The sequence below is a fragment of the Ascaphus truei genome, chromosome 9 (genome assembly GCF_040206685.1).
Source record: "Ascaphus truei isolate aAscTru1 chromosome 9, aAscTru1.hap1, whole genome shotgun sequence".
Taxonomy (NCBI): domain Eukaryota; kingdom Metazoa; phylum Chordata; class Amphibia; order Anura; family Ascaphidae; genus Ascaphus; species Ascaphus truei.
This window is the reverse complement of record NC_134491.1, coordinates 12093592-12237770: the sequence shown is the minus strand read 5'-3', so window position 1 is coordinate 12237770 and position 144179 is coordinate 12093592. Positions and strand designations below refer to the sequence as shown.

Below are 144179 nucleotides of genomic sequence, written 5' to 3'. Positions count from 1 at the left end.
ATTTTCCCGTGTCCCCCATGATCTTCCCATCGTTCCCCATTCTCCGTAGCGTCCCTCATGATCTTCCTATCATTCCCCATTTTTCCCAGCGTCCCCATGATCTTCCGATCGTTCCCCATTTTCCCCAGCGTCCCTCATGATCTTCCCATCGAACCCTATTGTCCCCAGCATCCCCCATGATCTTCCCATTAATCCCTATTTTCCCCAGCGTCCCCCATGATGTTCCCATCGTTCACCATTGTCCCCAGCTTCCCCCATGATCATCCCATTGTTCCAAATTTCCCCAGCGTCCCCCATGATCTTCCCATCATTCCCCATTCTCCGTAGCATCCCCCATCATCTTCCAATCGTTCACCATTGTCCCCAGCGTCCCCCATGATCTTCCCATCGTTCCCCATTTTCCCCAGCATCCCCCATGATCTTCCCATCGTTCCCCATTTTCCCCAGCGTCCCCCATGATCTTCTCATCGTTACCCATTTTCACCAGCGTCCTCCATGATCTTCCCATCGTTCCCCATTGACCAGAGTCCCCCATGATCTTCCCATCGTTCCTCATTTTCCCCAGCGTCCCCCATGATCTTCCCATTGTTCCCCATTGTCCCCCATGATCTTCCCATCGTTCCCCATTTTCCCCAGCATCCCCCATGATCTTCCCATCTTTCCCCATTTTCCCCAGCGCGCCAATGATCTTCCCATCATTCCCCATTTTCCTGAGCGTCCCCTATACTCTTCCCATCGTTTCCCATTTTCCCCAGCATCCCCCATGATCTTCCCATCGTTCCCCATTTTCCCCAGCATCCCCCATGATCTTCCCATCGTTCCCCATTTTCCTGAGCGTCCCCCATGATCTTCTCATCGTTCCCCATTTTCCCCAGCACCCCCCATGATCTTCCCATCGTTCCCCATTTTCGCCAGCATCCCCATGTGTCACGAGAGCTTGCGACAGGCTGTAATTTACACCAAAACTATATATAAATATATATATACCTGGGTTTGAACTGGGACGAGACTTAGATATGATAAATAGAATTTATTCCTTGATAAAGGTGAACACAACAGATTATACAATAACAGGCAAAATATAGACACTTACTTAAAAGATGAAAATAATGAAAACAGTCCCATCTGAACTGGCAGTTTCATCCAGCAATCAGCCCAAGACATTGCATGGCATTTCTTCTCAGCAATCAAGATGGTATAGAACAACAGGCCTGATGACATGCAGGCCTGCAGACTTTGCATGAACAGCATGAACAACTTGATAGAGGGTGGACAGCTAGTTTATATACCGTTTGTCCCTCTATCTGTAACCTTAGGTGCCGAGACGGCTAGCAAATGTCCCTTGGAAGCCTTTGAAGCTCATTTTGGGACTTCCAGCTTGGGGTAGCCCCCCCATCAATAAACCCTTTGAAGCAGGGAGGACATTTGCCATGTTCACTCCTGCAGGAAACCTTGGTGTGTAAATGTGAGTTACCACGTTTACAAAGACATCCTCTTCCCTGCTCATTATCATAGCAGGGGGGCTGCAGTTTCTCAGAACTTCAACCAAAATTTCATATTTACTGCAAATCATTGCATAACTTCCGTTCCGTAATACACACAGTCAGGTGAGATATATTAATACGGTCTGTGGCACCTGACGCTCGCAGGAAGACCAAAAATTACATTGTAATATGAACATTAATAGAGATATTAATATCTGGCATTTAGCAGCAGGTACCTATACAGGGTTTAGACTCCCCAAGATCGGCTGACTCCCGCCAATACACTTATGTAATTCTTAGCCGGTTCAGCCAAGGACATCTCATAGTATTCTTATATTTAATAAAGTTACTCACTTTTGATATCCTGTTGGGGGTAGCCCCCCCCCCCCTGGCCCCATCAATAAAACCTTTTGAAGTGGGCTATTGGCTTTTCGCATAACCAATTAGGTAATTATTTCTTGAGCTCTGTATCACACCTAGCTCAGACTCCTCTTTTGATATGCATTTCCAGAGAGGAAGCTTGCATATCAAAACGTGAATACTCATATGAGGCACCATTTGGTTCCTTACGCATTACAAAGACAGGCATTCTGCCTGTACATTAGCACACCATTAGCATTCTGCCTGTGTATTTCAAAAACTGCAAAAAGTCACTTTATCAAAAATATATGTCCCTCTTATGACAAAGTTATATTTTTAATATGTGTGTACTTGGGGGGTGACCCGGAGGCTGTACCCCAAGGCTCAGAATACCTTGCTGGCAGGCAAGACAGGTTAAAATATTCCCCTCATGTTCCAGACATCCCTGCCCTGCAGCTATTCCTCATAAGAGGCCACCCATACAAGGCAATCCACTTACACGCTGACACAGGCAGTTGCAGGCCCATGAGGCAAAGGGAATACACAGATAACGCATTAACTAGCCCACTGGGCTTACACAATTAACCCCTGATGACCCAGTGTGTGTGTTATGCAGGTACTGATTAACCCAGACATTACAATGGAACAGGGAAGAATACATTTACAGGTTATAACAAGGGTAAAATCACATTTCTGGGCCTCAGCCCAGTTAACCCCTTGTCTCCCTGGCGACATTAGAGGGGGGCCCTTGGGGGGTAACCCCGTTAACCCCGGGCCAAACCCTCCCTACCGCCACACCATGATCTTCCCATCGTTCCCCATTTTCCTCTGCATCCCCCATGATCTTCCCACCGTTCCCCATTTTCCCGTGTCCCCCATGATCTTCCCATCGTTCCCCATTCTCCGTAGCGTCCCTCATGATCTTCCTATCATTCCCCATTTTCCCCAGCGTCCCCATGATCTTCCCATCATTCCCCATTGTCCCCAGCGTCCCCCATGATCTTCCCATCATTCCCCATTTTCCCCAACGTCCCCCATGATCTTCCCATCAATCCCTATTTTCCCCAGCGTCCCCATGATGTTCCCATCATTCACCTTTGTCCCCAGCGTCCCCCATGATCATCCCAGCGTTCCCAATTTCCCCAGCGTCCCCCATGATCTTCCCATCGTTCCCCATTCTCCGTAGCATCCCCCATCATCTTCCCATCGTTCACCATTGTCCCCAGCGTCCCCCATGATCATCGCATCGTTCCCCATTTTCCCCAGCGTCCCCCATGATCTTCCCATTGTTCCCCTCCGGCATGAGGGTCTGGCAAGTTTCAACCCGCTCGGCCCAGCCGAACGGATTATTTTAATATATATAGATATTAAAAAATGTACTGTGTTTCAAAGCGGGGATAAAAGCCTGCGAAAGTTACTGGCTCTGTTTAATGTAAATGCTCGGGGGGGCGACCCATTGTCTACAACAGACCCCCTGATCAAAGGCTCAGCCACTCTGGCTCTATACATTAGGGCGGAGAAACGCAGGGCTTGAGTGGTCTGTAAGTGCTGTAATTCACACTTACAGACAAAGAGTTTCCTGAACAGATCAAGGTCTGGTAGACTTGTAGGCGCCCTGACTTTTGTGTGGGGCTAAAGAAATGAGACCCCAAGGGCCAGAAGTACGCATGTGCCAACTAGTTGGGGGGCATGATCACAATGTTCCCATGTTAGCTGGCAAGGAGAGATTGGGTGCAGATAATTGTCCTCCAATGACTTGCACTCAATGCCAGTGTAAAGGACTGAAATCACATATAAACTGTTGCAGCCCTATGCCCAGTGTCTTCGATTTTACCAACTACTTGATGCCTGATTGCTGTATGAATTGCTAATCCTATACCTGATTGCTTCATTACCCAAACCCTAAGTAAGTGCTATACCTTGTCTGTTATTTGTATCATCTTGTGTGTTCACCTATATAAGGAATAAACTATCTTTATTATATCTAAGTCGTGTTCAATTCAAGTTATTTGTGTATATTATATCCTATCACAAGTTACCGGGACAGGCATATAATAAACTGGTGGCAGTGGTGGGATTGAATTGAACCTGTATTACAGTTTACTGTGGGATTCTGTAATACAGTTGTAACTCGGGTGAATTGCGAGTTCCTAAGGGTAATGATATTGAACACACGGGTGTACAACATATACCACGACATATAACACCACCTCACTGTTCATACCTAACACCTACAAGCCTTGAACCATGAGCGAGGCTGCCGGCTCATCTACAGTCCGAAACCGGGCTCAGATACGGGACAAGTGCCGCGAATACGGGCTGCCCATGGAGGGCAGAGATGTGGTGCAGATGGAGGCAAAGTCTGAGAGGACAGTGCGCACACGGGGGGGGGGGAGGGGATGATACAAATCTCAGCCAGATAAAAAACCACCCTACATGTTTCGTGACGTCAGTCACTTCATCAGGGGCAGGTGCTGAGATTTGTATCTCCCCCCCCCGTGTGCGCACTGTCCTCTCAGACTTTCCCTCAGCTCCTCTGAGCTTTTCTGCCTTCCTGGGTGTTCCCCCTGCTCTCGCGCCGAGGTGTGACGTCACCCACACATCGCGCGACCTGATGGTCTGTGTGCTTGGTGCCAGGCGATCCCTCCACAGCATGCAGCTCCGGTTCCCCTCTGCGATACATCCCACTCACTCCAAAGTCTGTGTGTGGTTTAGCAGCGGCTGTTCCAGCGGTGTGGATCCCTGAAGGCTGCAGTTTCCACCTTTGCAGAGAATTTGGTCTGAATTTAAAGACAAGTTGCTCTACGGGCTTTTACTTTTCAGCATTGCTGTAAGTAGTTTTCCAATTTTACCCCTACCAGATGTTACAGCCTTATTAGTGCCTCTAGCCCACATACATGTGTATGTTGTTTCATTTATTTTACATTGTATTAAATTTGTAGTAATCCTTTTATCAATCTTTTCAGTGCTATTTGTTTGTTTTGTAAGTTACACTATGATCTTTTTTCTTTTGTCTTTTTTTATCTTTGTCTTATATGTTTGTCTGTCCCGATTGAGACTTCGTTGAAGATTCCTCCCAGGACTCCTCTTCATTCTTGTTGGACTTTATATTTGGTCAGATTTTATATTTTAGAGGCGCCGGTTCTCCCCCCTTTTTTGTATTCAAGAACTTTGAGACGCAGTGCCGGCGGTACAAAGTGCTTCCCCAGCACCGGGTAATGCGACTGGACCCCTTGCTATCCGGTCTGGCTAAGCAGACCATGATGGCGCTCCCGGAGGAATATCCCGATGACTATGGTCATTTAACAGAGCTATTGCTATTCCAATATGGCCTCACCCCTGAAGCCTACTGGGGCAAATTCTGGCTGGAAGAGAGACAGCCCTTGGAGTCTTTTGTGACTTACGATACCCGCATGGCATTGTACGGGATCCGATGGGTGGAGGGCTGTGGGGCAAAGATTTACCAGGTCCTGCTGGACCTGATATTCCATGAGCAGCTCATGCAGCAGTGTTCTCCGGCGGTGAGGGCTTGGGTGTATGATAAAAAGCCCAAGACTCACCAGGAGGCAGCGAGGCTCGTGGATGACTACATCACCAGCCGAGCACTGATGCCCGCCAAGGCAGCGGCCAAAGCGGCGGCGGCCCCAGCCAAGAAGGCTGTCACCACTCCCCAATGGACTCAGAAGCCGCCTGCGGGCAGCAGTAAACCGAAGTCAGGAGAGCTCCGGCATGAGCACCGGTGCTACAACTGCAACGGCACCGGTCACATCAGACCGGATTGCCCGGAACCCCTGCGTTCCAGCAGACCCCATCAGGGGCAACGCACCCCAGCTTCGCAGCTGGTAGCCCGCGTGCGGGTGGCTTCCACCAAGGATCCCGGGCCGATCATGGAAACAACTCCCAGCGAGACGTCCCATACAACGCCTGTCCCGATTTCTTCGGTGCCTACAGCCAGGAGCGGAGGACATCCCAGTGCCGCGATGCAGCAGACGGATGGCCGGAGCAGACACCTCGCAATGGTCACAGTCAATGACCGGCAAGCAGTCGGCTTGCTGGATTCAGGTGCTGCGGTAACCCTGGTCCGACCTGATATGGTCCGACCAGAGGAATTGCTCCCGGGACCCGGGATGCAGATTACAGTGGCGGACGGAGAGCCGCGATTCCTGCAGATTGCCAGGATCTTTTTGGATTGTGGGGAGGGACAGGGGGTGCGGGAGGTGGGGGTTTTGCCCGGTTTGGATGCGGAGGTTCTCCTCGGCAACGATCTGGGACCGATGACCTGCACGTACGATCGGGTACCAAGACCCGATGCCGTAGCGGCAGTCACCTGGAGCCAGATTGTGGTGGCTCCAGTCCCCCTACATTTGGGACCAACGATAGCGGAGGACGCGGAGGAGCCCGGGGAGGTAAGCCAGGCTCAGTTGCAACCACAGACTAACTTACTGTTTCCCCTTACCGTACCCCATTGCCCCGACATGGACATGACTGGGGGGTGGCCACAATTAGGAGCTCAGTTTAAGGAGGCAGTGAAGACAGACCCTACCCTTCTACCCTGGCCGGCGTGAGACTTCGGGCGTCCGAGTCTCAGGCAGGAGAGGGCACTGATCACTGCCTATGGTACCGGGGACTCCTGTATAGAGAAGCGGGGATCCTGGGGATAGAGGAGGGATTGACCGGTAAGCGACAGCTAGTAGTGCCCCAGGGGTACCGACAGCAACTGCTACGGGTAGTTCACTCTATTCCGCTAGCGGGACATCAGGGGGTCAACCGAACGTGAGCCCGGCTAGTGCAGCGTTACTACTGGCCAGGGGCGTCCCGGGATGTGGGCACTTTCTGCCGCTCCTATGACACCTGCCAGCGGGTAGGTAAGGTGGGCGACCGTGTGAAGGCACCCCTGAACCCACCGGTAATAGGGGAACCCTTCCAGAAGGTAGCGATGGACCTTGTAGGAACCCTTATGATTCATAGCAGGTCAGGGAAGCGCTACATCCTCACGGTGGTGGATTTTGCCACCCGGTACCCTGAGGCGGTAGCGCTTGGCACCATAGATGCCAGGACAGTAGCGGCAGTGTTACTGAACATCTTTGCTAGGGTAGGTTCCCCTAATGAGATACTAACCGATCAAGGGTCGCAGTTCATGAGTGAACTGTTACATTGTCTCTGGGAGGCATGTGGTGTAAAGCACCGGCACACTACCCCTTACCACCCCCAGACAAACGGATTATGTGAGAGGTTTAACGGTACCCTGAAGCAGATGCTTCGGACCTTTATAGAGGCGGAGGGGAAAGACTGGGAGATTCATTTGCAGCACTTGCTGTTTGCCTACCGAGAGATACCGCAGGAATCTACAGGCTTCTCCCCTTCGAGCTACTATATGGTGCAGGGTACGTGGACCTCTGGACCTATTCCGGGAGGGATGGGAAGCGGAGGCTACTGCTACTGATGCTTCAGTGATCCAGTATGTAGTAGATCTCAGAGACCGGTTAGAGATGCTCATGGGGGTGGCCCAGGACCACCTCAGGGCCGCTCAGATCAAGCAGAAGCAATGGTATGACCGGAATGCCCGTAGCAGGGAATTCATCCCAGGACAGCAGGTTCTTGTTCTCAAACCCACTCGGGAGAACAAACTGATGGCTGCCTGCTCGGGACTGTACCCGGTTATCCGAAAGATGAATGAGTACAATTATGTTGTACAGGTAGAGCCAGATAGGCATAAGACATATCACATTAATATGTTAAAGGAATACAGAGCGGAGGAGACTTTCGGTGACGTCACGGTGAATGGACGCCTGAGGAGATCACTCCGGAGCCCTCCGATGAATAGCCGGGTATAACACTTTCCAAACAATAGAAAAGTGTCTCTAAAGTCTCGGTGAGGACAAGGGGCTCACAGGGGATGACCAGTAAGCTGAAGAAAGCCTCCCAGCAAAGCGTTACTAGCTTCTTCACGCCGCAACTAAAACCCACGGAGGGCGGCGGGACCACCCAAGATGGCGGCCCGGCGTGCTCAACTGAACGATCGGCTAGCCTCTCTGCTCTCTCCTGATTTGTCCAGGAATAACAAAGGACTATCTAGAGGGGCTCTTCACACAAATGAGACAGGGGTTCCAGGAGGACCTATCCAGAGCTATAACTACCCTCAGAAAAGACATGGATACCCTAGCCGAAAGAACAGACTCAATTCAAAAGAAAGTAGAGGAAATTGAACAAACTTATTCCTCTGCTGAAGACGAAATCAACCGCCTGAGCTGTGAAATCCGAGCATTAAAAGAAAATGCAGAAGAGTAAGAAAATAGAGACCGCCGCCAGAATCTCTGAGTGCGTTATATACCTGAGTCATTGGATACCAATCTGCTGTGACCTTACCTGCTAGATCTCTTCTCCCACTTGATCCCTGAGCTCAAACATGAGGAAATAGAAATGGACCGAGCACATAGGTCCCTGGATCCCAAATCCTCTGACCCCAAGAGAGCCAGAGATGTAATCATACGATTCCATTCGTACTCAATCAAAGAAAGAATATCTACTGCCAGCAGGAACAGAGGCGATATTCTATTCCGCAACTCCCACCGTGAAATATACAGCGACCTGTCGAAAGCAACAATAGACAGACGAAGGGAGCTGAACCCCATAACGCAAAAACTGCGAGAATGTAAAGTAGGGTACAGGTGGGGGTTTCCCTTCAAGTTGGTGATGCAAGTAGGGGGGAAGTTCCACACGGTATCTTACCCCTGAAGCTGGCCCCCGCTTCCTGAGAGGATTGGGACTGCACCACGCCGGCGGCGACGCTGCAGCTGAGGAGGTCGAGGAAGAGCGGAACAGCCAACGCCCCGCAAAAACTACTCGAGCCTCGCAAAGACTGGCCTCGCAGAGAATTCCAACTCGTGAAGAGTGAAGAAAGATCCCCATGCGATGACCAGCCCCTTTGCGCCTGTACTTGTGAAACAAGCGCAATAGAGGTATGCTTCCACACCCCCTAGATGAAAGGAAGAAAAACGGCTGTTTTGGATATCCAGCCCCCGTATCTGGGCTGGACTCAATACTCCCTCCCTGGGATCTGATAACCCACACAGCCCCCCTGCTGTCTTGATGGATCCCCTGGTTACCCGCGGTCGAAACACCACTTGGGGAGATATCGTGAGGAGATGCTACCCCCAAGTCTCAGGGGGGCATTCGCCCTACACGTCGGCGTTGTCGCAAATATTTCGGCCTGCTACGCTGCCCCCTCCGGTGCGCCTCTCCATGCGGGACATAGCGCTCGCTGGGTCCACCGTGCGGTTCGTCGCCGCCTCCCCCCCCTGGCCCTTCTCCCCTTGGTCCCCCCCATCCCCCCGTCCTCGCCAGATGGTTCCGAGCTCTCTACCGCATCGGCACCCCTAGCTATGTGGGAAACCGCACACACCATGGCTTGCTTGTGGTGGGGAGGAGATCTGGCTGAGGTCGGACTTGGGGGGGGGAGGGGTCCTGTCCCCCTACACCCGGCGAACGGTGAGCTCCTGAGAAAGAAATGCGGGGACTGTGGTGTGGGTGGGGTGATGGTTGGGGGTGGGGGGACTCAACTCTGAGGAGTGAGGGGAGGCTGATTCTAGAGCTTGGGTTGTTTAAACTAAGTTAATAGTTTTAGCTAGGTAGATAGCTACTATAGAAGAGAGTATGTTTTGAACTCGGCAAATACCCCAAACGAAAACCTCAGTTCATGAACAAATCACTGTAATTGTTAAAATCTGTTCTATATGTTGTTTAATGCTGATCCTCTGGCACCACCTTGTGGCGAATTCAAAAACTGTCGGTAATACTGGGACTTTCATGGAGAGAGAACCAGAAGGAAAATAAATACATTTTAGATGCTCATGAGGTCCAGAAATAACTAATCTTTATGTTAAGCCTAAGTATTTAATTCCCTGATGCCAATGTCTTGTCCTATACTATTTTATATTGTTTCAGGTTTATCTTAAAGTCTAAATACTAGGCTCACCAGAACGGGAAAATGGGAAAAGTCTTCTATAGCAAAGTCTATAACAGTTATATCAGGTTAAACTTACTGTAAATGTCAAAAGCTATTTGATATGCTGAACAATGGCAATCCTTTGGCACCATCTTGTGGTGAAACCAAAAATGAAGATCCTGTCAGGACTCTCATAGAGAGAGAACTAGAGGTATTAGAAAAGAAAATAATTACATTTCAGGTTCCTATAAGGTTTAAAAACAACTAAACCCTATGTTAGGCCTAAGTACTTAATCCTCTGTTGCCAATACCCTGTTTTATATTATGCTACGTTGTGGTTTTACAATGTTCTACACAGTTCTGTTTGGTTATAGAGATACCTCCGGGGGGCTCCGGGTGTTCCCTAATGGGTACCGGGACGGGACACACCGAGAAGTCTCCAGAGGGCATTATGCCCAACTCTCTCCCCCTTAGCGTGGTGAGGGTCACTATGTTGGGGCGCAGTTATCGCCCACTTTCTCTTTTCTTTTTCCTTTCTTCTATCCTCCATCCCCCCCCCTCCCCAGCTACCCACACCCCCCCTCCCCTTCCCTGCACCCCCCCATTACAGATCAACTAGGGACCCGAGGAATTAGAGACACAGAGGTCATTGATACAAAAATATTTCACCCAGACAAATACACGATAGAAGGACATAGGCCACCCCACCACCTTGGGAAAGTGGAGGGACCACAAGGCCTCATTCAATTAAAAGAAAAATGGCCAATAAAACATCACTAAAACTAGTATCACTAAACGTAAAGGGGCTGAATTCTGTAATAAAGAGAAAACTTGCGCTACACGAACTCAAGAAAACAAATGGAGATATTCTATTCCTTCAACAGACCCACTTTAACACTATATCCCCCCCGAACACCTTCAAAAGAATTTATCCTCAAGCATACTATGCGTCCTGCACAGCAAAAAAAAAGAGGGGTAGCTATACTCTTCAAGCACAATATCCCATTTACTTTAAACAAAGAGGTCTCAGACCCAGAGGGCAGATATCTAATCCTATACTGTACCCTGTCAGGGGTAGAAATAATCTTAGTGAATGTATACTCCCCAAATAAAAGCCAAACGAAATTTCTGAGGGACTTATGTGATAGTATATCCCCCCAACCAAAAACTACACTACTCCTGGTAGGAGATATGAACATGATAGCAGCCCCAGAGCAAGCGTACAGGGAACCCCGCACCCACATTCTACGGAAAAAAATGCTAGAGAATTTAGAAACATATTGAAAGAGTTCTCGCTCACTGATATTTTGAGGGCGCAACACCAGGGCCAGCGGGATTACTCGTTCTTTTCACCCCCACACCAGACTTATTCGAGGATTGACTACTTGCTGGGTACCAAAGACATTCTACAGGCATCCTCCCAGTCAGACATAGGATCTATATCATGGTCAGATCACGCTCCGGTGTCACTGATACTCTCTCTCCCCTTCTGTAAAAACAATCAATATAATTGGAAACTAAACGACTCGCTGCTAAATCAGATAGATGTAGAGATTGATATTAAACAAAAGCTCAGAGAATATTTCATGCTGAATAAGGGCTCAGTAGAGTCACCACCATAAGGCCACAAGAAAAAAGCTAAGCAAAAACTATATAATGAATTAGCTGAGAAAGTACAGGTCCTTGTACAAAAACATCAAAATAACCCCTCAAAAAAATTATTTAAACTATTAGACAAAACCAGATCTGAATGTAAACAGATTCAACTAGACGAAGTGGAGAGAGCGAAGGTGGACTAAGCAAAAGTACTATGATAAAGGCAATAAAGCCGACCGTCTATTAGCGTCCAAACTTAGAGGTTTAAGAACCAAATGGCAAATCTCAGCTATCCAAACAAGGTCAGGAGAAAAAACATACAATGAAAAGCAAATAGCAAAGGAATTCTCTGACTTCCATTCTAATTTGTATAACCTAAATTTCCCAAAGAATCGATCCTCTGGATCAGAAGCTATCTCCAGGTATATGGAGAAATGTAAACTTCCAGAATTAACGGAAGAGAATATTCTAGAATTGAACAAAAATATAACACAGGAAGAACTATTAGAAGCCATTGCTCAACTGAAATCTAGCAAAACGCCGGGCCCAGGTGGATTCTCAAATCAGTACTATAAAAAATTTAAGATGGTGTTATCCCCATATATGCTGGAAAAATTTAATTCGTTTCTAGAGGGAGCGGCCATACCGACATCAATGTCCAAAGCAAATCTAGCAATTATACACAAGGAAGGGAGAGACCCACTACAGTGTGGTAACTATCGCCCCATAGCCCTCCTCAACTCGGACTTAAAACTTTTCAGCAAAATTTTAGCATACAGACTTACCCCAATACAACCCAGTTTAATCCACATAGACCAGGTCGGTTTTGTCTCGGGAAGACAAGCCTCCGATAATACTAGGAAAATTATAAATCTCATAGACCATGTACACCTCTCCAGCACGAAGGCTATCCTGTTAAGTCTAGATGCTGAAAAAGCATTTGACAGGATAAGATGGGACTTTTTAGATCAAACGCTGGTTAAATTCAGATTTAGGAGCCAGTACTTAGAGGGGATCAGGGCTCTCTACAAAACTCCCACAGCCGTCGTGAAACTCCCAGGAGGAGACTCAAATCCCATAAAAATAAATAATGGTACCCGACAGGGCTGCCCCCTGTCTCCGCTTCTATTTGCCCTATCTATAGAACCCCTGGCAACGACAATCAGAGACGAAAAGAATATTAAAGGAATTGAAATTGGAGAGACAAACTACAACATATCCCTTTTTGCTGACGATATTATCCTAACTCTAGCCAACCCCTTGACTTCCCTCCCAAACCTACATTCCCAACTAGATCAATTCAGTAACATTTCGGGATATAAAATTAACACGGACAAATCGGAGGCATTGAATTTATCCCTATCAGCTCCCAAAGTTAAGTTGCTACAAGCAAACTTTAACTACAAATGGAGCTCGACAAAGATTAAATATCTGGGAATACAAATAGCAAATGACTATAAATCCTTACACCAATATAACTATCCCCCCCTTTTTGAAAAGATAAAAAAAAAGACCTCCAGAGCTGGAACGAATATCAGATATCTTGGCTAGGAAGAATAGCCACAGTTAAAATGAATATTCTGCCAAGACTTCTATATTACTTCCAGACCAATAGACATTCCAATGTCCGAACTCAAAAATATTCAAAACAGAATCTTCCAATTTATCTGGAAAAACAAAAGACCAAGGGTTGCTGTAGAGGGAGAAAGGGGGTGGCCCGGTATTAAAGGGGTTGCACCCCATTTGGCCATCCCCTGACCTCACCAGGGAGACAAGGGGTTAACTGGGCTGAGGTCCAGCAATGTGATTTAACCCTTGTTATGACATGAAAATGTGTATTCCCCTGTTCCCATGCTTTATTGTAATATCTGGTTTAATCAGTGTCTGCATCACACACACACTAGGATCCATCCGGGAGCACAAGGGTTAATAGTTGTTTAGTGATTATAGCCCTTTGTGTAATTTTCCCGCCTTTTCAGGCACCATTTTGCAGGATCCCATAGGCCGCCATTGGGGCTCCATGTGTTTCAATGGCGAATCTTGCTGTTTGGGTCCTGTTTCCTGTGAAGACCAGCAGATGGCGTCCGAGAGGAGGAGCGGCGGTTTCCCATTGTAAGTCAATGGGCCCATTGACTTCAATGGAGTATCCTCGAAGGAGCTTTCCAGGAACGAGTTGGCTGCCGTCCAAACCGCAAAACCGCAAAGCGGATACATTTTCAATAAGAGAGCTTTGATCACTTAGCAGTCAAGTTCAACGACAAGTGGCGTGGGAATAAACAGTTCTAGAGCACATAGAAATAAAATTATTTTTGCCCCTAGTTCCTAGACCTCCCCCCACTCGACCACAACCGGGTCCCCGTATCCCGGTCCCCCGATAAGGGTCGAACCGAGAAGAGCGGGTCGCGCCATAGGTTCCAATGGCGGCGGCAGAAACAGCTCAGGAAAACGGCTAAGTGTCAAAAGCTGAAATTTGGGAATCCATAGCTCCGGTTCCGGAGGGTCCAGAGGATCAGGGTTTGGGGTATCTGTAGTCACTGCTCCGGCATCGCTGCAGAACCATCCTTGACCCTCTTGGACCAACCCGACAGAGTATGGACCCCCTTGAAAGTTCGGGACTTTTCCCATAGACTCCAATGGCGGCCAATCTCCGTTGACCGGCTATGGCGGAAAACCCCCATTGACTTCAACGGCGGCGTCGCCCCGTTGAAAGTCTATGGCGGCGGATTCCCATAGTCGCCAGCGGCGGCGGCTTGCCATTGAAAGTCTATGGCGGCGGAGCCTGTTGTTTTCAATGGGGATTTAGTGAAAAACCGTGATTTAATTTACAGTGGAGTTTTTTGTATTAAAATAGGAAACAGTTTAAGGTGTATTTGTGTAACTCCGGTTCTGAAGGTCGTAGCAAGTCGCAAATTGGACCATAGGGTGTCCCAGTTCCGGCATTGAGAACTGGAAAGTTTGGACCTGCTGGACCCAACAGAACCGGATGTTTTAATATGTTTGTGTTTTATCCTTCATACTGTGTCCCAAAGCAGGGATGAAACCCAGAGGAAATTCCTTTGCATACCAGGGTAGCAGGGTAGCATATGGCCAGAGAGGCGACCCAATGTCTAGGATTTAAGTATTGTTCAAAGGATTTTGTCACCTCCACTGTTTATATGAGGGCGGAGATTACTCAAACCAGAGCAGTCTTTAAGTGTCCCATTTAACACCTTGCAACAAAGAATATCCTGCCAGGAATCCAATCTGGTAGACTAGCTGGCATCCCTGATGCAGATGAGGGGCTACAGAAATGAGACCCCAGAGTTCTAATGCGCATGTACCAGCTAGCAGGGGGGAATGTATCAAAATGTGTTGCCACGTTAATGAGTGGCTAGAGGTGATTGAAGACCAATCACCTGTACTTAATGTTAAGGATAGGGTACAAAAGGTTTATAAACTGTTGTCCACCCTTTATCCTTTGTCAAAGGAATAAATATACTTTATTATATCTAAGCCTCGTTCAGTTCAAACCCAGTTATTTGTGTAAATTACAACCTGTGATAAACTATCGTCACAGGCTTGTATATTAACTGGTGGCAGCGGCGGGATTGAACTGGACCTGGATTACAGTATTCTGCGGGGTACTGTGATCCAGTGGGAACTTGATGTTAATTGCAAGTTCCTGGGACTAAAGATATTGAACACACGGTAGTGCAACAAGTAACGCAAGTTGTCACACCACCTCACTGCTGCGATACCAGAACCATGAGTGAAGCGGAAAACGTCTACTAGAGCTCAGCTAAAAGACAAGTACCGTGATTATGGACTGGAATATGAGGACCAGGAGGTCGAAGACATGATTGCCGCAATCACGGAATATGAAGCCGAGCGGGCAGAGTCGCAGGATACGGCTCAGCTTGCCCTTGTACAGCCGCCCGGAGATCAGGGACTGAACCCAGTGCCGGGGCGGCAGAATCCTGGGGAGGGAACGAGTGCACCTCCCGGGACAAGTGCGACAGGAGGGGCACTGATGGCTGCGGCCACCAGTCCGTTTACCCCCGAAATGTTGGCACTGATTACAACGTGGGGAGACCGAGGGACAGCGGAGGAGCGGCTAAAGTTTATCTCTATGGCAGTGAACAGACCCGCTTATTGCCCCCCGGTCCAACCCCGCAAAGATGAACTCCAACTGGACAAGCACAGTCTCACCAAGTACGTGGAAGGCACTGATCGGATCGACATGTTTTTAAGGAACTTTGAAACGCAGTGCCGGCGGTACAAGGTGCTTCCCCAGCATAGGGTTGCACGCTTGGACCCGCTACTCTCCGGCTTGGCTAAGCAGACATTGATGGCGCTTACAGAGGAGTTTGCTGATGATTATGACCACCTGAAAGAACTATTGCTATTTCAGCACGGTTTTACCCCTGAAGCTTACCGGGGTAAATTCCGGCTGGAGGAGAAGCAGCCTCAGGAGACCTACGTCACCTATGTGACCCGCATGGCTTTATACGAGCTACACTGGGTGGAGGGCTGTGAGGCCAAGACTTACCAACGCCTGCTGGACCTCATCTTTCAGAAGCAGCTCATGCAGCAGTGCCCGCTGGCGGTGAGGGCTTGGGTGTACGACACAAAGCCCAAGACTTACTCAGCGGCGGCGAGGCTGGCAGATGACTATGTGGTCAGCCGGTCCCAGATGACCGCCAAGGCACCAGCCAAAGCGGCGGCAGCGCCGGCGCCGGCCAAGAAGTCTGTTACTACCCCCCAGTGGACCCAAAAGCCGCCTGCGGGCAGCAGTTCACAGAAGGCGGGAGAGCTCCGGCATGAGCGCCGGTGCTACAACTGTAACAGCACTGGTCACCTCAGACCAGATTACCCGGAACCCCTGCGTTCCAATGGACCCCATCGGGGGCAACGCACCCCAGCTGCGAAGCCGGTAGCCCGCGTGCGGGTGGCTTCCACCAAAGAACCAGGACCGGTCATGGAAAGAACTCCCAGCGAGACGTCCCATGTCACCCCTATCCCGGTTTCATCGGTGCCTACAGCCAGGAGCGGAGGATATCTCAGCGCAGACCTGCAGCAGACGGACGGCCGGAGCAAACATCTAACCCCGGTCACAGTCGGTGACCGGCAAGCAGTCGGCTTGCTGGATTCAGGAGCTGCTGTGACCCTGGTCCGACCTGATATGGTCCGGCCAGAGGAATTGCTCCCAGGCCCTGGGATGCAGATCACTGTGGCTAACGGAGAGCCACGTTTCTTGCAGGTGGCCCGAATCTTTTTGGATTGGGGGGTGGGCCAGGGTGTGCGGGAGGTGGGGGTTTTACCCGGTTTGGATGCTGAAATTCTTTTGGGCAACGACCTGGGACCGATGACCTGCACCTACGACCGTGGGCCCCAGCCCGCTGCAGTGGCGGCGGTTACCCGGAGCCAGACCGCGACAATGCCGCCGGCGGCCGCTCCAGTCCCCCAGCCTTTGGGACCAACGTTAGCGGAGGGCGCAGAGGAGCCCGGGGAGGTAAGCCAGGATCAGTTGCAACCACAGACTGACTTACTGTTCCCTCTCACCCTGTCCCCTTCCCCTGACAATGACATGACTAGGGGGTGGCCAGACTTAGGAGCCCAGTTTAGGGAGGCAGTGAAGGCAGACCCTACCCTGGCCGGCGTGAGACTTCGGGCGTCCAAATCTCAGTCAGGGGAGGGCACTGAGCGCTGCCTATGGCATTAGGGACTCCTATACAGAGAAGAAGGGAACCCGGGGATAGAGAAGGGATTGACCGGTAAGCGACAGCTAGTAGTGCCCCAGGGGTACCGACAGCAATTGTTACGGGTAGCTCACTCTATTCCGTTAGCGGGACATCAGGGGGTCACCAGGACGCGAGCCCGGTTATTACAGCGTTACTACTGGCCGGGGGCATCCCGCGATGCAAGCAACTTCTGCCGCTCCTGTGATGCCTGCCAGCGAGTGGGTAAGGTGGGCGACCGTGTGAAGGCACCCCTGAGACCCCTACCGATAATAGGGGAACCCTTCCAGAAGGTAGCGATGGACCTGATAGGACCCCTCATGATTCCTAGCAGGTCAGGGAAGTGCTACATCCTCACGTGGTGGATTTTGCCACCCGGTACCCTGAGGCGGTAGCGCTTGGCACCATAAGTGCCAAGACAGTGGCAGCAGCTTTGCTGAACATTTTCTCTAGGGTAGGTTTCCCTAGTGAGATCCTAACCGATCAGGAGTCGCAGTTCATGAGTGAACTGTTACATTGTCTCTGGGATGCATGCAGTGTACAGCACCGGCGCACTACCCCTTACCATCCCCAGACAAACGGATTATGTGAGAGGTTTAATGGTACCCTGAAGCAGATGCTTCGGACCTTTATAGAGGCGGAGGGGAAAGACTGGGAGATTCACCTGCAGCACTTGCTGTTTGCATAATGAGAGGTACCGCAAGAATCTACAGGCTTCTCCCCCTTCGAGCTACTATATGGCCGCAGGGTACGTGGACCTCTGGACCTATTCCGTGAGGGATGGGAAGGGGAGACTACTGCTACTGATGCTTCAGTGATCCAGTATGTAGTAGATCTCAGAGACCGTTAGAGATGCTCATGGGGGTGGCCCAGGACCACCTCAGGGTTGCTCAGACCAAGCAAAAGCAATGGTATGACCAGCATGCCCGTAGCAGAGAATTCATCCCAGGACAGCAGGTACTTGTTCTCAAACCCACTCGGGAGAACAAGCTGATGGCTGCCTGGTCGGGACCGTACTCGGTTATCCGAAAGTTGAATGAGTGCAACTATGTTGTACAGGTAGCGCCTGAGAGGCACAAGACATACCACATTAACATGTTGAAGGAATACAGAGCAACGAGTAAGGGAGCAGTGCTGGCCATTTGTAGCCCACTGCTGGAGGATCCGGCAAGCAATGCTCTGCCTGATCTCCTAGGGGAGGCTAGGCAGGGAAACACTGTAGAGCAGGTAGAGATATGGGGCACAGTTGAGTGCTAGGCAGAAGAGAGAAGCCAGGGACATGCTAGCTCAGTTTAGCGCCCTCTTCACTGACATGCCAGGGACCACACATCTCACAAAACACCCAGTGCACACAGGGGACCTGCAGCCTCTGCATAAGCACGCTTATAGAGTGTCAGCAGAGGTCAAGACAAGTATGGAGAGTGAGATAGAGGAGATGCTGACCCTATGGGTAATTACTCCGTCCCAGAGCCCTTGGGCAAGTCCAGTAGTCCTAGTTACTAGGAAGGACAAGACCACCCGGTTTTGTGTGGACTACCGGTTGCTCAACGCTGGGACGGTGTCAGATGCTTACCCCATGCCCCGCATGGATGAGTTACTACATGAACTCACGGGGGCAAAGTATCTGACCACCATGGATTTGAGCAAAGGCTATTGGCAAATCCCACTGACCCTGGAGGCTAGGGAGAAGTCAGCATTCATCACTCCAAGTGGCCTCTATGAGTTTTTGGTGATGCCATTTGGGATGAAGAATGCCCCGGCTACCTTCCAACGCCTGGTCAATAGGTTACTGGAAGGGATGCAGAGCTATGCCAGGGCTTACTTAGATGACATTGCTGTCTTTAGTAGTTCCTGGGAATCCCACATAGGACATGTAGCTGCGGTGCTGGATAGGATCAGGGAGGCTGGGCTTACCTTAAAACCCACTAAGTGTATGGTAGGGATGGCAGAAGTCCTGTACTTAGGGTACAGGGTGGGTGGAGGGCATCTCAAACCAGAGCCAGCCAAGGTAGAAGCCATAGTTCAGTGGCCTGTTCCAAAAACCAAGAAACAGGTCATGGCATTTTTGGGCACCGCAGGGTACTATAGGAAGTTTCTCCCACAGTACAGCGCCGTGGCCAAATCCCTGACTGATCTGACTAAGAAGCAACTGCCTGTGCTTATTACCTGGACTCCTGCCTGTGAAACTGCTTTCCAGGCCCTGAAAACTGCGCTTGCTGGAGCCCCCATACTGGCTGCCCCAGACTATACCAAGCATTTTCTTATTCAGACTGATGCCTCAGAATTTGGTGTTGGGGCTGTATTGAGCCAGGTGGGGGACGATGGCAAAGAGCACCCTGTGGTGTATCTTAGTCGCAAACTGCTCCCCAGGGAAGTGGCATATGCCACCATTGAGGAGTGCTTGGCCATTGTGTGGGCACTCAAAAAGCTCCAGCCCTATGTATATGGGAGGGCTTTCACGATCATCACAGACTACAATCCCCTGAGTTGGCTACAGAGGGTATCAGGGGAGAATGCCAAGTTGCTGAGATGGAGCTTGGCTTTGCAAGAATTTGAATTTACCATTCAACACAAAAAGGGCAGTGAAAACAGCAATGCTGATGGACTTTCACGCCAGGACTATCCCTCTGAGACTGAATTCATTAATGGTGCCAGCAGTGCCCCACTTCCCGTTAGGGCCAGTGGGCCACAGGTCACCCATTAAGAAGGGGAGGTGTAGAGGGAGAAAGGGGGTGGCCCGGTATTAAAGGGGTTGCACCCCATTTGGCCATCCCCTGACCTCACCAGGGAGACAAGGGGTTAACTGGGCTGAGGTCCAGCAATGTGATTTAACCCTTGTTATGACATGAAAATGTGTATTCCCCTGTTCCCATGCTTTATTGTAATATCTGGTTTAATCAGTGTCTGCATCACACACACACTAGGATCCATCCGGGAGCACAAGGGTTAATAGTTGTTTAGTGATTATAGCCCTTTGTGTAATTTTCCCGCCTTTTCAGGCACCATTTTGCAGGATCCCATAGGCCGCCATTGGGGCTCCATGTGTTTCAATGGCGAATCTTGCTGTTTGGGTCCTGTTTCCTGTGAAGACCAGCAGATGGCATCCGAGAGGAGGAGCGGCGGTTTCCCATTGTAAGTCAATGGGCCCATTGACTTCAATGGAGAATCCTCGAAGGAGCTTTCCAGGAACGAGTTGGCTGCCGTCCAAACCGCAAAACTGCAAAGCGGATACATTTTCAATAAGAGAGCTTTGATCACTTAGCAGTCAAGTTCAACGACAAGTGGCGTGGGAATAAACAGTTCTAGAGCACATAGAAATAAAATTATTTTTGCCCCTAGTTCCTAGACCTCCCCCCACTCGACCACAACCGGGTCCCCGTATCCTGGACCCCCGATAAGGGTTGTGGTGCCGTCGCTGCCCTCTAGGGGTTAGAGTGGGGCAGTTGTGGGACTTTACAGCTCTCATAGTGTTAATTATTCTGGACAGGTCTGTGCAGCTGTGAGTTAATGAGCTAATTAGCCTAGCCTGTATAGTCAGGAAGTGATACAGAGATTCCCCCCCCCCCCCATGCTGCCAGACACACACTGTTGAGAGTTATACAGACAGGGTGAGAGAAGCTGCTGTAGACTGATCTGAAAGGAGACCTGCTGCAGGTACACTACCGACACACTTTATTGAAGTGTGGTCGGTACCGCAAGCCGGGAAATCTCCCGGCTTGCTAGTGGCCGCCCCTCGGCGTGCCGCGCGTCATAGACGCGCGGTCACGCGTCATCGGGAGCATGCGCCCGCTGCACGCGTGTCCAGGGGCTCCCCGAGGGAGCCCTGGTGTCCCGCGATCGCGGGACAGCGGCAGGGGGTTCCGGGGGACCCGGCGGACCCGGCAGCGGTAGGGAGAGCGCCCCGATCGGAGGGCGCTCTTCCGCTGCTTCGGCGTGCGCCCGTCACACTCGGGCGCGCGCCAGGCTACTGCTGCGGCACAGAACGGGCAAATGCTCGAATAAACTGTGCCGCAGCAGTATACTGGGTAAAGTGGGGAAAAGAGTTTAGTTCTCCCACGACTAGTTAGGGACTAAGCAGTATTAGTCAGTACTCCTGGAAGGAGTTAGGTCTTTTATTTCCATTTTGTGTTATGAGTTAACCCTGTACCTACTTTATACCCTGTAAATAAACCCCTGCTTAGAGTAATACAGTGTTTCCTGCCTTTGATCTGGACAAAAGATCAGACGCTGGGACTGAGACGTCACAATTGGTGGAGTTTAACGCGGGCAGTCCACAAGGCAGTGAAAAGGGAAAATGGAGGAATTTCTGACCTCGCTTCAGCACAAGCAAACGGAAAATTCTGCAATTTTAATGCGGGGTTTGCAGCAACTGGCAAAGACCCAAGAAGAGATGGCAAAATCCTATAATGAGGGTTTACTACAGATGACAAAGTCACAAACTGAAAGCACGGCGGCGTTAGTACAGCAGATGGCACTGTCCCTACATCAGACGCTAAAAGAAGAGCAAAATGAGGCGCAACTTCGCCTACACCAGGAGCTCCGAGTGTTGGGAGAGAAAATTACCGCCCAGCCTAGAGTGGCCCCACAGGTCGCTCACCAGGTACAAACGCACCTCATTCAGAAAATGACGATGGACGATGACGTTGAGGCATACCTGTCAATCTTCGAGCGCACCGCAGTACGCGAAGGGTGGCCCGCAGAGGAGTGGGCGGGAATAATTGCTCCCTTCCTGGTGGGTGACTCACAACAAGCCTATTATGACTTAGAGCCCGAGCAAGCTAAAGACTATGACACCCTGAAGGCGGAGATTATGGCACGACTAGGGGTCACCCTCGCGGTTCGGGCTCAACGGTTCCATTCCTGGCGTTATGATTTAGAGAAGACACCCCGCTCTCAACTCTATAACCTTATACACTCTGCAAGGAAGTGGCTCCAGCCTGAGGTATGTTCCATCGCTGCAGTTGTCAAAAGAGTCGTTATAGACCGGTTCCTGAGAGGTGTCCCCCGCACCATCCAGAAGTGGGTGAGCCAGAGTGACCCCAAAGACGCCGAACAGGTGGTCGCTTTAGTCGAATGTTACTTGACTGCCGAAGAGATGTCCAAGAGCTCAAGTCCAGATGAGTGCGCCGGTTCTCACTTCCTGCGCTCCAGGAGGTCCGATAAGACTGTTCAACCGAATAGGAATCCCCAAGGACTCACTGACTTGCGTAAAGGAGTAGGGAGTCCCACAGCACCTAAGAGGGACTCTGGTCTCGTTGTTCCCAGTAGACTGGAGACAAAACGCCGACCCAGTTTTGGAAGGTATATAGAGTGCTACAGATGCCATGAACTTGGACATGTGGCCGCAGTTTGCCCTCGGAACACAGAACCAATGGAATGTAACTTTTCTGTGGGGCATCATGCGCACTGGGTTTCTACGGTTCAGCACAGTTCTTGCAGTTCAGAAGAGGACGATGAGGACTCCTATGTGGCCCCGCGGAATGAACAACCTCCGTGTGCAACAGAAGCTGCAGGAAAAGGTTACCCCGTGGCATCAGAAAAGACCAGAGGTGGACTACAACACAGAGCGCTTGGCGCAATCGTCACAGGAATGACTACTAGCCTTGGCATGACAAAGGGTACCGATACCGCCATAAGCAGAAATCCAAGTGAGCCAGACCAAAAGACTGTTGACTGGAAACGGTTCTATGAGGCGTCCCAACAAGACGTTCAACGCCTCATCGGCAAACAAGAAGCTTCTCAGCGAGAGGTCTGCACGTTAAAAACAGAGCTGGGTAAAGTAAAGCAGCAAGTGCTACAGAAGCGACTGAGTACCCAGTGGGTCCCCGCTGAGCAGCATGATGAGCTGAAGGCCACCCTGAGCCTTACCAGAGCATCACTGGAAGCGGAATACGAAAAAACTAAAAATGTCCAAACCTTGGAATCTGAAAAACTGAAGTTGGATAAAAAGCTTCTAGAGCTAAAGCAGATAACTGAACACACGTCCCAGCAACTCACAGCTATAAAGGAGGACAACCTCAAGCTGCAAAAAGAGCTGGAGAAGCAGAGAGCCTGTTCCATCACAAAAAATCAGTACTCCCAGGAGAAAGAGGCGTGGGAAACAGAAGCAGCAGCAATCCTAGCGACAAAAACTACAGAGATCCAAAATCTGAAGGATGCGCTGGCACAAACCAAGAGCAAGCACCGGGAAGAGATGAAGGCCCTGAGAGGAATTGAATTGGCAGCTGCCTTGAGCCAGAAAAGAAGTATAGAAGGACAGCTTCAAGACCTGAGGAAGGACCTGGAGTTTGAGCGTGCTGGCCGCAAGAAGGCAGAGAAACATCTGCGTGACCTAGGCGAAGAGCTCGAAGCTCTGATGACTGAGTGGGACACTACGCTGGGCTCTATTATTGCTCCAGGCAGAAGAGAGAAAAAGTTCCTCCTTGAATGCACTCGGACAGGCTAGTGATAGATGATAATGAGTGTATTTAAAAACCTTTTAATCACAGGAGAAGGTTAAAATGAATTGTATAGAGGGGCATGGTATCTTATACTATATTAGTGAAAGCACTGTATGTTTGCCTGCCTGCATGCATGCATGCCTGCTGGATGTCCGGTGTCCCTAGGGGAAATCTGATTGGTCCCTTGGCCCGCCCTCGCACACCTCTCATTGGCCTGAGGCGGAGTGACGGGCCAAAGGACACACAGGGACACACACACACACACACAGGGGGACACACACACACACACACAGACACACACACACACACACACAGGGACACACACACACAGGGACACACACACACAGGGACACACACACACAGGGACACACACACAATGACAGACAAACACACAGTGACACACACACACACACACACACACACACACACACACTGTTACCTACATTAGCGGGGCTCACAGTTAGCAGCACCCGCGCGCACCTCCTCCTCTCCCCGTGTCTCCCGCGCTTTCACCCCGACCCCCCCCTCCCCCGGCGCTGCTACAGTCAGCGGGACACACACACTATTATTACCCCTTCAGCGCCCCCCCCCCACCCAGTGTCAGCGGCCGTGCGAGAGCCCCCTTCTATATCTCCCACCTCTCCCCCCCCCCCCACACATATACATGCCCCCCCCTCACCGGCGCTACAACTCACCCCTCCCCGGCGGGGGAACAGCCAGTGGCCAGGCAGGCTGCCTCGCGGCGCCGAGTGCCCAAGATGGCGGCGCCCGGGACACAGCGGGGGAGCCTCCCGCCTCAGATCCACGTGGGACCTGCCGGATGGGTGAGTGAGCGGCCTTCACCTCCCCTCCACCCCCCCTTCACCTCCCCTCCACCCCCCCTCCCCTCCAGTGTCAGTGTCTCCCCGATACCCCCCCCCCCCCCCCCGGCGCCGCTACAGTCAGCGGGGGAGCGAGCGCCCGGGACACAGCGGGAGAGCGGCCACAACACGCTGCCTCCCGCCTCAGATCCACGTGGGACCTGCCGGACGGGTGAGTGAGCGGCCTTCACCACCCCTCACCCCCCATCACCTCCCCTCACCCCCCATCACCTCCCCTCACCCCCTTTCACCTCCCCTCACTCCACTTCTCCCTTCCACCCCCCTTCACCTCCCCATTTACCTCCCCATTTACCTCCCCCCCCTTCACCTCCCCTCCACCCCCCCCTTCACCTCCCCTCCACCCCCCCTCCCTTCCACCCCCCTCCCTTCCACTCCCCCCCTTCACCTCCCCTCCACCCCCCCTCCACCTCCCCTCCACCCCCCCCCTTCACCCCTTCACCTCCCCTCCACCCCCCCTTCCCACCGCCCCCCCCCTTCCCACCGCCTCCCCCCCCCTTCCCACCGCCTCCCCTCCCCCTTCCCACCGCCTCCCCCCCCTTCCCACCGCCCCCCCCCTTCCCCACCGCCTCCCCCCCTTCCCACCGCCTCCCCCCCCTTCCCACCGCCTCCCCCCCTTCACACCGCCTCCCACCCCCCCTTCCCACCGCCTCCCACCCCCCCTTCCCACCGCCTCCCACCCCCCCTTCCCACCGCCTCCCCCCCCTTCCCACCGCCTCCCTCCCCCCCTTCCCACCGCCTCCCTCCCCCCCTTCCCACCGCCTCCCACCCCCCTTCACACCGCCTCCCACCCCCCCTTCCCACCGCCTCCCACCCCCCCTTCCCACCGCCTCCCACCCCCCCTTCCCACCGCCTCCCACCCCCCCTTCCCACCGCCTCCCCCCCCTTCCCACCGCCTCCCCCCCCTTCCCACCGCCTCCCTCCCCCCCTTCCCACCGCCTCCCCCCCCCTTCCCACCGCCTCCCCCCCCTTCCCACCGCCTCCCACCCCCCTTCCCACCGCCTCCCACCCCCCGCCTTCCCACCGCCTCCCCCTTCCCACCTCCTCCCCCTTCCCACCACCTCACCCCTCCCCCCCCCCTTTCCACCACCTCCCCCCCTTCCCACCACCTCCCCCCCTTCCCACCACCTCCCCCCCCTTCCCACCACCTTCCCCCCCTTCCCACCACCTCCCCCCTCCTCCCCCTTCCCACCACCTTCCCCCTCCTCCCCCTTCCCACCACCTTCCCCCTCCTCCCCCTTCCCACCACATCCCCCCTTCTCTCCCTTTCCACCACCTTCCCCCTCCTCCTCCTTCCCACCACCTCCCCCCTTCCCACCACCTCCCCCCTTCTCCCCCTTCCCACCACCTCCCCCCTTCCCACCACCTCCCCCCTTCCCACCACCTCCCCCTTTCTCCCCCTTCCCACCACCTCCCCCCTTCCCACCACCTCCCCCCTTCTCCCCCTTCCCACCACCTCCCCCCTTCTCCCCCTTTCCACCACCTCCCCCCTCCTCCCCCTTCCCACCACTTCTCCCCTCCCCCCCCCGCTCCCCTTCCCCCCCCCCCCGCTCCCCTTCCCCCCCCGCTCCCCTTCCCCCCCCCGCTCCCCTTCACCCCCCCTCCGCTCCCCTTTCCACCCCCCCCTCCACCTCTTTTTACCCTTTCCCCTCCCACCCCCTCCCACACTTCAACCCCCTCCTCAAACCCTTCCCCCCCTCCTCTAACCCTTCCCCCCCTCCTCTAACCCTTCCCCCCCCTCTTCTAACCCTTCCCCCCTCCTCCACCCCTTGCCCCCCTCCTCCACCCCCTCCTCCCCTTCCCGCCGCCCTTCGCCTTCATGCCCGCCTTACCGCCTCCCCACCCCCGCCTCTGCCTTTCACCCGCCCTTACTCCGGCCGCCTCTGCCTTTCACCCACCGCCTCACAGCCGCTGCACGCACTCAACAGACACCCGCCACACTCGACACATACCTGCCGCCACACACACCTGCTGCCTCCCGCCCCTACCCCCCGACATCACTGACCCACCGCCTCACACCCTAGCAGGACCCCCACTCACAGACAGCACTCACAACCCACGCGCCAGCCGCCGCCTCACACCCTAGCAGGACCCCCACTCACAGACAGCACTCACAACCCACGCGCCACCCGCCGCCTCACACCCTTGCAGGACCCCCACTCACAGACAGCACTCACAACCCACGCGCCACCCGCCGCCTCACACCCTAGCAGGACCCCCACTCACAGACAGCACTCACAACCCACGCGCCACCCGCCGCCTCACACCCTAGCAGGACACACGACTCAGATTTTTACATCACTTATGGCACCAAAATATACATTGTACTGTGGTGTGGTTACAATAAACCATTTTTATACAACATCGTATTACATTTTCTTCCATCTTTCTTTTCAATATTATTATCCAACCTTTACAACAAACAGTCACCTATTGTTCCACGATTTATAAATAATACTACCTATTACGCATTTACATCCCGGGCAACGCCGGGTCTCTCAGCTAGTATATGATATAATCCAAGGCCAGCCCCTGATAGGCAAACCAACAGAGTCGTCCTCAATCGTGAGGAAATATAGGTATAACAACACCTTAATGTGGGACTATGTCGCTTAGATAATCCCCTTTACTATAATACCAGATCTAAGGGCCCATAAACCATACGGAGATCCTTTTGTCAATAATTCAATGAACCTAAAATGATATAGGTCACTGAAGCTAAGTCTGGAGGGTAATTATCTTACAACGAATGGACAGATGGTGTATATCTGGGTGATGTCCCTAGTCCACTAAAGCGGTGTGTACCATAAATAAACAAAACATGGTGAAAACAATAACAACACAACAAAGATGATAATCAAAAGAAGAAAACTCAACCACCATGTGCATGTAGTAGTGAGATGCGTAGCTGAATAGTGTATGAACTCTGCAAAGGGCAAGCACAAAGTGTGCTAACGGAGACGCCCTGAGGCACGGTTCAAAGACCGTATCCAGTTATAGCCTCTATGTACTCATTGATGTTTAATGCAGAGATCAAAATCACAAATAGCCTATCTGGAGTCCGGTAGCTAACACTAATCAGGCCCAATAGTTATAAATGGCTGATAGGTACATAGGGTAAGGAACACACTGACTCATAAATCATTTATAGTCTCCCTCTAAACTGGTAAATACAATGTATACACAGTTAGGGCTGATACTGGTCAGTGTACAGTACCCCTGATTCCACCCCTCTTATATGCATATATTATGCTGGTAGCCTGAATGGTAGCTATGGCAGTATGGAGACATAGCAAACATAACAATGCACAGAAAACATGTCAGGACAAAAGAGTGTCCTATGTCCTAATAAACATGCTACTTAGCTCTTGGGTGCATTCAGAAGCCGTTACACCATCGTTGGTGGAGGGAGACGGATTTATTTTTATTATTACTCTATTATTGCTCGGCAGAAGGTCTAATGAAAGAAAACCTTTAAGAAGCGGTGGATGTCAGACAGGTCTGACAAAGATTTTGGTGCACGGGATAGTGCACGGGCCGCTCACACGACTGTGTTTCGCTGGGGGGAGGGATATGTGGTGCCGTCGCTGCCCTCTAGGGGTTAGAGTGGGGCAGTTGTGGGACTTTATAGCTCTCATAGTGTTAATTATTCTGGACAGGTCTGTGCAGCTGTGAGTTAATGAGCTAATTAGCCTAGCCTGTATAGTCAGGAAGTGATAAAGAGATCCCCCTCCCATGCTGCCAGACACACACTGTTGAGAGTTATACAGACAGGGTGAGAGAAGCTGCTGTAGACTGATCTGAAAGGAGACCTGCTGCAGGTATACTGGGTAAAGTGGGGAAAAGAGTTTAGTTCTCCCACGACTAGTTAGGGACTAAGCAGTATTAGTCAGTACTCCTGGAAGGAGTTAGGTCTTTTATTTCCGTTTTGTGTTATGAGTTAACCCTGCACCTACTTTATACCCTGTAAATAAACCCCTGCTTAGAGTAAAACAGTGTTTCCTGCCTTTGATCTGGACAAAAGATCCGACGCTGGGACTGAGACGTCACAGGGTCGAACCGAGAAGAGCGGGTCGCGCCATAGGTTCCAATGGCAGCAGCAGAAACAGCTCAGGAAAATGGCTAAGTGTCAAAAGCTGAAATTTGGGAATCCATAGCTCCGGTTCCGGAGGGTCCAGAGGATCAGGGTTTGGGGTATCTGTAGTCACTGCTCTGGCATCGCTGCAGAACCATCCTTGACCCTCTTGGACCAACCCGACGGAGTATGGACCCCCTTGAAAGTTCGGGACTTTTCCCATAGACTCCAATGGCGGCCAATCTCCGTTGACCGGCTATGGCGGAAAACCCCCATTGACTTCAACGGCGGCGTCGCCCCGTTGAAAGTCTATGGCGGCGGATTCCCATAGCCGCCAGCGGCAGCGGTTTGCCATTGAAAGTCTATGGCGGCGGAGCCCGTTGTTTTCAATGGGGATTTAGTGAAAAAACGTGATTTAATTTACAGCGGAGTTTTTTGTATTAAAATAGGAAACGGTTTAAGGTGTATTTGTGTAACTTCGGTTCTGAAGGTCGTAGCAAGTCGCAAATTGGACCATAGGGTGTCCCAGTTCCGGCATTGAGAACTGGGAAGTTTGGACCTGCTGGACCCAACGGAACCGGATATTTTAATATGTTTGTGTTTTATCCTTCATACTATGTCCCAAAGCAGTGATAAAACCCAGACGAAATTCCTTTGCATACCAGGGTAGCATATGGCCAGAGAGGCGACCCAATGTCTAGGACTTAAGTATTGTTAAAAGGATTTTGTCACCTCCACTGTTTACATGAGGGCAGAGATTACTCAAACCAGAGCAGTCTTTAAGTGTCCCATTTAACACCTTACAACAAAGAATATCCTGCCAGGAATCCAATCTGGTAGACTAGCTGGCATCCCTGATGCAGATGAGGGGCTACAGAAATGAGACCCCAGAGTTCTAATATGCCTGTACCAGCTTGCAGGGGGGCATGTATCAAAATGTGTTCCCACGTTAATGAGTGGCTAGAGGTAATTGAAGACCAATCACCTGTACTTAATGTTAAGGATAGGGTACAAAAGCTTTATAAACTGTTGTCCACCCTTTATCCTTTGTCTTCTGATATCATCTGAATTGTTACCTGATTGCGAGAGAATTGCTATGCAACATACTTCTCATCCCCCACCCCAAAGTAAGTGTACTTCTTGTCTGTTACTGTATTATTTCGTGTGTTCACCTATCCAAAGGAATAAATATACTTTATTATATCTAAGCCTCGTTCAGTTCAAACCCAGTTATTTGTTTAAATTACAACCTGTGATAAGCTATCGTCACAGTTGCTAGATCAATTTTGCTAGCTCCAAAAGATTGCGGAGGGCTGGGAGTCCCAGATATCACCAAATACTATCTGGCGGCCCAATTAAAACAAGTAATAATGTGGAACAATGATCCAACCACAAATTGTTGGCTTGGGATTGAGTCTACCTGTGCGAGTCCTCTCTCTCTCTCCCGGCCGCTCTCTGGGCCGAGGGGGGAAGAGAGACCTTCGCAGAAAAATTAAAACTGGGAGCAATGAGATGTACATGGAAAATATGGGCTAGAAATAAGGGGAAATATAAGCTGGCATCCTCCCCTACATTAATGACCCCTATTTTTAACAATCCTGAGTTTCTTCCATGCCGTCTCCCAAAAGGACTTAGTAAATTCAAAGAGCTAAAGATGGTAATAGCCGATGACTTTGTATCTAAAGACAAGATTTTACCACTTCCAGATTTAGAGAAAAAATATCAAATAACAAATCTACCAGTATTTGGCTTCTTACAAATTCGACACTATTTACAAACAGTCTGTAAAGATTCGGCGTTTTCGGTCCTAACAAAATTTGAGAGACTATGCAGAAGAGGCTATTACTGTAAAGGACTGTCATGGTTGTGCTCGCCACAAACCAGGGTCGGACCGCGTGGCTGAGGTGGGGTTGTATAAGCACCGACCTTAGACCGCGCAGGCTGATCCGGATTGCGCAGTTCGTAGTCGTACATAGCAGGGTCGGGACTGGAGAGAGCAGCGTAGTCAGTGGACGAGCCAAGGTCAGGATTGGAGACATCATGGTAAACGTAGTCCAAGCAGGGAGTCGGCAACAGGAGATCAAGCAGGTCTTCCTGCTTCAGCGAAATTGCTGCAGGTCGGGAACGGGGTTTGCGCGAGTGGCATCCACGGCCCATGGCGCCGGTCTCAGGAAGGAGAAGGCTGACCGGAGTGGGCACACCGCCAGGCAGTACTGGTAAACCAATGCAGGAGTCCAGAATGAGCCTGTGCGGGGAGAGAGAGCTGCAGAACTCAGTACTCAAAGACAGGCCTCTGCTATGGGAAGGGCAGCAGGCCTCAGGAAACAGGGAGCTGAAGTTACGCTGGAGATCCACCGCTTCAGCACAGGAACCAGAACACGGCCTCTGCAAAGGAGAGAGAGCATCAAGCCCCAGGAACCAGAGACAGGCCTCTGCTATGGGAAGGGCAGCAGGCCGCAGGAAACAGGAAGCTGGTTACGCTGGAGATCCAACACTTCAGCACAGGAACCAGGATACGGCCTCTGCATTGGAGAGAGAGCAGCAGGCCCCAGGAACTAGAGACAGGCCTCTGCTATGGGACGGGTAGCAGGCCTCAGGAAACAGGAAGCTGAAGTTACGCTGGAGATCCACCGCTTCAGCACAAGAACCAGGAACATGAACTAGGACAATAACAGAGTTAGTAGCAAGAGAGAACAAGCCAGGGGCTTGTGGCAGAACACTTGGTAACATCCAAGAAGGATTATGTTCGGCAGAGAAGCATTGGGGGAAAGCTGTATTTAAAGGTCAGCGAACCTATAGCAAAAGGGGCGTGTGAGAGCATTGCTCTAATGACTGAACCCAAGCTGGGGCTGCAGTAATAGCTTGCACAGCTGCAGAATATATCATGGGGAGTGTTCCAGGACTGCACAGGTTTGTAAGGCAAGGTAAGCAGTAAACCGAGGTGTGGATTCCTTACAGTACCCCCACCTTCACGTGAGACCTCCAGGCGAATACGACCACTCATAGAGTTGGGGGACCTGGAATTGTTCCTGAACTGTCTAAGATTGGGGGTAGAATCGTGGTCCAGAGATTCGTGGGCACTCTTTTGCGTACCCCCACCCCCCTGGTGAGAACTGCGGCCAGACTGGACCGTCCATGGGTTTCAGGGACACCGAGTTGTTCCTAAAGTGCTTTAGACGGGAACGGAGTCTGAAAACGAGCAGTTCCTTGATGAGTACTGTTCTAGGAAATGAGAGTGGTGGTAGAGAAGCCACTGGTACGTGGCTTGCCAGGCGAAATGGCTTGGAAATCCAAGGCTGTGAGGAACCAGGGTGTTCCGGAGCAGAAACAGCAGAAGGACCCCCGCTGGGGGCCCAGTCCCTAGTAAAGGTAACAGGATTCAGGACAAGCGGCACCGATAGTTGATTAAGTATACCAGGGCGACCCTCCGGGCAGACAAAGTCTTTTTTTTTTTTGTAACGAAGGGGGCTATGCACTAAGCAGTGATAAGTCGTTTTAAGAGCGCAAAGTGCTCTTAGAACGTGAAGTTCCGCCAAGCACTATTCACTAAGCCGCGCAAACAGGCACTTTGCACTCTAAAACGGACTTTTTCTTGAAATTTTTTCAAAGTCCAACTTTGCTCGTACGATCAGCTGTTTGCGCTGAATCCTGCCCTTCTGCAGGATTCACTAAGCAACGCAAACTGATCGTACTTGAAAGTTGCGCTGAATAAAGCAGGACTTAGAAAAAATTCTTTGTTTACCTTTTTGCACGCGCAACACCAATACAACAGGCTGGCGAGTGTCCACGGCTAACCCCGTGGGTGTCCCCGGCTGACCCCGCGGGGGTCCCCGACAGGGGCCAGGTGTCCCGCAGGTGTCTGGGGGTCATGCGAGTATTCGGGGGTCCCCACTGGCATGCGGTATGAATCATGTGCCACCCCCAAAATGAACTATCCATAAAAATTCTAACAACCTCATAACACATACAGTACAGTATAGTGCAAAATTATTATTCTCCACAAATGCATAATACTGCATTTCACTTTTTAACATACATTAAGTTGTCGAAAGAAAGTACATTTAATTAGCACTCACAGGTGTCCTCGCTGCTGTCTGGGGGTCCACGGATGTTGGCGTGAATATATTTGTGTCACCCGTAGCTGATTATCAATCTTTTTAATTGAAGGAGAACACATGATTGAATTACAATTAATATCATTGCGTGAATGGCCCTAACTTTAGAGTGTACCAGTAAACGTTAGCAGGGGGTTAATTTAAAGGGCAATACTTTCGACAACCAAAAACAACCATCCTGACAAGAATCCAAACTTAAGACACACCTTTACAGAAATAAAAGATGAATTCTTGTGATGTAACACCTTCATGACTGAACCTGTAACATACAAATATCATGATTGAGTAATTGTTTTTGAGCAATTAATCATATTGTGTCTCAGTGTGGCTTTCACTGTGGATTCAGGAATGTTGTATATTTGATGATTACATCACATTTCATAATGTGTGTACCACATCTGAATTTAAATTGTCTGAATTGTTGAATTACTACAATTCATATGTTCACTATAGTATAAAACACACATGTCATCATTTACAATCATGTGACTAATTAGTCTGCCTATTTAAACAATAGAAGGAGCGACTTACCTTACAGGGTGAAATGGATGTGGCACAAGATTACGCTTTTGTGTTGTTTTTTTGCTGAGGACGAGGGAGATTATGTTGCAGAGGAGAGAGAGGAGAGAGAGGAGAGAGAGGAGAGAGAGGAGAGAGAGGAGAGAGAGGAGAGAGAGGAGAGAGAGGAGAGAGAGGAGAGAGAGGAGAGAGAGGAGAGAGAGGGAGATGCGTGTTGTCAGACATATAGCCCCCCGCAATTTTAGACAAAGAAGCTCCCTAGAGGGCTTGAGTGAGGCAGAGATTATCTGCCGCTATCGATTGAGCTCAGCGGCTATCTTCGAACTGTATGAAGTGTTAAGAGAAGATTTAGAGCCAACAACAGACAGGAGTCATGCAGTGCCTGGCCTGATAAAAATGCTGAGCTCCTTACATTTTCTTGCTTCTGGGTCATTTCAAACAACTGTGGGCATAGTAGGCGGGGTATCGCAGGCTGCATTCTCGCGGGCCTTTAGCCGGTTTCTATGTGCACTGACTCAACGCGCTAGTGATTATATACATTTTCCTAGCGAGCAGACAGAGTGGCAGGCACTGAAGACTGCATTTTATAATGTTGCTGGGCTACCCAATGTGATGGGTGCTATAGATTGGTGCTATAGACCCGCTACGTGAAGAGGAGAGGGATTTCAGAAACAGGAAACATTACCACTCGCTCAATGTGCAGGTCGTATGTGATGCATACATGAAAATTCTGAGTGTGGTAGCCCAATTCCCAGGTGCCTGCCACTATTCCCATATTCTGAGGAGCTCATTATTGTTCCATAAATTTAAGCGGGGGAATTCGAGGACGGTGGGCTATTGGGTCAGTCAATGTTACAAAAAGTGCACTTCAAAGTACATAACCTTTATAGTTAAATGTTTCATTATGTGTTGCTAATATTGTAATTAACCACAAAATAGTAACATTTGTGAAGTTCTATATGTAATCTATGTCATGCTGCGTCATCTTAGATAATGAGGATTTGATTGTTAGGGCATGTGTTGTATATTCTTCCCTCTCATGTAGTAGGAAATGCCAGTAGCCAATGTTTATAATATTGATATATATTATATTAACATTCATGTGATTTGACTGTGTTATAGGGGACTCAGGATATGGAAGCCGGCCTTGGCTTCTGACCCCACTGCGTAATACGCAAACCCCTGCAGAGGAACGATATAATGCCGCACACATATCCACACACTCAGTGATTGAGAGGACATTTGGACTGTTGAAAAGTTGTTTTAGATGTCTTGATAGATCTGGTGGTGCGCTACAGTATTCGCCAGCAAAGGTTGGTGACTTAGTGATTGCTTGTTGCATTCTGCACAACATTGCCATTCGTCACAATCTTCAAGGCAACATTCGTGAGGATTTAGAGGAGGATCCTCCCGTGCCTCCTGCAGGGGTTAGGGAGCATACAGCCAGTGGGGTTGAGATTCGACGGACGTTAATAGCTAATTTTTTCACATGTAAGATTTCATTTGACATATAATATAATCTATAATCATCTCGTGATGTGTGTCACATTGCATTGTGTATATAATCATAGGATCCATCTCTCTCTAATGACCTTCCAATTTTGTACTGAATGATCCTAAGTTCGTCTGCCAATGGTATGTCAATCTTTAACACATTTGTTCTTGTGTAAATCATGTTTCTTCCCACCTTTCAAATGTGTACATCGTTAAATGCATAATGTTGTGCGTAAAGAGATAGTAATGTATTTCTGAATATGCATAGTGTTATATTATATCTTAAGTACTGTACATGATTATATCTAATATTTCTAACAACTTAACTAATTATTATTTAGTTAGCCTTTATGTTATAATAATCTGCTGAAATATTTTGACAAACGTTATGGTTCACTTTGGTGAAATATTATTATTGCCACTTATGTAACTATTACTACCTACATAATTTTAATTTCTGCAGGAGTATGAGCAGATGGCCTGGGGATTTCTTATATCACTAACCTGACATGTATCCCTAACCTAATTAATTGCATGATTACAACACACATTGCCAAACAATTTTTTATATTAATGCGTGGTGCGATTAGTCAGGTTCAAATGTAAGCTATACATTACAGTGACAGTCTCCAGAAATGTATATTTCTTCACACGACATATTAAAACTATTGTAGTACAGTCATGTGAAAGTGTCATCAGAATGACATTGACAAAAATGTAGCAATAACAACAAATGTTATAAAACTTTTTATTTTAATGTTTACACATATTTCAAAGTTATCGAAAAATAAAAAAATTCTATATTATTTCACCTAATCTAATATCATCTAAGATTTTTTTTTTCCGACACAAATGTTCATGTTCACTTTCATGTGTGTCATAGCATGAGTGCCCATGTGCTGTTTTTGGACATGAAATAAAAGGTTGCAGTTAGTTGGTGTTTGGATACATCCATTCACATTATCTTCTGTCTGGAACGGAGATGTTCACATCTGTGAAAGAAGTAGATATGTAATATTAATTACAGCAATGTACAGCTTAAATGAAACATTTATGATGCATCTAAACACGTGTTTTTCTAGTGTAACTGTATTACACGTGAATCATGATGTGATATTACAGTACATCTTACCAAAAAAAAATGATCCAATAAATATTTTTAGGATATAGATATATATATTATTTTTTGTTTTTTTCTTAATAATCCACGTAAAACATGCTACAAATGCATGTACTACACAAGGTTGATTTTTGTCCACATGCTATCACTACAAACATGTTATATACAGAATGCAAAACAACATTAACTATTCTGCATAATGTGAAACATTTGCTGTTAAACTGTGCCTTTTATGATATTTCTCTAAGTGACAAAGCTGAATCAGACACATAAGATTATAATGTTGACATATGCAAAGTACACATATTCATAATCTATGTACTGCAATTCTGCACATAACATAGGAATGTAATTGTGCTAATGGATTATTTTTTCACAGAGGGGCGGATCCGTAGTCGCCTGACATTTAAGGGCTGCGCAGGAATATCTGTGATTTCATCCATCATTGCACAGCACTTTCTAAAGTTTGTCACGTATATCATTAACTAAAGCTTACCTTGTTTCAGAAATGTGTTCCGGCATATTGTGATCTTCACACCGCGATCTGTTATATAATCAGAAGAAGGCGAAAAAGGTAAAAGACACACGTTAATGTATTTGTAAAAAAAGTTTTCCCGTATGGTACGCGCATGCGCCATGAATCGAACGCATATGCCTGTCATTCGGGAATAAGCGATTCACAGATTGTATAAAGTACTACACTTATAGTTACCTGCATTATATTGCATTCATATTCGGTGCAGGCATAGAAGGGGTGTTTGCGAGGTAGCCGCTGTAGTCAATCAATTCCTTGTTCGATGTGTTCAGCTGTGTAGGGTTGTAGCTGACTCCATACCAGTTTGAATCTTGTTGAATGTACTGAGGTGGATACAGATGGTAACTTTGTGCCATTTCAGATGGTCGTGCAAACTCTGTATTATGCATGTTATCGTAATAACTTGCTCCGTTAGGTTGCTGGTATTGGTTGGGCAACTCCGGTTGGAAAGAATAGCAATTTGGCTGAACATTTAAGTCACCGCAGCGGGCACCTATATCCTGGTAGTTGTGGCCGACAATTGTCTGTCTTCTGATATTTGCATTCGCAGACATACGCATACCGGATTAATAAACTGACCAACAGCCACCCCTGTTTCCGAGAGACGGCGGGTTTCAAATAAAAGAAGGATTGGTTGATAAAGTGCGGTGTTTCGAATTCCTCCATAATTTAGGTTTTGAATGATTTTGATAATAAGGGTAGTTATCCGTAATATATTCATATATCTGTGAGACAGTAGCTTTTGTCTGGATCCTGTTTTCAATAGCGCTAGATATTAGATTAGCGTAAGACAACAGAGGCTTTTCATAAGAACACATCTCAAACGGCATGGTTTTTCAGGGAATGGAGAACAGTAACCAAAACTATCCCTTACATGAATCTTCTTACAAAGTATCAAAACTTTCATGATGTGCACAATACTGTCCAAGGTCATTATACAAAGGAAGAAGTGTCCATGTATTATTCTCCCACATACAGGTGGGCAGTATAATTATTTTGCCTGCTTTGCGTATTAAACATGATTCAGTGGCAAAACGCATAAAAAAACATAATTTTGAACGAATCTTGTTTGCAAAAAACATGTGAAAGTGTTCAACAATGAGTGACTATTTTTCACTATTAATACAAAATAACTATATCTATTTGTGATGTTAGCATCAGATAGATTATTCACACATGAAAATTCATATGCTGTTTAGTGCACATGTATGCACATGAAATCTGGTATTATACACACTTGATTATTGCACATTGTTCAGCATGTTTCAGGAACATTAGTGAATGGAAAGCATTTAATATGAAAAACAAATGGACTACTTTTTTGGGGTATTTCTTTGTGATGACCGCGTGGTAGGCCTTGCTGTGGGATCAGGTGCACGGTGACGTGAACGTTACCTTGTTCTAGCAGTTGGTGGTTGTGCCAATGGCAATGGTTGGGCCAGTGGCTAGGGTTAGAGTTGGGCCAGTGGCTGGGGTTGGGCCAGTGCCTGGGGTTGGGCCAGTGCCAAAGTTTGAGTCAGTGCATGAGGTTGGGACAGTGGCTGGGGTTGGGCCAGTGCCTGGGGTTGGGCCAGTGCATGAGGTTGGGCCAGTGCCTGGGGTTAGGCCAGTGCCTGGGGTTGGGCCAGTGCAGTGCATGAGGTTGGGCCAGTGCCAATGCCACTGCCAGCTGATGTTGCTGCAGCTGTGCCAGTGCAAGTGCCAGGATTTGTGCCAGGGGAATAGCCTGTGCCATCGGATCCTGCTGTGCATCGGCTGTGGCTCTGGCTCTCTTTGTGGCTCTCTTTCTGTCTCTGATTCTAGCTCTGTGTCAGATAGTGGCTCTGGATGTGATTCTGGCTGTGGGTCTGTTTGTGTCTGAGATTGTGTCTCTGATTGTGCCAGTGGGTCTGGCGGGGGCTGTGCCTGGACATGTGCCACAACCTGTGCCATACATTTCGCAATGATAGTGAGGCTATTTGCCATGTTTTGGAGAGTCTCCTGTTGTTGTGTCATTATGACAGTCACGTTTTTCATTTCCTTATACATGTTTTCATTGATTTTAGACTGTCTGTCTGCTTGATCTTGTTGGTGTTTGAAAAAACTGCCCTCTAGGCTGGTTAAATTAGACAATGCATCCGCACAAACCTAGTCTCCCTGTCCTGCTTGGATCTGATCATTGTCTTCATCTGTTTCAGGATGTTGTGTATCCTGTAGTGCACGAAAATCTGGCCCGGAATCTTCAGGGTCTGTGCCAAGAATATGTGGTGTATCCAGTACCATCTCATCATCACTTCTAACATCTTCATGTTGTTGTGTTGCTGACACATCTGATTCCGTGTCCTCAGCAATAACTATATAATAAATAACAACACGTTACAATCAACATAATGGCTAAGTTATTATGTGCTCCTCTTTATTTGCCTGTACAGACATCGTGAATGCACATATTGTGATTCTATGTAAATTATCCGTGCATCAGTTAAATAACAAGCATGCTTTTCCTACAATCAACAGTGAGGTGTAATTTTGACATTACATGATCACATCATCAAAACAGATGATTGTAGTTTAATGTATGTATAAGTTCTTGCATTGAACACTATTGATGACTTAAATATTTATGTAATTGCATCCGACTCACCTGGTGTCGAATGAGAGGTAGATGGCCCAATATCTCGGTTCCCTCCAAAGCCAAAAATTAGTCGGGGATTCATTATTGAATACATTTTTTCCTCATAGGAATGTAAATGCAACGAGGCTTTAGGACCGCCTCCTGTCCCACATGCATGTCTGCCGGCATCTGCCATCTTCCTCTTCAGTCTGAGTTTAATATCACCAAAGCGTTTCTTACACGTCTCAAGTGTCCTTTTAAACACACCTGATGCTGACACAGATCGGCATATCTTTGCCCAGTTTCGACTTCTGACTTGTCTTCGTTTTACCTGTGTTTATATATAGAAATGTTTTTTTTACATGCCTGTAGGTTAATATACATTTAAGTTGTATGATGTAATTCTGTATGGTAATATCTGAAACTGTTTGACAACATGTACTGCTGCGGCACAGTTTATTCGAGCATTTGCCCGTTCTGTGCCGCAGCAGTAGCCTGGCGCGCGCCCGAGTGTGACGGGCGCGCGCCGAAGCAGCGGAAGAGCGCCCTCCGATCGGGGCGCTCTCCCTACCGCTGCCGGGTCCGCCGGGTCCCCCGGAACCCCCTGCCGCTGTCCCGCGATCGCGGGACACCAGGGCTCCCTCGGGGAGCCCTGGACGCGCGTGCAGGGGGCGCAGGCTCCCGAAGACGCGTGACCGCGCGTCTATGACGCGCGGCACGCCGAGGGGCGGCCACTAGCAAGCCGGGAAATCTCCCGGCTTGCGGATCTGGCCGCACTGCGATAAAGTGTGTCGCCAGTGTACATATAATTAACGACACCTATTAGGCTATGTAATGCACGCATTAGTGACACATTACTTGTGCCCAATCATCAGCACACATCCGTGATAGCATACATGTTGACATGCTCAATGTGACATTACTCATGTATTGATTAAACATGGATGCCATATTTGTTGCATTTGTTTAAAGAATGGGATGAATTTAGTGTGAGGGAGTCGTAAAGTACCATAGTCCCACTTTGTGATGAATTGGTTGTCATATCCCTCACTTTAGTGATGTCACATATCCCCCTTCCCTCACCATCCCTCCCCCTCCTGTTAATTGTATGTGATTACAGTTTTGTTAACAATTGTCAATTAATGTTCTTCTGTTTAGCTCATTCAGTTATCAGCATTTCAAGGATCATTGATTGTTTCTGCGTGGAAAACTTTGTTGTATATGTCCTTATGAGAGTATAGGTCTCCTCATTGTTCCCCATCAAACAAGAATGAAATATGTCAAATATAGTTCATACATTAGGTAGTGCGGTCTATACAACATACTTTGGATATTATAATACATTTGATAAAAAATACTTACATGATAAGGATCCATATAGTTGATCATACGATGACATGACACCTTCAACAAGGATGTCATTTTCCCGAGGGGTAAATCGTGGGTTTCTTATGCCCTCCGTACGCGCCTGGCTTGATGCTGGCCCCTCATCACTTCCATCCTCATCACTGTTCGTATGGTGGACAGTGTCCCTCTCTCCCTGCCCATTACTCCCGCTACCCTCACCCACCTGCACTCCCCCACCTGGAGTATCATCACGGGACGTACCTACCCTGGCAGGACGAACCTTACCTGTACGTCCCACTCCTCTCCCACGCTCCACCACTCCCACCAGCCACCGCACCACCTCCACTCCCACGCCCCACCACTCCACCAGCCACCGCACCACCTCCACTCCCACGCTCCACCACTCCACCAGCCACCGCACCACCTCCTCTCTCACGCTCCACCACTCCACCAGCCACAGCACCGCTCCCAGGCTCCACCACTCCACCAGCCACCGCACCACTCACACGTCCACTCACACTCATCCTCTCTATTTCACTCAGTCACAAAAAACAAATATAAACAAAAAGGACACACTCACAAATTTCTTTCACAACAACAAGACAAAAATGTAGTGAACAAAAAAAGAAATACAATACAACTCACTCAATAATCAACAACAAATCACCAACTCTCTCCTACTACTACTACCAACAACTCAACTCAACTCCACTGTATCTCTCCTCTCCTCACAACTGCACCCACACACGTTGCAGAAAATGTTCGGTTTTTATAGTGTGTCCCACAGAAATCGTGGCGCCAAAGTGTGATTACAATTGGTGTCATGTGCTTGGCTAATTTCCTGAGTTCATCTTGTCACCACTTAACCCCTACTGTACCATGTCCATACAAATATATCTATCTATCTATATAAATATATATAAAAAAATATATATATATTTATATTTATATATTTATATTATATATTTATAATTATATATATATATATATATATATATATATATATATAAACAACAGGTATTACCAGATCTTCATCCGGAAAGAAGAGACAGCACACAGCCAAGTTGAAATAACAATATATTGAGGTAACAAAAACCAAGGCATTACATCCGACGTTTCGGTCAGCTACACGTGACCTTCCTCAGGGATGTGGTAATACCTGTTGTTTCAATATCGCATATGGGATAAGCATTAGCTCTTCATTGTTTACAGAGTGCCTGCTGCCTTGTTTCTCCTATATATTTATCTATCTATATATATATATCTATCTATCTATATATATATTTATATGACACACACACTAATTTACTACGATATTATAGTGAATGGATTCACTCGTTACATGGACTCTCCCACAGACCCCCATGAAAGTCAGGGGACATACACGAACCTCAGAGGAGCATAATTGCGTTTGCGTGTAGATGACGTAAATAATGATATTTTTTAAAATGTTTTTTAATATACTGTAAATGAGCAGGGGGTCTCCGGAGATGATTCGCGTTTTTTTGAGATCCGTGGACCCCCTACTTCAGGAGATACAGGCCCCGTTATGGGGTGCCGGTATCCCCTGTACTTTTTACACTTCCGCGTCACGTGACTGGGACTTTTCAATTACGCAGGGGATAACCGCACCACATATCAGGGCCTGTATCTCATGAAGTAGGGGGTCCCCGAGGCATAACTCAATGCGATTCAGCTCAGGGGACCCCCTGCTCCCGCACACTATTATTAAAATGTACATTAATGCTGCTTCATTACCATAGCAGATAGCCACTACGGTAAGGAATTATTGATTATTGTTATGTGTGTTTTGACAGTAGTGTAGATGTGTAGGGGGTCTCCAGAGCTGAACCGCATTGGTTTCAGCCTCGGGGACCCCCTACTTCAGGAGATACAGGTCCCTTTATGGGGTGCCGGTATCCCCTGCAGAATGTAAATAACCCGGTCACGTGACGTGGAAGCTTGAAAGTGCAGGGGATATCGGCACCCCATAACGGGGCCTGTATCTCCTGAATTAGGTGGTCCTCGGACCTGAAACCAATGCGGTTCAGCTCCGGAGACCCCCTGCTCTTTGTACACTATATTTAAAATGTATTTATTTAGTGTATGATCGCCTGCAACAGCCTTGCATGGAGATGGCAAATCTCCATGCAAATGTAACATGCGGCTTTTTTTCCTATATCGGGAATATCGGATATCGGGGTGTTTCCATAATGCTGCGATCTCGCACCTCGTTGCTATTGCAAAATGTGCTATTAATTTATTGTTTGCTTTGGACAGACCTGATAATGATCTGTTCAGGAGGAACAGCCATGGGTCCGGGGGAATAGTGAGGTCAAAGATCCTCTGTATCCAATTTCTAATTTCTTCCCACACTGGGGAGATTCGTGGGCAGGACCACAGCATATGTAACAGGTCGGCCGATCCCCCGCATTGCTTAGGACACAACGAAGAGGATCCTGGTGCGAACCTAGATAATTTCAGTGGGGTGAGATACCACCGCATTAGGACCTTATATGCGTTCTCCTTTAGTGTGGTGCAGATGGAGCTTTTTGCTGTAGCTAGGTATATGGCGTTCCACTCCTCCTCTTCCAAGGTCTCTCCCAAATCTCTTTCCCATTGGGTCCTAAATGATGGGGGCTGCTGTCTTGAGCCTACAGAATCGATCACCTCTCTGTACAGCTGTGATGTGAGTAACCTAGTGTCGGTCTCTGCCAGACAGAGCTTTTCGAAAGTCATCAAGGGGGGATAAGGGGCAAATTTGTTGTAGAATGCTCAGAGCTGGTGGTATCTAAAAAATTCTGGGTGGGGTATATCTTTTTCTAATCTGACGTGGTCAAATGTTTTAATCTTTCTATTGTAACCCTCCAGGTCTTTGATCCGTGTATATTCTTTTTGTTTCCAAATTGACACATCTCCCCCTAGCAGGCCGGTGCGAATTTAGGATTGTTCCAAATTGGGGACATTGAAGAGTTACCCGTTGTAAGGGAGTATTTAATCTTAGTAGCCTCCCAGACAGACGAGTTGGTCATTGAGGAAAGCGGCGTGCCAGCAAATCGTCGCGCTGTTTTAGGTAGCCAAATCAAGTTGCTGAGTTTTAGTGGAGCGCAAGCAGCACTTTCTAGCTCCACCCACCTTTTCAATTGCAGGTTGGATTGCCACTGAACAATTTGGCTTAATTGAGCCCCTTTGTAGTATGAAAGCAGCAGGGTACCGCTAGGCCACCTGCTAGTGCAGGTCTTTTCATATTTAATTTGTTGACTCTCGGTTTTTTCCCTCCCCAAATAAATTTTGAGATTTCAGACTGAAGTGAGAGCAAGTCCTTCAGTCTGAGTGGCACTGGTAACGTCTGGAAGAGGTATAGGATACGGGGGAGTACGTTCATCTTAACGCTATGTATCCTACCTAGCCAGGAGATCCATTTAGAAGACCACTTATGTAGGTCAGATTTCAATGTCCGAATTAGGTTGGGGTAATTTGCACTCTATATGTCTTTGGTGTTTTTGGCAATGTATACTCCGAGGTATTTTATATATTTCTCTTGCCAGTTAAATTGAAAGTTTAATTGTAGCAACTTCTCTACACTTTCAGGGAGATTGATGTTGAGGGCTTCGGATTTAGATTGATTTATTTTGAATCCAGAGATATTCGAGAATCTGTCTAATAAGTCAAATAGGTTTGGTAGGGAAGTGAGGGGTTTCGAGATAATTAGTAGGATATCATCTGCGTACAGGGCCACTTTATGACATTGAGAGTACGCGTTAAACCCTGAGATGTCCGGGTTGTTTCTGATTTGCACTGCCAGGGGTTCGATGCAGAGGGCGCACAAAAGAGGGGACAACGGGCATCCCTGTCTTGTGCCACTTTTAATTTGGAAAGGGAGGGACGGGAAGCCCTGATGTATCGCCCTGGCGGTAGGTCCTGAGTAGAGCGAGAGAATCGCCCCACTCATCCGATCCCCAAAGCCAAATGCCGCGAGCGTCTCCTTCGGGTAAGGCCAGTCAATCCTATCAAAAGCCTTTTCTGCGTCCAGACTTAAAAGTATACTTTGAGTGTTATTTGTGTTAGCCAATTCTACCAGATCAATAAATCGCCGGGTATTGTCTTCTGCCTGTCTTCCTTTAATGAATCCGACCTGATCTGGGTGTATAAGTCTGGGTAGGATTAGACATAGTCTATTGGCCAATAATTTAGCATATATTTTAATATCGGTATTAATTAGTGTCACGGTAGCTAGTGATAGGTTATAATAATACACACCAAAATATCTGGGTTGAATTGAACATGGCTTAGATATAATAAATATAGTTTATTCCTTAAAGAAGGTGAACACACAAGATATACAAATAACAGGCAAAATATAGACACTTACTTCACGGTTGGACTAGAAAGCAATCAGGATACAGGATTGGCAATTCCTTCCACAATACAGGTTCAGATGAAGACATTACGAAAAGACACGAAGACAACTGAGTATAGGACTGACACTGGTTTATATGTAATTCCAGTCTTATACCTTATCATTGAGTGCAGGCCAGTGGAGAACAATTACCTGCACCCAATCTCTCCTTGCCACCTCAACTGAGGGGCACCATAATACCCGCCCACTGGGTGGATATTATTCTAATCAGGGGCTTATTTCCCTAGCCCCCCGCCCACAAGCTTGGCGTCTTAAAGTCTGGCTTTGCCAGGATACCCTTTGTCCCAAGGTGTGAATTACAACACTTAATATCAAGTATCCATGTCCTGCATTCCTTTGTGCTCGCATACACAAGCAGGGTGGGGGAGTCTTTGATCAGGAGTTTATGATAGACCACTTGTCTCCCTCCCTGACCATTAACATAACATATGGGCTCTGAGTTTTTATACCAGACCCAAAATACAATTCACTCTTTAATATCTTCACATATTCAAATAATTCGTTCTGCTGGGCCCAGTGGGCTGAAACTTGCCAGTCCCTCATGCCGGAGGTGACTCTCCATGGTGACCAAGTTTTAGCTCTCTGCGACCCCCAGAACCGGAGATACAAAAAAAACAAGTTAAAATTCTTATTACTTTAATGCAGGATTCCCCGCTCTAAAAATGAATCTCTGCTTTTCACTCTTTCCCATTGAAATCAACGGGCTCCGCCGCTATAGGCTTCCAATGGAGCAACTCCGTCGTTGAAGTCAATGGGCTTCGCCGCTATAGGCTTTCAATGGGGCAACTCCACCATTGAAGTCTATGGGCTCCGCCGCTATAGACTTTCAATGGAGCAACTCCGCCATTGAAGTCTATGGGAAAACCACAGTTCTTTACATTTGCCCATACTCCGTCTGGTTGTTCGGAGAGGGCTGGAAATGGCCATGCAGTCATGCCGGAGCAGTGACTACATGCGACCCAAATCCCAGCCCTCTGGTCCTCGCTGAACCAGAGATATGGACTTACACATTCTACAGTTTCGGACTTAGCCGTTTTAACGCCACGCGGCTTTTCCCCCATTGGAATCAATGGCCGGCGCGGCCATAGGGAATGTATGGGCAAGCGCCGCCATGGGATCCAATGGGACCTCCGCTCCACAATTAGAGTCAATGGCACGACCCTCCTGCTGAGCTCGACCCTTTACGGGGTTCCTCATTCTCGGGCCCGGTGGTGGTCGTGAGTGGGGGTTCCTAGGGGCTAGGGGCAAAAGAATTTTATTTCTTGGTGCCCTAGAACCTAAGGTTCCCACGCCAATTGTAGTTAATCTTGAACTAGTAGTGATAAAAGCTCTCTTTAAGAAAATGTATCCGCTTTTGCGGTCTGCGGTTTGGATGGCTGCTAACCCGTTCCTGGAGGTCAGCGTCGAGGTATCCCCATTGAAATGGATGGCTCCATTGACTTACAATGGGGAACCGCCGGTCCTCCTCTTGGGCGCCACCTGGAGGTCTTCTACCGAAACGGGCCCAAATCGCCGGAATCTCCATAAGGTTGCATGGGGCTGCAATGGCGACTTATGGAGAGCTGCAAAATGGAGCCTGAAAAGGCGGGAAAATGGAACAAAGGGCTATAAACACTGAGTTAACCTGAACCCTTTCCCTGCCGCATCAATCCCAGTGTATGTGTTGGTGCAAACACTGGAATTGGAACAATACACATTTACAGGGGAATATACATTTGGTTGCTGAAGCAGGGAAAAACACATTACTGGACCACAGTCCAGTTAACCCCTTGCTTCCCAAGTGAGAGCAGGGGGTGGCCAAATGGGGTGTAACCCCTTTAATATTGGCCAAACCCCCTCTCCCATGACAATTAGGGATATGGCTATAACTTTTACAATCCAGCGGATCCTTACCGGGTTTATGAATTAATGATATAGACGCACCGACATCTCTCTGGGGATGGGGGCTCCTGCTAATATCGCATTAAACACATGGAGCAACCGAGGGGCTAGTAATTTGGCAAATTTCTTATAATATAGCCCAGAAAAACCGTCTGGCCCTGGGGCCTTTGAGGGCCTGTGTTACCTCCTCAATAGAGAAATTAGCCCCCATGGCCTCCCTCTCTACTTCTGTTAATCTCCCCAGCTCTGAGCTGGCTAAGATATCTCTCAGCTTCTCGCTCGTTTTAGCATTGTGTGCCACTTTCTCTCCATTATATAACGTTTCATAGAACGAGCCAAATTCTTCTACTATTTTCTTAGGGTTGGCCGTGGGGGCGCCTGATTTTAAGCGTATAGCTTGGATGTTAAACTTCGCTTGCCTGTCTCTTAATGCCCGGGCCAGCATCGTATCCGGCCTGTTTGCTTTTTCGTAAAACTTCCTCTTGGACCAACTCAGTGAATTATCTGCCCTGGAGGTCAACAACATATTCAGTTCAATTTTAGTGTCCTTCAATTCTTGCAGTGATTGAGAGTCTTGATTACCCTTATGTTTTAATGTGAGGGAATGTAATTTCGTTTGAAGCTCAACAATTTTAGATTCACTTTCCCGTTTTCTTCTAGCTGTGGTGCTGATCAATATGCCCCTCAGCGTCGCTTTGTGAGCCTCCCATAATATAAACTGGGAATCCACAGAGCCCGCATTTATGTGGAAAAATTGGTCAATTTCACTACCTACAGCCTCACAAATCTCAGGGATTTTTAGGATGGACTCGTTAAGCTTCTAGTTCGCCCCTGGTCTACCCGTCCGGATGTGTTCACACCTTAGCTCTATCGGTGCATGGTCAGACCATGAAATATCATGGATCCCAGCTCGGGAAACCAGAGGGACCAGTTGGCAGGAGACAAAAAAGTAATCGATTCTGCTGTAGGATTTATGGGGGTGGGAATAGAACGTATAGTCCCTAACCGTCGGGTGTTGTTCCCTCCATATGTCAGTCAATTGGTTGGCTTTGAGGCCCTTGCGTAAAGAGGTCATCGTTTTCTTATTCACCGTACCCGCAGTCCCTGACCTGTCTAAACTTGGTTGCATGACCGTGTTGATATCCCCCACGAGTATGACACAGCCCCTAGCAATGGAGCGTAAAATCTGAAAGAAGCTGTCGAAAAAGGCTGCATCCTGCTCGCAGGGGGCAGAGATTGTGGCCAGTGTTATACATTGCTCCTGTATCGTGCCCACTATAATGATAATGCATCCGTCCGCATCTCGCTTAATTGTCTGGGTTACAAATTGGATTCTATTATTTAACAGGATGGCCACTCCACGCTTTTTGACCGTTGCTGAGGACAGGTAGAACTGGGTGTAATCTTTATCTAGGAATTTAGGGGCATTGGTCTTACTAAAGTGAGTCTCCTGTATCATTATGATATCTGCGTGCTTTCATTTGTAGTCTGAGAAGGCTATTTTCCTTTTGGTTGGGCTATTAAAGCCCTTTACGTTATGTGATAATAAGGTCAACGCCATCTTTTATTTCGTGAAAAGTGTAGCAGATTAAAGTTTGAGGATTCACCCGGTCTGTCTTTCTTCTTACTCAGCTGAGATATGTCCTTAGGGCGTCCGACTCCTGCCACCCGTGCAGGTCGACGCCCTCCCCCTCCGGGTCAGGAAGGGGTAGGGAGGGATGGACAGGGGGAGGGAGACAGTACAAGGGGAAACACATAGGGGATAAAACAAAATACCAAACATAAAGTAAACAAAATTATGATCATAAAAAATAACAACGAGAAACCAGAGTACGACTCGGGGTCCCCCGGGTGCGACTCTGACGGACAAAGGGTAGGTCATTATGCCCGGCCTTTAGAGACGGCCGGCCTTCCCCACTTGGGACTGACCCCCCTGGGACTTGTTTGTGGCCCTGACTCATCAGGAACCTATGTGAGGAACGCATGCACGACGCCGGGAGCGAATACCACCGGCGCGTGTCTGTCTCTTAACAAAAACTTAAACTTCAGTGATTTTTTAAAAACTTAAACATCTTAGCAAACTACAGCACTAACTTAGTTACAATTTTTGAATACCCTACTTTAAATCCCTCTTAATCATTCAGTAGAAACCATGCTACCTCTCCTTCCAATAAACTTTTAAGTCTAATAAATCTAAACATATGAACACTTAACCTATACCCTGTAACTTCACTAGCTATATTTACTATATTAACTACAATTGTGCTCAACGCTGTGTAACCTTTATTGTCTTTTATTCCCACTGTGTTGGAATTGTGTTGAGTTGTTTCGCACTGTGCAGTACACAGCATACCAGGCACACCACACACCATGCAGATCACAGGGTACAGCTCACGTGGCACATTACTCACTGTGCAATACACAGTATATAGGGCACAGCTTACAGTGCACAGTACGCAGTATCCAGGGTACACTACACACTACCCACTGTGTAGTACACATGGCACAATACATAGGGCACAGCATATAGGGCACAGCACATTACCCACGGCACAGCATGTCCCCCCCCCCACCCCTGTCTCGGGTCTCCTTCCTCCCGGGCGGAACATGCTGCGCTCAGTGTCCTCCCTTCCTGCCTCCCAGACGGCTGCTTCTCTAAACTGGTGATTCCCGTGTGGGCCGGTTGAACCTCTCACGAGAGGATGACGCGGCTCTGTCACGTCACGATGACGTCACTCCTCCCGCCCGCGTGAGGCAGAGCAGTTCCCACTCCGCTCGGGGAAGGAGCCGGACAAGATGGCCGCCGTCGCAAAATCGTGTGCAGATCAGCTCCTCCCCCGGGGCTCCCCTTCAACAGCATGCCCAGCAGAGACAGGTCTACTCAGGTCTCAAGAGAGTCCCGCATCGATCGGAGGGCAGAAAAGGGGACCGGAGAGCACACTGGCAATCAAGCATAGCCAGAAGGTATATTTCGTACTGAGTATTTCCAAGACAGAGGAAATAACAGGAGCAACAGAAGGTTCCGAGAGGAATAACCATGGGTTCGCAGGGGCAGAGAAGCAATCAGCAGTGGAGCTCCCAAATACTGTAGAAACCTCAGAGAGAGATAATATTGTCTGGGGAGTAGGAATAGGCTCTGGGGCTTTAATATCTGGACCTTGAGAATCAGACAGAGCAGGAGCAGCCAGCAGGGGAATAGAATCTGGAGCAGGAGCCTGAGTATCTATAACAGGAACATCTAGGACTGCAGGGACACTGGTAGGAGAAGAACTAGCGTCAGGAGCTGGTACCTGGGAATCAGTGACGGGTAGTGTGGGAGTAATGATGGGAGTTAGAGAGACAATAAGCGGTAAATTGGAACTGGGGAAACTCTTAATGGCAGAAACCTTAGAAGGAAAAGAGTCTTATCCAAAACTGCAAGGACCCTAACAGGGGTACTAGTCATGACAAGATCAGAAGTAAGTATGTTTACTAGTGTGAAAATTCTGATAACGGAACTGCTAGTCAGTGATGTGGGTGTCTGGGTTGCACTAGTGAGAAAATCAGATACAGTGGTATGTGACTTAGAAGCAATCAGGGAAGTTCTAGGTTTGCTGGACATGTGTGAGAAGGTACCCTTAAACACAGGAGTTTTAATTTCAGCCCAGAGTAACCCAACGGATGCTGGAGCACATTTAGATGCAGTGCTAAGGGACTGAGGTTTAGCAAGGGAAGGATAACAAAATAGCTCAAATTTAAACACCAGAGTTTGTAATGTAGGCAGGGTGGTCTCTGACTGTACTAAGGGGTTAACGACAGATACGCTTATCTCTGGAGGGGTTGCTTGGACAGAAGCATCAGGGGAACCAAAAGCAAGGACGGCCTTTAAGGGAAGAAATTCTGAATCTGAAGGAAGAATTTTACCTCTCTGAGTAGCGGGACGGACAAAGCAAATTTCAGCGAGGGAGGAAACTGTGTACAGGCTTCTGGCTAGCACATAAGAAAAAGCATCACTTTTGAGTGGGAGCAGTGTGTTAGCACAAATTCCTGGGAACTCAACCACTTGAGCATCAGGAGGGGCATAAAGACCACTGTTCGCTTTTAACCCTAGGGTTAGAGAAGAGGAAAACACAGAGAGTACAAGGGGGGCAAGCACAAGTGTGCTGGTCTCAGAAGTGGGTACTTGGGAAGAAGTTAGCGAAAAGACTGGAGATGAGCGCATGTAAAAAGCATAAAATAAATGAATAAATAAACAATAGGTGGGGGATGATAATACTATAGATACTCACACGGACATATGTGAGCAGGATCCCTCAGCGTTGTCTTTGATGTTCTTGGTCTGGTCACGAAGTGAAGTCATCTACTGAAGTGGTTGCTGTCTTGCGTTGATCGCTTGCTGATAGTTTCTAATAACCGTATGTTCTGACTCATATGAGCCGTGGTGAACACACAAGGGACACACACAGAAGGGATCAAAAGGTAAGTGAACACATGAAACTAAAACACACTAGGGTGTCAGAGTGGATAAATAAATGGATACACTCACACGGGCTTGTGAGAGTGATGACAGTTAGGGCAACTGTTTGCAGCGTGTGGTCCACTGTGGATGGTGACTTTATCTGTGGTCGTGGTGTCTTGCCATAGAACTCAGGAAACGGACACACACATAGAAATCCAAAATGAATGGAGGGATGGAGATTGTGGCTACACTTTAAAGTGTAAATATAAATGAAATAGACTCACACGGGCTTGTATGAGTGGAGGTGATGAAGGCAGGGTTTAACAGCGAGAGATCGCTGTAATTGCTGTATCTGCAGTCACGCAGTTTGCACTCGATGTGGTAATCAGACAATCAGGAAGATAAAAGAAAATGATTTTATTGAATAAATAATTAAAAGCTCAAAGACTTACATAAATAATGCAGTCTCCGTGGCTGGAACCTGTTCTGGTGGCAGTGAGTCCCCTTATCCGCGTCCAGGTGCAGGGCTGTTTCCCAGAGACTGGAAGCGGCTATGGGAGTAGTGATAGAACAGAAGGGCTCCACGCTATGCCTCGAACGACGCGTTTCGGAAAGTAAATTTCCTTCGTCAGGTTCAGCCCTTAGCCGCTTCCAGCCTTAGAGTGACAGACTGGGTCAGCGAAAAACCTGGGAGTGGGGATTCTGCGAACAGGCTTAGGGAAAAAGCTGGTTCCTGAATACATTTAACTGAAATTAGTATTTTAGGAGAAGTTTCAGGGAACACGACAGGGGAAACTTGAGCTGAAGCAGGGGGATTGTAGTAAAGAATATCTAAGAACTCTGCAACCTTAAGGGAGACATTCAATGCAACCTCTGCTGTCAGACTTGGGGTTTCAATCACAGATGCTAGAAAGGGCGAATTAGCCTGAGGGCGGCAAGGATTTACAGGGGTAAATGCAGATGGCACCTGAGAGACAAAAAGAGGGAGATTTGCCTCTGCAATTGGGGACACAAGGAGTTCCTCCTCAGGAGTTAAGGGCGTGACCTTGGCTGGCGAACAACAGGGAAATACCAGAGGGGACTCATAGGGCTGCCCCGCTGGGGTTAATACAGGAATGACCTTGGGAACAAAACTTAGGGATTCCAAGTTAGAAATTGAGGGTAGAAGGGTTTCATTCTCAGACACTAAAGCCACAGTTTCGGCTTGGGAAACACACGTATACTCTATAGGAACCTCACAGGGCTGATTGGCAGGGGTTAACGTAGACATATCCTTGGGGTCTAAGTAACAGGAGGAGCAATCAGGGCTAGAGACCGTGGCAGTTTCTACCTTAGGGGGCAGTGATAGTGGGACAGTTTGGTCATTTCCTGGAGAGGAAGGTACCCCCACAGGTTTAGCAACAGGACTGGCAGTACAGGGGAACTGCCAAGCAGCAGCGTAGCTGGCGAGGAGGGGGTCCTGTTCTTTTATGCAAATGTCCAATGTTAGGGAAAGTACACGGAGCGTGTCTTGAACCTGAGCCAACATGAAGAGAGGGTCCTGTTGTACTATGTGAATGTCCAATGATAAGGCCAGGGGTTCACATTATCCCAGGTTAAAGGGGAACCAGGGGAGCAAACACAAGCGACCAAAGACTGTTTAAAGTCCTTGAGGCAGTAAGCCTTACTAATGAGATCATAACGGCATTTTTTTTTGCAAAGGGGTTAAACCTTCATACATAAACTGATCTTCAATCAGGGGTAGTATTTCGCACAGATAATGGTTTTTAAACTGGAACTGGTCCGCAGGCCGGGACAGGATTTCAGATAGAAACATACCAACCCTCACCACAGGGTGGTCTGAGTTTGTGGGGCCGAGCATACTGTCACGTTTGTGCTCACCACAAACCAGGGTCGGACCGTGTGGCTGAGGTGGGGTTGTATAAGCACTGACCTTAGACCGCGCAGGCTGATCCGGATTGCGCAGTTCGTAGTCGTACATAGCAAGGTCGGGACTGGAGAGAGCAGCGTAGTCAGTGGACGCGGCAGGGTCAGGATTGGAGACATCATGGTAAATGTAGTCCAAGCAGGGAGTCGGCAACAGGAGATCAAGCAGGTCTTCCAGCTTCTGCGAGATTGCTGCAGGTCGGGAACGGGGTTTGCGCGAATGGCATCTACGGCCCATGGCACCGGTCTCAGGAAGGGGAAGGTTGACCGGAGTGGGCACACCGCCAGGCAGCACTGGTAAAGCAATGCTTCAGCGCAGGAGTCCAGAACGAGCCTGTGCAGGGAGAGAGAGCTACAGGCCTCAGGACTCAGAGACAGACCTCTGCTATGGGAAGGGCAGCAGGTCTCAGGAAACAGGAAGCTGAAGTTACGCTGGAGATCCAACGCTTCAGCACAGGAACCAGGAACATGAACTAGGACAATGACAGAGTTAGTAGCAAGCCAGGGGCTTGTGGCAGAACACTTGGTAACATCCAAGAAGGATTATGCTCGGCGGAGAAGCATTGTGGGAAAGCTGTATTTAAAGGTCAGCGAACCTATAGCAAAAGGGGTGAGAGCATTGCTCTAATGACTGAACCCAAGCTGGGGCTGCAGTAATAGCTTGCACAGCTGCAGAATATATCATGGGGAGTGTTCCAGGACTGCACAAGTCTGTAAGGCAAGGTAAGCAGTAAACCGAGGTGTGGATTCCTTACACTCAGTCTATCATCCACAAACAGATGGTTTAGTGGAACGATTCAATAAAACCTTAAAAAGCATGTTACGCCGGGTGGTGGATAAGGATGGGAAAAACTGGGATTGTTTGTTACCATACCTGTTATTTGCCATTAGGGAGGTTCCCCAATCATCCACAGGCCTCTCCCCGTTTGAACTATTGTATGGCCGACACCGCAGGGGCTTACTGGAAATAGCCAAAGAGACTTGGGAACACGTGGTTACACCATACAGAAGTGTAATAGAACATGTTGCCCAGATGCAGGACCGCATAGCTGCGGTCCTACCTATAGTGAGGGAACACATGGAAAAAGCTCAAGAGGCACAGAGGAATACGTATAATAAGGGTGCTAGGGTCAGAATTTTTTTTATCCAGGCGATAGGGTGCTAGTTCTGGTTCCCACCGTAGAGAGTAAATTCCTTGCTAAGTGGCATGGGCCATATGAGGTCTTGGGTAGGAGGAAACCTGAGCAAATAGCAAATAGAGAGGTCTTATTAACCCTAGTACCCCCAGGTCCGTCAGAGAATCGAGAAACTGACCCAGAGGTTTGCATAGCTGAAACCCTGTCCATTCATCAGAAACGAGAGGTCCAGAACCTAGTGAGAAGAAACAAAGAAGTCTTCTCTACAAAGCCAGGTAGAACTAGGGTAATTGAACATGACCGGGGGTCCGAGTTAACCTTAAACCGTACCGCATCCCAGAGGCCAAAAGAGAGGCTATAAGTTTAGAGGTTAAAAAAATGCTAAAACTAGGTGTAATTGAGGATTCCCAAAGTGGGTGTAACAGCCCATAGTTTTAGTCCCAAAACCAGATGGTACAACAAGGTTTTGCAATGACTACCGTAAACTAAACGCTGTGTCAAAATGTAACTTATCTTTTGCCCAGGGTTGATGAACTGGTAGAGAGACCGGGCAAAGCCCGATATCTCACGACCCTAGACCTAACAAAAGGGTACTGGCAGGTTCCCCTCACAGAAAGGGCAAAAGAAAAGACAGCCTTCTCAACCCCAGACGGCCTCTTTCAGTATAAGGTGCTGCCTTTTGGCTTACATGGAGCTCCCGTCACATTCCAAAGAATGATGGATAAAATTTTAAAGCCACATGCTCGGTATGCTGCCGCCTACCTGGATGATGTGGTAATCCATAGTGAAGATTGGCAATCCCACCTTCCAAACGTCCAAGCTGTGCTTGACGCAGTTCGGTCTGCTGGACTAACTGCTAACCCCGCTAAAAGCTATTGGTCTGGAGGAGGCCAAGTATCTGGGGTATTCTATTGGCAGAGGTTTACTCAAACCCCAAACACTCAAAGTAGAAGCGATACAAAATTGGCCAAGGCCAGTTACAAAAAAACAAGTAAGGACCTTTTTGGGATTAATTGGCTACTATAGAAGGTTTATTCCCAGTTTTGCAACTAAGGCAACCCCACTAACCGACCTCACAAAAGCAAGAGGGCCGCTAATGGTAAAGTGGTCCCCCGCAACCGAACAGGCCTTTAGAAGCCTGAAAGAAGACCTCTGTGCCCAACCAGTGTTGGTCTCACCTGACTTCTCTAAAGAGTTCGTAGTCCAAACCGACGCATCTGAGGTAGGGCTGGGGGCTGTACTCTCCCAGGAGTCTCAAGGTGAGGAGCACCCCATCCTTTATTTAAGTAAGAAACTAAATCCCCAGGAGAAAAATGACTCCATAGTCGAGAAAGAGTGTCTCGCAATAAAGTGGCCTGTAGAGACGCTCAAATACTATCTGTTGGGGAGAAAATTCCGGTTGGTCACAGATCATGCACCCCTCACCTGGATGTGTCAAAACAGAGAGAAGAATGCTAGAATGACCAGGTGGTTCCTAAGCCTACAACCCTTTAAATTTTCTGTGGAGCACAGGTCAGGGCACAAACATGGCAATGCTGACGGGTTGTCAAGGATGCACTCCCTAATATCCATGGTTGCTCATCCCTCGAGGTCAGAGCTGGGGGGGGAGGATATGTGACAGAAACCGGGAGATGGTAATAAATTCCATATATAGGGCTCCCAGGATACTGGACAGCTTCTATCCTGTTTAGGCTGGAAAGTGCAGCCTCAGAATGCATGCACTCCATCCCACAGTTTGGCAGTTGCTGGAACTGAGGGATGAGGGATCCAGACCAGAGTTTGTCTGCTGCCTGATTTCTGTCACCTGTCCTGCTAGATAGAAATCAGGTATTTAAGGCTGATTTCCTGGTTCCTCTCCCCCTCTCCCCAAGAGACTGGAGGCAGGAATGCTGCTGGAAGCAGAAAGGGGAAAAGCCTCTCCCCAAACAGGTTAAATCATTCTGTTCCTTTCTCAAATTGTAAAGTTCCTTATTTTTGTTTGTTGGAAGCGGGCAAGCCGCCCCAACCCCAGTCAGGGTGAACCTCGGTTAAGTTATTGCTCAGATGAGCAGGGTTTTGTTTTGCTTGTGTTTTGCTTTTGTATTCAGTGTGGCAGTCTCAGTGCCTGGGACTGAATAAACCAGGCAGTAGCCTGTTTAAAGGAACAGCACGTTACGTCTCGTCATTTAACCTACCCTAAAAGACCGTGTTCTAGCAGTCCCGGACAGACGGCGGAGCCCCGGAGTAAGCCGTTTGTCACATATGGTGGAGAATACGGGCAGAACACTAAAAGGTCTGCAGGTAAAAGAACTTTTTAAAAAAAAAGAATTTTTTTTTTCTAAACAAGATGGAAGATGTTATGTTAATGGCTAATGCATGTTATGTGTAATCGCAAGGGATATCCATTGATATATATATATATATATATATATATATCCCTTGCGATTACACATAACATGCATTAGCCATTAACATAACCCTGGTTATTGTTGGTCTAAGCAATATATATATATATTATATATTGGTCTAAGCAATATAAAACCATCTCCGAACGCTAAGTTTTACAATTTATGATTTGGCAACACTGTATTGATGTTAAGTATTACTATGAGATTTCACAAGTTCATTCCGCCTCCAGGATCGTTTTGAGCTGCATGTTCAGACACCGCCTACATTAGTCAATTGTGGGCTGAACCAACACTCCATTGAGAGTATAAATACCTACCGGATGGATCATAGTTTTAAATTCCTCCCCCTGAAGAAGCGTGGTGAACACGTGAAACGTGCGTCGGGAACGTAGGACGTCACGTCAGTGACATCATTCGAAGTGGCGACATCCATACTGCTCAGGCAGCAGACAGGCTTGTATTCACAGCAGCTCCCTCCAGTTTTGTATGACCCACTGAGGTCAATCTCTGTAATGGATACATGGTCTCGGTGACTATACTATAATTCACCTTGAATAATATCAAATATCCTGCAGTGCTGTGTGTTATATGTTTACCTTAACATACTTATGGGAATATTCTTTGTAGGAATACCACGGTAGGATAGTGATACTGACACCCGTATGAGACAGACTGGTAGACACACTAGCAAATTTCGCCGCCCTATATCAATATAGTGGCCTGGCCCCGGTCATAACAAAAACGTTAAATAAGCATTGGGGTATTCTCCATAGAGATCCCATTTTGAAAACCATTCTCCCAAGCAAACCTAAAATTGTTTTCAAGAGGGCCAGGAATTTAAAATCCACCCTTTCTCCTAGTTGTCCCATTGATGGCCTTAGAGATCGCCATGTGACATGGTTGAATGGTCTTAAGGGCTATTACACGTGCACAAATTGCATTGGATGTAAACATAGTAAAAAAACCAAAAATTTTAAATCCAATGTAACAGGGGTCAGTTTTGATATTAGAACATTTATCAATTGTAGGACCAATTTTTGTGTGTATTTATTAGAATGTCCATGCGGCCTGCAATATGTAGGCCGGACAGGGAGACCCCTCAAAAGACGGTTCGCAGAACACGTCTATAACATCAAGAGGGGCCTCGAGACCCACAGTGTCTCCAATCATTTTAAAATACACCATGGTCAGAATCCAGAAGGTCTGGTATGTGTAGGAATCGACAATCCTAAAGGTAGCTGGCGTGGGGGAGACAGACTAAATCTGGTATCCAAAAAAGAAAGTTATTGGATTTATGTCCTTAAAACATTGTCCCCCCACGGCCTGAATATCGATTTTGACTTAGCGGCCTTTTTAAAAGATTCCTAAAACCAGGCCATTAATAATGTTTTAGCGATTTACTGGTGTCTTTTAACCTTTTTCAATAACCTTTGTAAATGTCTTAGTATATAGGTAATAGTGTACAATTCCATATAACTGTTTTTGAATTGTTTAAATGTTATTGACAGTAATGTACAATTCTCCATATCTACATTCAATATTATCAATTAATTTTTAATTTTTCTATATATATGTAATGTTTTAATTTAGTTGATATATTTGTCCAAATTAAGTGTAACTTTTTAATTATTTATTTTAAAGCCACAGGAGTAATTTAAGGTATCCCTCCTTAATATTCTTCCCCCTTTTGTTTATACTATTGATGAATTTTAGGTATAGTAGTTGTAGGCACCATTATTTGATCCCGTTTTACTTTTCAATCAATTGTAGAATCATATAGTGTACAGCTTTAAATGCCTAGCCCATCCCTTTATAGGAAGGTCCTTCCATTTAGGATTGTATATAAAAAACCTATCCACTAAGCTCCATTATCCCCTGACGAAGTGACAACGGGTCACGAAACGCGTAGGGAGGAGGAGCTTAGTGATTTGGAACGTCTGAGCACCCGTAGTTCCTGACGCGAGGAGAGTTCCGGTTTCCAGTTTCCGGTTTGCGGCATCGCTGACGTCACTCGAGGTTCCGGTATCGAGTGTAGCGTGCGGCGATTCTCTCCTCGGCAGTCTATAAGAGCAGTGCAGGTTGCGGACGGCAGTCTGTGCGGTATTTGATACCCTGTATTTATGTAAGTGTGATTTTAACGTTTTTTCTTGAGCTATTAAATCCTGTACGATATCACACTAGTATTGTTTAATTTCCACCCCCTCCCCCCCCCCCTCCCACTCTTGAACCTGTGGGAGTGTTGGAGTGAAAAATCGACACTGAGTGAGGGAGATTCCAGCAGACCAGACCACGTGGGATCCGTGAGATGATCTGAAGGAAAGGGACGGATGTCACAGATTCTCTCAACTGAATGTTGCTAGCCCATATCCTGTAAGTAGGATTCTAGGATTTTAGATAGGGAGACAATTGAAGAAACACACTACGCAATTGGTGTGCCCTGTTGTCTTTTCTGTTATTTCAGAAACAGCTGAACATCATTCATAAGGACTACAACTCCCCTGTCTGAAATATCACTATCAAGACCATCAACCTGCCTAAGGAAGCCTATACTAGAGACTGCCTTGTTGGTTCACGGTATTTTTGGACTTTATTTACAGCGCCAGGAACGATTAATTTGTGTATTAGTAATCCTGCAGTGCTGTGTGTTATATGTTTACCTTAACATACTTATGGGAATATTCTTTGTAGGAATACCACGGTAGGATAGTGATACTGACACCCGTATGAGACAGACTGGTAGACACACTAGCAAATTTCGCCGCCCTGCAATAGATGTTATACCCATTGAGGGTTAAATATATACCTCAGAGACATATAGTATATTATATAATTCTTTTGTGAACAATTATATCCTCACATACGACACAGGGGATTATTATCCAGTGTCTATTATATAAAATTTATGTGGAATTTTTGACGCATTCACTACCATTCTGATCACCCTTAAAGAGATATACACCAGCTGATTTCCTACTTATAACTTACAACAGATATATCAGTACTTCTTGAGTGATATCTCTGAGGCATGTGATCATTTGAACATAATCAATGCTCAGTGTTCGACAAATCACCCAAAAATCTACTCGCCCAACCAAAAAAATCTACTCGCCACCTAGTCCCGCCCCCAACCCCGCCCCTAGTTCCGCCCCAACCCCCGCCCCTAGTCCCGCCCCCAACCCCGCTTTAAAATAAAATATATAAATAAAATACATTTAATAAATTCCTAGTCAGAACAACATTCATTTTTGACATAAATATATTTATTGTATTACATTATACTACAATTAGTCCTTGTTACGTGTGTGTGTGTGTGTGTGTGTGTGTGTGTGTGTGTGTGTGTGTGTGTGTGTGTGTGTGTGTGAGTGTGTATGTGTAAATGTCAGATCTAGAAATAAAAGCAAGGTGTGAATGACTCGTTTCCTGAACCCCTTAACCAGTGTCTGGACGTCCCCGCTTCACAATATCTAAAGCAGCAATCCCGCCTGGGATCTTACCTGATCCTCCCTCAATGTCCAGGTACCCTCATTCCCGCAATGTTATACATTTGAGGGTAGGTGTTGCCTACCTGTCTTCTGGGTTAGGGGGGTTCCGATGTCTTCCATGTGAAGCTTGAGTGAGATCTGGAAGAAAGCAGTATAGGTTATTTCGGTGTAGTATAGGGCAGTTAAGATATATGGGGTAAATAAGAGATCCAGATCCAGAGTGTGAAAGACAGAGAGACAGAGAGAGAGAGAGAGTGAGAGAGAGAGAGAGAGAGAGAGAGAGAGAGAGAGAGAGAGAGAGAGAGAGAGAGAGAGAGAGAGAGAGAGAGAGAGAGAGAGAGACAGCGAGAGAGAGAAAGAGAGAGACAGAGAGAGACAGAGAGAGAGAGAAAGAGAGAGACAGAGAGAGACAGAGAGAGAGAGAGAGACAGAGAGAGAGAGAGAGAGAGAGAGACAGAGAGAGAGAGAGAGACAGAGACAGAGAGACAGAGAGAGAGAGACAGAGAGAGAGAGAGACAGACAGAGAGAGAGACAGACAGAGAGAGAGTGTGGGGGAGAGAGAGAGTGTGGGGGAGAGAGAGAGAGTGTGGGGGGAGAGAGAGAGTGTGGGGGAGAGAGAGTGAGAGAGAGAGTGTGGGGGAGAGAGAGAGTGTGGGAGAGAGAGAGTGTGGGGGAGAGAGAGAGAGTGTGGGGGAGAGAGAGAGAGTGTGCGGGAGAGAAAGAGAGAGAGTGTGGGAGAGAGAGAGTGTGGGAGAGAGAGAGTGTGGGAGAGAGAGAGAGGGGGGGGGAGACACAGAGGGGGGGGGAGACACAGAGGGGGGGAGACACAGAGGGGGGGAGACACAGAGGGGGAAACGGTGGGTGACACACAGAGGGTGGGTGAAACACAGAGAGAGAGGGTGGGTGACTGGCTGGCTGGGTGACTGGCTGGCTGGGTGACTGGCTGGCTGGCTGGGTGACTGGCTGGCTGGGTGACTGGCTGGCTGGGTGGGTGACTGGCTGGGTGGGTGACTGGCTGGGTGGGTGGGTGACTGGCTGGGTGGGTGACTGACTGACTGGCTGTGTGGTGACTGACTGGCTGGGTGACTGACTGGCTGGGTGGGTGACTGACTGACGGGGGGGGGTGACTGACTGGGGGGGTGACTGACTGGGGGGGTGACTGACTGGGGGGGGGTTGACTGATGGGGGGGGTGACTGACTGGGGGGGGGGGTGACTGACTTGGGGGGTGACTGACTGGGGGGGGGTGACTGACTGACTGGGGGGGGGTGACTGACTGGGGGGGTGAGTGGCTGCGGGGGGGGGGTGAGTGGCTGCGTGGGGGGGTGAGTGGCTGGGCTGTGGGGGGGTGAGTGACTGGGGGGGGTGACTCTGGTGTCACACACATACTCCCATACACACACACACACACACACACACACACACACACACACACACACACACACACACACACACACACACACACACACACACACACACACTCCCATGTATACACACACGGGGGGGGGGGGAAAGGCCGCGACCACCACCACCACGCTCCTCCCCCACCCACCCCGCGCCCATCTCCCGCTCGTGGGAGGGGGGGCAGGCCGACATCCCCCCCCCATACCTCACGCAGGCATAGTGGAAGCTTTGGGGAGGTGGAGAGGTGGCAGGGTGGGTGGGAGTCACGTGGCGAGGTGTCCCCCAGTGGGCGCCCCAGGGGACAGTCAGCCCAGCCATGGCCGCCACTGCCCTGGTCCCCTCGCCGGCATGTCCCGCAGTGCACGGGCAAACAGGTTTGCACCATGAAGCTAGTGGTTGGGCAGGCGATCAGCCCGGCATCCCCCCCCCCACCTAATGCGGCGGCTGCGCCATCATGAAGTTAGCTGGCGGGGAGGCACGTGGTGAGGGAGGCACGTTGTGAGAGCGCCCACCCCTCCTGTACGACAACCGGGCTGCAGCAGTGGGGACCTCCCGTCCCAGGCAGCGATCGGTGGATTGAAGGACAGGAGGAGGGGAAGGGGACAGGAGGAGGGGAAGGGGACAGGAGGAGGGGAGGGGAAGGGGACAGGAGGAGGAGAAGGGGACAGGAGGAGGGGAGGGGAAGGGGACAGGAGGAGGGGAAGGGGACAGGAGGAGGGGAGAGCTAACGCAAAGGCGCGTACTGGCGTGAGAGGGCACGAGCAGAGGGCCGCGGTGGTGAGTAGGGAGCCATGTGGGGACCAGGGGGATCACACGGGTTTGCTTGCAGGGAAGGAACAGAGGGGCAGCAGCATGGAGAGATTGGAGAGTACTTACCCTCCAACAGATCTCCAGGCAGAAAGAATGGCCGCTCGTTGGGGGCGGGCTCATATAGAGCCTGGCCGCGCGCCCACAAAGCCTGGGAGCGCGCGCCAATCAGCTGTCAGGTAGGGGGAGTTTTTTTTTTGTGAGCGCGAGCAGGGAAAATTTCAGCGCGAGCAGGGAAATTTAAAAAAACAAACACGTGTGCTGCTTGGGCCAATATTTACTCGCCCGGAGGTTAAATCCACTCGCCCCGGGCGTGTAAATGTATATGATTGTCGAACACTGTCAATGCTTGTCTCTGATGATGACATATATCTGATAGAGTTCATTTATACTTGTTGCTAGCCTGAGCAACCACAGACAACAATACTTTGGATGTTTATATTGAGTATTTTCGGATACTATCTATTTAGATATGACCAAGAAAAGAAGCACAGGAGCGCACCAAGGTAAGAAAAAATTGTAAATGTAATAAACAATAAGGCAATAAAATAACTTACATGTAAGTAAGAATAAATGAGTATCCAGGTCAGCGAAATGTTCAACAGATCGGCATCATCATCAGTCAGACAGGGGGGCAGTTTCAGTTCCGTTTATGTGGAGATCCCGCGCGCTGGGACTTACTCTATGGCACTTGCTGCAGCAAGTTATTTTATTGCCTTATTGTTTATTACATTTACAGTTTTTCCTTACCTTGGTGCGCTCCTGTGCTTCTTTTCTTGGTCATTCTGTTCGCCGGCGGGGTCTTCCACCGGAGTTCGTTTTTTGGAGTGAGGGGATACACTTCAAGCCATAGGAGCAGTAAGAGGAGGGAGAAGAATTCATTTCTGCAACACTAGGAAGCAAGAGCGCGGACTGAACTTTCTTTGACTGGTTATCTATTTAGATATACTTACCTGGACGAACTGCTCTTTTTGCCACACTAACATAGGGACTTTTAATAATGTATATGTGTTTTTAACCTCAATTTAGAAGTAATAAAATGTTATTATTTTTTGGTTTCTCCAGTGATTCTGGGTCACAATACCTGACTTACAGTAATTTACTTTTGGGCTACTACGTCCATTTGTTGATATATGGCATAGAGTGCTAACAGTAGGAGAAAACTTTCTGATCTCTCTTTGATCAACACCGATAATATAATTATATTACCCTCCAGAGCACCTGTCTATTTCTGTCTATTACTGTGGTGATTGCGGTTTCATTCATCTTATCCTAAAGCAGTTGTTTACCCTGAAAATATTAAACTTTTAAAACAATAATGAAAAAATAATTATATCTATGATTATATTTGTTCGAAAACTGAGCTCTGACGCATGTTTTAAGGATCAACAAGAAACTTTATATAGTCATTATAAAATGAGTTGAAATATTAACTGGGACAGCGGAGTAAATACTGTTACTTTATTTAAAGCTGAATTCCTTATTGTTGTTTCCGGGGAAATATTGTACATTGAACAAATCAAAAGTGTCTACCCGTTCAGATCCTTTAAGATCCAGGGGATATGGCCTTGTTTAAATTCACCCCGATATCTTGTGGTGTTAAAAGACTGGAGTTGAGCTATTTCGATCTCAAGTAGCTGAGTGTCCCAATGCTTTAAATAAGCGAGAGGCTGGTCCTAAAAACAGATGGTATAAGCACTGGCCGAAGGCTATATAAATCAGAACGACAGGAAGATTCTGCTACTGCAGTCATTGAGAACAGAGTCTGAACCATGCCTGCGAAGGCTCCCATTAAAAAATCCCCTGCACCTAAGGCTGCGTCAAGCAAGGCGCAACCAGCTCCGGTGCCCCCAATTGAGCCAGTCCCAGAAGTCCCTGCTGCAGTCCCAGAAGCCCCTGCTCCAGTCCCAGAAGTGCCTGCTCCAGCGCCTGAACCAACTGTTCCAGTCACAGATGCAGCGGTTCCGGTCCCAGAAGACATCGTTCTGGTCCCAGATGTTGCTGCTCCAGCTGCCGAAGCGAAAAAAGCTCCAGAGTCGGTGGCGGAAGCACCTCCTCCTCCCCCTCCCGAACCAGAACTCCCAAAAGAAGGTGGGTTCGGGGTTAGGATGGGTGTTGGTTGGGAGAGCTGAACTCTGAAGAGGGTGATTCTATGTAAGTGTATGGAGGCAGTTGATGTGTGTAATAGGGTGATCCTAATGAAGTGTATGGGGGAAACAGATATGTGCTAAAGGGTGATCCTGTATGGGGGTAGCTGGATTGTGTAATAGGGTGATCCGACCAAAGTGTGGCAGTTGGTATATGCAGGAGAGTGATCTTATTAGAATAGTGTATAGGTAGATGCTTTGTGTGAGAGGGTAATCCTATTGAGATGCATGGGGCAGCTGTTGTGTGTGAGAGAAGAATCCTACTGAAGTGTATAGAAGCAGTTAGTACTTGCAAGAGGGTAATCCTATAGAAGTGTATAGGGGCATCTGATGTGTATAATACAGTGATCGTATTGTAGTCTATGGAAGCAGTTGGTATATGCAGGAGGGTCACCTTATGGAAATATATAGGTCCAGCTAATGTGCATGAAAGGGTGACTTTATTGAAGTTTATATAGGGCAGTTGGTATATGCAAGAAGGTTATCCTTTTGATGTACATATGTATGGAGAGCTGATGTGTGTAATAGGGTGATCCTATTGAATTATATGTTGAATTATATGAAGGCAGCTGTTGTGTGTGAGAAGGTGATCCTACATTATTAAAGTGTATGGAGTAAATTATGTTTCTATAAGGATTATCCAACTCATGTGTATGGGGCAGTTGGTGTAGGCAAAAGAGTGATCCTTTTGATGTGTGTAGGGACAGCTGCTGTGTGTGAAAATGGTATCCTATTAAACTGTATGATGTAAATTATGCATGTAAGGTTTCCTATTGATATGTATGGGGGAATTCTGTATGCAAGATTGCAATCCTAATGAAGTGTATGGGGTAAGTGCTGTGTATAAAAGGAGTATCTTGTTGAAATCTGTAGGGAAAGTTATAGTTTGTAAAATGCTATGCCTATTGAACTGTATAGAGGAAACTGAATGGTGTGGGTTCAGCAAATGTATGCAAGAGGGTGATCCTATTAAAGTCTATGGGGACAGTTACAGTCGTTAACAGGGTTAACCTATTGAAATGTATGCACAAACTGTATGAGGGTGATCCTATTAAAAACTTTGTGGGCATTTGAAGTGTGTAAAAAGTTTAAACCATAGAAGTCTATAGGGGAAGCTAATGCTGCATTTGACTCAGGACAACCGGGTACAATGCCCAGTATCGGCTCCTTGTGACCTTGAGCAAGTCACTTTATCTCTTTGTGCCTCAGGCACCAAAATCATAGATTGTAAATTCACCTGGGCCGGGACTGCGTCTGTATCCATTACTATCTGCCGCGTACCGCGCGCTATATTGTAATTGTGAATCGCTTTGAGTCCCATTGGTTGAAAAGCTCTATATGAAATAAAGTTATTAAAAATATTGATGTTAATAAGAAGAAGATCCTGGTAAAGTATATAGGCTAACGATGTGTGTAAGAGGATCATCGTATTAAAGTCTGTAGCGAAAGATATTGCCTGTAAGAGACTGATCATATTGAACTGCATAGGGGAAATTGATCAGTAAGAGGGTGGTCATATTAAAATATATGGGGCAGCTGATATGTGTAAGATGGTGATCCAAATGAAGTCCATAGGAATAGTTAATGTTTGTAAGAGGTTGATTCTACTAAAGTGTATAGAGGCAGCTGAGGGTGCAAGAGGGTGACCCTATTGAAGTATATAGGGACAAATTATGTTTTCAAGAGGGTTAACTGTTTGAAGTGTATGGGGCAGATGATATATGTAAGAGAGGGATCCTATTAAAGTCAATAGGGGTAAGTCATGGGTGTAATAAGATAATCAAATTATGTGGGTGAAGTCTAAGGGCGTATATGTAAGAGGGTAACCCTATTAAATTGCTTTTGAAGGGTGTTATAGGGATATCCTATTAGCGTCTATGGGGTAAATTGGTATGTGTGATGTTAACGTCTGAAAAGTGCTTCCCTTTGATACAGTATCTAAGAGGGGAATACTAAGGTATGTGTACTGTACTGTAGGAACGTGATCCAGTTAAAGTTTATGGGCTCTGAAAATTATATGCCGCTAAAAAATACTATTGTGAGGTCTCATTTTCAGGCTTCAAAGACTTCATTTCTTTTAAATGGTGATCTCACTGAAGTTTATGGGGGCAATTAATGTGTGTGGGAGGGTGATCCTATTAAAGTTATAAGGGTAACTGAGGTAAGTGTCATCCTTACAGTTAATAGGGTGAAGTCTATGAGGTGAAGCTGGTTTCTGTAGTAGTTTGCTATTTATTGGATTTGAACACTATGTAGTGATAAAAATATCAGTGATGCCATATTTCTAACATATTACTGTTAATACAGCAGGGCCCCGCTACTCGGCAATCCTCCAATACGGTGGTACCGAGAAGGGGGCCGCCGTGTCTGCGCAGAACGGGGAAGTCCGAGGTCGCGCATGCGCAGAATGGGGGGGTGCAGAGGTTGTGCATGCGCAGAACGGAGGTCACGCATGCGCAGAAGTGGGAATTGCAGGTCTGCGCATGCGCACACGCCGAAAATTACCGGTTCCATTTTCCGGCAATTTTCGCTTTGCGGCGGACCCTTAGAACGGAACCTGACGCATGCTCGGGGCCCTCCTGTAACTGTTTTCAAGGAAATAAGAGTGTCATTTCTGACTAATATAAGGGTCATCTACAGGTATTGAGAACCAGTGGGGATATTTTATGGGTGTAGCACTGTAAACTTATAGAAATTTATAAGGTCAAGTGAAGTACAATATGTATATATGGCTCACAGATGTTATATGGGTAACTAATGCTTGTAAGAGGTTAATCATATTAAAGTCTATTTGGGCAAATGAGGTGTGTAAAAAGGCCATCCTATTAAAGTCTAGGGGGGGGGGGGGTAGCTAAATTGTACAAACACGGGACAGCTGTTTTTAAAAGGATGATTCTATTTAACTATATGTAGGAGGGTTTTGATTATTAATAGGGTTAAGTCCATGAGAGCAACTGGTGTGTTTAAGAAGATAATTCCATTAAGTTCAGTGGGGAAAATAGATCTTTGTAAGAGAGTGATCTATTAACATATGTGGGGCAACTGATGTTTGTGTTGAAAAGAAAATAGAACAGGAAGTTGCTGTGTTGCCACTTTGATGTCACTTATGGTACAGGAAGTTGGGGGTATCAGACACCACTGTCATTTCCTATAACTTTCAACTCTTTCTATATAACCAGAAGATACAATGTTACTAAATGAGCTAGCAGAAGAAATATTTCTAACCCTGGTAAATATATCCCTGCGAAAGAAAAACTCTGCCTGAAAAGTGCTATACAGCAAATAAAAATACCACTTGTAGGTACATTTGCATTCCCAGACAGGTCTGCAACCCTGACTTTCCCCATTATCCCTTAGCACAGGTGTGCGCAAACTGGAGGGTGTACCCCGAGATATTCCTGGAGGGGGACGGGCTGTTGCAGAGTTGCGCTTTTTCCCAAGGCATCCAAATTAAATGCCAAGGTATTGCTTGAGGCCTCTGCAACTTTACTTACCTGGATTCAGATGCGTGGTGTGACATGTCGCCATGGCAACGCGGCATAAAATGACGATGCGGGGGTCACGTGACCCTGCGACGTCATTTGACGCCGCACAATGAGGTAAGGAGGGTGCGAGCACATGGGGGGGGGGGGGGGGGGGTGGGGGCGCAACTCCAATAGTTTGCACACCCCTGCCTTAGCATACAATGTTTCCACTGCAGCCAGGGATACTGGGTAATGACATGCAAATGAGCACTCAGTGTGTCACTCTACTTCTTGTGTCCATTTTAACAGGGACCCCTATAAGTTTATTTCTGCTGCATAACACGGCTTATTCAGCAGAGCCTGGGTTAAAGTAATGTACAGTAAAAGAACTGCCTGCCCTATACAAATCTCCTTTAAACCGCCCCCCACCCCCCACCCATGCAGAACATTAAACACGGTAGCCCACAGGGATAATTTAATAGGATTATTTCATGGGTAGTTTGGACCTTCTTGATATACTTAATAGAGATGAGTGAGGCTAGAGTCTCTGTGCTGGACCCAGGGCAAAATTGAGGAAAAACCTTGTTTTGGTTTCTCGCTCGCCTCGGATCTCACGACATTTCATCGCCCTTTCAAATAAAGCCACCTCTTCCTGTCCTGGCTGTGATTTGGATGAGTGATTTTTACAGGTGGGAGGAGCAGGCAAGAAGGGGGATGCTCTGCAGCGCAACTTTGGCCCAGCTGCTAAGAAGGGCCGGCTAGAGATCCTACACGCACATACTGGAATCTAATGGTTCATATAGGTCAGCTGCAGGCGCTGCTACTCGTATTACTCTGCAAATACACAACCCCATTAAATGCTCTCACACGTCATACCGAGGATGTTACTAGTGTGAAAAAACGTGTGCCCTATTAAAAATAGAACAGATACTTATATAACAAGGAGATCATTGAGGGAAGAAAATAAGATGCAGCATTGTTTTATTAAAAGGTAGCGATCAGATGTATTAAACAACAAAGTGAGCTAATGACCGTGACATGTTTAAGGACAGGTAAAGAATCATAAAAAGATGCTGCACTTCAGCCACTTCAGTCGCTGCATTTATTTGCTTAATGCTGACAACACAGATTAAACAATGTCCTCATCCCCTGAAATGTTGTGTATTCTGGCGTGCTCAGCATCAAGCAAATACGCGCAGTAACTTCTGTGGGAAACTGTTCAAGTGCAGCATTTTCTTTGTTATTCTATGATTGTACTGAAGGCTGTTTGAGCCGGACGCAAGGAGACAGCAGCACAGAGGCCAAGGCGGAGACAAAAAACCCTGCAGTGCACCAGAGCTTTGTTATTTTTTCGATGTTTAAGGGCAGTCCGATGTAGCAAGAAATGATGGAGCACTAGGAGGTGTTATAGGGAACGGTGATACAGATGTAGCCAGGGTGATTGCACCCGCTTATAATGCAGAATGTTGCACTATAAGGCCTCGGCCATGTTTACCGCTTGCTGGCGGAAGCGTGCTGACGCGCGCTCCCGCTCAGCACTGAGCCCCTACAGCCGCAATTAGAGCGGCTTTAGTAGGGGCTCGCCTACGCTTCCGCAAGCGCGCGGAAGCGCAGGTCTTAGGGAATTTTAACATTACCCCGCTTGCCGCCGCGACAGGCCGGTCACGTGAGCGGTTCGCCCAATGAGGGCGAACCAGCTCCGCAAGGCCACTGGCCCGCCCCCGGCCCGCCCCCCTGACGGCGCGCCGGGCAAGCAACCGCAAGGCCAGGGAAAGCACCCGCTTTCCCTGAGCCTCAGCGCACCTCAGCAAGCCAGCGGTAAGCGTGTCCGAGGCCTAAGGCCTGGGACCCGGTGCGCCCGGCGGCGCGGGCGGCCACACGCGAGTTCCCCGCCAGCAGGGGAATCCTGCGGAGCCGGTCCCGGTCCCCCCTGGCTGCACAGCTCACTACATGCTGTGACGCGTCAGCCGCTATGGGATACAAGAGAATGGTGATTGGTGATCCCTAGCGTTGACGCGTCACGTGGTGTTGCTGTGAGCCAATGAGGAGGGGAGGCTTCAGGAGGAGGAGAGGCTTCAGGGAGCGGGGAGGAGTGTGGGGGGAAAGCAGCGTGAGTGCCTGTCTGTGTGTGTGTATGTGTGTGCCTGAGTGCCTGTCTGTGTTTGTGTATCTGTGTGCCTGAGTGCGTGGGTGCCTGCCTCTGTGTGTATGTGTATATGTGTATGAGTGCCTGCGTGCGTGTGTGAGAGAGTGCCTGCGTGTGTGTGTATGTGTGTGTCTGAGTGCGTGAGTGCCTGCCTCTGTCTGTGTGTGTGCCTGAGTGTGTATGTTTGTGTGTGTCTGCGTGTGTGTATGAGTGCCAGCCCGAGCCCGTGGAGGGAGGGAGGGAGGGGGGGGGGGAGAGTAGCGGGTCCCTCCGCTCAAGCCACGCCCCCCCTCCCGCTCAAACCTCCCACTCCCGCCCACCTCCCGCTCCGGCTCCGGCTCCCTACAGACCGCATATCGCGGTCTGTGTCTGTCAGCGCCCCGCCTGTCTGCAGTGCGGGAGTGCTGACGGAGGGACCGGGGCCTTAGCCTAGGGCAGCATAGCTGTATCTATTTTTCGTGGGATTCAATAGCAGGGATAACGCAGAATATCTCACCATAGCACTCTAGCTGGTGTAATAACCCCACCTACATCTGTATGGGGAAATAGGAGTTTTAGGGAGTGATTTATATGAAGCAATAGGTAGAGCTATAGGGAGCAGAGTATATAGAGCAGTTGACGTTATAGGGAGTTGTTATATTGAGAAAAAAGGGGAGTTTTAAAGAGCTGTTATATGGAGCAATAGTGGGAGTTATAGAAAGCAGGTGTATGTTATATGGAGTAATAGGAGGAGTTATACAGTGTGAAGATGTTATATTAAGCAATAGGAACAGTTGTATCGGGCAATAGGAGTTAGAATAAGGGGTTATATGGACAATAGGAGTAGATATAGTGAGCAGATGTATGGGGCAATTGTCAGCAGTTTTCTAACCATTACTAAATAAGAACCCATGTTCCTGTCTTGGCCCTTGTCCCGTCTCTTGTGATCTCACAACACCTCATTAATCCCACCCAACAATGTTCATTAATGTCCAATTGCAATTTTAAAAAAAAGTATTCCATAAAACAACGTTAGACTGTAATGTCTATTATACCAAGGATATTTCATGGGTCTTTGAAATTCCAGAACATGAATTTCAGGCTTATCAAATCCGCTTAAAAACAGCAATTCTCTTATCTAAGCAGCAATAGTTAGAAAATATCTACACTGGATTATCTCTCCCATTCTTTAAATGCTGAACTCCCAAACAACAGCATTTGGGTTTTAAGAGTCTTGCCATATGTGGAGGTGCCGTTTGCAGTGCTATTTTTGTAAGTATAAGGGACTATTTATAAATCGGAGTCATTAAGGGGTCCTATTTACTAAGGCAATAGTAAAAGGGACAGTCCTATGTAGCTGGTCAGAAAAACAGGCTAAACAAATCTAACCATAATAATAGCAAAAATTTGGCTTATTTAATTTTTGGGAAATAAATTACAAACTATTTGGCCTGTGGCCGCATCTGACGCATTATATTTTTGATGCATGCTGCACTGTTATTTAATTTCATTTTATGCTTTTGTTTGTTTAAATCAACAGCGAAGTTCATGTTTTCAAGCACTTCCCTAGGCTATATACTATGTTCTGAGTTACTTCTCTGAAATCTTTAACACCTTACTGTTCTTCTGCTATTTGGAGTTTTCAAGCATTCTATGTCCCTCTCCCACCTCTCCCCCATCTCTCTCCCACCTCTCCCACCTCTCCCCCATCTAATTCCCTTCTCTCTCTCTTCCAATTTTTATTCTCCCTTTCTCTTCCCCCATCTGTCTCTGCCCATCTCTCTACTCTCAACTCTTCCCCCCCCTCTCTATCTCCAGCTCTAATCACAACTCTTACGCCACCACCCCTCCCCCCCCCTCTCCCATTGTGAGAAAGAAGTGGGTGAGAGAGAAAGAAGGGGTGAGGGGAGAGAAAGGGGGATTGAGGGGTACGAACGAGAAGGGGGGAAAGGGGTGTGGGTGTGATAGAAAGCAAGGGGACAGAAGGTGACAAAGAAAAGAGGGAGGATGAGGGAGATGAGAGGGAGGAGGGAGGAGGAAGGTGAGAGAGGAATGAGTGGGAGAGAAGAGGGAGAAGTTGATGTGAAAGAGAAAGGAGTGTGTTTGCAATGAGAGAAAGGAAAGGGGCACTGTCACAGGGAAAGGAGTGTGTTTGCAATGAGAGAAAGGAAAGGGGCACTGTCACAGGGAAAGGAGTGTGTTTGCAATGAGAGAAAGGAAGGGGGCACTGTCACAGGGAAAGGAGTGTGTTTGCAATGAGAGAAAGGAAGGGGGTACTGTCACAGGGAAAGGAGTGTGTTTGCAATGAGAGAAAGGAAAGGGGCACTGTCACAGGGAAAGGAGTGTGTTTGCAATGAGAGAAAGGAAGGGGGTACTGTCACAGGGAAAGGAGTGTGTTTGCAATGAGGGAAAGGAAGGGGCACTGTCACAGGGAAAGGAGTGTGTTTGCAATGAGAGAAAGGAAGGGTGTACTGTCACAGGGAAAGGAGTGTGTTTGCAATGAGAGAAAGGAAGGGGGTACTGTCACAGGGAAAGGAGTGTGTTTGCAGGGGGTACTGTCACAGGGAAAGGAGTGTGTTTGCAATGAGGGTAAGGAAGGGGGCACTGTCACAGGGAAAGGAGTGTGTTTGCAATGGGGGAAAGGAAGGGGGCACTGTCACAGGGAAAGGAGTGTGTTTGCAATGGGGGAAAGGACGGGGGCACTGTCACAGGGAAAGGAGTGTGTTTGCAATGAGAGAAAGGAAGGGGGCACTGTCACAGGGAAAGGAGTGTGTTTGCAATGAGGGAAAGGAAGGGGGCACTGTCACAGGGAAAGGAGTGTGTTTGCAATGAGGGAAAGGAAGGGGGTACTGTCACAGGGAAAGGAGTGTGTTTGCAATGAGGGAAAGGAAGGGGCACTGTCACAGGGAAAGGAGTGTGTTTGCAATGAGGGAAAGGAAGGGGGTACTGTCACAGGGAAAGGAGTGTGTTTGCAGGGGGTACTGTCACAGGGAAAGGAATGTGTTTGCAATGAGAGAAAGGAAGGGGGTACTGTCACAGGGAAAAGAGTGTGTTTGCAATGAGGGAAAGGAAGGGGGTACTGTCACAGGGAAAGGAGTGTGTTTGCAGGGGGTACTGTCACAGGGAAAGGAGTGTGTTTGCAATGAGAGAAAGGAAGGGGGTACTGTCACAGGGAAAGGAGTGTGTTTGCAATGAGGTAAAGGAAGGGGGTACTGTCACAGGGAAAGGAGTGTGTTTGCAATGAGAGAAAGGAAGGGGGTACTGTCACAGGGAAAGGAGTGTGTTTGCAATGAGGGAAAGGAAGGGGGCACTGTCACAGGGAAAGGAGTGTGTTTGCAATGAGGGAAAGGAAGGGGGCACTGTCACAGGGAAAGGAGTGTGTTTGCAATGGGGGAAAGGAAGGGGGCACTGTCACAGGGAAAGGAGTGTGTTTGCAATGAGAGAAAGGAAGGGGGTACTGTCACAGGGAAAGGAGTGTGTTTGCAATGAGGGAAAGGAAGGGGGCACTGTCACAGGGAAAGGAGTGTGTTTGCAATGAGAGAAAGGAAGGGGGCTCTGTCACAGAGAAAGGAGTGTGTTTGCAATGAGAGAAAGGAAGGGGGCACTGTCACAGAGAAAGGAGTGTGTTTGCAATGAGAGAAAGGAAGGGGGTACTGTCACAGGGAAAGGAGTGTGTTTGCAATGAGAGAAAGGAAGGGGGTACTGTCACAGGGAAAGGAGTGTGTTTGCAATGGGGGAAAGGAAGGGGGCTCTGTCACAGGGAAAGGAGTGTGTTTGCAATGAGAGATAGGAAGGGGGCTCTGTCTCAGGGAAAGGAGTGTGTTTGCAATGAGAGAAAGGAAGGGGCACTGTCACAGGGAAAGGAGTGTGTTTGCAATGAGAGAAAGGAAGGGGGCTCTGTATCCTGAAGCCAGGGTCACGAATGGTGTATGAATGACTCCAGGTAGCTTAACTCGTGTCTCACCTCTTCCAAAGCAAAAACAAGTCCTTTTCTCTTTCTTGGTTTTATTGAGGGAAAACACAGGGAGATAGGTGCTTGTAGATGGAGTGTGGGGAGAGAGGGCTTCTCTGTCTGCTGTGCAGTGTATCAATAATGAGACAGTGTAAAACAAAAAGGCCTTGCTGGGGTGATAGCAGGCAGTTACTCACTCAGAGTCCAGGGTCAAAAGGAAATGAGGAGTAAGGGTCACACTAGATAGGAAGTGGGACTATACTAACTGTCAGCAAGGACAGGGGGGTAGGAATAGCCCACTCTCAGCTAGGAGAATATGAGCTGCAGGCAGCCAACACAGGCTGTGTAAACGACATGTTGCAATAATGTTGCATTTTACATACAGCGTTGCTGCTGGGACAGGGGAACTGACAGGCAACTAAAGAAGGGAGAAATGAATCCCATAACTAAAGGGGAAGACAGAGGAATATGGAATCTAGTTCCAGGACACTCCCCGTCTGGTATCTGGAGATACCACTATTTTAGGTATGTGTGGAACATATGTGCAATACAACATAACATGCAAAACTCATGTCCACATAACGATGGGATACCGTCCGGTACCACCAGCTTAAGTCCTTGCCATCTCGGTAAGGTAGGTGAATGCACAGCTCTAGGTTAGCTTGATGCACCACAATGTCTCTCAGAGTCCATAGAACTGGTAGCCAGTTCTTCTTTGTGATAGTCCGATTTTGGCATTAGGAGGATAGTCTCTGTGATAGGTCTCAAAAAAGTCTTAACGACCCCGTTCTGGGTCACCCGAACTTCCACTTTGCGGACCCTTTCATCTTCGCTTGGGAAGGTTTTGATTATAAGTCCCATGGGCCACTCGTTTCTTGTTACCTGTTTGTCTTTCAACAAAACCACGTCTCCTACTTGGATGTCCGGTTTAACCGTTTGCCATTTATGGCGTTCTTGGAGTGTCACTAGATACTCGCGTCTCCAGCGATCCCAAAATGTGTTAGCCAAGTGCTGCACCTGTCTCCACTGTCGCTTGTACATATCTTTAGAGTGGAAGCCTTCGACTGGGGTGGGGATGTTCCCTACTTTCTGGGTTAGCAGCATTGCTGGCGTCAAAATACTTGGCGATTCTGGATCCGTTGACACTGGAATCAAAGGCCTAGCATTGATTATCGCTGATATTTCGGCCATGAATGTGGTTAACACTTCGTGAGTGAGTCGAGTCAGGTTGCTTTTTAGCATCATAGAGTCCAAGATACGCCGGACTACCCCGATCATGCGTTCCCATGCTCCGCCCATGTGAGAGGAGTGAGGAGGGTTGAATGTCCACCTGCACTCTTGGTCGCGCAAGTATCTTTTGATACTATTGTCTCTATTATCTTTAGTGTCTATTTGTAATTCCTTACATGCTCCAACGAAATTGGTACCACAATCGGAGCGTATTTGTTTAACTGGTCCTCTGACTGCAAAGAACCTTCTGAGGGCATTTATGAAGCTTGAAGCATCCATAGATTCTATAACCTCGATGTGTATCGCTCGCATACTCATGCAGGTGAAGAGTACCGCCCATCGTTTGCTGTTTGCTAGTCCGCCCCTAGTTCTACGCGAGATGACCATCCAGGGCCCAAATACATCAAGTCCTACATAGGTAAAGGGGGGTTCTGTATTAAGTCTGTCGACAGGTAGATCCGCCATCCTTTGGTCTTGGCTTTTGCCTCTCAGCATTCGGCACCTAACACATTTGTGGAGATTACTGGCCACGTACCTTTTCATGCCAACGACCCAAATGCCCGCCGCCCTAATGGCGCCTTCGGTGAAGTGTCGTCCCTGATGCATGACTTGTTCGTGGTAGTGGCGCACCAACAAAGTGGCGATGTGATGCCGGCCAGGGATGATAAGAGGGTTGCTTTCCTCCCTGCTCAGTTGGGACTTATTGAGGCGGCCTCCTACTCTCATGAGGCCGTCGTTGTCGATGAAGGGATTCAACTTCCAAAGTGGACTGTTTTTGTTAACACTCTTCTTTCCGCGAATGCAATTGATCTCTTCCGCATATGTTTCCCTTTGAACATGACTCAGAACAGTTTCCTTAGCCTTTGTAATTTCCTCTACGGTGCGCAGCTCTTTGCAGATGTGCCAGCCGTGGCAACCGGTAGTTTTACCGTCTGGTGTCTGGCGGAAGGAGGAGGCTATATGCCCGAGATGGGCTACTGTTCGCAGAAGGGCCGTCCACTTTGAGAAGCGTTGGAATCGATGTGATCCGAATGCGTTTTTGTGCGATACATTGGTGAGTACCACGGATACTTGTGGGGGCCTTATCTCCGTATCCTTTTCGGGATCCACGAGTTCAAAATCGTCAACTGGGGTTGGTAGCGTTTCCGCAGGCTGCGCAAGAAACATTGGTCCTGTGAGCCACGACATATTCTGCAGTTGAGATGCGGGTACTGATCTGGTGGCGTGATCTGCGGGATTTTGCTCTGTGGGCACGTGGTGCCATTGTTCTGGTTGGGTTGACTTCCTGATTCTTTCTACGCGGTTAGCTACGTATACGTAGAATCTCCTTTTCTTATTGTAGATGTATCCCAGTACCACCTTGCTATCTGTGTAGTTTGACGGCATCTGGTTTGCTGTCCATCTCATTCTCGATAAGCTCCGCCAGTTCTACTGCTAGCACTGCACCACACAGCTCGAGTCTGGGTATAGTATGGTCAGGTTGTGGCGCCAGCTTAGCTTTGCCAAGGATGAACCTGATGTGGCAACTTCCATCCACGTCCGTGGTTTTTAGGTAGGCCACCGCTGCTATAGCTTTGGTGGAGGCATCTGAGAACACGCAAAGCTCTTTGCTGTGTGCGGCGGTGAGAGATATAGGTGAATAGGGGCATGGGATTTGAAGTTGCTCGAGGGCCTTCAAGGAGTATTTCCACGTTTCCCACTCTTTCCGTTTTTCTGGAGGTAGTGGGGTATCCCATTCCTGTTTTTCGAAGGACATTTCTCTGAGGAGAGACTTCCCTTGTATAGTGACAGGAGCCACGAATCCTAGCGGGTCGTAGAGACTGTTAACGGTGGACAGGACTCCGCGACGTGTGAAGGGTTTTTCTTCGATGGCTACCTGGAACGTAAAGGTGTCTGTTTTAAGATTCCAGCTTATCCCCAGGCTCCGCTGTATGGGAGGCGTGTCGGTCCCCAGATCCAAATTCTTGAGATCTGGTGCTTGATCATCTGCGTGAAACGCCTTCATCACTGTGGCACTGTTGGAAGCTATTTTGTGCAACCTTAGGTTGGCCTTCGCTAACATCTTTTGTGTCCTCTTGAGTAGATCTACGGCTTCTTCTTCGGTGGGAACTGATTTTAATCCGTCGTCCACATAGAAGTCTCTTTCGACGAAGCTCCTGGCGTCTTTCCCGAACTCTGCTTCTCCGTCTTGGGCCGTTCTTCTGAGGCCGTAGGCTGCCACTGCAGGTGATGGGCTGTTCCCGAAGACATGTACTTTCATGCGGTACTCCGTGATTTCTTTTTCTACGTCGTCATCTTGGTACCACAGGAATCTTAGGTAGTTACGGTTGTCTTCTCGCACAAGGAAGCAGTGGAACATCTGTTGAATGTCTGCGGTTACGGCGATAGGTTCCTTGCGGAAGCGGATCAGCACTCCCAGAAGACTGTTCGTCAGATCCGGCCCGGTGAGGAGAACATCGTTTAGGGAGACTCCCTGATGCTGAGCGCTGGAGTCGAATACCACTCGGATTTGGCCAGGTTTCTGGGGGTGGTAGACGCCAAACGACGGGAGGTACCAGCATTCTTCGCCTTCTTTCATTGGGGGCGCCGACTCTGCATGGCCACTGTGGAAGATTTTTTGCATGAAGGCCACAAAGTGTTCCTTGGTCTCCGGTTTCCTTTGTAGGTTACGGCGGAGCGAAGCGAGCCTAGACATAGCATGGTCTCTGTTGTTTGGGAGGCGTCTTCTTGGCGAGCGGAAAGGTAGTGGGGCCACCCAACTGCCCAATTCGTCCTTGAAGAGCTCCTTATCCATTAACCTCAAGAATTCTTTGTCTTCCATTGATGGCGCCTGTTTGTCGTCGTCCTTTGTTGTCTGGAACACTGTACTCCCTAGGTCATTGGGGTATTTTCTTGCCACAGGCGCGTCTCCGTAGTTCCTTTTGGTCTCGAGCTTCTCGTGGACCTGAAAGTGGTTCGGACAAGGTTTGAAGTGGGATATACGACCGTTCTCCAACAAGTTCGTCTGTAGGGCGCCTACGTTGTCGGGTCCTCGTATCCTGTCTATGCATACTTCTCCAACTACCACCCATCCTAGATCGAGCCTTTGGGCGCTTGGGCCGTTGTGGTCCCCATTTCGCTGTTCGCGGATCTTGTGTGCTCTCATGATGTCTCTGCCAAGTAGCAGCAGGATCTGGGCATCTTCGTCTAGTGGTGGGATATGATCGGCAATGGTTTTTAGATGGGGATGGTGTCGCGCCACGTCTGGCGTGGGGATCTCAGTCCTATCTTCCGCCATGTGATTGCACTCGATGAGTGTGGGAAGGGGCATGCTCACTTTGCCGTCTATTGAGCATATGGTGTAGCCATTCACTCTTCTCCCTGTAGTCTCCATTCGCCCTGCGCACGTTCTGAGAGTGTAAGGAGAAGTACTGTCTTGTATGCCGAACATATCGAAGAATTCTGACCTGACCAGCGATCGGTTGCTCTGGTCGTCGATGATTGCATACATCCGTTTGGCTCTTTGGGGTTGTCCCTCTGGGTGCACTGCTACCAGACATATTTTAGAGCAAGATCTACCGTCGTCTCCTTCTCCACATACTTCTGTGCATTTGGATGCTACTGACGTCGGGGGGGTGTGTGTCTCCCACTTCTTCCTCCCCGCCCTGCTTTGTCGGAGGGTTAGGGGCTTTGCTTGCTTTGGGCTTCATAGCTTCCGGGTGTAGAGCGGCTATGTGCCTGTCGCTATCGCACTCTGTGCATTTCATAGCTTCTTTGCAGTCCTTGAATAAATGAGTTGTGGAAGCACAACATTTGAAACAGGCTCCCCATTCCCTGAGTAGGTTCTTTCGCTCCTCTATGGGTTTCATCCTGAATCCGAAGCACTTGTTAAGTGGATGCGGCTTTTTGTGGATAGGGCATTCTTTGTTAAGGTCCCTTGGTTTTTTGTCCCTGTCGGCCGTCTGGCTGGGACTCGCGTGGGTCGTAGGGGGCACGTCCGTCCTGTGGACCGAGATGGGTGTTCTGGAGTCCTTGCACCTTGCTGTTGACCTTTCGTTCCTCGGGTGGCTAACGCTGGATGTGGTTTGCGCCCCTAAGACGAAGCTGGGGTCGTTTCTTGTCTTTGCCGCTTCGCAGATGAAGCTCATGAAGAATGAGAATGGGGGGAAGACAACCTGCTTCTCCCTTTTGTATTTGGAACCTTGTGAAAGCCACCTTTCTTGGAGGTTGAAGGGTAGCTTCTCCAGGATGGGTCTCACTCCACGAGCTGAATCTAGGGCGTTGAGACCTATTAAGGAATGGTCTTTCCTTGCGAACTCCAGTTCTTGCAGCAGGTCTCCAAGATCTCGTAACTTCGAGTAGTCTTTACTCGTGATCTTGGGGAAGCTCTCGATTCTTTTGAAGAGTGAATCCTCGACTGCTTCAGGGCTGCCATAGGTCTCTTCTAGCCTTTCCCACACTAGGTCCAGACCTACTTGGGGTTGATGTGCGTTTGCCATCCGAAGTCTCTGCGCTTGCTCCCTGGATACGTTCCCCAAGAACTTAACTAACAGGTTGAGCTCTTCCCTTGCTGAGAAGTCCAAGCTGTCGATTGCGTCTTTGAACGTGAACTTCCACGTCCGGTAGTTCTCAGGGCGGTCGTCGAAGCTGATGAGTCCTGCGTGCACCAAGTCGCGCCGGATCATGTACTTGGCTATGTCTGTCAGACCTGAGACGTCGGCGCGTTTGCCCCGTTCTGAGGTAGTTGCTGGGACGGTCTGTGCGGTCGCCTCTTCCTTGGCGTGGATGCGTGATGGCTGCTGGCCAGTGTGAGGGGCTGTTTTCTCCCGCGTGGGTGTACCTGGATTGCGAGCCTGTTGTGGTGCATCCGTGTGCACGCTGGCGTGTGGATCACTCTTGTGGCTGTGGCTATCCCAGGCAGCATGTACCATTGACAGAGCAGCGTCTTCTCCTCGTGGGCCTAGCAGGTCTTCGGTATCTGTGGAGTCGCTCCATCCGTGTTGAGATGGTGCGCTGGTGTTTACACTGAAGAGGCTCCTTACGTAGTCTTCAGTGCGTCGGGCCGGATCCTCTGAGGCAATCCGTCTGTACGGTTGCTCCCCGCCGTCCTGTTGCGCGGCTGCTTCTAGGACTTCGGCTTGGGCTATAGAGGCGGCGGCTTCCTTCTCTTGATTTAGTGCCTCTAGATCCGCGTCCAATTCGGCCTTTTTACGCGCCGCGGCAGCGGCGGCATTTGCAGCGGCGGCGGTAGCTGCAGCGGCGGCATTGGCAGCGGCGGCAGCGTTGGCAGCGGCATTCTGCTCCTCCTCTTCTATGCGCGCTCTTTCTGTCCTTACGGCTGCCTCTCTGCGACTATATTCAGCCCTGGCACGTGCGGCCTCTGCGGCGGCTCGTGCCTTGGTAGCGTTTGTGCTTGCACTGGACGCGTTAGACTGCGCTGATCTTGCTGATCTAGATGAGTGCCTGGATATGCTTGAGCGCTGCGATGCAGTCTCCAGGAGGAGCTCTTTTCTCACGCTTTGAGCGTCTGTGATGGCGGCCCGCACGCGGCTGTCACGTGCAAGATCAATGTTATTTTGTAAGTCTCTTTCTTGCAGGCTTTCGCCGGTGTTGGTTCTGGTCAAGTAGGTGATGTATGTTTCTGACAGCCCTTGGTAGCACGAGTGATCAGACTTTATTTGAATAATTGCCTGCGCAAGCTGTTGTGCATTATCGCCAATACTAACGACATTGCGTAACTCCAATGCGGTTGTTTCCCAGGCCAACTCTAATTTAGCGCGGTGCGCTTCAATGTCGCTCTCATATTTTTCGCGGCCCTTTTGTGTCAGTGTGACTGTCCGTTTGGGCCTTGCGCCTGCCTGCGCCTGTTGCAGATGCGCAGCGGTCTCTGTGTCTGAGAGATCGCTTTCCTGCGTGATGTCTGGTGAGGCTCTGAGTTCTGCCATGCTGTAGGTGTGTGTAGGCCTTTTGCCAGTGCGTGTGGCGTGCGGTCTTTTACCTTGTCAGCGTAGGGCGTCTGTCTCAGATGGTGCCGAGCGGTGTCCTGCAGCGTGCAGCGTTGGGGTAGCTGTACTTACAGGTGTCCGTAGGCTCCTCACTGTGGGGCTGAGCAGCGGGTGGACTCAGACAGAGAAAAAGGCAGTTAGGTTTGTGTGTACAGTCTGTTTGCAAAGCTGCTGCCTTGTGTGCAGGGACTATTCTGTATAGCATAAAGTCTTTGAGTAGTAGCTGCTGTGTGATTCCCCAACACAGGTCTTTGTTTTACTATCCTGAAGCCAGGGTCACGAATGGTGTATGAATGACTCCAGGTAGCTTAACTCGTGTCTCACCTCTTCCAAAGCACAAACAAGTCCTTTTCTCTTTCTTGGTTTTATTGAGGGAAAACACAGGGAGATAGGTGCTTGTAGATGGAGTGTGGGGAGAGAGGGCTTCTCTGTCTGCTGTGCAGTGTATCAATAATGAGACAGTGTAAAACAAAAAAGCCTTGCTGGGGTGATAGCAGGCAGTTACTCACTCAGAGTCCAGGGTCAAAAGGAAATGAGGAGTAAGGGTCACACTAGATAGGAAGTGGGACTATACTAACTGTCAGCAAGGACAGGGGGGTAGGAATAGCCCACTCTCAGCTAGGAGAATATGAGCTGCAGGCAACCAACACAGGCTGTGTAAACGACATGTTGCAATAATGTTGCATTTTACATACAGCGTTGCTGCTGGGACAGGGGAACTGACAGGCAACTAAAGAAGGGAGAAATGAATCCCATAACTAAAGGGGAAGACAGAGGAATATGGAATCTAGTTCCAGGACATTCTGTCACAGGGAAAGGAGTGTGTTTGCAATGAGAGAAAGGAAGGGGGCACTGTCACAGGGAAAGGAGTGTGTTTGCAATGAGAGGAGTGTGTTTGCAATGAGAGAAAGGAAGGGGGTTCTGTCACAGGGAAAGGAGTGTGTTTGCAATGAGAGAAAGGAAGGGGGTACTGTCACAGGGAAAGGAGTGTGTTTGCAATGAGAGAAAGGAAGGGGGCTCTGTCACAGGGAAAGGAGTGTGTTTGCAATGAGAGAAAGGAAGGGGGCTCTGTCACAGGGAAAGGAGTGTGTTTGCAATGAGAGAAAGGAAGGGGGCACTGTCACAGGGAAAGGAGGGAGATGTGGATAGCTGACAGTATGCGAATGAGTATCTCCCTAGATATATACTTCTATAACTGCCTGATGTTACATCAGACCTGTATTTACCTATGCTTATACCAGCGGTGCGCAAAGTGGGGGGCGCTAGATTGCCTGGGGGGGGCGCCGGTGTTACAGAGGCCCCCGCCCTCCCCCCGAAGGCATTTAAAATAAATGCCGGGGATCGTGTGAGGACTCTGTAACTAGTTTGCTTACCTTCGTTCCAACGACGTGTCTCTATGGCAATCGGCGTCAAATGACGCCGCGGGGTCATGAGACATAGCAACGTGACCTCACACGACCCCGCAACGTCATTTGACGCCGGGCCCGTTCGGGGGGAGGGGGCGCGAGCCGGAGAGGAGACAGGGAGCGCATGAAAATAAGTTTGCGCACCCCTGCCTTATACTGTGCAAGTAATCAATAATTAAGAACAATAATGTATTTCTTCACTTCACATACAATGGGATGATGTTTTTGCAGGGAAAAATGTAGATACATGGGCAGCCTTTAAAAGATTATTAGAAAAGCACACTTATCAGTGTATACCCTTGGGTAATAAGTATAAAAGAAATAAGTCAAAACCAATGTGGCTAAATAAACAGGTAGGGGAGGAAATGGACAAGAAGAGGAAGGCGTTTAGATTCTTTAAGTCAGAAGGGACGGAGACATCGTATCAGAATTATAAGGAATATAACAAAAATTGCAAAAGGGCAATCAAATTAGCAAAAATGGATAATGAAAAAAGGATTGCAATAGAAAGTAAGATCAACCCTAAAAAGTTCTTAAAGTACCTTAATAACAAAAAAAATGAGAAAATAAAATATAGGACCCTTTCAGTGTGAGATGGGTAGGCAGATTATTATTGGAGATGAGGAAAAAGCTGAGGTATTAAACAAATTCTTTGCCTCTGTGTTTACCAGGGAAGAATCAAGTTCAATAGTAGTGCCGCAGGAGGAAGCCACAACCTCCATATTAATGAACAATTGGCTAACTGAGGAAAAAGTTCATAAGTGGCTTGAAAAAATTAAAGTTAATAAGGCACCTGGCCCCGATGGCATACATCCAAGAGTTCTCAAGGAGTTAAGCTTAGTAATAGCCAAACCATTATATTTAATATTCAAGGACTCCATTTCCACAGGCTCAGTACCACAAGATTGGCGTAAAGCAGATGTGGTGCCTACAGATGCGGCGGCCATTATTTTAACAAATCATGCAGTGTATACAATTGGAATACCCATGTCATGGCGCGGAATTTCTTCCAATCGTACCGCCTTAAGACGCGAGTGGCATTTTAGTGTTCTGGCTTTTAAACACCTGAAATTGACACAGTAGCACAGTACTGTACACATTACAATTCATTCATTTCATTGCATTTAATTGCACACAATCCATGAAATTCAAACAAAGCAACCGCGTTAAACACGTGTGCCTGGGGCGATTGGCCGCGTTCATGCTGCGTAGAGTACAGCAGCGCACACGAAAACGGCGCTGTGATTTGTTAAAATAATGGCCGCTGCATCTGTATATTTAAAAAGGGAGCTAGATCACAACCAGGGAATTTCCGACCTGTAAGTTTGACTTCAATAGTGGGGAAACTACTTGAAGGTTTAATACGGGATAATATTCAGAAATACCTAAAGGAAAACAAAATTATTAGTAATAGTCAGCATGGATTTATGAAGGATAGATCATGCCAAACTAGGTTTGCCAGGTGGCTTGTCCAAAAATACTGGACACAATGGCGAAAGGTGCGACACGCACGAGAATCGTTGGTGGGGAAGAATGTTATTTATAAATGACCTGACTGTTATGCCATTGTTTCTAAATTTTACTCCAAGTATTTACCAATTTGCACCAATTTATATTCTATTTCGTAAAAAATCTGGGGAGGAGTCTTGGGAGGGAGTGACCTTCCGAGGATTGTTTTAGGAAATAGAATATAAAATAGTGCAAATTGATGTCAATTGGTGCAAATTGGTGCACGCTTGGAGCGAAATAAAGAACAAATGACGTAATGGTCAGATCATTTATAAATAGCTTACCAGCAGTCATACTGTAAATGGCGAGCAACACTGATCTTACTGCTCCGCCCACAAATTCCAAGATTGTTGCACCCCTTCCTCATCCTCTCTCCCCTTATCCTCTCACCCCCCCTCGTCCTCATCCTGTCACTCCCTCCCTTCATCCTCTCACCCACCTCCCTTCATCCTCTTACCCCCCTCCCTTCACCCTCTCAGCCCCATCCCGTTATCCTCTCTCACCCCCCTCCCTTCATCCTCTCACCCCTTCCCATCATCCTCTCTCAACCCCCTCCCTGTCATTATCACCCCCCCTCCCTTCATCCACTCTCAAACCCCCTCCCTATCTTTATCACCCCCACCCCCCTCCCTGTCATTATCAGTACAGTAGCTTTCAAATTTAGACTTCAAAATCCAGCTTTAAATTGCATATTGAATCATCCCATTGAATAAGTAACCTGCTCTGCCTTCTTAGGGATGATGTGTAAGTAAGAAGGTGCTGCAGAGATTGCAATGCTGCTGAGATGAATTTACAATGTGGGTTATTTTTAATAGGTCTTGAAAATGAGAAGATTGTTAGTATGGTAAAAGAAAAGTAAGGGGGAGTGAACAATTGAACAAAGTCTGTACACACACACACACCTCTCTCTGCCGCATGCTTTTCCTCCGCTCTTTGCCCCCCCCCCCCCCCCCCAGACTCTGTTTCTTTGAGGAGGTAAGTAGGAATTAAGACCAGGGCAGGGGTCATCAAACTCTTAGTTCAAAAGAGCCAAATATGAGTAGCACAACGATTTAGAATTTTTCAAAGAGCCATAAATATATTTTTACAAGTACGGTTGATTAACCGTCATCACATCAGGCTGTCCCCCCCCCCCATCATTATTCCCACCCCCCATCACATCAGGCTGCCCCCCCCCCCCCATCATTATTCCCCCCCCCCCCCAGGAGCGCCAACAGAAATCATGGGGCCCGGGACAAATGAAAGGAGCAGGACCCCCCCCCCCCGAACCCATAGCGCACCTACCACGAAAAAATATCTTTAAGAGCGCAACTTTTACTTAACTGTTTTCTTATTGTGATACAGAAAAGACAGTGACTGGGTGGGTGGACTTTTGGGAGACAGCGACTGGGTGGATAGGTGGGTGGGAGACAGCGACTTGGGAGACAGCGACTGGGTGGGAGACAGCGACTTGGGTGGGTGGGAGACAGCGACTTGGGTGGGTGGGAGACAGCGACTTGGGTGGGTGGGAGACAGCGACTGACAGCGACTGGGTGGGTTGGTGGGTGGGGGGTTTGACAGCGACTTGGGTGGGAGACAGCGACTGGGTGGGTGGGAGACAGTGACTGGGTGGGTGGGAGACAGTGACTGGGAGACAGTGACTGGGAGACAGTGACAGGGTGACTGGGTGGGTGACAGTGACTTACCTTGACCGGGTGGGTGCAGGTTGCCGCCGGACTCTTTCCCCTCCTGCCCCCGATATCCCTGCGGCAGCTGCCCGGGAGGGGAGGTGAGCTTGGGGGTGCGGGAGGTGGGCTCGGGGGGGGGGGTGACACGGGAGGTGGGCTCGGGGGAGCGCAGGAATCTGGCGCGGGAAGCTGGCCGTGGGGGGGAAGCAGGCCGCAGGATTAGCTGGTACTTCCCCCTCCGTCCTACGTTGGGAGCGATGGGGGAGGGGCCACCGCAGGAGGAGCTGGTACTTCCCCCCTCTGTCCCACATTTTTTGCGACCCTGACCTGCGAATGCGCGCCGGGACCTGCGCGCCGGGACCGCTGGGGAATCGCCGCCGTTTTTCGCCACACACTTGATTCTCCGCCGCCCACGCGCTTGCTCCCGCATCGCGCCTGCCCCGCAATTCCTTGAGGAGAGCCGCACGGACGTGCCCCAAGAGGCTCGTGAGCCGCGATTTGACGACCCCTGGACCAGGGTAATGCAGTTGATGTGGTCTACTTAGATTTTGCAGAGGCTTATGATACGGTTCCACACAAGAGGTTGGTGTACAACATAAAGCAAATTGGACTCCGTAATAATATATGCACTTGGATTGAAAACTGGTTAAAGGACAGACAACAGAGGGTTGTCATAAATGGAACTTTTTCAGGTTGGGCTAAAGTCGTGAGTGGAGTACCTCAGGGATCGGTACTGGGACCCTTGCTTTTTAACTTGTTTATTAATGACCTTGAGGTTGGCATCGAGAGAAAAGTCTCCATCTTTGCTGATGATACTAAATTGTGTAAGGTAATAGAATCAGAGCAGGATGTAATTTCTCTTCAGGAGGACTTGGAGAGACTGGAAACGTGGGCAGGTAATGGCAGATGAGGTTTAACACAGATAAATGTAAGATTATGCATTTGGGATGCAAGAATAAACAGGCGACTTACAAATTAAATGGGGATAAATTGGGGGAATCCTTGATGGAGAAGGATTTAGGAGTGCTTGTAGACAGCAGGCTTAGCAATAGTGCCCAAAGTCATGCAGTAGCTGCAAAGGCAAATATCTTGCATTAAACTGGTGATGGATGGAAGAGAAGAAAACATAATTATGCCCCTTTACAAAGCATTAGTAGGACCACACCTTGAATATGGAGTACAATTTTGGGCACCAATCCTAAGAAAAGACATTCTTTTTTCAACCTCATCTACTATGTAACTATGTAACTGAAACTCAATACCTCAAATTGGGCTGCTGGCTCTGCCTGCGAATTAGTTCGACCACATTCAAGAGACCTTTGATGCAACTCGACCTGAATGAGCAGAGAGCAGTAAATGTAGGGGTGCAGCTGGTATTCCTACAGACACACACATGGTGATGGTACTTAGTACCACTTAATACTGCAGCATGTGCTTTTCCAGCAGCCATGGAGTAAAGTTTTAAATATAGCAGGCCCTTTAAGTGTTGCAGACCCTGTGTAATGTCAGCAGATGTCAAAATGACAAATGGTTGCATGATCTAGGAAAGGAAAAGTATTTGTGTAATGTTTAGTACTGTGGTGGGGTGGGATCCAGGGCTGGGCAGAGGGGACACTTCGTATACAGTTGAGTTTTTGTAAGCGAAAATGGGGAAAGACAGGGTTGCAGATCTGTCACGCTAATGTTCCTACAAGTGGTATTTTTATTTACTGCTCTTATAACTGCTCCCTATAATTCTTCCCATAACGGATCCTGTACCCGCTCCCTATACAGTAACGCTTCCTCTAACTGATCCCTATAACTCCTCTTCTTACTGATCTTACAACTCTATCTCTTTTCTATGGAGAGTCTGCTCCATGCATCTACTAATACGTACACTATTTGGTATTTTTCAGAACCCCCCAGTGAACCTACAAGTCTGTCAGTGGATGATGTTGATGACACCTCGTTATCAGTAAAGTGGAAGTGTCCTGATAAGGAGGGAACCGCCGCCCTGGATGGTTACCTACTGGAATACCAAAAAGAAGGAAGTGAGTTTTTTATTTTTTTTATTCTAAATATTTTGCCCTTGGCCATTGAAAGTCTTCTACGACCTACCCAATTGTCGCATATCATGCAGCATATACGCGGAGTTCTCCTCTGTCCCTTTCTGTATCTCAACTTTGAAGTCTCGCTATACTTTTGCATATATCCTGTGCTGTGCTCATAACTATCTCTTTTCCATCCTTTTGTCTCTTCTAAACCTTTTGCTTCATTTATTTAACTCTATCACACTCAGTAACACAGCAAGCACCTTCTAACCTCACCTTCAAGTCAAACATAAAAACACACCTTGTAATAACCCTAGATTAACCACTACTGTTTCCCACATACACAGAGACACTTATCCACCATCAAGGTCAGGCACTGTACGTACTACTTCTCTACTGTCTTTGTACGTATGAGTTCTATTAGCCTAATTAACGCTCGTTAATCATAATGCAAATAATGGGATGTTACCCATTTAAAGCATTCAAAATTACTTTGCAAATTAGCTCATCATAGCCTAAAAGATAAAACCCTCATATTTGCTAAGCTGCATTTAGGTTAATGGCACTAAATGTACCATTATTCTGTGGCAAAACGATTGAAAAGGGGCCCCGACGGAAAACTGTTTTGTTTTTCCTACCTGTTCTTGATTTAATTTTTAAAGGACCAACAAGCCTCCAGTTGAGTCTATGCTTGGCAACCTCTGCTCTTTATGCTAACTTTGTCCACTTGCAGGCACACAGAGCAGTTTTTTTATGCAGATGTCAGAGACTTATTCGTGAAACTGTCTACTCCTTAGCTTCTCTGTTAAGGCTCTGTGAAGTCCAGTGATGCCACTAAGTGAAGGAGTGATGTCACTAATTTAATCCTTGCAGACCAGGATTCTGGGTAATGAGTGTACCCCTGTTAGCGTCCTATCCAGCCTTTGCTTGCAAATCTTGGCATTGTTTTACTGTACCTGCCTTAAAGTAACTGTTTGCTTTGCAACAACTGCCAGCTTTCCATTGCAGAATTAGTTGTCTCTTAGTTTGTTGTTTAAATTTGCCCTTCCTCAATGCAGTGAGGATAATATCCATATTAAAATGGATAGAAGCTAGATACTGACATGCTGAGTGTGCTCAGGTGTATGTCACTCCCCAAAATGTTTGTCTGTGGCTTAACCTATTTTTCCCACCATACCCACAGAATTTATATTTATAGTGTGTATGGTTTGTACGGTACGTTTCATAATACAGAGGAAGCAAGGTTGGGCTAATTATCCCTCCTATAGCTCCATATTACCTCTGCCTAAGGCTTTGTCCCCACTGGCGCTGGGAGTGCTCATGCTTGGAGAGTGTGAGGGGGGAGGGGGCTGGGACGATGCAGGGGAAGTTGAGCGCGCTAGTAAGTATAAAAAAATATGTTTATGTAAGCGCAGAGCGTCGGTGAGCGTGTGCACGCGCATATGCGCGCGCATCGCGTGAGCAGGGACATATATATATATATATATACACAAGTCACCACGCCAAGCGCCGCCCGCTCAGCACTAGCAGGGACGCAGCCTTAAGCTCTCTCTTGTTGCTCCACGTTGTCGCACTCCTATCGCTCCATGTAACTATTCCCTATAAACCGTCCTATAGCCCCATATTCCCATTTTATAACCTCTCTCTATAACTCCTCTTACCTCTCCATATAACAGCTCCCTAAAACTCTCTTATTGCTACATATAACTACTCCCTATAACTCCTCCTATTGCTCCACATAACCAATCCTCTTTTCTTTGTAAAACTTATTTGAAAAATTCTCTATCCCTTTAACTGATGAAACATGTCACTGTCATGAGGCCTCTCTGGCAGTGAAGGGGTTAAGCACAATGTATATTCACTATGTGACCACAACAGTCATTGTAATTTGCCTTGTTTGTGCTACACTGGACACTAATATAGCAATATAGGATTAGAATTAGGATTTCCCACCTTTCCAAATATGACAGCCAGCTAATGCTAATGAAAGTGAGAAACTGGTGATTAAAATAGTTATGTGCAGCTATATAGGGTTCCAATATCCGCAGTGATAATTAAAAACATATGTCAGCATACCTAAAAATGTCACAGGGAAGCAGAGATAGCACTGTACATGCTTAAAGGATCAGTACTCTTCCATGTAGGAGGGAAATTCCCTAATGACAGCAACTTGTTTAATAAAGGGTCAGTCTCATGTTGGACCAAAGTATTATTTTTAATTTTCATTGAAAAACTTTCTAAGAAAATGTATTTTGTTTTAGCAAATACAATGTATGATTTATAAACCCATCTAAATATGAATGTGTGCATAAAAACGGTTTTGTTTATTTTTAGGTGTGGAATGGATTCTTGTGAACAAGGAACCCAGTGTTTCCACTCGCTACGCAATTAAAGAGTTGGCTACCGGCGATAAGATATTAGTTCGAGTTAAAGCTGTTAGCAAAGCTGGGATCAGTCCTCCTACGGCCCTGGAACATTTTGTTCAGATTAGAGAAATTGTGGGTGAGACGCTCTTCATTTTGATATATTTGGGAACATGGTTTCCGTGCGGAAAAGGGGAATATCGCAAACAAATGCATCTAAACAATTCTCATGTGACAAGAGCATGCAAACAGTTTCATTTGTGTACCAATTGTGTCTGGTATGTGTGATATGCCAATTAGTGGATGTCATCAAATAAGGTATTGACAATGTTCTTCTGGAAAGTGTGACGTATTGATAGGGACAGTGACACCTATTTCAAATGTCTCTGGGATGGGTAGAGTAAAAAAATCAGCTTGGCTCAGAGGGAAGGGAGAGGGGAGAGGGGGAAAGGAGACAGAGGGCTGAAGGAGAAAGGGAAGTGATAAAAATTGTGGGGAGCAAGGGAGAAGGAGGAGGAGAGGGGGGAGGTGAGATGCAGAGAGACATGGAGAGGGGAAGAGCAATGCAGAGAGGTGACAGGGAGGGATGTAGACTATATGAGTGGGACTAAGAGGGAGTGAGGGAGAAGAAGACAGGGAAGGGGGAGCAGGAGAGAAGGAGGGAATGATGAGGAGAGGTGAAAGATGAAGAAAGGGAGGAGGAGGAGATGGAGAGAGACATGGAGAGGGCGAGGGGAAATGTGGAGAGGGGAGAGGGATGTAGACAGTGTGACGGAGAGTGGGGTTGAGTAGAAAAGGGAGTGGGTAGAGACAGGGGTGACATGAAAAGGCATGGGGGGGGAGAGAGAAAGGGTGAGAGTCTTGAAAGGGGGTGAGAGAGATGGGTTGCCAGAGACAGGGAGAGGGGGATGGGGGAGAGATGAGAGATTGAGGTGAGAGTTGGAGAGAGAAAAGTGGTGGCAATAGGGAGGGAAAGTGGGGAAGAGGAGGAAGGGGAGACTGGGAGAGAAAGGATAGAGAGAGGAGGGTGATAGATAGAGGTGGAGAGAAAATGAGGGAGAAAAGAAGGGTAGGTGAGAAAGATAGAGTCAGATAGGGATAGAGATGGGATGAGAGGGAGGGAGAGAAGAAGAAGGGATACATTGTTTTCGAAATCCCGTGTAATTCCTCCCTAACTTCTCTTATTACTCCGCCTATTACTCCATATAACCGTTCCATATAACTCTGCCTATTGCTCCCTATAACTCCTATTGCCCCATATACCCAATCCCTATACCTCCTCCTATTGCTCCATATAACCATTCCATATAACTCTTCCTATTGCTCCCTATAACTCCTATTGCCCCATATGCCCAATCCCTATACCTCCTCCTATTGCTCCATATAACTCCTATTGCACCATATAACCAGACCATATAACTTCTCCTCTTGCTCAATATAACTGCTCCCTATAATTAGAGATGGTTAAATTCTCCTCCTCAATTCGACTCCGACACAGATTGTAAAAAAGATGCGGGGAGCTCAGGAACCGTGAGATACTGTATGAGAAACAAAGATAAAAATATATAGTGCAACACTGTTTGATGGTAACGAATCAATAGGTGAATATAACACCTGAGAGGTGTACACTCACACTTTCCCGTGGTAAAATCAGGATGTGTGCCTCTCTGGGCAAACCCCCTGGGTGTTGATAAGAAGGAGTACTTGATGGTGGTATCAGTAGTATCGGTGGTATTAGTCCTCCAGGATTCGGACGGACATAGGAGATAAGATATACACAGAGGAGACCAACTTAGTGTAGAGAGTAATGCTATATTAGTAAGTCAAAAATCAAATGACATATGACCACTCACATGTAGCCCCAAAATGTACAAACCTGGTACGAAGTCCGCCCTGGTGGATACTGGCGACCGGGGGGTGGATATCAGATGCAGGGATCCGCTGTCAGCTGCTGCGTACACAACAGCCGATGGGTCCTTCACTTCCGCATTCCACACTCACGGCGTCGCGCGCTTCGGGGGACGTCTCAGAGGATGACATCACTGGCCGGTTCCGACTGGGCTTGGCTAGGAGAGCACTCTTCAAGCAACACCAAAAAAGCAGAAATGTGTTTATTTGAGTAGTATAACAGCTTTTACCGGCTGCCAGTCATTTCCCTAAACCAGCAATTGGATATTAAATTGCCTACTGAGGGGCTGACTTTTTTCCTCATATTTTTTTCACCCACTATCCCACATACAACGAATACCATTTGCTCTCTATCTATTTCTATCTTTTCCGACACAGATTGGCCAGTTCCTTTGAGCTGCGGATTAGTTTTAAAAAGGCAGATTCTTTTTTTTTTCTTTTCTTTCCCCTATTACTGAAAATCCATCTAACGGATTTGGAATCCGAATCCGTCAACCGGAATTATAATAGGGGAGGAGAAGCATATAATAATAATAATAATAATAATAATAATAATAATAACAATAATAATAATAAACAGTGGTAAATCCAAGAGTCCGAGCCCCATGGGCAGATTTGAAAGAATCTATGTGGGTTAAAGACTTCGGATTTCAGTGTGTGGCTCAGATATGTCCTGAAAAGCTGACATTTGCTTATTGGGTGCTGCAGATTGGCCCATCTCTACCTATATTTCACCAATTAGCCGCTCCCTATTACTCCTCCTATTACTTTATCACACCGCTCCCTCTAACTCCTCCGATTGCCCTATATAACAGTTCCCTGTACCTCTTCCTATTGCTTCATATAACCATTCCTTATTATTACCACTTCTTTAGCTTTTACAGTATAGAAGCTAGGAGTTACATTACATTTTATTTACAAACCCCGAGCCACAGCCCTCTCCATAAATAATCACCAGATCTTTCTAAAATACACTTTAAGCCCTAATGCATAATACATTCTGCATTACTTTTACCACTACTTTTTCCAAAGCATACAGTATGTAAATAGCAGGCTGTTTAATGTTTAAATGTAATGTTTGCTAATCTTTTTACTGTATATAGGGCTATTTTTTTGGGGGTGGGGGGTGGGAAGGGTCAAAACAAATCCCATATATTCATTATAAAATGATTGCAATATTGTTTTTTTTTAAATTGAATTATTTATTGCTTCATATAATGATTGTTATATTTATGTGAAATCACTATGTATAAAGGGATTTTATCTTTTTGCATAGGATTCCAGCAACTTTATCCATACAAAACCCACTGTGTTGTGGGACACAAAGATAACCTATTTCACTGCAGACAGACGCTTTGAAATAGCAGCGGTTAACATGCCACAGCAGACAAATTGCTATAAAATTCCACACGTGCTATGATTAGCCACCTTAAGTTGCTGTACCCCTTAGAGACTGATAGGGGACAAGTGCATGTCAGCTGCGGGAAATTCCACAGTATCATTGTACAAAGGGCGACAACAGCTGTTCCACAAACCATCTGGGACTGTCATGTAATTCTGCATTTCTTTACACACCTAATTGCATCGTTACAGTGGGTAATTTCTCTTAGCATCTAAATATAGGGGCCAATCTATTTATATAAGGGAGAAGAATATATACTGGAATCTACTAGTATAGGGGAGCGCAAACTGGGGGGGACGACTGGGAGAGACTCTCGGCGTGGGGGCGCGGCAGCTACAGAGGCCCCGCTCCCTTCCCGAAGGCCTTTAAATTAAATGCCGTGGGAGCGGCGAAGGCCCCTGTAACTTCACTTACCTTGGCTCAGACGGCATCTGGCGACACGTCGCCATGGCAACGCGGCCTCAAATGCCGCAGCAGGGTCACGTGATGCCGCATTGACATGGCACGGTTGCTACGTGACGTTATGGTGTCAGAACGCCAGAGCCAAGGATGGGGGGGGGGGGCGCGAGCCGGCAGCGGGGCTCGGGGAGGAAAAGATTGCGCATCCCATTGAGGGTATACTTAAGTGTGTGTCTTTGTAGATGTGAGTGAGTGAAATTTTTTTCATTTGTATCATTGTGTTTATTGGTGTGTGTGTGTATCAGTGTGTAAATGTGTGTGTATGTACTGTATGTGTATTATTGTATCTATACAGTATGTGTATCAGTGTGTTAATGTGTCTGTGTGTGTGTATCAGTGTGTTATGTATGTTTATGTGCGTGTTTATCAGTGTTAATGTGTACTGTATGTGTCCACATATCAGTGTGTCTGTGTGTGTTTCAGTGTGTCTGTGTGTGTTTCAGTGTGTATTAGTGCATAGGTGCACCAACTTTTCTGTTTGTGCCCCCTGCTTGCACCCTCCCCCACCCATGCCGGCGCCCTCCCCCCCTCCATGCCCCCCCTACTGGCTCTCTGGCCTCGGCGACATCATGTGACATCACGTTGCCATGGCAAGGTGTTGCCATTTGACGCTGCGTTGTCATGGCGTCGCAGAAGAGCAGGTAAGAGTGAGCTGCAGAGGCCTCGCTCCTCCCCCGGCATTTAATTTAAATGTTGTGGGGAAGAGCACTGGGCCTCTCACCACCCCCCCCCCCCAGTTTACGCACCCCTATATTAGCATGTCTGTTTGTGTATAAGGGCAGGCCCATACTGCACGGGGGCATCCACTCAGGGTGCGATCACATTGCCTAAAGGCATTGATGGCGCCCATAGACTGCGCGGCCGCAAGCAGGAGGTGGCGCGCATTGCGCAAGAAATCAGTTGAAAATTATTTATTGGCGCGACAGGCAGGTCACGTGAGTGGCTCGCCAATGAGGGCGAACCTGCTCCGTGACGCCCCCCCCCCCCACGGCACATCCAACATGGACACAAAACGCACCCGCTTCACGCCGGTAACATCACAGCCATCGCATGCCACCGCGCGGGCAAACACAGTATGCCCATAGTGTTATAATGTGTGTATAAGTGTGTGTATCAGTTTGTATCTGTGTGTATAAGTGTGTGTATCAGTTTGTATCTGTGTGTATAAGTGTGTGTATCAGTTTGTATCTGTGTGTATAAGTGTATGTATCAGTTTGTATCTGTGTGTATAAGTGTGTGTATCAGTTTGTATCTGTGTGTATAAGTGTGTGTATCAGTTTGTATCTGTGTGTATAAGTGTGTGTATCAGTTTGTATCTGTGTGTATAAGTGTATGTATCAGTTTGTATCTGTGTGTATAAGTGTGTGTATCAGTTTGTATCTGTGTGTATAAGTGTATGTATCAGTTTGTATCTGTGTGTATAAGTGTGTGTATCAGTTTGTATCTGTGTGTATAAGTGTGTGTATCAGTTTGTATCTGTGTGTATAAGTGTGTGTATCAGTTTGTATCTGTGTGTATAAGTGTGTGTATCAGTTTGTATCTGTGTGTATAAGTGTGTGTATCAGTTTGTATCTGTGTGTATAAGTGTGTGTATCAGTTTGTATCTGTGTGTATAAGTGTGTGTATCAGTTTGTATCTGTGTGTATAAGTGTGTGTATCAGTTTGTATCTGTGTGTATAAGTGTGTGTATCAGTTTGTATCTGTGTGTATAAGTGTGTGTATCAGTTTGTATCTGTGTGTATAAGTGTGTGTATCAGTTTGTATCTGTGTGTATAAGTGTGTGTATCAGTTTGTATCTGTGTGTATAAGTGTGTGTATCAGTTTGTATCTCTGTGTATAAGTGTATGTATCAGTTTGTATCTGTGTGTATAAGTGTGTGTATCAGTTTGTATCTGTGTGTATAAGTGTGTGTATCAGTTTGTATCTGTGTGTATAAGTGTGTGTATCAGTTTGTATCTGTGTGTATAAGTGTGTGTATCAGTTTGTATCTGTGTGTATAAGTGTGTGTATCCGTTTGTATCTGTGTGTACTGTATACGTGTGTGTATCAGTTTGTATCTGTGTGTATAAGTGTGTGTATCAGTTTGTATCTGTGTGTATAAGTGTGTGTATCAGTTTGTATCTGTGTGTATAAGTGTGTGTATCAGTTTGTATCTGTGTGTATAAGTGTGTGTATCAGTTTGTATCTGTGTGTATAAGTGTGTGAATCAGTTTGTATCTGTGTATATAAGTGTGTGTATCAGTTTGTATCTGTGTGTATAAGTGTGTGTATCAGTTTGTATCTGTGTGTATAAGTGTGTGTATCAGTTTGTATCTGTGTGTATAAGTGTGTGTATCAGTTTGTATCTGTGTGTATAAGTGTGTGTATCAGTTTGTATCTGTGTGTATAAGTGTGTGTATCAGTTTGTATCTGTGTGTATAAGTGTGTGTATCAGTTTGTATCTGTGTGTATAAGTGTGTGTATCAGTTTGTATCTGTGTGTATAAGTGTGTGTATCAGTTTGTATCTGTGTGTATAAGTGTGTGTATCAGTTTGTATCTGTGTGTATAAGTGTGTGTATCAGTTTGTATCTGTGTGTATAAGTGTGTGTATCAGTTTGTATCTGTGTGTATAAGTGTGTGTATCAGTTTGTATCTGTGTGTATAAGTGTGTGTATCAGTTTGTCTGTATGTGTATGTTTGTGTGGGTATCAGTTTGTCTGTATGTTTGTGTGGATCAGTTTGTCTGTATGTGTGTATAAGTGTGTGTATCAGTTTGTATCTGTGTGTATAAGTGTGTGTATAAGTGTGTGTATCAGTTTGTATCTGTGTGTATAAGTGTGTGTATAAGTGTGTGTATCAGTTTGTATCTGTGTGTATAAGTGTGTGTATCAGTTTGTATCTGTGTGTATGTTTGTGTGGATCAGTTTGTCTGTATGCTTATCAGTGTTTTAATGTGTGCTGTGTATCAGGGTGTATGTGTGTTTCAGTGTTTTATTGTAAGGGTATCAATGTGCCTGTGTGTAGCATTAAATGAATGTGCTTATGAGTGCTTTAACCTGTGAGCAGCAGTGTGTCTGTACAGATGCAGCGGCCGTTATTAAAAAAAAATCACAGCGCCGTTTTCGTGTGCGCTGCTGTACTCCACGTGGCATGAACGCGGCCAATCGCCCCAGGCACACGTGTTTATCGCGGTTGCTTTGTTTGAATTTCATGGATTCTGTTTCTTTGTGTGCAATGAAATGAATGACTTGTAATGTGTACAGTGCTGTGCACCTGTGTCAATTTCAGGTGTTTAAAAATCTAAAATGCCATTTTCTGCACTTGCGTGTAACTGCGGTACGGTTGTAAGAAATCACGCGCCATGACATGGTTATTCCGAGGTATACACCGCGTGAAGTGTTTGAATAACGGCCGCTGCATCTGTATGTGTATCAGTATGTATAATGTCTATCAATGTTTGAATGTATGTATTGTATGTCTTTATTTATATAGCGGCATTAATGCACATAGCGCTTCACAGTAGTAATACATGTGGTAATCAAATAAATAACAGATAATATAAATAACAGATCATGGGAATAAGTGCTTTAGACATAAAAGTAACATTAAGGAAGACGAGTCCCTGCCCTGAGGAGCTTACATTCTAATTGGTAGGTAGGGAGAGCGTACAGAGACAGTAGGAGGGAGTTCTGGTAAGTGTGTCTGCAGGAGGCCAAGCTTTATGTATCATGTGTTCAGGCTGATCCACAGTGCTATTCATATGCTTCTTTAAGCAGGTGTGTCTTAAGGTGGGTCTTAAAGGTGGATAGAGAGGGTGCTAGTCGGGTACTGAGGGGAAGGGCATTCCAGAGGTGTGGGTATCAGTGTCTGTAATCTGTGTCTGTATGTCTATCAATTGCAAAAACTGACATGGAATTATATTTTTTTTTTTTTAAAAAAACAATTCATTCTGAAAAATGAGAACAATCAAAATACAATACAATCGATCTCCCAAACATAAAACTATATAATAAAGCTCACGGGTGCGCAAACTGAGGGGCGCAAAATGATTCAGGGGGGGGGGCACGGGTGGTTGCAGGGGTCCCGTGCTCTTCCCCAAGGCATTTTAATTAATGCCGGGGGGATCGCGTGAGGCCTCTGCAACTAACTTATCTTCTCTGCTGCGATGCGTCGCCATGGCAAGGCGGCGTCAATTGACACCGCGGGGTCGTGTGACGTCACGTTGGCATGGCAACGTGACATCACGTGACCCTGCAACGTCATTTGATGCCGGAGAGGAGATAAGGGTGGGGGGTGGGGGGCACGAGCAGGGAGGGAAGCAGGAGGGGGGGCGCGAGGAGGAAAGATTGCGCAGTGCTGATATAGATGACCTGTTAAGATTCGCTGTGGATTAGCTCTTGGATATAAGTACTTTTTCCAACGTACAGCAAGATCAACAACTAGCAGGAGAATTTGACCTTAAATAGTTACTCCACCATGCCCTTGGCTAAAATACCAAAACAATGTAAACTGAACCCTCTACTTACTAACACATGCAATGTACGACGATATTTAAGACATACTCTATGTCCAGACCAATTCAGTTCAATTACTTACATTTTTGGGGCAACTCAGGGCAAAGCTGATGCAACATTTAGATCTTGGGGGGTGGGGCAGAGGAATAAATCAGGCATAATAATCATAAAGCCAGGGGAAATGTACAGTATTATTTTCAGGTTGTCAAAAGCAAATATATTATTCAAAATAATCAGCTGTTTATGTATTTACAATTCTGAAACTACAACATTCTTAAAGCAACCACTTTAGATAAATTAGTTAATGACAGATCTCCAAATAATATTACTGTATCTACAACTTTAGGAATACAGTATATACCTCTATTTTTAACAAATGTATTCATGCACACAGGCGGAACTAGGTATTTTTGCGCCTGGGGCAAGTTCCACAAACCGTCCCCCCCTTTCCCCAAATATATAGAACCCTCTCCCTCTTTCCCCTCTCTCACTCCCTCACTCTATCTACCTTGTCCCATTCTTTCTTCTATCTCTCTCCCCCATTTCTCTCTCTTTTCCCCATTTCACACTCTTACCCCCTTTCTCTCTCGCTCCTCACCCCTTTCTTTCTCCCCACCCCTTTCGCCCTCTCTCTCTTTCCCCTTCCCTCTTATCTTTCACTCCTACCCCCATTTCTCTCCCTCTCCCTCCCATTATTTCTCTCTCTCTCTTCTCTACCTCTCTCTCCCTCCTCTCTCTCTTCTTCCCCCTTCCCTCCTTTCTCTCTCCCTATTTGCCCCTTTGTCTATCTCCTCTTTCTCTCTACCTTGTCTCCTCTCCCCTCCACCTTTTTCTCTACCCATTTCTCTCTCTCCACCTCTCCTTTTTCTCTCGTTCCCTCCCCGTTTCTCTCTCTCTCTCCCCCTTTCTCTCTCTCTCGCCTCTCTCTCCCTTTCCATCTCTCCCTTTCTCTCACTTCCTCCCTCTCTCCCTGCCTCCTGCTTCTCTCCTCCCTTTTCTCCCCCTTCTCTTTCCTCCCTTTTCTCCCTCCCACCTTCCCTCCCCCAAATATACCTTCAACAACCAGACACAAAATAGGTCTCAAATATTATAGTAGCAAAAAATAGTAACATTTAGTATTTTGTATGTTTTATTTCTTAGATCGGCCTAAAATTCGCCTTCCACGATATCTGCGTCAGATGTTTGTGAAGCATGTGGGAGAAGCAGTGAATTTGGTGATCCCATTCCAGGTAAAGGGCTCACTTTGGGGTCTGTCAATAGGAAAGTTATACGGAGCGGTTATACAATAGGAGCTATAGGAATTGCTCCATATAACTCCTCCTTACAACTCTTCCTATTGATCCTTATACTGTAACTGCTTCCTTATATGATCCATATAACCAAGCCCCATAATTCCTCCTTTTGATCCATTGTGTATATCCTTTGCCTATAACTCCTTCTAACTTCTCTTATTGCTCCATATAACTTCTCCCTATAACTCCTTTTGTTTTAGGGAAAACCAAGGCCTCAGGTTCATTGGTCTAAAGACGGTCAACCTCTGGATCCTAAACATGCAAGTGTCAGAAACAGCGAGAAGGACACGATTCTTTTCATCCGCACATCGGAGCGCAAGGATTCGGGAATCTACGAAGTGACCGTACAGATAGACAGCCTTGAAGATAAAGCTAAACTCGAGATCAAAATTGCAGGTTACACGGAGCAAAAGGAAGAGTTACAGGCAGCAGTTATATGGCGCAATTGGAAGCTTTATAGGATGCTGTTAAATGGGGCAATATTCACAGTATAGGGACCGTTTGTCTTGAGCAATAGGAAGAGTTATATGGTGTGGCTATATGAAACAATTGGACGAGTAACACAGAATGATTAAATGGAGTGATAGGGGAGTTAGTCATCTGGTGCAATAGAAGGACTTGTAGGTAGTGTTAACATGGGCTATAGGGGGAGTTATATAGAGTAGGGTTAAATAGGGCGTTATAGGAAACAATTATGTGAAATAATAGGTGTTTTAGGGAGCAGTAGGAGGAGTTATAGGGAGTGGTTATTTGGCCTTCACAGTTGGTGTTTTCTAATATTAAGCAGAATTACTTTGGAGAAAAAACTTTTTGTTTAGATAAGGGGAAGATGTATGCAGTATATTTCAAATAACGGGAAATGTGTTTTACAAATAGTATATATATTTTTTCTTCCTATTAAGAACGACCTGGCCCCCCCAAAAGTATTAGGTTGGTGGACGTTTGGGGTTTTAATGCGGCTCTGGAGTGGACCCCACCATCTGATGACGGGAATTCTGAAATTACAGGTTATACTGTGCAGAAATCGGATAAAAAAACAGGGGTAAGAATGTGTTTTTTTTCCCCTTTAAGCCCCATATCAAATAGTACAAATCTATCTATTATTTATCTAAATATTCATATACCTTATTTACTGTTATATTCACCTAAAACCCTAGATCACTTAAGTGCCCCTCATGCTCTGACACCACAGACATTAAATGTTTATTAAACAAGCATAAAAAGAAAACAGGAGCGCTTGTAGTATGCAGCAGATGCAATAGTGGACAAGAAATGTACAAACAGCAATACGAATGTGATACACTAAAAAAAGACAACAATGTATGCGACAAAAAAACTATGCTTAATAACTAAAGATGAGTGAGGAACCAAAAGGCTTTTGCCTGTGTGGGTGTTGAGAGGAGATGGCCCAATGTAGATGTAAGCCAGGGCGTTGCAATGAAGCAAATGGTAGGTGTCCCCACGATTCACCGGCGCTGCACGTGTCCTCAGGAGCCGATTCAGGAACCGATGGTACTGCCACTATCTCTCCCTGTGCTGCGCTCGTCCCTCGGGTGTTCCCACTCGGGGGGTGGCGCGCTGCCGTCTGGGGTTGGGCTGCTGGTATCCTGGCGTCCTGTTGGGGGTCAGCTTCCTCCCTCCTGCCACTCCACTACGTACTTCTGGTGTCACGGAGCGGGCCACCGGATGCTTGGAACTCTCCTCGCTGTTTCCACCCAATCTTTCAGGCTAGAGCCCCTGGTGTTTAGTCTTTAGCTTGACTCTCAGCGGGCATGTACACACTAACAGAGTCCCAAGTAGATTAAAAATCAATAATCTAACGCGTTTCTGCGCAACTACGCCTTCTGCAGGGATGTTATTAAATGTTTATTAGTTGACATGGATTTTTCATTACATTGCAGGAATGGTTTACCGTCTTGGAACATTATCACCAGACTAACTGCACTGTCTCAGACCTGATCATTGGAAATTCCTATTTCCTCAGAGTGTTTGCAGAAAATCTGTGCGGATTAAGTGAAAAAGCCACAGTTACTAAAGATTATGCCGTAATTAAGAAACCGGGTCAGTTACCATTTATTTATTGCGATACTCTCCCTAACTGCTCCTACTGTTCCCTATAACTTCTACTGTTGCTCCATATAACTCCTTCTATTGCTCAATATAACCTCTCCCTATAACTTCCCCCTTTGATTCATATACCCACTCTCTATAACACCTCCTTTTGCTCCATATAACATCTACCTATTACTCCCCTCATTTCTCCATATATCCTCTCCTTATATCTCCTCCTACTGCTTCATGTAACCGCTCCTTTTAACTCCTCCTATTGCTGCATATAATAGCTCCCTATAACTCCTAATTGCTTCATATAACCGCTTTTTATGATTCCTCTTGTTGCCCCGTATAACTGCTCCCTATAACTCATCCTATTGCCCCATATAAATGCTTCCTATAACTCCTATTATCTTATTTAACCGCTCCCTATAACTCCTCCTACCACTTTATAAAATCCCTCCCTATAACTGCTCCATATAACCCCACTATAACTACTCCCATTGCTCCATGTAATCGATCCCCATAACTCCTCCTTCACTTATATTTACAGATATTGGTTATATACCCGTAGAGTATAAGGAACGAGATTTTACTGAGGCCCCGAAATTTACACAAGTACTAAATGATAAATCAACTACTACAGGCTACAGTACTAAAATGTTCTGTAGCGTCCGCGGCTATCCAAAGGTAAGAGAATACGGTATATCCCTTTAATGGTACAGTGCCACATAGCTCACAAGTAATTTATTAAGAACAAGGTTGCCTACATGTTTAAAAAAAGCAGAACAGGAAGTTACCCCATTACCACTTTGATGTCACTACATCTTTATCCTAGGAAAGATTCAAGGCTATGCCAGTGATCTAACTGATGACACTAGAGTACCACTACTATTTGATTAACAGTTCAATTTCAATTTATTTAAAATGTCTTTATTAAAGAAAGGCCCTCTCCCTTTCTGCTCCTAAAGCATACACGTTTTATACATTTTTACAATATATGATGCAAATTATTTCCCCCATATATTTAACAAATGCTGACATTTCTCCTGTTAGGAGCAAAAAATGTAATCGGACCATGATTAAGTAATAACTTCATATTAAAATCACCAGATGGTCTCTGTCACAGGAGAGTCATAAATAACATCACAGGAGGTGACACAAGCATCATGTAATAGTATTATGGGTATTTAGGACTTTCTTAACACAAAAAATGACTACCTTTTTAATGTTGGAGGAAAGGAGATTTCAATAGCAACAAAGGAAATGGTTCTTTACAGTAAGGGCAGTTAAAATTGGGAATTCATTAACCATGGAGACTGTGGTGGCAGATACAATAGATATGTTCAAAAAAAAGTTTGGACATCTTTTTGGAAAGGTACAGTATACAGGGATATATAAGTAAACATGGGAAGGATATTGATCCATAGAGTAATCAGATGCCAATATTTGGAGTCTGGAAGGAATTTATTTTCCCCCTTATAAGATCTAATTCGATGAAGTTTCACTGGGGTTTTTGTTTGTCTTCCTCTGGATCAATATACTGCAAGTACAAATATAGGATAAAGTATCTGTCATCTAAATTTAGCATACTGTAAGTTCAATTTGATGGATGTATGTTTTTTTTCAACCTAATCTACTATTTAACTATATGTAACTATGTTCTGTAACTACCCTACATGAAAACATTAGGATATGATTTTATTTTTTTAATTAGGGTATAGCCGAACTTTAAAAAATAATATTAAAAAAGAGTTAAATATTGAGAAGCTGTTTAAACACTGAGGGTCAGATCCACCGAGATGATAGAGTCATTATTTTGCTAGAGTCCAAAGTGCCATGCAAACACTTTAAATTACTTAAATTAGCATATGTCCTCTACCAAAATAGAGCAAATGAAACTATCATGTGTGAGCACATTTACATGTCACAGACAGGTCTGCAGCCCTGATTTTTACCATCATCTCCAAGCATACAGTGCTCCCACTGCAAGGGATTCTGGGAAATGACATGCAAATGAGTACAGTGTCACCTTTTGCTTCAAATCCATTTTGACATGGACCACTATAACTGTATGCCTGCCACACTAAACAGCTTTTCAGCACAGCCTGGGTTACAGTGCATAGTGAGTAAACATACTCACAGATAGCATTTTTGACCTTTTGGGTCTCATAAGTGTGAAACTGGTTGTATTGGTTTTACAATTTGAAGCTGGGACAGGTTTCAACCACACCTAAACTAAGTTATGGTGCATAAAAAAGTGACAAAAAAACTCCACTGTACAGCATCCAGCAAATGAAACTTCCAAAATCGCACTCTCTCCATCCCCATGTTATTTGAAGCTAACACAAGGCATTGCTAACTTAACGTGTCGTTAGGTCTATGCTAATGAGGTCGCTAACGTCTGTTGTTTTTGCACATAATTAGCTGTGTGGGTTTGCGTTGGTTTGCGTTGATGTCAGGGAACATAAGGTTAATTTTTGATTTTGATAACAGTATGTTATAAGCCCTGAGTTAACAGAGCTCTGTGCATCTGAGCCGAAGTGTTTTCAACTTATAGTCACTTAGCTGCACAGGGGTGCGCAAACTTTTCAGTCTGCGCCCCCCGGCCTGCTCTCCACACCCCCTCTGCTTGCGCCCCCTCCTTACGTTGTCATGGTAACATGACGTCATGTGACGCCGCATGGCCGAAGACAAGGTAAGGGACGTTGCAGAGGCCTTACGTGATTTGCCCCCCCTCCCCAGCATTTGGGAGCTGCGTGGGGGTTCTTATATGTATTTGGGGGGTGATTTTTTTTTTTTAAATATATGTAACCCTGTTTTTCCCCACCCAATCTCACATAGGGTCTCCTAGGGGAAATACTGCTCTGGTTACATCTGTCAGTGTGGTGCATACCTGCTGGTAACAGGGGGCCCTGGGTCTCCCGCATGGTGGTAAAGGGGAATAACAGGACAGGCTTCTGGGGTTGTGCTCAAATTCTACTCACAGGTGCAGTGCCTCCATCTTGTGCAGCCCCCAGCTGTATGGGGTGAAGTGTCTGCAAAAAAACACGTCCCCCTCCTCCTACTATAATATACTTCTCAGGCAGGAGGTATTTTATAAAAGGTCAGGATGCTTTATTTGATCTTCCTTCTTCAGCAGCCACAATCACAGCAGTTTAAGGTCTTCCCGTTCAGGATGTCCCTGAACACACTCCCAGCCAAGGGCACCAAGAGTGGTTCTTGCTCTTCCCCTATCCCCTGGAGGGATAGGAGGTATTGGTTTACCCACACTCCCCGGAGGGAGGGCCTCAAGCCTGCCAGAGCCCTGACAGCTTGGTATGGGTAACCTTGCCCCTCTCACGGAAGGGACAAACTGACTACATCTGGAAGTGCCATGCATTAAGTATAGCTCCAGTAAGCACCACCCCTCTGTCACTAATTGGACACAGAGCCTGATGACACTACCTTCACTGACTCATTACAGAGCATGTGTGGGGAAAACCCATGATTGCTCCTGGCAAACCTGCCCTTACCAGGTATTAGCCAGGAGGAGGGCAGACCTCTAGCCCCAAAACTACCCAGGGCTACATATATATATTTGGGGGGTTTATATGTGTCATGGCAGACCAGTATTTTTAACACTGAAACCTCTGGGTTCACTATCACTAAGTACAGGACAAAGTAATTTAACACCAGAGTTTATTCTGGGTAAACCAACAAATACACAATATAACATACACTCGCCACACTGGGGACAAGTCTCTAGTCTCACTAGGTGCAGGGACCCGCTTCAAATGGGTTTACCCTGTCCTCTTCTCTGCTTCAGGAGATCAGAGTGCTGAACACACAGCAGTCACTCTGACATGTATCTCCAGCTGGTCACAGTCAAACTCCACACTCCTTCCCAGAGTGTCTCTCAGATGGACTAGTGCTCTGATCAGCAGTGCCCCTTATATATCCCTTGGTGGCTATCCTTTAACATTGAGCAAGGGCAGCCAGCCAAGAGAAACTGGGACTCCGACCTGGTAATTGAATCTTTTAACTAGTCCCCTACCTTTGTCCTGATCATATTTTTTCTATGGAACAGCTAAGCTAAATGTATTACAGAAACTCTCTCAATAGACATTATAGGAACAGGCACATAACATCATTCAATAGAAGAAAAAAATGTGTGATGCTCTCAAGACAATTGTGTAGTTTGAAAATTGTTATAATGAATTGGAAGACAACCTGTTGATATGTATATGTCCTATTGGATCAGGTAAACAGCTATCCCACAAGGCAATGAGGTAAGGATAGTTACCAGTTGATGATCCCTGGAAATTTGATTGAGGCAAAGCTGGAACGGACTCACTTGGGAAAGCAGATTCCACGATGAAAAGAAAGTCCTTGTAGATGTCCAGCACCTCCAGGTTGAATGTGCCTCCGTTGTAGAAATCTTCACAGACAAGGAGAGGGAAAAAACGGAGCACTATCTCCAGTGCTGTAAAAAACAGCCAATAAACCACAGGGTATGCGTTCCCAAAATAAAGCTATTTAATGGCTCAAAAATCAGTTACAAAACACACCAACGCGTTTCAGACCTTAGTGGTCCTTTATCAAGGTGAATACACAATTTCTAAAGAGAGTGTGATTTATACTTACCCCAAAGCCGCGCGGACCAGTCGCGAAGACTTCCGGGTGCGTCACGTGTCTCGGGTGCTAGCCCCGCGACCTGCGACGTCATCCCGTCGGTTGCTGCAGTGGGGGTGCATAGCCGCATCAGGCGCGCGACGTCACTACGCATAGGCTCGTGTGGGGGGAGCATGGCGTCTGTGTAACTGTCCACAAGAACTGCCAATGCTCCTCCTCCCTCCGCCTAGATGTTACAGTGCGTGTGACGTCACCACGCCGCGCGCGTGACGTAAGCACGTCACAATGCATCCCATTGCTAGGCAACTAGGTCCATTCGGCTCTGGGGAGGCACAATTCAATAGAAACAACTTTATTAACATAGACAGTAACACTCTCCAATCTACAGTGAAAATAAAAACAAGAAAAGACAATAAAAAATGATTAAAACATAATGATAATTTAAAAAAAAAAAAAAACATATCATGAAAGCAATTGATCAATATATGATTAATCCATGACTGAGTGACAACCTTGGAGAAAATAATTTCAATTCGATCTTAATGAATTTGTGTAATGTTTGTAGTGTAGGTGTCAGAAACTTTTATGGATAATAGTATGTCTTGGCATAAACAGCTTAACATTACCATAATGTAAGTTCTGAACCTATAAGAGAATGAGACTGAATTTAGGATTGCAAACCAGTTACATAACGAATGATTATTTAAATACACATATAGAGATGAAATCTTTTACGGCTATATATTCTATATTGTATATGTAATTACGATATCCATGGTTTGCAACTAGCTGAACTACATAATCTGTGCACGTGCTGCTAACAAATATTCAAACACACAATATGTTTGAAAGAGGGGTACTCCTCCAGTGGGCAAACAGAACTTAAGTATCGAATAGAAGAGAACCTATATCCCAGTCTGAATTTAGACCATGCGGGATACGGGTTTGAAGGGTAAATATCCAGTAAAGCTCTCTTCTATTCAAAATACTTAATCTGTTGCCCCCTCTAATTGGGTTCGGCACATGCTCAATGCCCATGAAGGACATGTTGCTAGAATCGCCCATGCTACAATTACTAAAATGTCCTTCATGGGCATTGAGCATGTGCCGAACCCAATTAGAGGGGGCAACAGATTAAGTATTTTGAATAGAAGAGAGCTTTACTGGATATTTACCCTTCAAACCCGTATCCCGCATGGTCTAAATTCAGACTGGGATATAGGTTCTCTTCTATTCGATACTTAAGTTCTGTTTGCCCACTGGAGGAGTACCCCTCTTTCAAACATATTGTGTGTTTGAATATTTGTTAGCAGCACGTGCACAGATTATGTAGTTCAGCTAGTTGCAAACCATGGATATCGTAATTACATATACAATATAGAATATATAGCCGTAAAAGATTTCATCTCTATATGTGTATTTAAATAATCATTCGTTATGTAACTGGTTTGCAATCCTAAATTCAGTCTCATTCTCTTATAGGTTCAGAACTTACATTATGGTAATGTTAAGCTGTTTATGCCAAGACATACTATTATCCATAAAAGTTTCTGACACCTACACTACAAACATTACACAAATTCATTAAGATCGAATTGAAATTATTTTCTCCAAGGTTGTCACTCAGTCATGGATTAATCATATATTGATCAATTGCTTTCATGATATGTTTTTTTTTTTTTTTTTTTAAATTATCATTATGTTTTAATCATTTTTTATTGTCTTTTCTTGTTTTTATTTTCACTGTAGATTGGAGAGTGTTACTGTCTATGTTAATAAAGTTGTTTCTATTGAATTGTGCCTCCCCAGAGCCGAATGGACCTAGTTGCCTAGCAATGGGATGCATTGTGACGTGCTTACGTCACGCGCGCGGCGTGGTGACGTCACACGCACTGTAACATCTAGGCGGAGGGAGGAGGAGCATTGGCAGTTCTTGTGGACAGTTACACAGACGCCATGCTCCCCCCACACGAGCCTATGCGTAGTGACGTCGCGCGCCTGGTGCGGCTATGCACCCCCACTGCAGCAACCGACAGGATGACGTCGCAGGTCGCGGGGCTAGCACCCGAGACACGTGACGCACCCGGAAGTCTTCGCGACTGGTCCGCGCGGCTTTGGGGTAAGTATAAATCACACTCTCTTTAGAAATTGTGTATTCACCTTGATAAAGGACCACTAAGGTCTGAAACGCGTTGGTGTGTTTTGTAACTGATTTTTGAGCCATTAAATAGCTTTATTTTGGGAACTCATACCCTGTGGTTTATTGGCTGTTTTTTACAGCATTGGAGATAGTGCTCCGTTTTTTCCCTCTCCTTGTCTGTGAACATAACATCATTCGCAGGGCTGACAAATTAATTTCATCACCACACAATACCAAGTATCTAAGCTGGGGGGAATTGCTAAAACAGGAATATATACAGACATAAGGTATTTATGTGAAAGAAATGATTTAGAATTACACACAGCTAGCCCGCATTCCCTGTACTTCCCCTGACATTACATACATCGGGCTGAAATATACGAAGAAAACGTTATATCTGACCCAGCGCCATAGATATAACATTTTCTTCATGTTCTGTATCTGACCCGGGGGGTCAGAGTTATATCACAGGCCGCGGGTCTTCTTCTAGAATAGCGCTACCTTTCCTTTGTTTAGGGCTGAAATATACATTACTTAGCCAGCCAAGTTATACGGTTTTTAGGGGTAATTAGCTGGGATTTCTCTTTATTAGGCCAGCCAGCTACCCCAATTGTCACAATATGTATTTGGGGGGTCAGAGGGGTTTATATGTATTTGGGGGGTGGGGGAGTTATATGTAATTGGGTGTAAGTTTTTTTAAAATATGTATTTGGGATTGGGGGGAGTTTTTTTGTATGTATTTGGGTTGTGTAGGGTTTGTATGTATTTGGGAGTAGGTTTTTTTTTTAAATGTATTTTGGGGGTGGGAAGTTTGTATTTGGGGCTTTTTTTGGTATGTATTTTGAGGGGGGGGTTGTGAGGGAAGGGGGTGGGATATGAGTGAGGAGTTGGATAATTGACAGGGGGAGAGTGAGTGGAGAGAGCAGGTGTAAGAGAGGGGGTGAGGGAGTGAGTGAGGAAAAGAAGGAGTAATAGTGAGATGCAAGGGAGAGAAATACATGCAAGGCGGGGAGGGATTGAGTGAGAGTTTGGTAATTGATGGAGGGGGGGGAAGAGAGGTGAGAGGGATTGAGTGAGATGGAGAGGAGAGAAATACATAGGAAGAGGGGGGGGAATTGAGGAAGCCTGCGAAATGTGAAATGGGGGGGCTCGCAAGACTGCAAACACGGGGGGGGGGCGGGGGGCGGTCGTAACTATAGTCCTGGGCCCCAGGAAATCTGTCTGCGGCCATGTGTATGTATATATACTGTACAGTATGTATGTATATGTGTATATATAAACTAAATGATCAATGTACTGTAATTGATTTAAGCACTCATGACGTGAAAATTTAACGTGCATCTTTTAAACAGAGGCAAGCATCATCCTTCAATTTTAGATGTTTGGCTAATTTCATAATAACAAAAAAGTCATTAACCTTCCAAAGCTTTTGTTAATATTAAGTTAAAGAAACAAGTGTAAAATAATAATATATATATTTAATTTAACCCCATAAAGATGTCCCATAATTTTGGTTGGTCTTAATTTGAATAATTATTGATCATTAATTATAAGGATAATGATCACTTTGTTTTTATTAGTAGACCAATGATTGCAAATTATAATTATTATTATTTTTTTTCCAGCCAAAAATTGTGTGGATGAAAAATCAGATGGAAATTCGAGAAGATCCCAAGTTCCGGACCCTGGTAAATGAGGGAGTCTGCACCCTTGAAATTCGCAAGCCCTGTCCGTTTGATGGAGGGGTATATACCTGTAAAGCGGTTAATTCCTTAGGGGAAGCATCTGTAGATTGCAGACTTGATGTTAAAGGTAAGATAATGTGTATGGAGGAAACATTGTGTTGTGTTTTACATGTATGTATTTAATTGGTTATAGGATAAAACAAAGTGTGTTAATGCATCAAATGCAGAACATTAACAATCTGGAGCAATAGGAGGAGTTATAGGGCGTAGTTATATGGGGCTTCTCGGGAGCGGTTATATAGAGTAATAGGAGGAGTTACAGGGCGCAGTTATATGGGGCTTCTCGGGAGCGGTTATATAGAGCAATAGGAGGAGTTACAGGGTGCAGTTATATGGAGAATGAGGACGAGTAATAGGTGGTTACAGGGAGTTGTTACAATATATTGTATGGTGTGAATACGGAGAAAGAGAAGAAGTTACAGGGAGCCGTTATATGGGGCAATAGGAGGTCTTCTCGGGAGCGGTTATATAGAGTAATAGGAGGAGTTATACACAGCAGTTATATGGAGGGATAGGAGGAATTATAGAGAGAGGTATAGGAGGCTGCTATATGGAGCTATAGTAGAGGTTACATAACACAAATTACATGAAGCAGAAAATGATGCCGTGCATCACATCTAATTAGAAATATTTGCAGTGTATAATTAAAATGGGTTGGAATAGACTTTTTATCCCCTTTATGGACAGAAGATCGCGTGTACATGGAGTTTCAGGCTGTTTAGCAGGTACAGTCATCAATGTTAATTTTATTTGTGTACGCTGCAACCAAGTCATATACATCAGGATCGATTTCATTTTACCGAGGTCAGCCAGACAGATGTATAGTGATTTACGCCATCACATGTGTTTCTGCTGCCTGCTAATACTCACATTTCCCTGCATCAGCGACAGTTATGTTTTGACTTAAGCGATTTCACAGTTCACAGCGATGGTTTTTATGAATCCAATGAAGCTTATTCTTCATAGGGCTGGTGAAGCAAAGTGACTTAAAGACAGTGACATGTTTAATGTGTTAAAGGGTCAGTCCATCTATGAGCAAATTGACCTTATGACATTGACACTAAAATGGGTTGAAATTGCATTGTTTCTGTAATCATTTCTTTCTTTTTTTTTAGTGCCACAATAAAAATCAGGACGGCAACATAAAGTAAGTTAGTGTAAAAGAAATCGCCTTCCTAAAGACCTGTGTCTTAATGTTGCATTTATGTGACTGATTACTGCATCAATAAGATGCTTAGTTTTGTGTGCTCTCTCTCTATCTAACTCTCTCTCTCATACGCACAGACCCTCTCTCCCAGAGACACACACCTTCTCTCCCACAGACACACACCTTCTCTCACAAACACGCACTCTCTCTCACAGACACACACACACTCTCTCTCCTGGACACACACACACACACACACACACACACACACACACACACACACACACACACACACACACACACACACACACACACACACACACACACACACACACATTCTCTCTCTCTCATACAGACATACCCTCTCACATAGACACACACCCTCTCACACCCACACAAACACACACACTCTCCTACAGACACACTCCTACACACACTATCTCTATCTCATTCAGACACTCTCCCACACAGAGGTATATGGAGAAATGGGTGCTCCAGAGCTCGTGGAACTTCAAATATAAATGTCCATAATGATTAATCAGGACTAGAGGACAGAGTAAATAAAGGAGTGGGGTATAAAGATAAAGTGTGATACGTGAGTCACCAAAACACCCGTCTCCTGAAGATAACAATCAAGGATGCCAATAAGCACCCTCGTGTGACCTCATTGGAGACATGCCGGTGCTAATGACGGTACTCCTCCATGGGCAATCACAACATCAATAATACAATAAATCTTACCCACTCCATATGTCCTCAAATATCCTGCATGTCCATCCAAATGGCGTGCAATCTGTAGAGAATAGTCCAGCAAAAGAAGAAGAGAGCAAAAAACAGTGCACTGCCAGGGAGCCAGGTGGTGGAAAAAATAAAAGTCTATTTATTCAGTAACACTCAGAAACATAACCCCAGGGGGTGAGACAAAAACTCCTACGCGTTTCGGACCGTAGGAGTCCTTTATCAAGGAGCATAGGGGACTAGGGGAAGGGGACTCCTTTATATATACCCTATAACTAGCAAATCAGCAATCACAACTTACAAAAATGGCGCCAAAACCCGCAGTGCGCCGGTCTGACGTCATGCTGGTCAGCCCTGTGTGTCGCGTCCCGTGAAACACGGGATCGCGCATCCTTGGGCCGCACCTCCTCACGAACGTCGGACCGCGCTATGCGATTCGGCAGCATAAAGTGGTGCCCGCCTTTAACCTCCTGCGGCCGTTTCCCTGCGGTTTTTAAAATCGCGGCAGATGCGGGCCGTTTTGGGTGCCGCGGGCGCTTTCAATGTTAAGCGCCATTAGCGCTGTCTGGTCAATGCGGCTGACGCGCGGGAAACTCCGTGACAAACGGAGAACATCCCCGAATTTTTACAGGTATGTAGGAGGTTAAAAGGGGCCGCGGCTGTAGTACCCTGGTGACAGCTGGGTGGTAGCAGGACGGAGTATCCAGCCCTATCGGCTCTCATGGACCCTCCAATAGGGGTGGATACTCCGTCCTGCTACCACCCAGCTGTCACCAGGGTACTATGCTGCAGGATCGCATAGCCCGGTCTGACGTTCGTGAGGAGGTGCGGCCGGAGGATGCGCGATCCCGTGTTTCACGGGACGCGACACGCAGGACTGACCCGCATAACGTCAGACCGGCGCGCTGCGGGTTTTGGCGCCATTTTTGTAAGTTGTGATTGGTGATTTGCTAGTTAAAGGGGATATATAAAGGAGTCCCCTTCCCCTAGTACCCCATACTCCTTGATAAAGGATCCCTACAGTCCAAAACGCGTAGGAGTTTTTGTCTCACTCCCTGGGATTATGTTTCTGAGTGTTACTGAATAAATAGACTTTTATTTTTTTCACCACCTGGCTCCCTGGCAGTGCACTGTTTTTTGCTCTCTTCTACTCTCCCACACAGACACCACTCTCTCTCATATAGACACACACACACACGCACTCACTCACACAGACACACACCATATCTCGCTTTCTCTCACACACAGACATACAATATCTCTTTCTCACACAGTCGCACATGGGGGCGATTCACTAAACAGTGATAACTGCTTTTAAGTACGATAAATGCCTTTTAAGACTGATACTGCCTACTGCACGATTCACTAAGCAGCGATAACAGGGCTTTATCAGCTGTAAAAGGCATTTTTTTAGCCAGGGAAAAAAATAAGTCTGATCAGGAAAAAAACAGCAAACCCGCCATTTTTTGCCAGTCAGCGCGATTCACTAAGCAGTGATAAGTGAATCGTACTTTAAAAGCATGCCACATTTTTGCACCAGCTAAAGGCTGGCGCAAAAGAAATGGAACCATGAAGAAAATCATCGTTTACGTTTTGTTTGCCACACAATTAATACAACAGGCCGGCGGGTGTCCCCAGGTGATCCACGCATGAGTCCGGGGCCCACGGGTGATCCCCGCGGGAGTTCGGGGTACCCGCTGGCCTGCGGTACTAATCCTGTGCCCAAAAAAACACAACAGCCAATACTTTCAAATAAATACAGCCCCCTCCCCCCGCCCCCTAACACATACAGTATAATTTGCAAAAATACTATTATTCAGATATAGATAACAGTGCATTTGCCCATTTAATATAAAACATTAAGCTGCAGAAATCAAATAAATAAAACTTGCACTCACCCCTGCCAGGCTGCCACGATGAAGGTCGTCCTCATCACCGTCCATGTCCTCCGTTGCCACAAACAATGCAGTACAATAAAAAATACAATCTAATGTCCCCTAACCCCTTAATCACCTTAGCGGTTAGTAACCGCTATTGTAATTAATTGGTTAACCCACCCTCTCCCACTACCTACCCAGGAGGGCTAACCACCCTCCCCAGGCAACTACCCGCACCCTTCACCCTTTCATTGGTACAGTGGGTACATACAGTAATGCTCATATAATATGGGCATGATTTACCAATATAGCAAGAAATGGTGAAGGAATTAAAAAAACAGGCCCAAATAAAAACACATTACATTGCAAAATCAACACATTACTAATGCCAATCAAACAATTGAATGGCACAGTAGGTACATCAGGCCCATATAATATGGGCATGATTTTACACTATGCCAGTCAATTGTCAACCTAAACAAAACAATCACAAACAAGAACCAATGCATTCAAAACAATCTCAAACTAAAAACAAATAAAGTCAAACAAAATTACCACCAATCAATTAATCAAATCCAAAATAAAGACCAGAATAAACAATTAAAATACCAAAACAAAACCCTGAATAAATAAAAGAAATATCTAAATAAACTGCATCATTCAAAATCAAAAGTCAAAAATAATCCAACATTATAAAGCATACACCACTCAAAAGCCCGAAAGAAACTATTTAAAACACAAGAAAAAATCCTGAACACTTTATATGCAAAATAAATAGCATACAAATTTAAAATCAAAGAAGCAATATACATTTAAAATAAATACAAGGAAGCATTTGCCAAAACAACCATTGCTTCTTACTGTATGTATGTATGTATGTATGTATAGCTCTAAAGGGCCATACATAAATACATTTGGAATGAATGTGTAAAAAAAAAAATGCAATCACAAAAAAAATACAATAAAAAAAACCTGTAAATGAAAAAGAACATACAGTACACACAATATTTTCCCTTACCTTTTAGATGTCTGCACCCTCCGATTCCCATGGTCACCGCAAGCTCTCGAACCAATCCATGATCCCAAACGGCACAGGTAAAAAAAATCCAAAGTCCTTTTCTTCTTTCTTTTTCTTCATCTGTAAATTGTAATCCACTTTTGGGGTCTTCTGTGGTCTTCTATCTTCTTCTTCTGGTATGCCCTTGTATTTCTATTGGAGGAGGAGGTCCTCCCTCCTCTGCTTCTTGCCGTCAAAGGAGGCTGCACTGGCTTTTATAGGCCTGTGACGTCACATTTGAGTGTGAATGGTTCACACGCCTCCGATTGGCTGTGAAAACCATGTGTTTTTTTTGTGATGTCATGTAAAGGAAGTGAAGCAAGCTAATCAGAATGACTGTGCTTCCTTTCCGTTTAACATGACGTCACCAAAAGCAACATGGCTGCCGTCACTTGGTACTTTAGCCAATCAGATTGTGGGAACTATATCCCTAATCTGATTGGTTGTTGTAGACCATGTGACTCCCTTTGGATGACGTCACATCCTTTCCAAAAAAACTCTGTCACATGGTCTACACCAACCAACCAGATTGGGGATATAGTTCCCACAATCTGATTTGCTGAAGTACCATGTGACAGCAAACATGTTGCTTTTGGTGACATCATATTAAAGGGAAAGGAAGCACAGCCATTCTGATTGGCTGGCTTCACTTCCTTTACATGACGTTACCAAAAAAAAAACCACATGGTTTTCACAGCCAATCAGAGGCGTGTGAACCATTTGCACTCAAATGTGACATCACAGGCCTATAAAAGTCTGTGCAGCCTCATTTGACGGCAAGAAGCCGAGGAGTGAGGACCTCCTTCAATAGGAATACAAGGGTGTGGATGATGATGATGATGATGATGATGATGATACAGATGATGATGATGATACAGATGATGATGATGATACAGATGATGATGATGATACAGATGATGATACAGATGAGGAAGATAGAAGACCCCAAAATTGGATTTCAATTTACAGATAAAGAAAAATAAAGAAAAGGGCTTTGGATTATTTTTTACCTGTGGCCCGTTGCTGTTTGGGATCGTGGATTGGTTCAAGAGCTTGCGGTGACCACGGGAATCGGAGGGTGAAGACATCTAAAGGTAAGGAAAAAAATTGAATGCATGTTATTTTTCATTTACAGGTTATTTTTATTATATATTTTTTGTGATTGCTTTTTTTTTACACATTCATTCCAAATGTATTTATGTATGGCCTTTTAGGGCTAAACATACATACATACATACAATAAGAAGCAACAGTTGTTTTGGCAAATCATGCTTGTACAGTATGTATTTTAAATGTATATTGCTTCTTTGATTTTAAATTTGTATGCTATTTACAGTATATTGCATATTGATGTAGTGTTCAAGATTTTTTTTTCTTGTATTTTAAATAGTTTATTTATGGCTTTTGATTGGTGTATGCTTTTTAATGTTGGATTATTTTTTGACTTTTGATTTTGAATGATGCAGTTTATTTAGATATTTATTTTATTTATGGTTTTGCTTTGGTGTTTTAATTGTTTATTCTGGTCTTTTTTTTTGATTAATTGATTGATGGGAATTTTGTTCAGTTTACTTCTTTATTTGTTTTTGGTTTGAGATTGTTTTGAATCCATTGGATCTTTTTTTTGATTGTTTATTTTTAGGTTGATCATTGACTGGCATAGTGTTAAATCATGCCCATATTATTTGCCTGATCGGACGTATTTTTTCCCCTGGCTGAAAAAATGCCTTTAACGCCCGATAAAGCCCTGTTATCGCTGCTTAGTGTATCGCGCAGTAGGCAATATCGGTCTTAAAAGGCATTTATCGTACTTAAAAGCAGTTATCACTGCTTAGTGAATCACCCCTCTGTCTCTCTCTGTATCTCTCTCGCTCTGTTTCTCTCACTCTCTGTTTCTCTCTCTCTCTGCCTCTCTCTGTCTATCTATGTTTGTCTCTCTGTGTCTCTCTGTGTCTCTCTGTCTCTGTCTGTCTGTCTCTGTCTCTCAGTCTCTCTGTCTGGTTCTCTGTGTTTCTGTCTCTCCCTTTATCTCTGTCTCTCTGTCTATCTCATTGTCTCCCTTTCTCTCTTTCTCTGTCTGTCTATTTGTCTCTCTCTGTCTGGTTCCCTGTCTCTGTGTCTCTCTCTGTGTTTCTGTCATTTATCGTACTTAAAAGCAGTTATCACTGCTTAGTGAATCGCCCCTCTGTCTCTGTCTCTCTCTCTCTGTCTGTCTGTCTGTCTGTCTCTCTCTCTCTGTTTGCCTCTCTCTTTGTCTCTGTCTCTCTCTTTGTCTCTTTCACTCTCTCTCTTTCTAACTCTCTTTGTGTCTCTGTCTCTCTCTGTGTCGCTCTCTCTGTCTCTCATACATACACTCTCTCATACAGACACACACTCACTCACTGTCATATACACATTGTCACAATGTCTCTCATACACTCTCTCATGCACACTCTCATACAAACACACTAGCTCTCGCTCATGCAGACACTCACTCTCTCTGACACCCACACTCACTCTCCCATACAGATAAAAACTCTCACTCTCTCTTATATAGACACTCTCGCATGCACACACTCTCTCTCATACAGACACACACTTTCTCATACAGACCCTCTCTTCCATGCAGACCTGCAGTCACTCTCTCTCTGTCTCTTGCTCTCTCTGTCTCTGTCTCTCGCTCTCTCTCTCTGTGGTCTCTCAAAACTAATGCATGCGTGATTTTCACATATTGCAAACCTAAAATGTTATTAGATTTTAATCTAAGTCCTAATAATAGATAAATATAACCTGATCAAACAAATTACACAAAAACCTGATACTATTTCAACATTTAGCCACAAATGATTAAACATTTTAAACATTCAAAATCCATGTGTGAAAAAGTATGCGAACCTTTAGATTCAGTAGCCCTTGAGCAGCAATGACTTCAACTGTTTCCTGTAACTGCTGGTCAGTCTCTCACATCGGTTTAGAGGAATTGTGGCCCATTCCTCCTTACAGAATTGCTTAAACTCAGTAACATTTGAAGGCTTCCATGTAAGGACAGCTCACTTCAGGTGCTGCCACAATATTTCTATGGGTTTTAGGTCTTGATCTTGACTAGGCCATTCTAACATGCAGAATTTCTTCTTATGCAGCCATTCTTTTGTAGATCAGCTTGTATGTTTAGCATCATTGTCTTGCTGCATGACCCACTTTCGTTCAGCTTCAGCTCACGGACGGGTGGCCTGATTTTCTCGTTTAGAATCTTCTGATACAATGCAGAATTCATGGTTGTATCAATGATGGCAAGCCGTACAGGTCCTGAGGCAGCAAAGCAGCCCCAAACCATCACACTCCCACCAACATACTTGACGGTTGGGAAGAGGTTCTTTTGGTTTTCGCCAAACAACGTTTCTCATTGAGGGCAAAACGTTCTACCTTTGACTCTTCTGTCTACACCAGTGATTCTCAACCAGGGCTCCGCAGAACCCTGGGGCTCCGTGGAGCAGTCCACGGGGTTCCGCCTGGCTGCTCACACTCACTGCTGCCCCTGGCTCTCCCCCGTTCGCTCTCCCCCTCCCTCCCCTCTCCTAGGAGCGCGCGTGCAGACCTCGCTGCCTCAAGCCTCCTACTGCCTGAGGTATTGGATGGGAGAGGGAGATGGCCTGTGAGCTACAGGGGGAGGAGGAGGGGGGGGGAGAGGGTGATTTGGAGGAGAGCTGCTGCTTCTGAACTTTGCATGTGAGCTGGGGGGGGAGGAGAGGCTGCTGTAAACTTGTGTGTGTGTGACACAGAGAGTGTGTGTGACACAGAGAGTGTGTGTGACACAGAGAGTGTGTGTGTGTGACACAGAGAGTGTGTGTGTGACACAGAGAGTGTATGACACAGAGGGTGTGAGAGAGTGTGAGAGAGGAGAGAGAAATGGGTAAGAGGAGAGAGAAGGGGGAAGAGGAGAGAGGAGGGGGAAGAGGAGAGAGGAGGGGAAGAGGAGAGAGAAGGGGGAGGGGAGAGGATAGAGGGGGGGGGGAGAGGACTGATTTACCTCTGTCGAACACGTGTCATCCAGATAGATGTTCCCCGAAATTTTACAAAATACTTAAAGGGTTCCTCCAAACAAAAAAGGTTGGGAATCACTGGTCTACAGAACAATGTTTCAAAAGTCTTGTGGATCACCTATCTGCTCTCTGTCGAACTTCAGACAGGCATCAATGTTCTTTTTAGAGAGCAGTGATTTCCTTCCAGTCTTTTTCTGATAGTTGAGTCATGAACATTCACATTAGCCAAGAGGAGAATGGCCTGCAGATCCTTGGATGTTACTCTGGGGTTCTTTGTGACTTCCTGGAGGAAGTGTTGTTGGAGAGATTTTGGTAGGATGCCTGCTCCTGGGTAGAGTGACTGTGATCTTGAAGTTTCTCCATTTGTCTGACAGTGGACTGGAGCCCCAAATCCTTAGAAATGGTTTTGTACCCCATCTAGACTGAGCATCAAGAACTGCTTTTCCGAAGTCCTCAGAGATTTCTTTTGATTGTAGCATTACGTGTTTCCACACACCTGTATGGTGAAGACCAAACTCACAAAGTTTCTGATCTTTATATAGGGTGGGGCCTCCCAAACTCACACCTGAAGATCTACCTAATTATTTAAACATCTGATTTGTAATTATCCCCTTAAATTTAGCTGATAAAACCAGGGTTTCACTTACTTTTTCAAATACCCTGACTCTTAATTACTCATTGCTTGTCTAATTCATACATCATTTTGTTTAAAAATATATGGAATTGGTTAATATAAACCCTACTGAATATTTAAGAAAATACTGGTTTTGATTCAAGAAGGTCACCATGGAAAAACTATGGCATTTCCGTAATTATCATTGGGGTTCACAAACTTTTTCTCGCCACTGAATATACATACATATATACCTACGTTTATTGTATAGACTTTCATACACACACACATTTGTAATACACACGTATACACAAACACAATGGGGCCTATGCAGAGAGCAGCGAATTTTAAAATTGGCGAATTTATTAAAAAGTAGCTTTTTTGGAGAGTTTTAATCTCCATATGCAGAAAAGTGCGAATTCTGCTATGTTTAACATGGATGCGTGTGGCGAGTTTAAATTGGCGAGATGCGCGCTTCAGAAATGTGTTAAAACAAATTCGCGCCTTTTTTTTTCCCTTTGCAATGGCCGCGAGCGGCAGTTTTTTTTGGCGAGGCAAAACGGAGACAATCGCGCCATTTTATTGGCGCGAACAGCCGCTAGATGCCGTTCGCGCCTCTCTGCATACGGATATTTTTTAAACTGGCGAGATTGCGGTTCTCGCCAGCCGCGAGGCGAGTTTTACAAATAGAAAAGAAAAATTGGCGCGTTTTTCGGAAATCTCCATTTTCTGCTGTTTTCTGCGCGATTATCTCCAAAAAATGGCGAATTTCGAAAATTCGCTGCTCTCTGCATAGGCCCCAATGTATTTTATACATTGATGTACATATATATATATATATATACACATCTACATATATATATACAGTGTTCGACAAACCTATACATTTGCTCGCCCCGGGCGAGTGGATTTAACCCCCGGGCGAGTAAATATTGGCCCAAGCAGCACACGTTTGGTACTAGGTGGCGAGTAGATTTTTTTGTGTGGCGAGTAGATTTTTTAGTGATTTGTCAACCACTGTGTGTATGTATGTATATATATATATATATATATATATATATATATATATATATATATATATATATATATATATATATATATATATATATATATATATATACATACACATGTAGAGGTATCAGTACCGTGTTAGCCGAGCTTCAATAATCAAAAAATAAATAGATGATACCGTTCTGTTGCTAACGAAATGCTTTTATTTGTGCAAGCTTTCGAGATACACTGATCTCTTCTTCCGGCGATGTTACCTCGCCGGAAGAAGAGATCAGTGTATCTCGAAAGCTCGCACAAATAAAAGCATTTCGTTAGCCACAGAACGGTATCATCTATTTATTTTTTGATTATATATACACACACATATATATGTATATGTAGATGTGTGTATATATATATATATATACATCAATGTATAAAATACATTGTGTTTGTGTATGCGTGTGTATTACACATGTGTGTGTGTATGAAAGTATATATATATATATATATATATATATATATATATATATATATATAATGGAAATATTCCTGTATGCTCATTTGCATGTCTTAGACAGGTCTGCAACCCCGCCTTTCACCATTATCACCCAGCACTTCCACTGCAGCAAGGGATTCTGGGAAATGACATTCAAATGGGCATACAGTGTCACCTTTTGCTTCAAAACCATTTTTAACATGGTTCCCTATAGGCTTAAGCTTTGTGCATGGTCACAGCTTTAAGCACAGCCAGGGTTAAGATGCATAGCCAGAAAACCCACCCACAGATATATATATATTGTGACGTCTCAGTCCCAGCGTCGGATCTTTTGTCCAGATCAAATGCAGGAAACACTGTACTCTCTAAGTTTATTTACAGGGTACAAAGCAGGTACAGGGTTAACTAATAACACAAAACAGAAACAAAAGACCTAACTTCTTCCAGGAGTACTGACTAACACTGCTTAGTCCCTAACTAATCGTGGGAGAACTAAACTCTTTCCCTACTTTAACCAGTGTACCTGCAGCAGGTCCCCTTTCAGTCTCTCACAGTCTCTCACAGGGCTGTCTGTGTGTGCCTTCCCAGATCAGTATAGCAGCAGTGTCTCTCACCCTCTCTGTATAACTGTCAACAGTGTGTGTCTGGCAGCATGGGGGGGGGGGGTGTGGGCTAATTAGCTCATTAACTCACAGCTGAACAGACCTTTCCAGAATGATTAACTCTATGAGAGCTGTAAAGTCCCACAACTGCCCAATTCTAGCCCTTAGACTGAGGGCAGTGACGGCATCACAATATGTATATGTACTGTATATGTATATATGTATATATATTCACCCAAACTACTTTTACACATAATCCTACATACATTTACTGTTGCATGACCTCATTACCCCAGATAACACAATTTACCCTATTATAACACACCATATCAGAGATATTCCATAGGATTCATTGACAGTGCTAGTGCAGAATATCACACTAGTGCAATATCTCTTTGTATTTGTAAGAAGAATCATTTTGTATTAGGTTACCTACATTTCCTACATAATACACAATTCATATATGAGTATTTTTTAATTTTAATAGTTCTATTGTTCTTTTCTTTTTAGATCGGGTATCATTGTGTGCAGTTCCTGCTGCCTTGACATCAATAAATACATTACAGTATATAAATCCTTCATTAACCAAATAAAAAATGTGGAAGCTAATGTATACATATTAAAAAGGTACTTGTACTCATATATTCATGATTTGGCCTGCTAATAAATTGACACATTGCATATAATCAAGATCTCTTTTTTTATTTGGTACTGTCAGTGTTTACAATGATCATATATTTTAAATTAAGTATTAAAGTGCAGATTCAGAGGTTGGACCCTCGGAGGGCTAAAGTTAACTAATGAGAGTGGCACACGTAATAGGTTAAAAGGGTCAGTCCCATGTAGGAGCAAAGTTACCTAATGCCCAGTACAGGGAGCAAAAATAGATTTAACTGTAGAATAGGCATACAAGCCAAGATCTTGAATGGAAATATGAAGTTGGGTCTGAAATATTATAATTACCAATTAAACTCTAGAATAGACATAGAAGCCAAAGATCTAAAAATACAAATATAAAGTTGGTTCTAGCATGGATATCAATCTAAACCAAGCTCTAGAATAGAAACCGCAACAGTGAAGAAAGCAGTATAGAAAATTGGCACAATTACGTCATACGCAAAAAAAAAAAGACATATGGTCATGGTGTGGTCATAAAGATAAAGTTGCAAGGTCAACTCCTGATGTTGTAGCATTTTGTGGGATGCCAAAGTGAGCACTGACATCACTGCCATATTTTGTCTCCCCCAGTGGACAAAATGGCTCATCATACAAGAACCGGTGGATCCCCAGACAAGCTCTGGGGAAAACCCTGGTTTACAGTTGGAAAAACAAATGAGCGACGCAGACAGCTACTTTGAAAGCTGAGTTCTGGGACTTGTAGTAATATTGCTTTTGCTGGCAGGATAATGAAGCCATATTAGAACTACAACTCCCAGAGCCCTCTGCTGCTTATGATGTAAGCTCTCTCAACCTCAAACATTGTCTAGTTTACAAATATATATATATATATATATATATATATATATATATATATATATATATTTATTTAATCTAGCAGCTAGCCTTACATTAGTTATGACATTGAACTTGGAGATGTATTAATATGTTTTAAGCTTTATGTTGTGAGCGCCTTTTTTGTTGATTTAATAAAAAGTTATGTTTTAATATTACCTTTACTTTTGAGTGTTAGTTATCCAGCAGTGTGTCCCAATTAAGGAGGTACTTCAATACCTTTTGATTCTATTTGTATTTTTATTATCTCTATACACCAATTATGAACACGCTGCACTGTATAATGATGCTGAGTATCTATACATTGACAATAAACAAGTTTATAAGAAGAGTTTGCTGCCGTTTCTGCTACTCTGATGTTAATCCTAAGAGAACACCATCTAAATGGCCTAGAAAAGATAAGTTTCCTTTCAGATGCTGAAATTAAACTCTTGTTTGGATTGATAAATACGATATACAATGCAGAAGGGAATCAAAGTGACTTTATTAACAATAGTCACCCAATCATTGTGTTGATAAAATAACAATTTAAAGCATTTCAACATGGTTTCATTATGATTTAAAGTTTTCCACTCACGATCAGTGTTTTCACTTCCGCAATAGGCCCTCACTAATAACATGTTCTAATAAACAGTTAATTTGTAACACTATGATTTATTACTGGGAAAAAAAGACCTGTGAAGTTTCGAGAGCTCAGTACACACAAAGAGACTTTTTTTTTTTTTCCCAAAAGTTTTTATTAGGCATTGTATGAAATACATTGTATACAGAATAAACAATATTTTGCCTAATACAGGTTTTTCTTGTTTTATTGACAGAAAGAGGGAAAGACTCAACGCTCCCCCGACCTTCAAGTGTGGGTCGGCAGGGTTGGCGTGAGGGTCGAAACAGAGAGAGGGGGGGGGGAGGGGGAGAAGTAGTGATGGAGAGATGAGGAGGGGGGGGGGCAGGGTCTGGGGAATGGAGGACCCTTCCTCCTCTGACCGTTGTACTGTACTCTTTCACTACTGCTGTCTTCTAATGTGGGAGATGGTCGTCACTAATCTGTCATACGGGACAGCCACGGTTCCCATGTATTGTAAAAGGGCTCCGTTTTCCTTTTTTAGAAAAGCCGAGAGCTTTTCCATTAACATAACTTCCTGTATTCTGTTTTTAACAGTTTGCCTAGGGGGGGGGGGGGGGGGGGAGACACCTTCTTCCACAAAGAGACTTTTGAAGCTATAGCTATCATGATTCCCTCCCGCAGTACTCCTCGTAGACCTGTAGGGGTGCACACAGGAGTCAGATTCTTGCCCATAACTGGTTAGAACTAAGTTGGAAGCTGACCTCATGGACTGTTTTAGTTTGGATATAAACCCCACCCCACCCCATCCATTAGTTCTTTGCTTGTCTATTTTCTGTTTTCAGATTAGGAGTCAGATTGTTATTTTTTCCTAGTGTTGTGACTTTCCCTGTTCCTTTTTATCAGGCTCCCAGTTCTACTGATCTTCAGGTAGATTATTTTCTTGTCTTGTACTCCCCTTATACTATTACTCTTTGCATGTCGCATTGCAATTCTTGCAGTTAACCTTGGTTTGTCCTGTTTTTTTCCTTTCACATTATTTGCCATTTGTCCTTGTTTGTTTCCTCAGCTACCTTAGTCTTTTGCTTGAATTTCTGCACACTTTACAGACTCCATTTTGTTTTCCTTTAGGGTAACAATAAACCCTGTCAGTTTTACGTATTTCAGTCTCCTGTCTTTTGTGGGTTTCCATGCTACCTTCGAGCCTTCTATACATCCAGATAATATCTGACTTGGTAGGTTCCATAAAGATCAGAATCAGAATCTTTGTGGCTTCCAATCAGCTACTGTGAACGTTTCATTGCTTAGCAAATGTTGTGCTCTGGCTAAAGGTCTTCTCACATTTAGTTCAGATATATAGTTTTTCTCTCACAGGAACCTTGTGGTGTTTGACATGAGATCACCTGTGCCTAAACATTTTTGTACATCCATACAGTCTCTTTCCTGTGTGTCCCCTCTGGTCTGTAGCAAGACACAGGTTCCTAGTGAAACCATCCCTGCACTCCGGGCACACAAAATACCTCTCCGTGTGAGCTCTCTAGTGCATAATTAGGTGGGACATGTAAGAAAAACCTCTCATGCATGTAAAGCAGGTATAGAACTTCTCTCCCATATGAGTTCTCTGATGGGCATAAAAAGTCTTCGCAAAGGTTTTCGCACTCTCAGGGCACTCACAGAAATAACCTAAAACCAAAGCTCTTCCCACACTTCGAGCACGCACACTTTTTCTCCTTGTGAGTTAGTTCTCTTGTGTTTAACGAGAGTTGAATTCTGAGTTAAGGATTTCCCACACTTGAAACATGCATATGGCTTAACAGGTGTTTATTCGGAGAGGACTTAAGTGCAAATCTTTTACTTCATTCGCTAGATGTATATGGCTTTTCCCCAACATGGATTTTCTGATGTTTAAGAAGACATTCATCACAGGTGTCTAGCAACCCTACTGTGTGACTTCTCTTATGTCCAGTAAGTTTTGTCTGCTCTGTAAAATTTGTATCCCGTTTATGTTGCCCATGCCCTTTTTCTATAATCTTCTGTTGACAGAGAGCTTTTAAAGTCTGCTTGCAGTCTGTGTCCTCATGGGCAGATCCATAGCGTTTCCCTAGACCGTGATGTGAGTTGTTGACGGTTTGTAGATCTCAAAGATTGTATTTGTTGGCTTTGGTTAGCATGGCATTTTTCTTCCAAATCAGACTGAGAAATACTTTCTTCTAGGGAGATATCTGATGGGCCAAAATCTTCTTGAGTTCCCCTCTTGGATTTACAATCTGCTAAGAAGACATACACAGCTTGATCAAAGTCACTTACACAACGTTTTTAATTAAAGCTTTAAAGGATCAGTTCCATGCAGGACTGTTCTGGAGCCACAGGGAATACGCTGGGTAATATATGGCCAGACAGCTTAACTAGTTCCTATTACAAGCACCACAAGTTCTTCGTCTTTTCTTCACTTTATTGAAAAGCAGCAGATTACAAAGTTACTTGTAGATGGTGGGGTAGTGAGAGAGAGCTGCTCTACAGTAAGATGCTTATAGTGGGGAAAAAGTAAAAACGATACTCTTACCAAGAGCTGTAAGGCATGAGTAGTGCTTGCTTAGCCTGCTGAGATTGAAAAGAAAGAAAATGGCGGGTGTCTCAAAGGAACAGAGCCTGGGCTGAGGAAACTGTGAATACAGGCAGGGGGTAATGGAACAGTCCACTATGCGAGGGGAGTAACAGGGGTTGTCATAGCAACCAACTCCAGCAAGCTAGGAGATAGAGAAAATAACTAAATGTATCCATTTCACCTGCACTGGGAATAATAACAGCAGGGAAAGTGCTACTACATAAAGGGCCAGCAGGCAGAGCTGCAAAAGAGGGAGAAAAGAACAGAACTATGATTCTTGTTCCAGGACAATGACAAAAATGACCTAATGACAGTGAAAGTTAAATGTATCACGCAGGACACATTTTTACCTACTGTAAAGACAGTGACATGTTTAGTGAATTAAAGAATCAATCCCATGTAGGGCTAAAGTCACCTAACGACTGCAACATCATTAATTGATTCAAGGATCAGTCCGACATATTCCTCCACATACCCATTGTGTTGACAGTTTGATATTTCTCCAATAAATCATGTATCTTCTAAATATTCCCACTATACCATTGAGGAAGACGGAATTTTTATTGAATTTTGTCGGTTTCTGAAACATGCAGTTCAACAATCACTATTTTGTTCTTTGTTTCAAATCAAGGGTGTTGCATCCATATAAGCGGAAAAACACAGGCACTATAGAAGCATTTTTTGGGACATTGCATGTACTGTAACAGTGTGTCTGTGTTTAGGCTGTGTGTGTCTGCGTCTGTGTTTGACTGTGTGTGTTTGACTGTGTGTGTCTGTGTTAGACTGTGTAACGGTGAAGGGGTAACCAGGCCATCAATAAAGGTATTATGCCCGGCTGGTTACCTCTGAGCCCTGTTTCAGGTTTTAGAGTGTCAGCTCTTCAACCGGTGTATTGTACCTGCAATGTATGTAATTGTATGGCAATAAAGAATTGCTGTGTCTTTTGCTTTCCAGGAGTGCTAACCAGGGGAGATTCTCAGGCTATGAGTTTCAGGGTGGACTTTGCGGTAAAAGTGTTGTCGGATTGTGTCTAGATAGTCGGGGTCCAGAGTTGCTGGCCACCCCAAAAATTTATTCGAGAGTCGAGTCAGGTTCCCGGGTACATGTCGACACAGACCTCCGGACGAAGTCCTCCCTGGAAAGCAGTTTCACGGCTCACTGCCAGGATGCCCTGCTTCAGCACAGACCAGAAAGGTAAAAGGGGGCATAGGGATACACGTATCCTGAGTACAGTTAGGGGTCCTTAGTTAGGCGAAGTCACCCCCCAGTATATGCCCAAACTCCCGGACCCGGTACAGGGGTTCTGAGTGTCTCCAACCATCCATAAGGTTGAGAGAGTGAAATTATTTCTAAGTCCAGCTTCGGTAATAATAATAATAGCATGTTCTTGTATAGCGCTGCTAGTTGTACGTAGCGCTTTACAGAGACATTTTGCAGACACAGGTCCCTGCCCCGTGGTGCTTAACCTCCATGAGCCTCAGGCACCAAAAACATAAAAGTGACTTGCCCAAGGTCACAAGGAGCCGACACCGGGAATTGAACCAGGCTCTCTCTCCCACACCGGTCCAATAGAAGCCACTCTGAAACTTAACCTAAGCGTTATGTGAAGCAACTTTTTAGTAAACTTCTTGTAGGAAGGTCTAGGAGCTCTGAAAATGATAGTGCACGTCTTTACAGTAGATCCTAGGGGACGAGGGACTTGGAAGAATTTTGTGACATTTTTATTAACATGGTGTATAAAGGTATACAGTATATGTTTTATGCACTGTATATGAGCTGGGGAATTTCCAAGTCTTTAGTTCCGAGAGACCAGATAGCCATCAGGCTTGGTGCCACTGAGTTTGCTCGGATCCCGGACTTGAAAGTCTCAGAGATGCCAAGGTGTTTGGGCAGGCGGAGTACCGGAGTTATATTTGAGTACCCACATCCTGGCATGAATAAGGGCTATCCGGTAACCATTTGCCCAGCCCCAGATTCTGAGAAGCCTGGCCCAGCGCGTGGGTTCGATATGCTAAATGGCAGAGCTGCAAAACTGGCACATGCCCTTTGCAAAATTGAAATCCAGTTTCAGGGTACCGACAAATAGCTGATAGGCTGGTAAAAATATTCCCACGCTCTGATTGGTTGTGGTATTCTCTGAATGGGACTGAAATCCTATAAGAAACCAAGCAGCCAATCGGGTCAGGAGATTCTAAGCGCCAAAACAGCCGCGGTAAAGTCAAAGATGCTCAGTGAGAAATGTCAGTGTGCCGGCTTTGGAAATTTCCAGGCGACAATGTTTTTCTAAGTCCCACTTTTCGGGGCCAAGTTCTCAGAATACTTCGTAGCGGTCGCGGCTGGAGCTGCATGCCGAAAAGAGTACCAGGACGTTTGGTACTCACTCCCGATCAAGGGATTTCAGTACCTCCAGAGTGGAACCAGTGGTGGCGTGAGGAACTGCGTGACGATTTCGGTTCCAGGACATTTCGGGCTTAGTCCCGGTGATCTGAAAGACTTTATAAAGATTTTGATTTCTGTGCTGTTGCAACTAGGAAAGGTTAGTTTTGTAGCCCAGATCCCCAGTAAGTGGGGTTTTCTCTTGTTTATTGTAATTATATAATTATATAATTAATCATATTGTATTCTAAATCCAGCAGTGTGCTGGTTAATTGCACACAGGCAATCACCCAGACTCCATCTGGCTGATTAGGACTCTTAGAAAAAGCCTGATGTGAGAAACAGGAGAGAGATTCCTTAGCTCACATTTGGGCTGACATAAGGAGAAAGAGGACTGCAGAGATTTCCTTAGCTGGCAACTGGGCTGACCTGAGGAAAATATGATGTGTTGATGCACACAAAACAACTGTATGCTGACAGCAAGACAAGGGGACAAGACCTCTATACCTGGACACAGAGAGTGCCATAGCACACATGGATGCTGACCCAGGATAACAGAGTCCTTCCCCTACATCAGGCCTGCACAACTCGTATAGCGAGAAGGGCCGAACTGCTCCAAGGAAAAAAAATTTGGCCCGCACGGGTAAAATCATCATCATCATCATCTCTACTCCAACACCTCTCATCATCATCATCATCATCCTCATATCTCCCCCAGAACCCCTCACTATCAACCTTTGCGATACTCCCCATCTATCATACCCCCATCTGTCCCCCTCACCCACACACATAATACTCCCCCTCCACATCAAACACACAATACCCCCCTGCACACCACACACATCCCACCCCCCCTGCACCTCCAATGACCCCCCCCTGCACCTCCAATGACCCCCCTTGCACCTCCAATGACCCCCCCTGCACCTCCAATGACCCCCCTGTACCTCCAATGACCCCCCCTGCACCTCACCTCACCCCCCTGCACCTCACCTCACCCTCCTGCACCTCACCCTCCTGCACCTCACATTCCTGCACCTCACTCCCCTGCACCTCACCCTCCTGCACCTCACATCCCTGCACCTCACATCCCTGCACCTCACTCCCCTGCACCTCACTCCCCTGCACCTCAAATCCCTGCGCCTCACCTTCCCCCCAACGGCACCTCACCTCCCCCCCCCCAATGGCACCTCACGGTGGCAGAGCAGGCAGGACTCGCACACTCGTGCAGTCCTGACTCTGAGAGCAGGTTCGAGAAGGTGGAGGGGTGAGCGGTGAGCGGTGAGCGGCCAGGAGGGGGGGGAGAGAAGCGGCTCACAGCCAGGAGGGGGGGGGGGAGAAGCGGCTCGTGGCCAGGAGGGGGGAGGGGGGAAGGGGGAAAAGCGGCACGCGGGAGAGGAGGGGCAAGCTGGCTCGCGGGGGGGGAGGGAAGTGGCTCGCAGGCAGGAGGGGGGGAGAAGTGGCTCACGGCCCACGGCCGGGAGAGTGGCTCGTGGGAGAGGAGGGGGCAAGCGGGCTCAGGAGGGAGGAGGACGGGGAAAGCCACTGCAGGCCGCACAGCAACAGCAACAGATAAGAGACTTTGTGTTTATGTGTGTTTGTGTGTGTGTCCTGCTTAGCTACTCACCCAGTTAGAAAGGGCTGGAGTAGAGGTTTAGTTATTCTCCAAAGTGGAGTAGGCCTTTATTTGGTTTGGTTTTGTATGTTTTGCCTTGTTAAAGGAACAGGCGCAATAAAGCCGGGATTTAATTTCACCCTAAATCGGTCTCCATTAAATGTACCTCTGCACACATCTCTTACAATTTGACATAAATATAACACATAATAGGCGCTTTGTGAGGATTTTCCATCCTAATGGCCGGAATGCACCTATTCAGCCTTCTACATCTGACACTCGAGTATTGCGTTCCCACGGCGATTCCACTACACGCGCGCACGACGCACGATCTACCTGCCCTCCCGGTACCATTCTCAGTCTCTGCCCACACTCCGAAGATGGACTTGCGCGGTGCGCGAGTGGCGCACGATCGAGTCGCTACCCCTTGACGTCAGTGATGCGCGAAAGACAGACTTCTCCTGGACCCACCTCCAGGCTTCGTTCCCATTTGGATGATGGGCATGCGCGGTGCGTGAGTGGCACACGATCGGATCACCACCCCTGACGTCGGTGACGCTCGTGGGACGTAGCTCTGCTCATTCCCTCTTGTTCCACCCTCCTCCCATTGGTGGGAGGTTCCTTAAATACCTGCACAGCCAAGACTATCATTGCTGAGCATAATCCTGTGTGCCGCCGTGCCTTGCTGCATTCCGTTCCTTGTTCCTGCCTTGTTCCTGATCTCTCTGCTGCCTGACCCTGCTTCGTTCCTGGATTCCTCATCCCTCCAACTCTGACCTGGCTACGTTCGACCATCCTGATTTCTACAACCCTGACCTTGGCAAAGTACCCTGACGATCCGCTACAGTACTCTCCAATTCAGACCTTGGCTAAGTACTCCAACGATCCGCTACTCTCCAATCCTGACCTTGGCGAAGTACTTCAACTATTCGCTACTCTCCAATCCTGACCTGGCAAGTATAACGATTACTCTACCTTGTGTACTCCTGACCCAGCTTGCAAGACTAATCTACATCCTAGGCGCGTCCGCATGGCTGGGGTTGGCGTTTCTCAATACCCTACCTCAGCACCGCGGTCGCGCTTCGTTTGTGGTGAGCTACGCGTTACAGTATGCTCAGCCACACAAACTTCGACCCCGCTGAGGTAGGAAGAGTCCTGAGCACGCACACCAACATTCTGTCCAATATTGAGCAGAAATTAGAGGCTAATGATCATCATATGCGAACTCTCCAGGAGAGCTCCAGATTCTTAATTCACTCTCTTCATTAGTCTTCATGAGTCTACTTCTGTCACTCCTGGAGTAGTGCCCCTTGTCATGACGACCTCTCCTCCTCCTCCTCACGAACCCCATTTACCTACACTCAACTGCTATGGAGGTGACCCCCATGAGTGCCTCGGATTCCTAAATCAATGCTTTATCCAGTTTCAAATTAATTCTTCCCGCTTCACTTTGTCACGCGTCAAAGTGGCGTACATTGTTTCTCTCCTTACAGACAATGCACTTGCCTGGGCTTCTCCCATCTGGGAGCAGAGGTCTGATCTCACGCAAGACATCGGAGCCTTTACTAGGGAATTCCATAGGGTGTTCGACACGCCCGGCCGCAAGGTATCTGCTGCTTCTACTTTGTTCTATATTTCCCAAGGTAACCATCCAGTTGCAAAATATGCACTTGAATTCAGGACCATTGCCGCAGAGACAGATTGGAACAATGAATCTTTGTCAGCTGCTCTCTGGCGGGACCTCTCTGAGACCCTGAAAGACGAATTGGCAACTCACGATCGCCCCACCGATCTGGAAGACCTTATCGCCATCTGCATCTAAGTTGACCACCGCATCCAGGAAAGGAGGTCAGAGAGAGCGCACCACCGGAACCTCACTTCAAGGATCAATCCCGCTCAGGTGAGCACAATGGAACTACCTCTAATGGACACTTCCGAATCCATGCAACTAGGAGGTAATAGTCTCTATACATCTGAGAAGCAATGTCGCAAGTATTCTGGCCTTTGTCTCTATTGTGGTACACCCGGACATCTTGCTTATTCTTGTCCCAATAAGTCGGGAAACGTGAAGTTCCCATGAGACCTAGGGGAATCTCATTGGGAACTCTTTCTCTTTCTCCTATCTGTACTGATAATACTTCTAGAATCCTCCTTCCCATCACTCTTTCTGGTAGCGGATTCTTTGTGTCTACTCTTGCCTTTCTTGATTCAGGTTGCAGAGGAGGCAATTTTATAGACCAAGGATTCTCTGAACATCATCACATTCCCCACAGACATAAGAAGAATCCCATAGGCTTTGAGGCCATCGATGGAAGACCACTCCAACCAGCCTTCATCTCATTGGAGACCAAGGTTTTTCACCTTAAGACGGGAGATGATCACCTGGAGAAGATCCAATTCAATGTAATACACTCACCTTCCGTAGGACTCATTCTTGGTCTTCCTTGGCTACAGATTCATAACCCTCGGGTGGATTGGCTGAACAAGGATCCTATTCACTGGAACCCCTTCTGTACCAAACACTGCATTAAGGAATCCAGGAATATCTGTGCCACCACCACGTCTGAGGAGAAAGAAAGGGTACTGCTGCCTGAGGTGTATGCCGTGTTCAGCGACGTCTTTGATAAAGTCAAATCAGAAGTGTTACCTCCACATCACCCTTTCCACTGCTCTATTGAGCTACTTCCAGGTACGTCTCCGCCCAGAGGGGCTTCGTACCCACTTTCCATGCCCAAGACCAAGGCCATGAGAGAATATATTACCGAAAATCTTCAGAGAGGATTCATCCGTAATTCCACCTCTAGCCGGTGCCGGATTCTTCTTTGTTAAGAAGAAGTATTTAAAACCAGAGACAGAACATGAAACACAGACAGAGCTCAGTGCACATTCAATGAAACTTATACACGGTACAGTGCCTAAACATATATGTATAGATATCTTTTGATAAAATGGTCTTTAAGTTTAACATTTTGGACAAAGTGTTGTAAGCCCCTGAGCCACTACACGGCAGACCACATCTCAAGGGTACCTAACATTAATATAAATTCTTAATAACCTGTGCATTACCAGGAAGAATGATTTATAATAAATCTGTCAAAATTAGTTGCAAAGTTCTAAGTCTGATTGAAGCTCTTATTAACCTGTATATTACCAGGAAAAGCACTCTGTATTAGATTTGTCACAATCAAACTGTAAGCAAGCAAGATCCCCTGAGAGTGAGAGATGCAATGGAGTGAGCTTTTAACCATTTAAAAGTGGGCAGGGGTGAGCTTCAAACTAGGTAGGAGAATCCACTCTCCAATCAGCTAAGAACAGCTGAACAAGAATTGTAAAACATACAGAACACCTACAAGCTCATATTGAACCCCCAATATAACCACAACATATATATATATAAGCATATAAGTGTCACAGAGGAGTGCTACTGAGCATGGCAATATATATTTAAAACCAGAGACAGAACATGAAACACAGACAGAGCTCAGTGCACATCCAATTAAACTTATACACGGTACAGTGCCTAAATATATAGAACTTTGCAACTAATTTTGACAGATTTATTATAAATCATTCTTCCTGGTAATGCACAGGTTATTAAGAATTTATATTAGTGTTAGGTACCCTTGAGATGTGGTCTGCCGTGTAGTGGCTCAGGGGCTTACAACACTTTGGCCAAAATGTTAAACTAAAAGACCATTTTATTCAAAAGATATCTATACATATACATTTAGGCACTGTACCGTGTATAAGTTTAATTGGATGTGCACTGAGCTCTGTCTGTGTTTCATGTTCTGTCTCTGGTTTTAAATATATATTGCCATGCTCAGTAGCACTCCTCTGTGACACTTATATGCTTATATATATGTATTATGTATATATTGGGGGTTCAATATGAGCTTGTAGGTGTTCTGTTTTGTTAAGAAGAAGGACGGGTCACTAAGACCTTGTATTGACTACCGGGGTCTCAATAAAATCACCATTAAAAATTGTTACCCTTTCCCCCTCATATCGGAGCTTTATGATCGCTTGCAAGGCGCTAACATTTTCTCCAAAGTAGATTTACTAGGGGCCTCTAATCTCATCCGTATCCGTCAGGGTGATGAGTGGAAAACTGCATTCAATACCAGAGATGGACATTGTGAGTACTTGGTCATGCCTTTTGGTCTGTGCAATGCCCCAGCCGTGTTTCAAGATTTTGTCAATGAAATCTTCAGGGACCTTTTCAACTTTTTTGTGATTATCTATTTGGATGACATTCTGATTTTTTCTAAATCCAAGCAGGAACACGTGTCCCGCGTCAAACAAGTTCTCCTTTGCCTACGGGAGAATCGACTCTATGCCAAACTCAAAAAATGACAATTTTATCAAGCGTCTACCGTTTTTCTAGGATATATAATATCCAACACTGGTCTTACCATGGATCCTGCTAAATTTAAAGCCATACTGGACTGGCCTCAACCCACCACTCTCAAAGCCATTCAACGTTTCCTAGGATTCTCAAATTACTATCGCAGATTCATTCAGAACTTTTCTTCCCTGGTGGCTCCTCTTACGGCATTGACTAAGAAGGGAGCAGATCCCACATCTTGGCCTCCCGTGGCTATTCAGTCCTTCTCTCACCTAAAAAAAGCATTCGTGTCCGCACACACTCTTATTCATCCTGATCCCAAGCTTCCATTTACTCTCGAAGTTAACGCATCCGATGTTGGTGTAGGCGCTGTTCTATCACAGAGGAAGACTCCTCAGTCCAGACTACACCCCTGTGCATTTTTTTCCAAAAAATGTAATCTGCTGAGTGCAATTATGATATAGGGAATCGGGAGCTCCTGGACATGAAATTAGCACTCGAAGAATGGAGACACCTTCTGGAAGGTACAGAGGACCCTATAAGGATCCTGCCAAAAATGTGTTACTGTTACGCCGGTGCTGCCCTTAGACCAGACCCGTCCCCTGTGCTGAGGTGGGACGTAGGGATACACGCACCCGCAGCAAAGGGAGCGCGTCCGGAGTGTGGTGTTAGTGTTGCCAGGCCAGGTATAGTAATGAAGACAATACTTGCCGGTACCGGTAGTAGAGGAGGAGTAGTTATTGCCGTTGCCAGGATCAGGGATAGGAGAGTTGCGGATGATCGAAGGTATAAGCCGTGTTACAGGGATGCCAGAAGTTACGAAGTCCAAGTAGAGCCGAAGTCGAGAGCCAGAGGGGGTAGTCGTCCAATTCGCGTCTATACCTGAGGAGTCACTGAGAGAGTAGTCAAATGCTTCCATACAGAACTATGTCGAGCGACGAGTGATGGGAAGCACAGGCATAATAAAGCTGGGCAGGCCAATGGGAAAAGGGGGCAGGCCTGGAGGACTGCAAGGAGTCCTCCCTGATAGGAGGGAGGTGTTACAGCCCAGCTGAGTGTAATCATTGATTTGCATGGAACTGTGTGATACTTGGGGGCGACGCCTCACTGCAGGAGCAGTGGTTAAAAGTGCTCTGTTAGGCGTGTGCTCTGTAAGCTGGGAATGCATGCACATAACGTCTGGGGCTGGCGTGCGTGTAGGTGTGCGTGCAGGAGGGCGTGGGCGCGCCCGGCGCTGAGCAGAGGAATCGCCGAGGGGAGTGATCCTGCGACGGCGGCAGGGGCGAGGAGCCGCGGAGGCCGGTAAGGCAGGATTGTTTTGTGTGTCCAGGGGCTCCCTGCGGAGAGGGAGTGCTCCGTGTGGGAAGCGAGGAGAACGCCGATTCCTGACAGTTACACATCGAAGGAGCTTGTCGTTTGGGTGCCCGCCAAGCCAGATGGTCACTTTTCTTCTCAAGATTCAATTTTATAATCTCCTATCTGCCTAGAACCAAGAATATCAAAGCAGACGCTCTTTCTCGTCAATTCTCTCTTGATGACAAGACTGAGGACCAACACAAACCCATTCTTCCTCCCAAATGTATTCTTTCTGCTACGACCTTCAACACTCAAAAATATCATACTGCAGCAGGATCACATTCCTGTCGGTCTTTCAGTTCCTGAGGGTTGCCTCTACACTTCTCCTTTGCACCGCAATAAAGTTCTCCAATGGAGTCACTCCTCCAGATCAGCAGGTCACCCTGGGAGAAGGAGAACTTTGGATCTTATCTCTCTAACATTCTGGTGGCCCGAGATTCAGAAGGATGTCAAGAACTTTGTAGCTGTGTGCCCAACTTGTGCCAGGACTAAAACTCCTATGAATCTTCCTTCGGGACTTCTTCAGCCCTTACCTGTCCCCGATCGGCCATGGACACATTTATCCATGGATTTCATTGTGGATCTACCCATATCCAGGGGCATGAACACGATCCTCGTGGTGGTAGATCGATTCTCAAAACAATCCCACTTTATACCTCTCAAAGGCCTTCCAAATTCCTCCAAATTGGCTGATATATTTATCAGGGAGTTTTTTCGCCTTCACGGAGTGCCACTGGTCATTGTATCGGATAGAGGTTCTCAATTTGTGTATCGCTTCTGGCGTTCTTTTTGTTCGCAATTGGGCATCACCCTTCACTTTTCCTCGGGATATCACCCACAGACTAATGGTCAGACTGAAAGGACCAACCAGTCCCTGGAACAATACATACAGTGTAGCAATAAAGGGTTAATACCACCTTGATAGGTAATGAGTGGCATAACATTGCATAAATGATCTTGAATTAGGTATGTCTCACAGTGGTTTAATGGATTCAAATTAGTATGGAGTGCACAGTTCGGGATAAATATAGACTGTGATTATATAGGCTCCGCAGCTTTAAATGGGTGAGCTAATATGGCTCTGATAGATGGAAATACTGGGAAAACCTACACCCCACAGACCAATACTACAGGTGGCCCGCTAGATTGTCTGCTAAATAGCAAGCTCTCACAGATGTAACTGAGACAAACCGGATCATTTTCCCACATATACAGAGTAGCTATGTATCTTTGCAACTAAGTCTATAACATGATACAAATTTGAGACAAATGCCTGTTGCAGAGTTATTCTGTGCTGTTGGTTTAAGCACATGGATTCCCTCTGCTGCAGTGTCTCGCTATAACTGACATCAATCTTGTCAGTGGGTAGCTGCTAGCATGCTACGGCTCATAGACTGGTATTATACTAAACGCTGGCGCACATGTGGCCACGCGCACGGCAATGAAAAATACCTCTCTTCCTACGACAGTGTATCCACTGCCGATGCGCGTGCGCCCAGCAGACAGCGTTGGCGCGGCAGCTTGGAAATACAAAGAAATTTGTATTTTCGACTGGCTGCCATGCCACGTGACACTGTGAGCCAATAACAGTGAGGCCTACTCTTCTGACGTCATGGCAACGCCTACTAGCCGCGCGCGTCACAGTTTGGCCTATAGGCACAAAACGCACGCAACTTTGTGCATGCACCCGCGCTTAGTATAATACATGCCTTATCTGTAAAGAATTCGTGCAATTTACAACATGTACCGCCAATAAGAACTACAGAGTGAAAACTCCCCACTATCCTCAGCTCAGATCAACTTGCACAGACTCACTGTTGTATTGGGGAAGCTCACACACCTCTGTAGCCCCAGAGCTCCACCCTTCGTGACGTCTGACATCACACTAAAATCCCCAGCATGCGTTTTCGTTCCAGCAGGGACTTTGTCAAGCGTGACGACCCGATAGCCAGATACTGCAGCAGATCGGATCCATGTGCTTAAACCAACAGCACCGAATAACTCTGCAACAGACATTTGTATCTAAGTTATATACTTAGTTGCAAAGATACATAGCTACTCTGTATTTGTGGGGAAATTATCCTGTCTGTCTCAGTTACATCTTTGAGGACTTGTTATTTAGCAGGCAACCTGTAGTATTGATCTATGTGGTGTATGGTTTCCCAGTAAAGCTCAACCCCGTTACAACGCGATCCATTACAACGCGAATCCGCTTATAACGCGATGCAATCGTGGCTCCCAATTTTCGTATTTATGAATACTTTACAACACGATTATTGGTATCTTATACTATATTAGTGAATGCACTGTATGCCTGTCTGCATGGCCTGTGTCCCTAGGGGAAATCTCATTGGTCCCTTGGCCCGCCCGCCCCCGCACACCTCTCATTGGCCTAAGGTGGAGTGACGGGCCAAAGGACAAGGACACACACACACACACACACACATATATACACACACACACACACACACACACCCCTCTCTCTCTTCCCCCTCGGCCACACATACACTCTCTCTGTCCTCTCCCCCCCCCATCACACTCACCTCCCTCCCCGGAGCTCCACTTACCTCCCTCCCGCTCCACTCCCTCCCGCTCCACTCACCTCCCTCCCGCTCCACTCCCTCCCGCTCCACTCACCTCCCTCCCTGGAGCTCCACTTACCTTCCTCCCGCTCCACTCACCTCCCTCCCGCTCACCTCCCTCCCACTCCACTCACCTCCCTCCCGCTCCACTCACCTCCCTCCCGCTCCACTTCCTCCTGCTCCCTCCCGCTCCACTCACCTCCCCTCCCTCCCGCTCCACTCCCTCCTGCTCCACTCACCTCCCTCCCACTCCACTCCCGCTCCACTCACCTCCCTCCCCGGCGGGGGGACACGCGGCCACCTAAGATGGCGGCGCCCGGAACGACCCCCTTCCTCCCTCGCGGACTAACTAAGACCGCTTCCACTCCCTCCCGCTCACCTCCCTCCCGCTCCACTCACCTCCCTCCCCGGCGGGGGGACACGCGGCCACCTAAGATGGCGGCGCCCAGAAGGACCCCCTTCCCCCCTCGCGGACTAACTAAGATGGCGGCGCCCGGAAGGAGAGGTGACGTGTGTGTGTGTGTCACTGTGTGTGTGTGTCACTGTGTGTGTGTGTCACTGTGTGTGTGTCTCACTGTGTGTGTGTGTGTGTGTGACACTGTGTGTGTGACACTGTGTGTGTGTCTCACTGTGTGTGTGACACTGTGTGTGTGTCTCACTGTGTGTGGGACACTGTGTGTGTGTGTCACATGGGGGGGGGGCAGGAGCGGAGAGAGAGGGGGGAGCGGAGAAACATACAGGGCAGTGGAGAAGAGAGACCCGGAAATTTTAAGCAACCCACCCCCCTCCTGTCCACTGTCGCCCCCCTCCTGTCCACTGTCCACCCCCCCTCCTGTCCACTGTCCACCCCCCCTCCTGTCCACTGTCCCCCCCCCCTCCTGTCCACTGTCCCCCCCCCTCCTGTCCACTGTCCCCCCCTCCTGTCCACTGTCCCCCCCCCCTCCTGTCCACTGTCCCCCCCCCCTCCTGTCCACTGTCCCCCCCCCTCCTGTCCATTGTCCCCCCCCTCCTGTCCACTGTCCCCCCCCCTCTGTCCATCCCCCTCTGTCCACTGCCCCCCCCTGTCCACTAACCCCCCCTCCTGTCCACTGTCCCCCCCCCTCTGTCCACTGTCCCCCCCCTCTGTCCACTGTCCCCCCCCTCTGTCCACTGTCCCCCCCCTCCCGTCCACTCTCCCCCCACCCTCCCATCCGCTGTCCCCCCTCCCCCTCCTCCCCTCCCCCCTCCTCCTAGCAGGAAATTTAACTCACGGGCAACGCCGGGTCTCTCAGCTAGTCTTAAATACTTAATTATTCAATTGTACATTATTTCTAACGCGGTCTGCTTATAACGCGATGTGATTCTTTGGACCCCAACCACAGCATTATAACGGGGTTGAGCTGTATTTCCATCTATGAGAGCCATATTAGCTCTCCGATTTAAAGCTACGGAGCCTATATAGTCACAGCCTATATTTATCCCGAACTGTGCACTCCTAGTAATTTGAATCCATTAACCCACTGTGAGCCATACCTAATTCAGGATCATTTATGCAATGTTAAGCCACTAACCACTTATTAAGGTGGTATTAACCCTTTATTGCTACACATGTGGTAATCTCTACAGGAGATTTAATACACCGTATAAACTTCTCAGACTCACTTTTCCTCCGTCCTGCCCCCGCTCCTTCCTCATTTTTAGTTGTATGTATTTCCTAAGTCCATTCCTTTTTATACAGATTCCCATTAAAAGTAATGTTTTAATCTCTAAATACTCATTACACACGGTATTTGCACCTTGTCTTTTGGTGTGCCCACACAGAGATATACTTTGGTTCTTTTCTAGTTTGTTATTGCATCGCAAATCCTGAATTGTTTAGACCAGGCCTGCACAACTCCAGTCCTTGAGGGCCGCAAACAGGCCAGGTTTTCAGGATATCCCTACTTCAGCACAGCTGGCTTAATTAGAGGCTCAGCCAAACTGAACAAGTGAAAAAATCAAAATGTGCAACTAACTTCACCATAAACCATTCAAGAAACTAGTGTTTATGTGATTAAAGTGCAACCTGTCATAAACCCCTTCACAACCAGGGAATATAAAAAATGTAACATACAATAACCATAGTAGGTGTCGATGGCGTCTGCAGCTTTATCTAACGAAAGTGGCTCAACACTCACTAGACCAGGCCTGCACAACTCCAGTCGTAGAGGGCCGCAAACAGGCCAGGTTTTCAGGATAGCCCTACTTCAGCACAGCTGGCTCAATAAGTGGCTCAGTCATACTGAGCTTAAAAAAAAGGAGATTCTCCGGCGCGTGGTTCCACTCGTGATTCCAGGACACATAAAATAAAAGAGAAAAAAACCACAATGAGGAGTCGTCAAAGTGAAGCAAAATATAACTTAATTAGTTCATGCAGGAAATACACTCACATTAAAAAGTAGCTCCTTAGGAGGGACGGGAAAAAAGTTCCTGATGGTTCCTCAAAGTATAAGAGAGAAAGAAAATATAGTGTAACACCATTTATTAAACAATAAGTAAAAAAAGAGATTGAAAACTCACAAGCAGCCAGCGATATAAAGCATTGAGAGGGGATGCATCCAGACTCCACAAGCCTATCTCCGGAACCTCCAGGTATGGCTGTGGGGTCTGCCTCGGCGTAAGGGACGTTTAGCAGCAAGTGGCGTCAGTAAGGGACTCTTCCGGGCTTGTGCACAGTCCAGTTCCTCCCTTCACTGTCTCCTTGCCGCAGCTCTCGCTTCCGCGCATGCGCACCAGTCACAGTGCTTCATTAGAGCCGAGTGGAGCTAATCCTTCTCAACTACGGTGGCCTGTAGTGTAGTGACTAACTTTGGACACTACAGGCCACCGTAGTTGAAAAGGATTTGCTCCACTCGCGACGCTCACGGACACCACGGCTCGGAGACCTCCCTGCGCTGCCGCTGCTGGGTGAATGAGGAGGACCACCGTTCCCCCCACACGCACCGCTGACATGCCGTGCATGCGCCGCGGGGGGGGGGAGGGGTTGAGCGCGCCGCTTCCCACGCACCACTGCCAGAGTTGGGGGGGAGGAGAAAGGAAGAGCGCTGAGTGCGTGCGTGCACATGTGAGTTACTGTGGGGGGTTTGAGGGCTCTGGGGGCAAGCTGGTTCCTGGGTTTGCTCTTGGGCCTGGCCAAGGTTGTTAGAGCTGGGCTGGACAGGACCTTGGCAGGGCTGGGCGTGGAGAAGGAGTCCTGGAGCTCCTGTGCGAAGTGATAGTCCTTGTGCTCTGAGATCTCCCACACCAGCACCCGGAGGTCGCACTTTTCACAGCTCACCATGTCCTCCTCGCTAGGACTCATGAGACACACTTCATTTTCCCCTGTCCTGTGCTCTACTGGCTGCATGCAGGACCCTCCAGCGAAGCCTGTGAAAGAGGAGCAACCTGCGGGCTCTGCGTGTGCACTGCCACCTGCAGGCACTGGGCGGGCACTGCCACACACACACACACACACACATTGACTAACACACATACACACACTGACTGACACACATACACACACTGACTGACATACATACACAAACTGACTGACACACATATACACACACATACACTGACTGACACACATACACACACACGCACGCACACTCTGACACACGCACGCACACTGACTGACATGCACGCACACTGACTGACACACACACCCTAGTGATGCGCCGAATACCGCCCCTGAATGATGTGCCTATTCCCCCCCCCCCCCCCCTGTGAGTTCCCCCACCCGTTCAACATCCATGATGCTGGTACTGCTGCCACTGCACTGTTGCCAATAAACATGACCCCGCCAATCAAATTTACTCGTGCTCTAAGCAGTAATAATATTATTGTTACTTTATATGTTGCTGACAACACACAAAGAAGTTTCACTTACTATGCATGTGCACAGCACACACAGCTTTTTCTTTGTATACTAGCCTCGTCGGATGCTGAGCCATCTGAAATAACACAGCAGTAGACTCTATTATCAATATCATAATTAAGATTTTTTCCTTAACTCACATCACTACTCACTATATGGCTCTATATAGTATTCACTGTTATAACACTGTATTTTTCACATTATAGGTTACATTGAGTAATCGCACATTATTTAATGGTTGGTTGAAGGTTATCTTTTATTCACATTAATTATAATTAGAAGCACAGATCGTTTCACGTTTTACTTTTGTTAGGGATTTGGCTTTCACTTGTTCGAAACCGTCTTTAAAACTTAGGTAATGAACCCTCAACAGCACTTACAGTGTATGGTGTTTCTCAATTTGTTTCGGGGTGTTTCCTCAATGTAGAAAAAGGATGGAGGGCTAAGTGAGTAAATCCCTTATATGCACACCACTATTGTAAAATATAACATTTATTATAAGCCTAATTAAAAATAAATCACAAAGTTAAAAGTAGAGTACATACTGTAGAAGATATCCTCCATATCGGAGAGAATCAGTGGGACACTGTATATGAATTTCAGCTTAATAGCCCTTTAAATGAACATGTGTCTCCAGTCGCAGAAACACTGACTGATGGGACTGCTAGAGTGAGGTAGGGATGAGAGATGGCTAGAGTTGCCACTAAAATAAGTGACAATATTTTAACATTGAGGATAGAGGTGCTGACACTATACACTTATCTCAAGGGATTGTAAAGTAGAAGTGCTAAGTATGTGGCTTATGGTATGGTAAGGCTGCTAGCAGCAGGACGGTAAAGCTTCGGTTACAGGAAATCACCACTTTGAACGCAACTGGAGCCATGGGGTCAGCAGCTAAAGGTGATCCTGTGACAGGGGTATCAGTATACTCAGAACCCTGAAATGAGGTAACTGACAATAACCGAGAAATGAAACTGCTGCTGCAACAACGTGCCAGAGCAGTAGCAGCTGGAGCCGTGAGCAGGGCTGCCACCTTCTATTGAAGGCCAAGCTGGAGATAACATTTTTTAGATTGATCTCTTTCTTATATATTTATCTGACCTTTAGGTACAGCAGCGTCTCCCTGCATCCTCCCAGCATTGGCATCCTCCCCTCCAAATCCCGTCAACATGGCTGCGCAATGTCACATGATGCCCATTGTCATGGCATGCCATTTGATGTCACGCAGCCATTGACTTGATTTGCAGGGATGCCAGGAGGGAGCCGGGAGAGGTCGCCGCCACCCGGAGATCTATCAGGTAAACCAATAACCCGGAAATACGTGGCCAAAACCCATAGTCTCCGGGTCAAACCCTGAGTGGTGGCCACCGTGGAAGTGAGCTCTACACTATTGCCCGCTGTGAATATACTGTAATACGAGTGGGTGAGTTTGTTGCAGTTATTATAGCCGGGTAGTAATGGCGTATCTCTAGTAATATTCAGTGGAGTCTGCTGTGACCACCATTAGGAGCGGATATCGTATATATCGCTGCTCACTAATGATTAATGATTAACATAGCGCCGAACGCTAGAGATGCAAAGTGAGCATAGTGGATCGCTACTGCACCGACACACTTTATTCGAGCAAATACCCGGTATGTACCTGGCAGATACCTGGAATGTGCCACTCCTCACCTCTGACAAGCCCCGTTGCATTTGCCTTCCCAGCCTGGGTTCATGCCTGGCTGATG

General features: G+C 46.5%; 1 protein-coding gene across 1 annotated transcript; it reads left to right on the top strand.

The window, feature by feature from the left end:
- Positions 1–63824: 63824 nt before the first annotated feature.
- Positions 63825–122308, top strand: MYBPH (myosin binding protein H). Its single transcript, XM_075613352.1, has 11 exons — positions 63825–64188; positions 87477–87611; positions 89946–90113; positions 99378–99466; positions 99730–99925; positions 100432–100571; positions 101431–101590; positions 102135–102271; positions 109961–110147; positions 111196–111227; positions 122133–122308. The coding sequence occupies exons 1-10, from the start codon at positions 63870–63872 to the stop codon at positions 111204–111206; spliced, it is 1542 nt and encodes a 513-aa protein (XP_075469467.1). The 5' UTR covers positions 63825–63869; the 3' UTR covers positions 111207–111227; positions 122133–122308.
- Positions 122309–144179: the final 21871 nt, after the last annotated feature.

Excerpts from the sequence above, each read along its gene's own strand:
- MYBPH (XM_075613352.1), top strand. The coding sequence starts at position 63,870 with ATGCCTGCGAAGGCTCCCATTAAAAAATCCCCTGCACCTAAGGCTGCG. Across the intron at positions 87,612-89,945 it reads GGAATACCAAAAAGAAGGAA|GTGTGGAATGGATTCTTGTG; the intron begins GTGAGTTTTTTA and ends GTTTATTTTTAG. Across the intron at positions 99,926-100,431 it reads ACTCGAGATCAAAATTGCAG|AACGACCTGGCCCCCCCAAA; the intron begins GTTACACGGAGC and ends CTTCCTATTAAG.